The sequence below is a fragment of the Podospora pseudocomata genome, chromosome 5 (genome assembly GCF_035222375.1).
Source record: "Podospora pseudocomata strain CBS 415.72m chromosome 5, whole genome shotgun sequence".
In the NCBI taxonomy this organism is placed as follows: domain Eukaryota; kingdom Fungi; phylum Ascomycota; class Sordariomycetes; order Sordariales; family Podosporaceae; genus Podospora; species Podospora pseudocomata.
In genome coordinates, this window is record NC_085889.1 from 4,530,701 (window position 1) to 4,660,841 (window position 130,141).

The 130,141-nt window shown below is 52.0% G+C and overlaps 39 protein-coding genes and 2 non-coding genes across 41 annotated transcripts; 25 read left to right on the forward strand and 16 right to left on the reverse strand.

Moving 5' to 3' along the window:
- Positions 1–1,561: 1,561 nt before the first annotated feature.
- Positions 1,562–4,470, reverse strand: QC762_0088630 (uncharacterized protein; the record flags this gene model as incomplete). The annotated part of the gene is given in 3 exon segments (XM_062884033.1): positions 1,562–3,796; positions 3,805–4,130; positions 4,185–4,470. Coding segments are annotated over 3 exon segments (2,796 nt in total). The 5' UTR covers positions 4,420–4,470.
- Positions 4,471–9,904: 5,434 nt separating this feature from the next.
- QC762_500380 (Type I Iterative PKS) lies at positions 9,905–18,084 on the reverse strand. The gene is made up of 8 exons (XM_062890469.1): positions 17,149–18,084; positions 16,586–17,098; positions 16,424–16,531; positions 15,483–16,370; positions 11,940–15,430; positions 11,628–11,885; positions 11,421–11,578; positions 9,905–11,358 (listed from the first exon to the last, which is right to left on the reverse strand). The coding sequence occupies exons 1-8, from the start codon at positions 17,975–17,977 to the stop codon at positions 9,966–9,968; spliced, it is 7,638 nt and encodes a 2,545-aa protein (XP_062742903.1). The 5' UTR covers positions 17,978–18,084; the 3' UTR covers positions 9,905–9,965.
- Positions 18,085–18,822: 738 nt separating this feature from the next.
- QC762_500370 (uncharacterized protein) lies at positions 18,823–21,205 on the reverse strand. Its single transcript, XM_062890468.1, has 5 exons — positions 20,632–21,205; positions 20,550–20,582; positions 20,106–20,495; positions 19,690–20,052; positions 18,823–19,633 (listed from the first exon to the last, which is right to left on the reverse strand). The coding sequence occupies exons 1-5, from the start codon at positions 20,803–20,805 to the stop codon at positions 18,923–18,925; spliced, it is 1,671 nt and encodes a 556-aa protein (XP_062742904.1). The 5' UTR covers positions 20,806–21,205; the 3' UTR covers positions 18,823–18,922.
- Positions 21,206–21,259: 54 nt separating this feature from the next.
- QC762_0088660 (uncharacterized protein) lies at positions 21,260–22,172 on the forward strand (the record flags this gene model as incomplete). The annotated part of the gene is given in 4 exon segments (XM_062884034.1): positions 21,260–21,278; positions 21,292–21,699; positions 21,755–21,997; positions 22,057–22,172. 3 exon segments carry the CDS (start codon positions 21,558–21,560, stop codon positions 22,170–22,172), a joined length of 501 nt encoding a protein of 166 aa, XP_062742905.1. The 5' UTR covers positions 21,260–21,278; positions 21,292–21,557.
- A 63-nt stretch (positions 22,173–22,235) lies between these two features.
- Positions 22,236–25,205, forward strand: QC762_0088670 (uncharacterized protein; the record flags this gene model as incomplete). The annotated part of the gene is made up of 6 exons (XM_062884035.1): positions 22,236–22,563; positions 22,624–23,018; positions 23,079–23,643; positions 23,698–24,254; positions 24,303–24,695; positions 24,894–25,205. The coding sequence occupies 6 exons, from the start codon at positions 22,236–22,238 to the stop codon at positions 25,203–25,205; spliced, it is 2,550 nt and encodes an 849-aa protein (XP_062742906.1).
- Positions 25,206–26,018: 813 nt separating this feature from the next.
- QC762_0088680 (uncharacterized protein) lies at positions 26,019–29,385 on the forward strand. The gene is made up of 8 exons (XM_062884036.1): positions 26,019–26,485; positions 26,548–26,683; positions 26,739–26,917; positions 26,971–27,007; positions 27,067–27,517; positions 27,569–27,636; positions 27,695–27,988; positions 28,651–29,385. Exons 1-8 carry the CDS (start codon positions 26,420–26,422, stop codon positions 29,247–29,249), a joined length of 1,830 nt encoding a protein of 609 aa, XP_062742907.1. The 5' UTR covers positions 26,019–26,419; the 3' UTR covers positions 29,250–29,385.
- A 1,064-nt stretch (positions 29,386–30,449) lies between these two features.
- Positions 30,450–31,511, reverse strand: QC762_510590 (uncharacterized protein; the record flags this gene model as incomplete). Its single annotated transcript, XM_062891464.1, has 2 exons — positions 30,450–30,575; positions 30,675–31,511. The coding sequence occupies 2 exons, from the start codon at positions 31,509–31,511 to the stop codon at positions 30,450–30,452; spliced, it is 963 nt and encodes a 320-aa protein (XP_062742908.1).
- A 1,090-nt stretch (positions 31,512–32,601) lies between these two features.
- Positions 32,602–33,852, forward strand: QC762_510570 (uncharacterized protein; the record flags this gene model as incomplete). Its single annotated transcript, XM_062891463.1, has 5 exons — positions 32,602–32,801; positions 32,879–33,230; positions 33,289–33,422; positions 33,487–33,797; positions 33,845–33,852. 5 exons carry the CDS (start codon positions 32,602–32,604, stop codon positions 33,850–33,852), a joined length of 1,005 nt encoding a protein of 334 aa, XP_062742909.1.
- Positions 33,853–34,205: 353 nt separating this feature from the next.
- Positions 34,206–34,991, forward strand: QC762_0088710 (uncharacterized protein; the record flags this gene model as incomplete). The annotated part of the gene is made up of 1 exon (XM_062884037.1): positions 34,206–34,991. The coding sequence occupies one exon, from the start codon at positions 34,206–34,208 to the stop codon at positions 34,989–34,991; it is 786 nt and encodes a 261-aa protein (XP_062742910.1).
- An 868-nt stretch (positions 34,992–35,859) lies between these two features.
- On the forward strand, positions 35,860–36,848 carry QC762_0088720 (uncharacterized protein). Its single transcript, XM_062884038.1, has 3 exons — positions 35,860–35,969; positions 36,029–36,307; positions 36,367–36,848. Exons 2-3 carry the CDS (start codon positions 36,222–36,224, stop codon positions 36,641–36,643), a joined length of 363 nt encoding a protein of 120 aa, XP_062742911.1. The 5' UTR covers positions 35,860–35,969; positions 36,029–36,221; the 3' UTR covers positions 36,644–36,848.
- On the reverse strand, positions 36,769–37,694 carry QC762_0088730 (uncharacterized protein; the record flags this gene model as incomplete). Its single annotated transcript, XM_062884039.1, has 2 exons — positions 36,769–37,437; positions 37,519–37,694. The coding sequence occupies 2 exons, from the start codon at positions 37,692–37,694 to the stop codon at positions 36,855–36,857; spliced, it is 759 nt and encodes a 252-aa protein (XP_062742912.1). The 3' UTR covers positions 36,769–36,854.
- Positions 37,695–37,724: 30 nt separating this feature from the next.
- Positions 37,725–40,304, reverse strand: QC762_0088740 (uncharacterized protein; the record flags this gene model as incomplete). The annotated part of the gene is made up of 4 exons (XM_062884040.1): positions 40,265–40,304; positions 38,768–40,137; positions 37,952–38,690; positions 37,725–37,887 (listed from the first exon to the last, which is right to left on the reverse strand). The coding sequence occupies exons 2-4, from the start codon at positions 38,979–38,981 to the stop codon at positions 37,725–37,727; spliced, it is 1,116 nt and encodes a 371-aa protein (XP_062742913.1). The 5' UTR covers positions 38,982–40,137; positions 40,265–40,304.
- A 48-nt stretch (positions 40,305–40,352) lies between these two features.
- QC762_510550 (uncharacterized protein) lies at positions 40,353–42,128 on the forward strand. Its single transcript, XM_062891462.1, has 3 exons — positions 40,353–41,180; positions 41,242–41,639; positions 41,693–42,128. The coding sequence occupies exons 1-3, from the start codon at positions 40,644–40,646 to the stop codon at positions 42,117–42,119; spliced, it is 1,362 nt and encodes a 453-aa protein (XP_062742914.1). The 5' UTR covers positions 40,353–40,643; the 3' UTR covers positions 42,120–42,128.
- Positions 42,129–42,474: 346 nt separating this feature from the next.
- On the forward strand, positions 42,475–44,081 carry QC762_510540 (uncharacterized protein). Its single transcript, XM_062891461.1, has 2 exons — positions 42,475–43,652; positions 43,728–44,081. The coding sequence occupies exons 1-2, from the start codon at positions 43,375–43,377 to the stop codon at positions 43,966–43,968; spliced, it is 519 nt and encodes a 172-aa protein (XP_062742915.1). The 5' UTR covers positions 42,475–43,374; the 3' UTR covers positions 43,969–44,081.
- Positions 44,082–44,334: 253 nt separating this feature from the next.
- Positions 44,335–45,157, reverse strand: QC762_510537 (uncharacterized protein; the record flags this gene model as incomplete). Its single annotated transcript, XM_062891460.1, has 2 exons — positions 44,335–44,753; positions 44,818–45,157. The coding sequence occupies 2 exons, from the start codon at positions 45,155–45,157 to the stop codon at positions 44,335–44,337; spliced, it is 759 nt and encodes a 252-aa protein (XP_062742916.1).
- A 2,403-nt stretch (positions 45,158–47,560) lies between these two features.
- QC762_510533 (uncharacterized protein) lies at positions 47,561–48,611 on the forward strand (the record flags this gene model as incomplete). The annotated part of the gene is made up of 3 exons (XM_062891459.1): positions 47,561–47,610; positions 47,983–48,158; positions 48,223–48,611. 3 exons carry the CDS (start codon positions 47,561–47,563, stop codon positions 48,609–48,611), a joined length of 615 nt encoding a protein of 204 aa, XP_062742917.1.
- Positions 48,612–49,178: 567 nt separating this feature from the next.
- Positions 49,179–50,277, forward strand: QC762_510532 (uncharacterized protein; the record flags this gene model as incomplete). Its single annotated transcript, XM_062891458.1, has 3 exons — positions 49,179–49,342; positions 49,405–49,558; positions 50,071–50,277. The coding sequence occupies 3 exons, from the start codon at positions 49,179–49,181 to the stop codon at positions 50,275–50,277; spliced, it is 525 nt and encodes a 174-aa protein (XP_062742918.1).
- A 1,060-nt stretch (positions 50,278–51,337) lies between these two features.
- Positions 51,338–52,975, forward strand: QC762_510530 (uncharacterized protein; the record flags this gene model as incomplete). Its single annotated transcript, XM_062891457.1, has 1 exon — positions 51,338–52,975. One exon carries the CDS (start codon positions 51,338–51,340, stop codon positions 52,973–52,975), a length of 1,638 nt encoding a protein of 545 aa, XP_062742919.1.
- A 1,056-nt stretch (positions 52,976–54,031) lies between these two features.
- QC762_510520 (uncharacterized protein) lies at positions 54,032–63,805 on the reverse strand (the record flags this gene model as incomplete). Its single annotated transcript, XM_062891456.1, is given in 3 exon segments — positions 54,032–60,006; positions 60,025–61,113; positions 61,204–63,805. 3 exon segments carry the CDS (start codon positions 63,803–63,805, stop codon positions 54,032–54,034), a joined length of 9,666 nt encoding a protein of 3,221 aa, XP_062742920.1.
- A 2,284-nt stretch (positions 63,806–66,089) lies between these two features.
- Positions 66,090–67,600, forward strand: LXR1 (L-xylulose reductase). Its single transcript, XM_062891455.1, has 2 exons — positions 66,090–66,880; positions 66,938–67,600. Exons 1-2 carry the CDS (start codon positions 66,549–66,551, stop codon positions 67,416–67,418), a joined length of 813 nt encoding a protein of 270 aa, XP_062742921.1. The 5' UTR covers positions 66,090–66,548; the 3' UTR covers positions 67,419–67,600.
- A 50-nt stretch (positions 67,601–67,650) lies between these two features.
- On the forward strand, positions 67,651–67,737 carry QC762_0088830. The gene has a single exon. It is a non-coding gene; the product is annotated as a tRNA-Lys (tRNA).
- A 689-nt stretch (positions 67,738–68,426) lies between these two features.
- On the forward strand, positions 68,427–69,980 carry QC762_510490 (uncharacterized protein; the record flags this gene model as incomplete). The annotated part of the gene is made up of 1 exon (XM_062891454.1): positions 68,427–69,980. One exon carries the CDS (start codon positions 68,427–68,429, stop codon positions 69,978–69,980), a length of 1,554 nt encoding a protein of 517 aa, XP_062742922.1.
- A 325-nt stretch (positions 69,981–70,305) lies between these two features.
- Positions 70,306–72,177, forward strand: QC762_510480 (uncharacterized protein). Its single transcript, XM_062891453.1, has 3 exons — positions 70,306–71,160; positions 71,222–71,473; positions 71,532–72,177. The coding sequence occupies exons 1-3, from the start codon at positions 70,481–70,483 to the stop codon at positions 71,851–71,853; spliced, it is 1,254 nt and encodes a 417-aa protein (XP_062742923.1). The 5' UTR covers positions 70,306–70,480; the 3' UTR covers positions 71,854–72,177.
- A 208-nt stretch (positions 72,178–72,385) lies between these two features.
- Positions 72,386–75,073, forward strand: QC762_510470 (uncharacterized protein; the record flags this gene model as incomplete). The annotated part of the gene is made up of 1 exon (XM_062891452.1): positions 72,386–75,073. The coding sequence occupies one exon, from the start codon at positions 72,386–72,388 to the stop codon at positions 75,071–75,073; it is 2,688 nt and encodes an 895-aa protein (XP_062742924.1).
- A 2,751-nt stretch (positions 75,074–77,824) lies between these two features.
- On the reverse strand, positions 77,825–79,800 carry QC762_0088870 (uncharacterized protein). The gene is made up of 2 exons (XM_062884041.1): positions 78,314–79,800; positions 77,825–78,257 (listed from the first exon to the last, which is right to left on the reverse strand). Exons 1-2 carry the CDS (start codon positions 79,646–79,648, stop codon positions 78,033–78,035), a joined length of 1,560 nt encoding a protein of 519 aa, XP_062742925.1. The 5' UTR covers positions 79,649–79,800; the 3' UTR covers positions 77,825–78,032.
- Positions 79,801–82,948: 3,148 nt separating this feature from the next.
- Positions 82,949–84,667, reverse strand: QC762_510440 (uncharacterized protein). Its single transcript, XM_062891451.1, has 2 exons — positions 83,333–84,667; positions 82,949–83,269 (listed from the first exon to the last, which is right to left on the reverse strand). The coding sequence occupies exons 1-2, from the start codon at positions 84,583–84,585 to the stop codon at positions 83,242–83,244; spliced, it is 1,281 nt and encodes a 426-aa protein (XP_062742926.1). The 5' UTR covers positions 84,586–84,667; the 3' UTR covers positions 82,949–83,241.
- A 943-nt stretch (positions 84,668–85,610) lies between these two features.
- On the forward strand, positions 85,611–87,597 carry QC762_510430 (uncharacterized protein; the record flags this gene model as incomplete). The annotated part of the gene is made up of 1 exon (XM_062891450.1): positions 85,611–87,597. The coding sequence occupies exon 1, from the start codon at positions 85,969–85,971 to the stop codon at positions 87,595–87,597; it is 1,629 nt and encodes a 542-aa protein (XP_062742927.1). The 5' UTR covers positions 85,611–85,968.
- On the forward strand, positions 85,722–85,808 carry QC762_0088900. Its single transcript has one exon. It is a non-coding gene; the product is annotated as a tRNA-Lys (tRNA).
- A 542-nt stretch (positions 87,598–88,139) lies between the features above and the next one.
- On the forward strand, positions 88,140–89,569 carry QC762_510420 (uncharacterized protein). Its single transcript, XM_062891449.1, has 2 exons — positions 88,140–88,974; positions 89,029–89,569. Exons 1-2 carry the CDS (start codon positions 88,420–88,422, stop codon positions 89,512–89,514), a joined length of 1,041 nt encoding a protein of 346 aa, XP_062742928.1. The 5' UTR covers positions 88,140–88,419; the 3' UTR covers positions 89,515–89,569.
- A 594-nt stretch (positions 89,570–90,163) lies between these two features.
- QC762_510410 (uncharacterized protein) lies at positions 90,164–91,992 on the forward strand. The gene is made up of 4 exons (XM_062891448.1): positions 90,164–90,777; positions 90,832–91,308; positions 91,378–91,569; positions 91,632–91,992. Exons 1-4 carry the CDS (start codon positions 90,415–90,417, stop codon positions 91,785–91,787), a joined length of 1,188 nt encoding a protein of 395 aa, XP_062742929.1. The 5' UTR covers positions 90,164–90,414; the 3' UTR covers positions 91,788–91,992.
- Positions 91,993–96,663: 4,671 nt separating this feature from the next.
- Positions 96,664–97,056, forward strand: QC762_510390 (uncharacterized protein; the record flags this gene model as incomplete). Its single annotated transcript, XM_062891447.1, has 1 exon — positions 96,664–97,056. One exon carries the CDS (start codon positions 96,664–96,666, stop codon positions 97,054–97,056), a length of 393 nt encoding a protein of 130 aa, XP_062742930.1.
- A 187-nt stretch (positions 97,057–97,243) lies between these two features.
- On the reverse strand, positions 97,244–98,192 carry QC762_510380 (uncharacterized protein; the record flags this gene model as incomplete). Its single annotated transcript, XM_062891446.1, has 3 exons — positions 97,244–97,289; positions 97,343–97,485; positions 97,542–98,192. The coding sequence occupies 3 exons, from the start codon at positions 98,190–98,192 to the stop codon at positions 97,244–97,246; spliced, it is 840 nt and encodes a 279-aa protein (XP_062742931.1).
- Positions 98,193–101,704: 3,512 nt separating this feature from the next.
- Positions 101,705–103,237, forward strand: QC762_510360 (uncharacterized protein; the record flags this gene model as incomplete). The annotated part of the gene is made up of 1 exon (XM_062891445.1): positions 101,705–103,237. One exon carries the CDS (start codon positions 101,705–101,707, stop codon positions 103,235–103,237), a length of 1,533 nt encoding a protein of 510 aa, XP_062742932.1.
- A 1,687-nt stretch (positions 103,238–104,924) lies between these two features.
- Positions 104,925–105,473, reverse strand: QC762_510350 (uncharacterized protein; the record flags this gene model as incomplete). The annotated part of the gene is made up of 2 exons (XM_062891444.1): positions 104,925–105,377; positions 105,438–105,473. 2 exons carry the CDS (start codon positions 105,471–105,473, stop codon positions 104,925–104,927), a joined length of 489 nt encoding a protein of 162 aa, XP_062742933.1.
- Positions 105,474–109,004: 3,531 nt separating this feature from the next.
- On the reverse strand, positions 109,005–109,977 carry QC762_510340 (uncharacterized protein; the record flags this gene model as incomplete). The annotated part of the gene is made up of 1 exon (XM_062891443.1): positions 109,005–109,977. Exon 1 carries the CDS (start codon positions 109,929–109,931, stop codon positions 109,005–109,007), a length of 927 nt encoding a protein of 308 aa, XP_062742934.1. The 5' UTR covers positions 109,932–109,977.
- Positions 109,978–111,918: 1,941 nt separating this feature from the next.
- Positions 111,919–112,590, reverse strand: QC762_510335 (uncharacterized protein; the record flags this gene model as incomplete). Its single annotated transcript, XM_062891442.1, has 2 exons — positions 111,919–112,262; positions 112,419–112,590. The coding sequence occupies 2 exons, from the start codon at positions 112,588–112,590 to the stop codon at positions 111,919–111,921; spliced, it is 516 nt and encodes a 171-aa protein (XP_062742935.1).
- Positions 112,591–113,502: 912 nt separating this feature from the next.
- QC762_510330 (uncharacterized protein) lies at positions 113,503–114,621 on the forward strand (the record flags this gene model as incomplete). The annotated part of the gene is made up of 1 exon (XM_062891441.1): positions 113,503–114,621. The coding sequence occupies one exon, from the start codon at positions 113,503–113,505 to the stop codon at positions 114,619–114,621; it is 1,119 nt and encodes a 372-aa protein (XP_062742936.1).
- Positions 114,622–115,126: 505 nt separating this feature from the next.
- On the forward strand, positions 115,127–118,089 carry QC762_510320 (uncharacterized protein; the record flags this gene model as incomplete). The annotated part of the gene is made up of 1 exon (XM_062891440.1): positions 115,127–118,089. A coding segment is annotated over one exon (2,961 nt), but the record flags the coding sequence as incomplete, so codon positions are not given.
- Positions 118,090–120,277: 2,188 nt separating this feature from the next.
- On the forward strand, positions 120,278–121,766 carry SUB2_3 (Suppressor of the cold-sensitive snRNP biogenesis mutant brr1-1; the record flags this gene model as incomplete). Its single annotated transcript, XM_062891439.1, has 3 exons — positions 120,278–120,568; positions 120,662–121,060; positions 121,215–121,766. The coding sequence occupies 3 exons, from the start codon at positions 120,278–120,280 to the stop codon at positions 121,764–121,766; spliced, it is 1,242 nt and encodes a 413-aa protein (XP_062742938.1).
- Positions 121,767–121,867: 101 nt separating this feature from the next.
- QC762_510300 (uncharacterized protein) lies at positions 121,868–122,863 on the reverse strand (the record flags this gene model as incomplete). The annotated part of the gene is made up of 1 exon (XM_062891438.1): positions 121,868–122,863. The coding sequence occupies one exon, from the start codon at positions 122,861–122,863 to the stop codon at positions 121,868–121,870; it is 996 nt and encodes a 331-aa protein (XP_062742939.1).
- A 1,693-nt stretch (positions 122,864–124,556) lies between these two features.
- On the reverse strand, positions 124,557–126,122 carry QC762_510290 (uncharacterized protein). Its single transcript, XM_062891437.1, has 4 exons — positions 125,867–126,122; positions 125,407–125,807; positions 124,893–125,353; positions 124,557–124,836 (listed from the first exon to the last, which is right to left on the reverse strand). Exons 1-4 carry the CDS (start codon positions 125,947–125,949, stop codon positions 124,708–124,710), a joined length of 1,074 nt encoding a protein of 357 aa, XP_062742940.1. The 5' UTR covers positions 125,950–126,122; the 3' UTR covers positions 124,557–124,707.
- Between the last annotated feature and the right edge of the window lie 4,019 nt (positions 126,123–130,141).

Consider the following 130,141-nt stretch of genomic DNA (forward strand, 5'->3'; position numbering starts at 1 on the left):
AGGAAACCAGATCAAATGAAGTTTATTGTGGCGCTTGGAACTACGTCAAGCCAACTAGCCCGATCTCGAGTTGTTCGAGTGGGCCAAATGACGTTTCTACCAAGTGTTCTAGAGCCACCCGTCTACATGGCGAAACAGAATACTCGAATGGATGAAAGAGGCGTGATCTAGAAGGATCTAGAGTATTGCGACGGGCTATAAATTAACGGAGCCCCCCAGACCCCTCCTGTGTCACGCTATGATAAAAAAAAAGAGAGAGAGAAAGAATGAAAGATCAGCTTAGGTGTCTGTCGTGAACGTGATAGTTAGGACGCGTCCTGAAGAACAGCCAATAGCAACTGTTGATGCCGCTACAGCTGAACAGCTTGGCTGATATTCCAGAGGCAGCCATAGCCGGTTTTCTGAGTCCTTCGTAATCCATCTGTTGCCCAAGCCAATGCTATAGCCTTGGTAATGTGGGGGATTGGCATCGTCTAATTTGGATGCGATCAGCTTCGAATCGAGGGAAGACGCTACCGACCTGGCGTTACTGTAATCACCCTCGAGCGTCTGCGTACATGACCCCGTGGCCGCATCCCAGATCTTGATGGTGTTGTCGTCTGATCCTGACGCAACCCACTTCGAATCGGGCGAGAACGCTACCGACCAGACTGAAGAGCCATGTCCCTCGAGCGTCTGCCGGCATGCATTCCAATTATCCTCTACAATTGGCCCGAAGTAATCCACTTCCGTTCTTCCTGCGTAAACGCTGCCGTCGGGGTCGAGACTGGCCTTCCTCCTTTTCAACTCTTTTCGAGTGGGGGTAATCGTGACTTGATGGTTGTCCGTGGCGTTGTTGGAAATGAATTCCCAGGCATCATATTTGGATACCAGCGTACCTGCATCTGCGGACTCCTGATCCTCCAGCTTGAGCTCCAGTGACGGCGTCTGGGTTTTGCTCATGTTGTCATCGGTGACGCCGGTCCTGCTAAGGGGTGGTATTGCGGCATCGACTCCGCCATCACAAACAGACGTATCAAGCCGCTGTTCGAGCCGAGAGCTAATGTGGAGGGATACAGTGTGCCGAAACGCCCGCACAGTGGTTGCGAAGATTGACCGGCCACGACCTCATTGATGCGATCTTCATGCGAACAAGTCCACAACCTCGCTGGAGTCTTACAGAGAAAGGGCCAGGAAGAATGAGGGACCGTTTTTCCTGTCGAATAATTCGATATTGTTGTACCAGGGAGGTCTGGTGGTCCCCGAGGAGGACGGCATGCGCGCCAGAGTGCTCGACGAAGTGCACGCCAGAAAGACGACTGCCCACCCAGGGAGAAATAAGACGAGGTCTTTGATTCAAACTCATTACTGGTGGCCAGGTATATCCATAGATTCTGACAAATATGTCTCCAATTGCCTGACGTGCCCCAGTTGCGTAAATGACAAAGAATGTAGCCATTGAAATGTGCATATAATAACGACTCGGTAGCTGCATAATTGTACACTAGTATCACAAAAGCAAAAGTCAAAAGTACATTATCCAGATACAGTAGACCATAAAAACGAAACTAAGAAACATGTTCTAGCTACCCCACTTGGTGACGGTGGCCAAAGACGACAGGGTGTCTGGATGCTCTGCACCAAGTCGTCGCTGCCGAGCCTGGGCACAGTCCTTCATTAGTGCTAAGGCGGTCGAGTGTCGACCTTGGCTTTTCCAAGTAAAAGCGAGGTTGGCCATGCTCGACAGCGTATCTGGGTGATCGGCCCCAAGCTTGGTCTTGCGAGTCTCCATCACCTGCACCTCCAGCTTCTCGGCCTCCTCCCACCGGCCCTGGTTCCTGTATGTCGACGCTAGGTTGGCCATGCTCGATAGCGTATCTGGGTGATCGGCCCCAAGCTTGGTCTTGCTCGTCTCCATCACCTGCACCTCCAGCTTCTCGGCCTCCTCCCACCGGCCCTGGTTCCTGTATGTCGCCGCTAGGTTGGCCATGCTCGATAGCGTATCTGGGTGATCGGCCCCAAGCTTGGTCTTGCTCGTCTCCATCACCTGCACCTCCAGCTTCTCGGCCTCCTCCCACCGGCCCTGCTTCCTGTATGTCGCCGCTAGGTTGGCCATGCTCGTTAGCGTATCTGGGTGATCGGCCCCAAGCTTGGTCTTGCTCGTCTCCATCACCTGCACCTCCAGCTTCTCGGCCTCCTCCCACCGGCCCTGGTTTCTGTATGTCGACGCTAGGTTGGCCATGCTCGATAGCGTATCTGGGTGATCGGCCCCAAGCTTGGTCTTGCGAGTCTCCATCACCTGCACCTCCAGCTTCTCGGCCTCCTCCCACCGGCCCTGCTTCCTGTATGTCGCCGATAGGTTGGCCATGCTCGTTAGCGTATCTGGGTGATCGGCCCCAAGCTTGGTCTTGCTCGTCTCCATCACCTGCACCTCCAGCTTCTCGGCCTCATCCCACCGGCCCTGGTTCCTGTATGTCGACGCTAGGTTGGCCATGCTCGACAGCGTATCTCGGTGATCGGCCCCAAGCTTGGTCTTGCGAGTCTCCATCACCTGCACAAACAGCTTCTCGGCCTCCTCCCACTGGCCTCGGTCCAAAAGGATCAGAGCAAACAGTGACATACTATCTAGACTCGCCGTATCCTCTTTTCCCAGTCTATTCTCGCGGGCTCGTCTCGCTTTGCCCACCATCCGCTGTGCCACCTCGTATCTCCCTTGCGACCATGCAAACCAACCCCCATTATACAAAAGCGTCGCCCATATTTCCTCCCTATTCTCGCTGGGTCGGTAACCCAAGGCCACTTGAACGTGTGCGAAGAGATTTCGACAAGTCGCCCAGTTCTTGTTGTCTCCAGTTGGGAATGACGCTGCCATTCGCTCGATAAACTTCTGTTTGAACGTCTCCTGCTGGCCCCATTGTTCCAGCCACTTCCTCGTTGAGAACTGCACAAGCCCGTGCATCTCAAACTCGTCCATCTCAGTCGTCGCTATGAGGCAGTAGTCTCTCAGCATCGCCACATCATCTTCGAATCCATCATCAGTGGTATCTGCACTATCATCCGTGAGGTCACTATCTGTGTCACTATCCATGTCATCATCTACGGCACCATCTGTAGCACTTCTGCCGTTATCAAAGTCTGTATCTCCGTCCTCGTCTATACGCCGTCCTGGAATATCCTCCTTAGTAACTCTAGGAGGTTTTAAAACCCAATCAGGGATACCTTGCCGGTCGAAAAAGCTCATAAGTGACAAGAGATCCGCCGCAGACGGCCGCTTAGACCGGATGTAGTCAAAAGATATTTGCCATGTGGTAAGAACCGCGTTTGATGCGCCTCCATCCCGTCGTAGGTCCCCAGCATCGTACTGTAAAAGACTGCTCTTTCTATGCTCACTCTTCCGGAACTCAGCTAGGTACTTCTCGGGCGAGCTCCGCGGCGCCCTTGCCTGTATGTAGGCGGCAGCCTGGCTAATGGCCAACGGAACGAGGTCGAGCGCCTGTACGAGATCGGCCGCCACATCTAGATCCGCGGGCGATCCTAGCTTCTTCTCCAGGAGTGCGAGGGCATCTGTCTGCGCCATCGGTCCGACTTCGATCATATTTTGACGGCGCCCGGTCAGTCTGAATGCTAACTCCCTGTTACGTGTTGTGACAATAATCGATCCATTTTGGCTCTGCGGTAGGTATGTCGCAAACGGCCGCCTCTCGCGCTCATTGCCGCTGGTCGTGCCGTGGGCAATATTCGCGTTGTCGAACACATCGCGGTCGTCAGCGCTGTCAGGATCATGATCCATCTGCCGTTCCGTTCGTTGGACAGCCAGCTGTACACAAGCTGTGGGATGTTGGCCTTGGGCTCGTTCCGGCCGGCCAGCTTGACGGTGTTGGCAATCGTCCTGAAGCCATCCTCGACGCGCTCATATATTCCAGCGTGGACCCAGAATACCCATATGTCCGGCTGCTTTTCAGTGATCCGGTGAGCGAACTCGATGGCCAGCTGCGACTTGCCGATACCGCCCAAGCCTACGAGGGCCACACGAGCGGCGGGCTCGGAACATCGCCGGTCGATTTGCTCGAGAATGTCTCCGCGGTTGACAAAATCAGGATCGCGGGAGAAGGGGATGGTCGCGAATGGCCGCGGCGGGGTTTCTGATCGTTCTGGGGAAGTTAGCGGTGCACCCCTCGACTCTCACAGCGCTCTGGTAATCTTACCTGGCGCCTGCGGGAAAGTATTGTAGATCGTCCCCCTGTTAGTCCCCACCTGGAAACCATTGTTATAGTCGCCGAAACGATAACTGTCTGGCATTGCACTTTCTATCCTGAGCTTGTCAGCGTGGCGGAAGCGTAGAGAAAACTTGGGTTTTACGATGAGGTAAGTAGCGTCAAGATCGAGCCATTTGTGTGTTTTGTAACCTCGTGGATGGAGGTGAAGATCGGAAGTGAGCATTTTTTATATTTGCAGAGTTGCTTGGCAATTCTTCTTCTCATGGCATTCGATGCCGGTCATTGGCGGGCGTATCGCCGCATTACTCAGCCTCAACTGTAAAAGGGAATCCGTCTGAAGAAAAGAGGCAGACATCTCTGCAGTCGGTTTGGTTGGTCCGACCTGCTCTCTGCAGAGATTGATCCCCCTGCCGGTCGCAAGTCCAGACAAAACTTGACACTGCACTGCCTCCACAAAAACCGTTCCGCAAATCAGAGTCAAGCCAGAAGCTGCATCTCGACCGCCTTCATGCAAGTCTAAAGCTGCTCAGCCCAGCTCGTGATGTCCAACGCGCCCAATTTTTCCCAGTCTTTCACTTTTTACTTGCTATATATTAAGCGACTCAAGCCTAATCTTCAGTGATTCCAGCTTTCTTCCACTCTGTAAGCATCAACGAGGCAGCTTGGTTGACGTGTTAATCCTCAGAACTCCAATATGGATCCTCTCAGTATCACAGCCGGCGTCGTGGGTATTGTCGCACCAACGCTGCACTGCGTGCGACTCTTGGTAGAGGACTTGCAGAACATTGCCGACGCACCTAATACCGTGAAGGCGCTCACCAACAATCTCCAATCAGTGGAACTTGCTCTTGACTCGTTGGGGGCTGTGACGGACTCGCAGTGGGAATCCCTGGGCGATGCTGTTTGAGGAACTGCTCTCCGTGATCCAGACAGCAGCCGCAAATGCCCGAGCAGACCAGGGAACCACAATCACCTTTGGAAACAATAATAGTGGCCAGCAAGTGGGAGTCAACAGCGGCACTATCACTGCTACATTTGGCCGAAGGGGGTAGACTTTGTATATTTGTTCCTCTTGCTTGCTCTGCTGTGTATTGAACAAGCTTGAATCTATTTACACAACCATTTATTCTCTCGTAATGCAAACCTGACCGCCGGTTCGGAACTCTGCAGCTTCGAAATAGGGTCATCGACTATCCTAAGCTAGGTTTCAAACCGTGGTCATCCGCTCAAAAACTGTGATTTGGATAGCGACACCAATGACGACTTCTAGATATTGGATCGGTGCAGCTAAACCGTGCACAACAAGATGTCTCAATATAAACACCAGATACCGTGAATACAAGCTGTGATTGCAGACTACGGAACTATCTACGAGCCGTCTAGTTCCTCCGTATATATAGACCGTGAATCCCTAAGTACCTTCGTACCTAGCTCACTCCCGCTCACCAGTGATCCGTGGTGATCCGGCTCACCTTTGCCAAGCAGTGAGCCATGTCCTACCCCGCTATCTTGTTTCCTGCCTCCGATTGGTAGACGTGATCAGCTGCAGTCTTCTCCTGGCCTTGCTATATGGTTGGTTCGTGACACGATGGCACACAGATGATCATGATTTTGGCTTCAAAGATCGGAGTGGTAAATGTCAAGACATGCAAAAAGTTATGCTTCATGATCATTCCGCCGGAGAGCCTGAAAATACGAGCTCAATGTACCGAAGTACCTATATTTTTTACCACCCGTTTTAATTTCAATTTTTGTTTTCTGTCGGCGCTTACATGCTTCAGGTTCATTGGAAGACTGAGGGGTGTGAATGTAGAAGATAGGGAGAGAAATCTTCCTCAGTTTTTGGCAGTATGTCTTCCGAAATCTGCATCGGATTTCCCTGGAAATGACAGTCTGGATGTACATCCTAAACACCATGTCAGTCCCCACCTACCATGTCCAAATTCGACGACACCTTATATTTTTTCGACTGGAAGCTAGGAATTACGATTTCTTTAATAACTAACCCGTAAATAGGCCTACTAATACGATATTTGACATATTAAATATACGGAAAACGGGCTTTTTTACTATGCTAAAATTATATACGTAGCCGTTAAATTGATTATATAACTAACTGTCACGGGCTGAGCCCTGGCATGGACCTCGGTAACCCTCGGCCTTGATGAAGCTATTCCCAGAACACGCACAGACCACCACTCCAGAACCTTCTATCACCGCGCACTGGCCAACGCGCTCAGCCATATCAAAGGCTCATGTTGTCAAACCTTCTCTTTCTCTTTTCCTTTTCTTCCCTAAGTTCAGTGTACTCGTAGAGTCGTCACCAGATAAGTTGCAATACACTCCTGGGACCGTTACATTACACTGAACTTCCACCTCGCGGAAAACAGTTGGAAGAGCCTCAGCGCAGACCCAACTAGCGGAATTCAGCGCATTGAGTACGTGCGTGAATTCAACAGTAGTGACCTTGGCACGAGGGCCAGGGACAATGACGCAGGAGGACACCATGGCGGCGCAAGCCGAGACCTCCATGCTGATGCAGACGGTGCGTCAGTTAGCGGAACAGATTGCTGCTCTTCGACAGGAAGGGCAGCAGGCGAACGAAGCAAATCAAGCGCAAATCCGAACCCTTCAGGATACCATCGCATCTATGCAGGGAGAACGATCTACTTCGGGTGTCTCGACCCTCACACCAGCGACGAGCGTAGGCACCGCACCAGTGGTACATTCGCCAACGATACCAGATGCGAACGAATATTCGAAGAGAAAGAAGCCGACACTTCCTGACCCTCCCCGCTTTAACGGACTTAGGAAGAGGTTCCGCAAATGGGAATTGGAGATGAGGAGTAAGCTCCGAGTCGATGGTTCGGCAATCGGCTCCCCGACCGATCAGTTCGCATATATATACGCCCGCTTAGAGGAAACACCTCAAGCCATGGCCGCCGCTTTCTTTAAAAGAGGTGGCCCAGATGGAACTTCGAACCCTGAGCACTTTCTCGTTTACCTTGCGACCTGTTACGGCGATCCTAACATCGAACAACGAGCTCTCGGCAGGTTGGAATCAATGGGTCAAGGGGAAAAGAGAGTTTCGCTTCCTTTCTTCCAAAGTTCGAAAAAGAGCTAGCAGATAGCGGAGGTGCCGAATGGAGCGACGTCGTGAAGATCAACTACCTCAAACGGACCATTAACAGGGAGATGAGGACCGCCCTGGCGAGCCAGTTGAACTTACCTAAAGATTATCCCGAGTTCGTTAGCAACCTACATAACCTGGGCGCTAATCTCGACGAGCTGCGCTTTTATACGCGGAAACCGAAGACCAGGTCACGCTCTTCAACCCCTGATTTTAAAGCACCAGAACCGAAGCACCGACCAGTCATCACCACCGCAGCGGTAGACGAGATGGACTGGGAGCCTACGAAGATTAGCCAGGCTGTCCACAGAGCTAACAAGGAGCTGGAGGGAAAGCGCGCAAAATGGGTTAATCAGAGCGAGATCGACCGCCGGAAAAGCGAGGGGCGCTGCTTAAGATGCGGGAGGACAGGGTGCAAAATAAGCAAGTGTCCTCTTTTGCCTGCAAGACGTCCGCGCCAGGACAACGAGACCGGGATTAAAAAGACTAAACCAGTATTGCGAGCGGAGGTGGAAGAAGAGAATGAGGGAGCAACCACCAGAGTAAGCGCTGGCTTGGTTAAGGGCGGAGATCAGGATCAGGAGTTAGACGACCCCGCGGATAAATCGGACCCCCCAGAGAACCCCTTTTCCGAGGAGCCTTTGAAAAGCTTATGGGACCAAGGATTGGAAGCCAATCACCGCTACTGGCTGATCAGACGTATGGTCTTAAACGGAGAGCGTCAACTGCCCTCACAGTGGGGGTTACCAATATCTATTGCGGAATGTTTTATCGACGAAGGAAAACGCTTGTGTTGGAGGGGCCGAATATGGCTCCCTCACTTTGAACCGCTACGTACCCGGGTTATCCAAGAGACGCACGACTCTACGCTGGCTGGCCATCCTGGAAGGGATATGACGAAGAGCCTTATCAGCCGAAAGTTTACTTGGCCAGGCCTAAGTCAAGATGTAAGGAGATTTCTAAGGAATTGTGATGTTTGTGGAAGGACAGCTGTATGGCGGGAGAAACGAAGAGGATTATTAAAGCCCCTCCCTATTCCCGATCGGATATGGTCAGAGCTTTCCATCGACTTTGTTTCCGGATTACCTCCATCGGGCCCTGACAGAGCAACCGAGATTATGGTAATTACGGACAGACTGTCCAAGAATGTGATCTTCGAGTCTATGGCATCTACGACGGTAGACGCAGTAGCAGATCGTCTCATCCGCTGCTTGATCCGACACCATGGCCCGCCGAGGGCCATTGTCTCAGACAGAGGACCCCAGTTCGTAAGCCATATGTGGGCTAGGATATGCAACCTGCTTCGAATCACACGACGACTATCGACAGCAAATCATCCGGAGACGGACGGAGCCACTGAGCGGATGAACCAAGTCCTTGAAGAATACTTACGCTCCTACACAACTTATTGGCAAGACGACTGGGTTGCACTTCTCCCGATGGCTATGCTAGCGATCAATAACCGCGATGCGACCTCGACCGGTATCAGCCCCTTTTTTATGACCCATGGCTACAACGTTGACCTTCTGGATCTGATCGATGCAAAAGAGCCCCTAAGGACTACAGAGAAGTCGCCAATCGCTCGGGGAGAAGCTCTTGTAGCCCGGCTACGGGAAGCAACAGAAGTAGCCCAAGCAGCAATAGCCTCAGCCCAAGAACGTCAAGAAGAGTACGCCAATAGAGCTCGTCACACAGCTGAACAATTCGGTATTGGGGATAAGGTATGGCTACGATTAAAGCATATCAAGACAGATAGACCCTCGGCGAAACTCGATTGTGTGACGAACCCCTGTACAGAACCTCTGAAAGGGATACGGGTTGAAGGTAACTTCTGACAATTGGTTCGGTGCAGCTAAACAGTGCACAACAAGATGTCTCAATGTAAACACAAGATACCGTGAATACAATCTGAATTGCATACTGCGGAACTATCTACGAGCTATCTAGTTCCTCCGTATATATAGACCTTAGACCCCTAAGTACCTCCGTACCTGGATTACTCCCGCTCACCAGCGGTCGGTGGTGATCCTCTGGCGCTCACCACGCTCACCAGGTAATCGTGGCGATCCGGCTCACCATTGCCAAGCAGTGATCCGGCTCACCTTTGCCAAGCAGTGAGCCCCCTCTGACCCTGCAACCTTGCCGTCGTGTCTCCTTCCTCCGATTGATAGACCCAGTTAGCTGGCCTTGCTATATGGTTGGTCTGTGACACCCACGGCTCGCTTGTACCCACGACTCGCTTATAATGTACGTTGTAAGTATTTTCTTAAGTTTCCCGTATCACTTTATAATTAAAAAAGTCGCAAGAATATTTATTAATAATGGGAGAGGGGTTTTATTTCGGACGAAAGAGGTATATACCGATTAAAACGGTAACGGCCGTTTAGATAAATAGTTAGGCCGATATTTAGTTCCTTCATACGGCTTTACAGTGTTGGTTACATCAAAAGGTGAACATCATCATTCTCATTATCACCACTTTTATATCTTATTGGAGGATCCGTCCAATTACTCCACTAATAAACTTTAATATCAATGCGAATTGACTTTGATTGGTTGGACAAGAAGATAGCCAAGCATGATTCATTATGATTCATTATTTGAAAGGATAGTGGACCTTTGCTAGCAGCTACACAGCCTCATGCTCTTTCAGCCAGCAGTCTCTCCACGACACTCATCCCCAGACTCTCAATCGACGGCGCCCCCATAATCTCCAGAACCGTCACCTCAGTTCCCAGCCGCTGCCGACACCAGTTGCGCAACTCGATAGCCATCAGAGAATCGATGCCCAACGATACCGGGCTTGCCGTGACATCCAGGCTCTCGACCGGCTTCATCATGAAGGTCAGAAGCGTTGTGCCAATGTGCCGCGAAATGATGGCGCTGGCAGACGGCTCAGCAAATATCTGAGCATTGTCGCTCGCAGCAGCAAATAATTCGTCGAGATCAGTGCAGCCATCCTGCTTCTCCAGCATTGCGCTTGGCATACTGCCCGCTGTGCCGGCCTTTTGCTTCTCATGGCTTCGCAACACACCGAATCTAGGGTCTCGACCCCACAGCGAGACGGCACGATTCTGGGCCGAAGCTCGCGACTCATCGACCCTCAGCCCAATAGCCAGCTGACTCTGGTTGACAAAGGATTCAGCGGTTGCGGACCTCTTCGGAGCAGGGGGGGCTGATGTCTTGATTGCAAGCTCTAGAGCATCAAGAACCTTTTGCTCGCTCAGGATATGCGCACCCTTGGACTGGAATAGCTCTTTGACGGCCTTGTTCTGGCTCACGTAGCCGACATCGCCCACAATGCCAACATCCATGACCGACGCGCAGAGACCGAGATGATGGCGATACTGAACAAACGAATCTAGGAACGTGTTGGCAGCAGCGTAGTTGGCCTGCCCCCGGTTGCCCCAGACACCAGAGGAAGACCCAAAGAGAACGAAAAAATCGAGGCTTTCGTCCGAAAAGGCCTTGTGCAGGTTCCATGTCCCTTCAACCTTGGGGCCCATGACTGCCTCCCAGTCGCTGTGTGTCATTTGGGGGAATGCGGCATCCCTCAGAACCATGGCCAGCTGAACCACACCAGCAACAGGGGGCCGTGCCTCGGATGCGACCCGGCGGACATCTTGCAAGCTTGTTACACTACCCTTGATGACCTTGACGGCGCAGCCCATGGCGGCAAGCTCCTCGGTAAGTTGGGAAGCTTCTGGAGCATCTTGGCCGCTTCGAGACAAGAAAACCAGATGCCTTGCGCCGCTCTCTGCCATCCAGATGGCTACCTGTCGACCCAGGCCACCCAGCCCACCGACAAGAAGATACGATGCATCTGCACGAAGGGAAAACCCGCTCCGAACAGTGGCTGTAGCCGGGAGAAGTAAAGGGTCCCCAGGCATACGCAGCACCAGCTTGCCGGTATGCTGTCCTGTCTGCATGAACCGCAACCCGTCTTCCAGCTTGGACCAATCGTAGCAAGTCATCGGGAGGATAGGATGAATCTTTCCTGCTTTGTAAAACGCCATGGCCCGTTCCAGCAAGCTGTGATGAATGTCAGCGGGCTTGCAATACGAGCTTCAAGCCGGGAACGAGATGTATTGTACCTTTTGGCCATTTCTGGTCTCTTGACGTACATGGGCGCAAGGTCCACGCCGAAGAAGGAGCGGTTCTCCTGAAACATGTCCATGGCCAACTTACCGTGGCCGATGAAATCTCTCTTGCCAATCTCGACCATGCTGCCAAACTCGGCAACGCATTTCCACTGGTGCTTTGTTAGCCTTGGAGCCGGACGTATGTGCACCGGTACTGACCGAAGCATGGAGGAGATCCCCCGACAGAGAGTTGAGAACAACATCAACGCCCTGCCCCTTTGTTTCACGATAGACGCCATCCACAAAACTAGAGTCTCGAGAGTGGAAAATGCGCTGTCTCGGGACGTCAAAGGTATCAACAAGGTACTGGACCTTATCTTCGCTACCGACTGTTGCATAAATCTCCGCTCCTACCATGCGAGCAACATGGATCGCTGCGATACCAATCCCGCCACAGGCGGAGTGGATGAGAACGGACTGTTGAAGGACTTAGCACCTTTGAGCGATCAAACAGAGCTTGGACCGCCTTACCTGACCGGCTTTCAGCCTTGCCAGATCCAACAAGCCATGGATAACCGTGCAGTACACGCTCGGAATTGTCGCTGCTTCTTCGAATGAGACCTCGTCTGGTATCTTGGCCACAATTCTCGCCTTTACCCTGGTGGCATAGCTGTTGAACGCGCCCACAGCCACCCTGTCTCCCACTTTGAGGCCATTGGAAGCAGCACCGGGTCCGACAGCGCTGACGACACCGGCGCACTCCAACCCCAGCCCTGTCCCCTCGACCTTTTGTCCGTCAATCACCCCCATAGCGGTAAGGATGTCCTTGAAGTTCATCCCTGCCGCTCTTGTGTCGACAATAACCTCATCACCAACCAGCGTGGATGCGCCGAGCTCTGAGTTGGGGACATTTACCCATTCGAGGCCTTTCAGCGAGCCCCGTTTCGTTACTTTGAGCTTCTTAGCCGCTCCGGCGGATGCCGAGTCAGCTTCGAGAGCTAAGCTGTCCTCCACAGAAAAGCGATGGAAACGAGGGACATAAACGGTGTTTTTGATCAGAGCATACTCGTAGTCGGGCCCGGAATCGTCGTCGCCTTGGTCTCCACCAGAGGCGATTTGCTGTTGAAACTGGCAGAGAACTTGGCAGATTGTATTCATCTGTTCGTCAGAAGCCAAAAAGTCCAGGTTTTCGAGCTCAAGGGTGGCAAAGTCGACGAGAAGCTCATTGCGAATAGTGCGAGCGAGACCAAGAATACGTGAGTACTGGGGCTCTGTGCAGTTGACTTGGGACGATTTAGTCAACCAGAGCATTCCAAAGCCGCTTGAGCTGCCGAGGTTCGTGGTAAATGCCTGGAGCTGGGAGAAGGTGGTTGGAGATAAACCATCGAGGAAGGGGTTGTTTGTCTCGAGATCGAGAATGGAGATTATGTCGCTCTTTGGAGTGTCATGGAGCCCAATGATTTCCACTTCAAAATTGCGGTTCTGGAGGGCCTTGACCACGGCGTTGGCAACGGGGCTTTCTGGCTGCGCTGACAGGACGGAGATGCCTCGGCGGTCCACGGGAGCAGGAGGAGCACACGATGCGACCCAGGTAATGTTGAGCTCGTAGAACGCGTCCTCTTCATTGAGCATAACCGGGTGAGCATGCTCAAACCCAGCTTTGGACATTTCATCAATCCATCTTTGATGGCCAACGTATGGTTCGTCGGGACGACCATCTGCCTCTCCCAGCCACCAACCCGAAAGCGGGCCCATGGTGTAGTTGAACCACTTTGTCGTTGGGGAAAGCTCTTGCAAAAGCATCTGCCCATCAGGCTTCAGTAGCTTCCTCACGTTGACAAGCGTCTCGTGCAGGCTGGGCGTGGCGTGCAAGACGTTGGTGGCAATGACGAGATCATATGAGCCAAGTTTAAATCCCTGACTTGCTGGGTCAATACTGATATCAAGGGGCATAAACTCCATGGCTTTGACTTTGTCGAATCTTTCCTTGGCCGCAGGGAAAAAGCCAGCAGAGATGTCGGTGAAGGTGTAGGACGAGAAGGAATCCAGCGAACCCAAGACTACCTCGGTCGTTGCTCCAGTGCCGGCCCCGACTTCGAGAATCTTTAGGTTCGGCTTGCTGTGGCTCAGCAGTCTTAAGAATTGGCTGTAATTCTTGTTGTCAATGAAGTTGTACAAGTCGGTCAACACATCTCCCTCTCGAAGAACCTCGAGCGCTTCAATGTCGCCGCGGAAAATCTCCTCGATTGCATCAAAGATCCTGTGAACAGCCGTGCCAATGATGGATGCCTCTGTGCTCTCAATCTCCCTGGCTGTTTGGGAAATAAGAGTCACTCGCTCCGTCGAGGATAGCTGGAGGAGTTCGTCAACATTATCGACGAGGGCATATCCCCGAGTCTTGGCCTGTTCCACTTGGGCGTGCAACCAAGCATGAAATTTCCTGAGATGCTCATGGGTGATTGTATGGATGAAGCCCTCCAGGCGCTTACAAGCCTCGATGGAGCAGCATAGCGTCAACTTTTGCAACAAGGGAAATGTTTCTCGCTCCACTAGGGTCCGGACGTCGACCAAGTCTCTCAGGTCTTGAAAGGCCACATGGGGCTTCCATACGAGGTGCGCGCCAGCATGAGGATCAACTTCAGAAGCAGGCTCTTCTTCCCCCACAGGGGAGAGTTTGATGTCTCTGATGACCAGCACAATATCCTCATTGTTTCGACCAACGCCCATGCATGTGCCATCGACGCCTCCTCTGACTGTGTAGTCAGCCCCAGCCTCCACAGTCATCTCATTATTGGCACCCAAAGTCCCGATGTAGACATCACCAAGGGACGTGGGGAGGATCGACCGCTTGTGCATGGCTCGTGTCTGTCCACGGCAAGCCGCTGCCATGAACAACTGGAGACAGCAGTCAATGGTCGTCGGGTGAAGCTGATAGACAGAGTCGTTCTCATCGATTCGGTTGACGATGTGAGCCACAGCCTTGTTCTCAGCAGGATGAGCAGAAAGCCTCTCGATGCCCTGAAACCGAGGACCGTAGTTGAGCCCGACATTGCGCCACGTCTGGTACCACGGTCCTGCCGCAATCTTTCTCGGCAGGTCGCTGATTGCGGGCACCTCGACGCCGTCAAGGTGACGTCCACCTCTGACCTGACCAGAGCAGTGCTTGGTCCACGCCCCTCCGTTGCACGACGAGATTGTAAACTCGTACCACGCCGAGTTCAGGCTCGTTGTCAAACGGTGGGGACGCAGCGTTAAAACGGTCTCGTTGTGCCCCGAGTCTCGGCATATCATGGCGTGGCCGATGGATACCTCTCGGAGAGTGTAATCAGTGCAGCCCGTGACCTGTCGAACGGCTTCACCTGCCATGGCAATGTAGCCTGCCGCAGGAAAAACGATATCGGGCCCGACCATGTGATCTCTGATCCAGGGGACATCAGCGAGGCGCAAAATGTTTCGCCATGCAGGCTCAGCATCACCGCACTCGGCAATGTGAGACCCCAAGAGGTCGTGACGGGGAAACTTGGGAAATCTCTTCATGTGGGACAGGCGGCTTTCGTACCAGTATTGACCCTCATAATGCCAGGGATGGTTGGGGAGGTTGGTCAAGACTTTGCCACGGGGGTTGATGTCTTGAAATGCAAGCTTGAAGCCTCTTGTGAATAGCTCGCCGGCAAACGTTAGCATGTTGATAGTCCCATCTTGGCCTCTGACCAAAGTAGGGAGGTATTCGACCTTGTTTGGCTGAAAGGTCTGCATGATCTGTCTGAGAGGACCAGCAAGCGCCGAATGAGGTCCAATTTCGGCAATAATGCTCTCGGGAAAACGAGCAAGGACAGTTTGAACAGCCGTGTTGAAGAGCACTGGTGATTCCAGATTGCTTCTCCAGTACGAAGCATCCAGAGATCCTCCCTGGTCAAGGATTTTGTTGGTGACGGTTGAGAAGAACGGCACCGAGGGCGACTTGCTTGAAACAAAAGGACGAAGCATTGTTTCGTATACCTCGCCAACGCTCTTCATGTGATCTAGAGTTCTGTCAGCTTATTTTCTTTGATGGAATCACATGGACAAGCTTACGGGAGTGGTACGCCATCTCCACCACCAGCTTTCTTACAAACACATCAGGGGCTTCCTCTTTGATCTCGGCAATGACTTGGTCGATCTTGTCCGCGTCGCCGGACAATGTCACGCTGGTTGGACTATTTTCGCAGGCAACCACCACGCCAGGGACGAGAAACAGGTCCACCCCGTCTTTGCCCAATCCAACAGCGGCCATGGCTCCTTTTTGGCCGGTCTGCTGTCCCATGACAAAACCTCGCAGATACGCAGCAACGATGGCCTCTTGCATGTCTAAGGCGGAGGCAGCATATGCCGCAGCAATCTCTCCGCTCGAATGACCGACGACACCTGCCGGGACGACTCCAAACTTTCTCAGCAGGTTAACAATGATGATCTGAACGGCTGTGCAGAGAGGCTGCGAGAACTCTGCCTTGTTGACATTGCTTGTCTCTTTGGGGCGTAAAAGTTCGTCTCTCAGAGTCCATGCCGGCGGACATGGCAAGCCTGACAACACCTTGTCCATGATATCGAGGTCGTCCGAGGCAGAGGGAAAACTGGAAATCAATGTTGATCCCATATTGGCCCACTGGCTGCCTTGGCCATTGAATGCGAAAACGACACCCGAAGGGGTACTGGCCGCCTTTTGGGGCGCGGCAAACACAGTGGGTGCGCTTTCAACTGCCACCGCGTATGAACGGAAATCGAGATGTTCCCGCCGCTCTCCAAGGGTATAAGCCAAGTCTCTCACAGAGTCAGCATGTTTGTCAAGATAGTCGACAATGTCTCGGGCTCCCTTGAGTACGGAGTCACGAAGGCTACCCGTGACAACCAGGAGTCTGGGCGCCGACTTGGGACTGGTCAAAACCATGGGAACCGAAAAGGAGTCTGCCGAGTCCAGGATGATATCTTGCGGATAAAGTTAGCTGTCTGTCGCGGCCACCAAATGAGCACACACTTACGGGCATTAGCGCCGCCTATTCCAAAGCTGCTGACGCTGATACGCTCGTGGCGGTCTCGGGGCCAAGGGGTCGGTTCCACCGGCACTCGGAGGCCCTTTTGGAACGGAACTGCAACAATTCCGGTTAGATAAATGTCGGAAAACTGCATGGCATAGGTCTTACTCTTTGGGTTCGGCTTGTCAAACTTGATGTTGGGAGGAATGACTTTGTGCTCAAGCGCCAGAACACTCTTGATGACGCCAGTTAGGCCAGAAGCACCCTCGGCGTGGCCCAGGTTCGGCTTGACAGAGCCGATGTATACACCCTTTTCGTAAAAGACATTGGCAATGGCGGTTGTCTCGATGGGGTCTCCAGTCTTTGTGCCTGTGCCATGTGCCTCAACCATGGCCGTCCGGGTGAAGTCGCTGATACCCGCTTTGTTGTAACAGTCTCGTATCAATGCCTCGTGGCTTTTGGAACTGGGCTGCGCAATGCCTTGCGTCTTGCCGTCGAAGTTGGTTGCTGTTCCCCTGATGATGGCACGGATGGGGTTGCCATCCCTGATGGCCTCGTCGAGGCGCTTGAGGTAGATCATGTTGACAGCCTCGCCTCGGGCATAGCCGTCAGCGTCAGCGTCAAAGGTCCGACATGAGCCATTTGGGCTGAGAACTCCCTGTTCAGCAAGAGCCTGAGTCACTATGAACTGTTAGCTTCTGTTCTTCTTGAGTAGGTGTTGAGGAACTTACTGTTCATGTTCATGATCAAGTTGGAACCTCCGACAATGGCACTGGAGATGTCCTCGTTCTGTATTGCCTTGGTGGCCAGATCAAGGCAAATCAGCGAGCTTGAGCAAGCAGTCTTGACGATGAAGCTTGGCCCCTTGAAGTCGTACTCATACGAGATTCTGTTGGCCAACAAGAAGTCTTCTGTTCCAGTGATCCGGTAGGGTCCGGCCTCCTGGGTATCTCTGGATTGCATCTCAAACCAATCTTGTCCAAAGGTTCCCACATAGCAACCAATCCGTTTGCCTCTCCAGTCCGCTTCGCCTGCATTCTCAAGGCATTCCCTGGTGATTTCCAGGAGCAACAGCTGTTGAGGATCCAGCTTTTCGACTTCGTTCCTCGTCATGGACAACAACGAAGCGTCAAACTGGGTAAGGTCGCGGTCCAGAAAGTAACCATGAGTTGTGTTGACCGTTCCACTCTTGCCGGTGGAAGAGAGGAAACTATCCACATCGTAGCGTGAGGTTGGAATGCGACTACGAGCGTCACGCTTGTTAACCAGCAGATCCCAGAACTGCTCGGAGGATGTGATACCTCCAGGCAGGCGCATAGCCATGCCGCAGATTGCCACTGGAACTGAGGGATTGTTGCTTGCACGCTTGGAGTCTGATATGGCAGCAGCAAGAGCATCCGCCGTCATGATTGAAGTAGGGATATCATCATAGGCTGTTGTGACCGAGCCTGCATCCGAGCCGGAGCCGGGTGTCTTGCTGATGATCTCCTTGACGCCAATTTCAGCGGAGAGAAGATGCTTGGGGCCGGTCAGAGCCGGAGGTGCTTGGTTGAGATGCATGATGGCGTTGAGATAGCAGAGAGGCACGATGACTACCTAGGCAGACCTAGGGCTTTGAGTCTACGACGAAGCTAGAGCGGTCTCTATATAGTGCTGCGAAGACATTTCCTCACATGCTGTGCCTGAAAATGAGATACTTCGACCCTACAAGACTCTTTGAAGCCGGTGTGTAAGGTACCTAGTTCGGGCACCTGCCCTGGAGAACGAACAGCAATCTGTGAGCCTGTAGGAACCGGACTTGCAGCTCAAAACAGGCAGCTTCTCCGCATACCGAGCTGTCTCGACTGCCGGAAGGTGAGGAGGAACCGTGATCCACCGCCAGGTTCCTATTCCCACTCGCACTCGGGAAGGAACAGGCGCAGCAAAGCGAGCCATTCCGGAGATGTGTCAACCTTGCCGTAGGATAACGGCGGGTATACTTCCTAGATACTACCCGAACTGCCAGTCCACGAACAGTGATTCCATGATACTATGAACTTGAATGGACACTAGAAAAGTCTTGGTAGGGCTCAGCAATCGTCGGGTAGAGAAGGCTGATATCTACGCCTCTCTTCACACGACTGATGCATCCGGTGGTGCGTGAAGGGCGGGTCGTTGGCCTCTCGATATTGATTTTGCCAGGGTTCTGCTTCTACCGGAATTAGTAACCCATTGCTTTGGTAATCGGGGCGCGTAGGGCTGATAACCAATCATGATAGTCATCACCAAATGAAGGGACCTCGATATGAGGTTTACTTGGCGGACCGAGTCACCGAAACTATTTGACAGTCGGATGAAGAATCCTCCCGCCCTGTGGCACAGCAGGGATACTCGTGAAATGTGCCACCATGCACTCCCGGCCGGTATGCTGGCCAGTGGCGTAGTCAGTCAAGATGCCTACGCTTGATTGGCAAACGGAGTTCGAATGGTTGGCAAATTTGATGTTCTATTCGACATGCTGGCAGCCTAGGCGCTCACATCCCCCTTTGCGGAATGCCTGCCCTGCAGTTTATGTTCGGAATCCAACTTCCTATCTAGGGTGTGGTGTTTCATGAAGAAGCTTGCCAATAAGCACGACGCTGAGAGACCTACCAACAGGCCGAATACACCATGAAACCCTTTCACATAAGACTCGAGTATCGCATCCTTTGTGGGGCCGCTTTGCATGGCGTGGAGTCTCGCCACAAATGATTCTGCATCAACTGCAATGACGAGAGCATCAGCGACTTTCCTTTCTTCAAGTGCTCTCAGCAGCACATTTTGGAATGTTGTGCCGCCCAAGGCAACTCCCAAACACATGCCGAGTGTCCGCATAAACATGAACATGGTGACTGCATACGCGACATCAACTGTCTTGGCCATGGTCTGCGTAGCCACGTTGAGCGCGCTGAGCAAAAGTCCCTGGCCGATGCTGGAAACAAGCAAGATGAAGACAGTTGCTGCCACTGAACGGTCTCGGTCCAAGAGGAATAACAGACCATTCCCCAATGTTGTCACTGCCAGCCCACCCCAAACAGCCCATAAAAATGACCCGAACCGTGTAATCATCAGGCCTGTGACGATGCTGGCGGGGAAAAGAACCAGGTTTACCGCCACCATAATGACAGCCACTATTGTCGGGTTTATGGCCTTGATGGACTGGTAATAGAACATGATGTAAAACAGGTGCGAGAAGAGCTTTGACGTTATTAGTGTGGGGCCCTCAAATAGGGGTTCAGGGGTGGGTGACGCACCAGAAATCCATGAACTGTGGTGCAGATGTAAACAAGCACCGCAGACAGGCTGTTAAAGACTGAGACCCTCAAGAATGGGAAAGCAGGGACGCGTTTCTCATAAACCACCGTTAGCAACAGGCCAACCGCACCCACGATGATTGGCACAAGTGTTTGATAGGAGTTCCACGGAAATTGGATTCCTGCCCAAGTGAGCCCGACCAAGAAGCTTGAGATGCTGGCGATGAATAAAACACCACCAGCCCAGTCAACAGCGGCAAGGTTCTCCGCAAAAGTTCTCTTCTTCTCTGGCCTGAGATTGACTGTGAGAGGAACAATCAAGAGCCCAAGACAGCAGATGGGAAAGTTGATGTAAAAGAGCCACTGGTTTTGTTGTCAGCATTGCTGCCTCGTGAAAATGATCGATGAAAACATACCCTCCATGTTGTGTGCTCAGTAATCACACCGCCAAGGACGGGACCACAGATGGCGCCTAAGCCCCAGGCCAACAAGGTGAAGTTGCCGTATTTTGGTCTCTGCCTGAGAGGCACAATATCCGACACGATGATGTAGGACATTGTCTGGATGCCACCGGCCCCAACACCTTGCAAGGTTCGGCCGGCCAGCAGCTGGGTCATGGTGTGGGATGTGCAACATACCACTGTCCCCACGGTAAAGAAAAGAAGCGACACCATGAGCAGCTCACGGCGACCAAAGATGTCAGACACGGCGCCAATGCAGGGAACAAGTGCTGCGTTGGCCAGCAGAAAAGATGTGCCTGTCCAAAAGGTTGCTGCAGACGTTCCGCCGAGTTCATGGGCGAGTGTCTGGGCTGCCGTGTCAGTGCCACTGCCATTTTTTGGTCAGGAGAGAGAACAAACAGGCAGTGCTGGAATCAGAATCATGACATCAACCTGACGGACAGTCAGCAAATGCGCAGGGAGATGGCTGCTATGTGCTCACAGCAATGATGAAAGAGATAATGGACAGTGTCAACAGAATCATCCACTCCTGTCTCCCGGCCTTCCATGCGTTTAACTCTCCCCCCACCTGTTCGCTGCGTTCGACGCTAATCTGTTGGTCCGTTACGAGATGAGCTGGAGGTTGGCTGGCATCGTGGGGTGATTGCTGTGCCATTTTCGTTGCGATCGCTTAGAAACAAAAATCAGCATCGAATCAGACAAGAGGCAGAAGGACACCCACCATCGCCAGCAAAAGGGTGGTTGTCCTTGGCCTTGAAGTTATGTAGGATTGGGGCTGCTTTCTTGCTCGAAGATGCCTCGGCTTGGGTAAAGCTGCCATGATGACCAACAGTTTACAGTTTACTGCGTCTGCCAGATAAGGAAGGTTAACTCGGCAAAATAAATGAAAACACGGCGCAAGATATCTGTTGGCGAGTTTTGCCCCATCAGAGCATGCGTGGAACTCCCTACCTCCATTCGGTGTCTCTGGAACACACGCGCGTGCAATGCAACTCGTGTGTGACGGTCCCGGAGAAGGCGCAAGGCGGTGGCTAGGAACCCATTGTGTTCGTTATCGGCCTGCGAAAGAGGTGATGTGGTGTGCCTGCTCGAGTATGGGTGGGCAAATAATCTATTACGCCACGCTAAGCCGTGCTTGCTAATGGACCATGAGACACTGGGATGCGGCACAGAATACCTGACACAGTGCCGCATTTACTGTACTGAATGTCTCTCCCGCCGTCCTCGCCCGCCCGGGTTGCCAAGCAACCCCTCAGCCGACCCGACGAGAACCACGGCTGGAGTTGAAGAGATTGGAACACCGGACATATTGGCCCAGAGGCAAACCAGTACAGACGCCAGATCGCTCGACAAGCTGCTTTTATCTTGAGCGCTCAATAGTCAACCCTTTGGCGACGAGACATCGACATGGCCACGCACAATGTTGCTGTCGCCTTTGACAAACGGGAGTCTATCCCTGGTCCGTCACCGCTCCCACTGTTGGGGAATATTCGAGACATCGATGTCAAAAACACTGTTAGAAGTCTTAATGAGCTCGCTGACTCTTATGGTACGCCGAACTGCTTTTACAATAATGTTTCCCACTGTAGCTGAACCAAACACAGGACCGATCTACCGCTTGAAACTCGGGGTCGCCAATGTCATAATCATTTCCAGCTATGGACTCATCAATGAAGTCTTGTCCCGGAAGGAGTTCATCAAGTATCCCGTTGGGACCGTGATGCGCATGAGAGACGTGATTCATGACAGCCTCATCACTGCCTTCCACCATGAGGAAAACTGGGCGATTGCACATCGCACCTTGGTTCCTGCTTTTGGACCCTTGGCCATCAAACAAATGTTTGGCGGTAAGTTCGGCCGCTGGTTCTCCAGGCTCTGCGTGCCATGACTAAAACAATTGTGGCAGAGATGCATGATATTGGCTCTCAGCTCGTGCAGAAGTGGATTCATTCGGGGCCCATCACTGCTATCGACGTCGCGGCAGATTTGCAAAGTCTTGCGTTGGACACACTTGCGCTGTAGGTCTCTTCTCAGGTCTATTACCCAGGGCTGTTTGCGTGCTAAAAAACTGGGTCGAGATGTGCGATGGACACACGATTCAACTCCTTGTCTCGAGATGCGGATGAGCCGCACAAGCTCGTCAATGCCTTGAACGGCATATTTTCCGAAGTCACAGTGCGGGCTGCCAGACCAGCGTGGTTTACCAAGCTGCAGTGGTCTGCGAATCGCAAGTTCGACGAGAATAACGCTTTTCTCCGCAAACTCGCCCACGAGGTGATCAGTCACCGCAGAGCAAACCCATCCCAGAAGAAGGATTTGTTGAATGCCCTGGTGAACGGCAAAGACCCGGCCACAGGTAATTCCTTGACAGATGATTGCATCATAAACAACATGATGGCGTTTCTGATTGCTGGTATGTTTTGTTCCCGTCACTTATGTGTTTTCAGCTTTTATTGATGCTCTCGTGTTGTAGGATCAGAGACAACTGGCAATTTGCTTGCGTTTCTGCTTTACTACCTCCTGGCAAACCCAAAGGCATACGCAACGCTACGAGAGGAGATCGATAGGGTGGTGGGGAGTGACCCTTTGGCCCCCGAGCATCTGAACAAGTTGCCGTACACCAAGGCTTGCCTGAGAGAAGCACTTCGGCTGCAACCTACGGTTCCCGTTCTAGCTGTCAAGCCAGTGGATGTAGATGGCCCGATCGTACTGGGACACAAGTGGGAGCTCGACGGACCGCAGACCATTCTTATTTTGCTTCACCATCTTCATCGAGATCCTTCTGTTTGGGGTGAGAATGCCAAAGACTTTAACCCTGAAAGAATGTTGGACAAGAACTTTGCGAAATTACCGCCCAACGCATGGAAGGTTTGTCTACCCCTGACGCTCTTGCTCTTCAGTATTATCTAACATCGCCGATTTGCTTAGCCATTCGGAAATGGGCAACGATCCTGTATTGGGAATGAATTCGCCTTCCAAGAAGCCACTATTGCCGTTGCACTTCTCTTTCAGAAATTCGACTTCTCATTCGCGGACCCGGATTACAAACTCACCATCAAACAAGCGGCAAGTATCAAGCCAGCAAACCTCTTTGTACACGCCAAACTAAGACCTGGAGTCGATGCATTGTCGACTAACCAGGGCGTTGTGCACGAGGACACCATCGGGAAACCCGCTCCAGCCACAGAGAACGTATTTTCAGGCGTCAATGACCTAAAACCGATCATTGTCTACTACGGTTCCAACATGGGAACATCAATGGAGCTTGCCAATAACCTGGCAAAGTCAGCTATTCAGCGAGGTTTCCAGTGCACAGCAGCGGCTCTTGATGAAGCCACCGGGAGTCTCAGGCCGGGAGTTTTGTCTGTATTCATCAGTTCGTCTTATGACGGACAGCCCACAAACAACGGGGCCAAGTTCATTGACTGGATCTCAGCATTGAGTCCAAACTCCCTGACGGGGGTTGAATTTGTGGTTTTTGGGTGTGGCAACCGTAGGTTTTTCGTTTTACTGTTTTCCATCATACGGGCTAACCTAGAGGGAACAGGGGAATGGAGGGACACCTTTCAGCGTATCCCAAATCTTATCTTTGCTCTCTTGGAGAAACACGGTGCGATATCCATCGCGGCAAAGGGAAGTGCAGATGCTGCCGAGGGCGATGTGCTCGCCCAGTTTGTGACGTGGCAGGCCAGTGACTTTTGGCCGTGTGTTGCGAGCCTTCACGGCGTCGCTCCTGGAACCACAGATGAAGCATTGCGTGTTGCGGTTGTGCATCGCAAACCTACTTTTCAGTCTATTCAGACGGGTGTTAGCGCCATTGTGAAGAAGGTCTATCGGCTTACTGATGATCGAGTTCGACCGAAATACCATCTTGAACTTGAGCTTCCGGAGGGGCACAACTACGAGGTCGGCGGCTATCTCGAGATACTGCCGTGCAACCCCCTGGAGCTTGTCAAACGAGCGCTCAGAGCCTTGGGGCTCAAAGAGGACGATGTACTTGAATTACACAGCTCGGCTTCAACCCCGCTACCTACTGGTGTGCCACTCCTGGCAAAAGACCTCCTTTCTCACCATTTGGATCTGAACCAGCCAGCTACTGTCAAGGTATGTTTTGGTTCATGACATCGGCAGCTTGCTTGCTAACGAAAATAGCAACTGGAGCTTCTCAGGGATCACTGCGAAGTGGCAGAGGACAAGCAGGCCCTGAACTCGATCCTCGAAGAAGGCAACAGAACCAATGTCTTGACTCGTCGTCCGTCTGTCCTTCAGATTCTAGAGGCTGTCAAGATTGGCAACCTTCCCATGTCCGCCCTAATAGGCCTCCTCCCACCACTCAAACCCAGACCTTACTCTATTTCATCCTCGCCATTATCATCACCGTCAAGATGTACTTTGACTTGGTCCGTCTTGCAGCACCCAGGTCTATCCCATCCTCGGTTTAATCAAATCACCACTTACGGCCTCGCTTCCAACTTCCTGTCTGCGCTCAAAGACGGAGATGCGTTGTCTGTTACAGTGAAACCCAGTCATGCCGCATTTCGGCCCGTTTTTTATGGACCTGGAGCGACACCCGTGATCATGGTTTGTGCTGGTGCGGGCCTTGCTCCTTTCAGGGGATTCTTGCAACACAGATTTGAGCTGTTGAGGCAAGGTTCAGTGCTTGAGACCAAAATGCCACCTGCCATGCTCTTTGTTGGCTGTCGGTCCCCTGCTGACAAAATCTACGCGGATACCTTGAGAGAGTGGGCTTTGGCTGCGAGAGTCGACATTTTCTACGCTTTCTCCCAAGACACAGAGAATACAGAGAGTGCAGGGTGCAAGTATGCTCAGGATAGACTTTGGCTGGAGCGAGTTCGGGTGATGGACCTGTGGGAACAGGGAGCAAGAATGTATGTTTGTGGCAGCAGGCTTGTGAACGAGGGTGTGAAGGACGTACTCAAAAGGATGTATGTTGAGGGTGTGCAGAAGCAAAACGGCCAAGATCTTACGGAGGCGCAGGTTGAAGAGTGGTGGGCGAGTACAAGAAGGGACAGGTACGCGGTTGATGTATTCTAGGCTGGGTGTGAACATAGAATCTTTGTGCTTATATTCACCCAAGTAGCAGAGTAAGGCACGCGTCAAGCGAGATTCGCCAGGTAGAGTTACACAATATTGCTTAATAGGTAACGTTAGGTATTATTTAGTGCTCTTTGGGGAGACTTTTGCCATGGCTTTCAGTCACTTCCAACTGGATATCCTCCGCTGTCATACCTTGTGTACTTGCGTTGATAGCCCAAGCCTGTCCCGGACAACATCAAAGGACAATAGAAGTTTGAGCTGGGTCAAAGTCCTGGAGTCCACAAGTCAGCTGAGACTGTCATATTCTCCTTCAATCATGTTACCATGGAGTTTCATCAATCGATAGCTAGGTAGTTCAGTTTTGCCCCTTTGAGCCGCTCTTAGATCACGAATCAATTCAAGGTACCTCACACAGTGCGCCTGTTCCGCTCAATTTGGTGTGGGTTGTAATGGCGTCTGATAAGTGCCTAGGTTGGGTGCCACTGAATAATCACCCACAAGCAACGCACAAGGTAGATCGTACCACGCGTTCCGCCTATAAAGATGCCAAGGGGGGCACAGAGAACAGATTCCGAGGTTGTAGGCCCCAATTACCTAGCCCTGTGTGCCCTCTTGGCGCACGGATCACGTCGGTTGGCGAATCATAGACATTTGTGATAACGTTATTACCTGGAACGAACGCTGTTCGCATATAATAAATTTATGCTGTGCCACAGTGCGACCCGAGAAGGATTCTCAGAGTACGGCACCAGCAAGTCCTGCTCAGGTTGGGCCATGTTACGCGATTGGTCGGGCATGTAGTCATCATCAGTTTTCCGAAAACATTCCTCTCGTTCATGTTGTGACACCCTCAACTGCAACGAACTTCTGTTGTTTAACCGCCCCCTGTGCCGCAAAATGCCGCCACCAATGCGACAGTAAATGGGGCCTGTCGAAGGACCCTCCTTGTGCCGCTGGAAGCTGGATGAGATGGGACGTGGCAGTGTGTTTTTTTACGCTTCGAGAAGGCACAGCTGGATTTTCTTGTTTATTTGCGGCATCGAAGAAGAAGCAGAGACTTGGCAGGAGCAGAGTGCAGACTGACTTGAGAGTGTGTCTCTTGCCGGCTTTTTTACATATGGAAGGTAAAGAAACGGTTGATATCAGTAGTGCGTGAGGCCCAGGTTGGGATTACTCTTCTGCCCACTTTGAAGCAGTCACCAGCAATCGTGATGGAATCTCCGAACGGAGGGCAATCCTCTTTGGCAGCGGCTATTGCTGCTCTGCCATCTTGTGCTGTAGGCAGAAGCCCTTCCCTTCTTCCTTTGAGCCAATCGTCAAGACACTGACTTGCAGCTAGTTGGCCTGCATCCAAGCAGCCATGGCGAACTCGACATGTTCACCGCTCGATAATGCCTGCCGGTGTACCAATGCAGCTTACAACGCTCAAGTTAGCCAATGTGTGCTTGGAAGCTGCACAATCAGGGAAGGGCTCAGTGAGACTTTTGTGCGCACAGTTTGTCATGACATGAGATTCTGACAATAGAACAGCAACCCGAAATATTACGGCCGGTATCTGCGGCGTTGAGCCCTATGTCGACCATTCCGCCAAAGGAATCTTCATCGCCTTCACTGCCTTGACCACAGTCTTTGTCGGCCTTCGGTTTCTTGCGCGACAGGCGAGAAATGTTCACGTCTGGTGGGATGACGTTATGAGCTTCGTGGGAGTCGTAAGTGTTGGGTTAATAATGTGCGGAAGTATGCGCTGACATGTAGCAAACAGGCTTCCGTGATTGCTCTTCTCGGAATCATGATGAACTGTGAGTCTGGATTTCTCACCTCAATTCATTGTATTTTACTGACTCTTTCTCACGAAAAGTATATGAAATCGGCATGGGGTCCGATATGTGGTCCATTAAACATGAAAACATCACACGAATCTTCTTGTTGATGTGGGTGGCCATGTTTCTCTATGGTGTGGCCAGGACAGTTTCCAGAGTGTCCATTATGCTGTTTTATTTTCGCATCTTTGAGAACACCCCTGGCCGCCGTCTCAGGATTGCAGTTCTGGTTCTGGATGTTCTCAGCTGCTCTGCTCTGATCCTGCTGGTCCTCTTTCCGTGCCGCCCCATCAGTCACTTTTGGGACCGTTGGGATGGCGAGCACGAAGGGACCTGTCTTGACTTTTACGGCGAGGCAGTTGGCATCGGTATCAAGGACATCATAGTCGATGTCATCATCATTACACTTCCTCTGCCTTGGATTTCCAAGTTGAACTTGAATCGCAAGAAGAAGATCATGAGTAGCATCTTGTTTTCTGTAGGACTTTGGTAAGCCAGCTTATGTCAAGTCTCGTACGAGTCTATGCTAATTATTCCCAGTGTTATTATTGTCAGTGCCGGCCGAATTGCTGTCGTGGACAAATTTGTTCACTCAACGAATCCCACTGGTAAGTCGCTGCATGATGACCCCTGAAATTGTTTGCAATCTAACATGTCATTCCAAAGTTGATATGATGGATCTTGCAATCCTCTCTGTTGTTGAACTCTCACTCGGTATCATCTGTGCTTGTCTCCCGAGTGTAAAGCCACTGCTCAACTATCAAAACGTTCCGTTCCTAAAGTCCACCAGGGCTACCAAGGACTCCGCAACGCCAAAATATTACCCGGACTTCAGGAGTGGAAATTCAGGGCAATCTGGTGGCACTATCCAAAAGAAGATACGCGTCACGTACTCAACGGCTGCGACTGATAACAACAGCGCAGATAGAGACGAGAGTCCCTTGGTGATGCATCCGCATGGTCCGTATGTCCAACTTGAGAATATGGAATCCAGAGTGGGAACACCAAGGACAATGAATGATGGGAGACACCATCAAGACCCGGGCGTGATGCCGCCGAGGGGAGCTTATATGGCGTGATCGGTGTGAGGGTTAAGGCTGTATTACTAGCTTCTTTTTGTATTACAGAGCTATCGTGAAATAGTGAATATGGTCATTTTGTCTCTTGTATGTCTGACCATCACGTGGACTGAGTACCTACCTTACTCTTCAGGACCGTGTTCGAATGCAAGAATGCCACATGTCTGTTGTCAGATAAGTACGAAACCTCGGGCACTCTCACCCGGTGCCTGCTCGGTACGCAATTCAGCGCTGCGCAGCTGCTGCGCCGCTTCTGAGTGTATAAGAGAGCCCGTTCCCAGCTCCTAAATATCTGCAACCCTCAACCCCCATGCTCCTCACTCCATATCATGTTGTCGCAACCAAACCCCAAGGTGTTCAAGATCCTTTGTCTTCATGGCATTGGAACTAACTGTGAGGTATGCTTTTTTATATCGTCATTGTGTTGTTGATGCCATGTCGCCCAAGACTAACAACCTGGAATCGTTCAGATATTGAAGCTCCAGACAGGTAATTGAGGCCCCATGTTTCTGCAACACCCGCGCTGACTGATTCATGGCATAGCTTCCCTCCGCACACATTTACCGTCAGGATGCACATATGACTGGTATCCAGGACTCCATCCTAGCCCGCCTGCGCCTGGTATCAGAGAGGCGTTCGGAACCAGTCATCAGTGTTTCTCCTACTTTGATGGCTCAGCAAAAGGGGGTATGGAGGCAGTGGATAAACTGGTTGATCATCTCCTCACCCATGGCCCCTATGATGCCATTCTTGCTTTCTCGATGGGTGGTGCGTTGGCCGCAACCCTCTTGCTCCGACCAGACCAGCAAGACACTCAAGTCCGAGAAGCTAAGAGCAAGATCAAGAGTGTCGTTTTTCTTTCCAGTATCATGCCATCGGGCTGGGATGAATTGGAAAGCGGGAGAGTTACCTTTTTGAAGGCGAACAGGGTATCCGAGGAAAACAAGATTGCAATCCCTACTGTCCACGCTTGGAGCAACAAGGACGTGCATTACCCTGGGATGGCGAAGCAGGTTATGAATATGTGTAAACAGGAGACCAGGGTGGAGGTGAAACATGGTGCTGGTCACGGAATTCCCAGTGTCCAGGGGGAAGCGTCCGAGCTAGCAAGGGTCATAACGCACATGCTAGAGAGACTTTGAGAGGGTGTAGAAACAATTACTGGGAACAGCATAGCATACCAATATGAAGGCGTGGGGCTGAGGTTGAGAGACGTTGTGGATCATCAAACATCGAGTTCACAAGTTGCCAAGAAGACCACCCGAAACTAAGTACAGGAAAGGCGAAACGAGAGTGCGGGTGAGCATAAGCTCCTGTATATAAAATGAGCCGGAACCAAAGGTTGGTGGTCATGGGCCCAAACGCTCTGCCAACACACTTAGGTAGCTGGCATGTGACTCAGGGATTCAGGGGCTTCGAGATGTCGAGGCGATGAGCCTTTTGTGTCTTAATTATGATGTTTAGCTACCGGCTTCCTATTATTTTTCCTGTTATATCCGTGTTATTTCATCGAACTATCTTTTTATCTTTTACCCCTCACGAGAGGCGGCCTTATACGGTGCCAGTGCCACTATTGTATGCAAGCTTCAACCAATGAGCGGGTAAGCAGTCTGTGATACCTGCGCTCTTGGTCTGCTGGGTCGCAACATAGTCGGCCTCCAGCTTTAGCTTTATACAAACATCACCTGCATTTTAAAAGGTGCGACTCAAAGTGGGCCAAGGCTTAAAAGCATTTCACGATAAACACGGCCAAAATAGGGCTTAGAAAGCTGTTTCGGTTTGGGCAAAAGAAGAATGGCGCCTATAATCCTTTAGGAAATGTTAGCGAATCGTAGGATACGACCGCTCCGTTTCTTCCTCCGATTTACGGGGGCCCTAAGGATATAATTAGGATACTATACCCCTAGGAACTAAGCCTACCAGTAGATATATTTGGTTAGATACAAAGTTCGATAACGTTATCGATGATTGGAATCATGCGCCCCGGACTCCAGTGTAAGATTCCCCACCATTGTTGGATCCAGCAAATCGTAGGATGCGTACCGAAAGTTAGGTGGGGGATGGTGCCGTCTGCCATAACTGCGATCGGGGTTAGCCAGGCATATTCATCTTGAGTAAATGTTGGCTTAGAGCCTTTTGCTTTCCTTTGCAGGTCTTGCAGGCCTTTTGCAGCCTTTTCCTTTTATCCTTTTCACGGCTTTATTCGCCTTTCTTCACCGCCCTGGTTATGACAGCCACATGTATTTCTAGCGGTTCAGTCACTCAGTTCGGTAGATTTAATCCATCACCTTCACTTTCCCACAATAAATGCGCTTGCCCTGCACCCAGTCTAAGGGTTTGTCTCACCACTCTTCACACCCGCACATCGCCAAATTGCGTCCAATATCATTGACGTTGCAGATTTCCGGTGCTTCCTCTTCGAACTCGTAGTAGTAGGCTGCAGAATCGACGTAAACTCGACCGCTGAGCTGATAGTTGCAGTCAGATACGTGTCAGAAGGCCATACTCCCGGGTACATGAGTGAAGCCAAAATACCATCAATGGTGCTTTGGAGGAGATGGACATACCGAACCCGCTTTCCTGGCTTCGCGTATATTGGGCTTGTGACTAGCAGCATCTTCAAAGTCCATACTTTCCTCACTTGCGTTCCTCCTAACAACGTGTCTGTTTTGGAGAACAAGTGCCGCCCGGTCAGACGGGTCGCATTGATAGAAGGCCGGTTGACCACGTAAGAGTTTGAGCCATTGCATTCCCTGTGCTTCCAATCTCGCTTTGGTCTCGCCACCGTCTTTCTTGTCGAAAAGTTCCGTTGGGAAAACCTTCAGTGATGTGATTTCACGTTCTCCCTCGAATGGTGGCACAACAACTGACGTCGTGCTCCTTCCGACAAATCTGCCATCAAACCTTAACAACCACAATAGGATCTGATGCGGCCCAAAGTCTCGACGGTTGTCTGAAAGAATGGCGGTGTCATTAACCATGGCATGGACCACATGGGCAGCGAGTTTACCTCCAGATTCCACGTATACTGTCGTGCCCGGCCTGAAGAGAAGCCGTAGCATCTGGAAAGTACACATATTCCTCCGATGCAGCTCCTGTTCGGTCTCGATCCTTCCTTTGTATACCTTTGTCTTCAGATAGTTCAGAAGCAGTTCCAGATGGTCGGCAGTTGTTTCAACCAAGGGGTCATCCGGGTTGGCGTTCTCGTCCGGTTTGACTTCACCCTTCTGGTGACTGGTTTTGCATCGTTCATGGAGTGCTTCAAGCTCGCTCATGTGGTGACCCAGGATAGTGTAAGGTTTGTTTAGTGACAAGACTTTATGGTCAAGATCAACGAAAGGGTTGTATGAGACTACCGAGCGTAGAGCGCTGAGGAGGGCTTTTGACTCGATAATGATTCTCATGGTATGCACGTGTACAGCGATGTTTTCGTCGGTGAGTATTCCGGCTACTTTTTCGGCTCGGGTATCATCGCTGAGAAATCGGAAATTCTCTGGTGCGTGTGATGTCTGGAGAACAGTGACAACACTAAAAACAGAAGCTTGATGCTTTGAGACATCCTCACGGGCCGCCGAGAGATCAAATGGTGTTGCATATCGCTGTTTGCCAATGTACTGACCCTTTGTGTCGAGGTATTCCACGGAGTAGGATAGTTTTGGCTGCTCGGTATCTTCGTCTTCGCCTGACTCTTATTCTGTTCTCGGAAGAGGAATATGGGGTGTTTCTCCGCGCGTTCGAATATTGAGGCAATCGATGCAATGGCATCGTGGGTTGAATTTGCGCTTGGCTTCGTTGTCACGCTCCTTCCCACCCTTCGCAACCTCCTGTTTTCCTGGGGCTTGATACGTCGGGTTGTCCCACATATACACCCCACACCGTGGACAACGAGGAAGCCCAGAATCTTGAAGATGTCCGTTAGACCGACCGTTCACCACACAGTACAGGGGAACTTTTGACGTCCATTTCCCCTTCTCCTCTGCGTTCACTGTCGATGGGGCCGTTTGATCATCGCTGGTATGTTGTCTGGGTTAGAAGATACTTGATCACCGACCTCTGTGGTTGACGTCTGTGGATCGATAGGTTCTTTAGTCGTCTTCTCACTTGGGGAATTATCAGTGGGTGATACTGGCTGCCGCGCGACGGGATGGCGGGCTACGGCTTGCAAAGAGGCCATCGAGAAGAATTGACGGTCACACGTGGAGATCAACAAAGATTCAACTGGGGAACGAGAGTGAAGGATAGGACCGAGAGGCGCGCGGGGTAGGAAAGAATACCCTCGCAATTACCCCTCACTGATGACACGGTCACACACAGGTCGGCTTTATGACTGTACCTTTCGGGTGCATTTTAAGCGGCTCAAGAGTGACAACCCAGGAAGCACCATGCCCGTGGCTCTTTTGGATTTTTAGATTCCCGCTTCTGCCCCACACCCTTCATCCCCATGTCAACAACTGGAAGGTCCACAGAGCAAGAGCATAGGTGTTTTCTTGGACCATGGCGTCATTTAGACTAGCAGATCCTAGGACTACCACAGCAGCAGTTCGATCCTACAGTCTCAAAGTCGAAAAAGAAAGGCCAGAAGATCCTTTATCCCAAGCACTCGGTGCCACGGTTCAGCAGGCAGACCATCAACAAAGTATTCAACGTATCAAAGCACAGGAGTGGGTTAGCTGGCTCCAGAATGACTGCTCTAGGTATGTAAGAACATAAGGATATGCTAACCGTGCATCGATGTGTTCATACGTCTGAATTCACTAAATGTCCATACCAGTGATCCGATTTTTGATCCGTTAGAGCAACAGCGCAAAGAGTTGATTCGAGTCTTGCAAGAGTTTCAAAGACTCTTCGTCCCTCCAGGAGACGTAATATCCGGGATTACTCACTCGTCACTTCCTAGCATTGCAACATTGCAAGCGGCAGTCAATGACGCCCGTGTTGGATGGGAGGCCAAGCATGAGACTGGCATTGGCCTCGCCAGGAATCGGTTCCTCCGCTTCATGGAGACAATGGATGATCACTCATTCTTATTCAAGTTTGTTCCGACAGAGGACAAGTACATCAGCCTCCTCACCGGAGTCGTGGCATCGGTTGTCAAGGTACCTTACCCAGCACCACCCTCCATCGTAAGAAAGTACCTCATTTTCCTCTATCCTGTCTAGTCGACGCTAATGTACTGGTCAGGCCTCAGCGAACTACCAGAAGATTGCCGAGGGATTCTCACTTGCACTTGTGGAAATAAGGGAGAACCTGAGATTGGTGCAGAAGAAAACACAAGTGGCAAACACAAAAGAAATGCAGAGGCTTGTCGTGGCACTGTATGTTCAGGTCTTCAAATTTCTTTTGTCACGCCATTTCTTTTCTCCATAAACGGCACAAGAGATTTCTGGCCTCGTTCAACAAAGGATTTCATGACAAGACGGTAAAAGCCATGGTTGATGGTATCCCAAAGACAATCGGCGACATCCGCAACGAGGCGCAACACACTACTGAGCTCCGCATTGAGCACATGCATCAAAAGATGAACGACCTGGAGCCAATTTTGGCCAGGCTGTTACAGCCTGGAATCCAGACTCATGCGGACACACAGCAGCAGGTCAATGCGAAAGTTGCCGCAGCAGCACAGGGCTTCCAGAGACTGGGTGAGAATGCTGTGCATCAGCTCGAATGTGTTGAGGATCAGGTCACACACGGTAAGTTGGCTATTCTCTTTCATCCAAAACCCACAAATGGGCCGCAGCGCCTTGAGTGTGCCGCGGGGCCTCGAATCACTGTTGTCACAAAGAGTGCAGGTCCACTTTTGAGTTACCACCTCCATTGTGTCCTGATTTCCACCTGTCTAGGTAATGCTGCGCGTGGTATCCCACAATGGCGCCTTTGCTGCTGCGACTAATTCAACGAGTTCCAACGTCACAGACATCACTAAGCAGTCTCCACAGCAAAGCTCACACACCCTGCCCACTTTGACAGTTGACGAGTCAGCCAACAAGCCAGCCACGGCGAAACTTCCCGAAACAGGACAATCAACAAACCCTACGGAGGGTAAGACAGCCAGCACTTGCACAACTTAACTAACATCATCGTGGCCTGCGGAGACCACAATGTCCGACTGTTCGCGAATCCAACAATACGCCGAAGCCCTCAGACCATTTATCGAGAGTGACGAAGACTTCCAAAGAGCCCACCAAGAGCCAACCATGATCCCGCAAGAGGTCTATGAGCGGCTCAGCAGATGGATATCTGATTCTGCCTCCAAGATAATGTGGGTAGACGGCCCGGCGTTTTCCCCTGGCAGCACCGCGCTTTCCAAGGCGGCCTTGGAAGCCACCGACAAAGTCTTGAACGCTGGCATTCCTTGCATTTCATACTTTTGCAAGTCCCGCTCCAGCTTCGCCAGGAGTAACGCTGGCGGCAGTGGCGGCGGAAGTGGCAGCACACCAAGATTACGCCACAGAGATGCCGCAGTTATATCTCTCTGTTACTCCATCATCCGCCAACTCGCCTATGTTCTTCCCCTGGAAGGGCTCAAAGCAGGCAAAGCCCTCGACGCTAACCAATTCGAAAAGCTAAATGGAACTCTCCACAGCCTTCCCACCGCGTTGAACATCATCAAGGCGCTGTTCGAATACGCACCGCCCGTGATCTGTTTTGTCATCGACGGGCTTCAGGATGCAGGAGACAGGGACAGCATCAAGTACCTCTGGAATTTCATAATCCTATCGCGTGAGCAAAGGAAGGATTCCAGTCGGGTATGCAAGATCTTGTTCACGATTGATGGGCGGAGTGAAGTGCTGGATCGTGGCACAGAGGTGCGGGAGAGGGTGGATGCATCTAGGCTGGTGCAAGCCAGGGGAGGAAGATCATTCCCGGGTGGAGTTTACATCTAGGCTATCAAGACGTCAAAGAGCAGGACTCTTCTTTTATCGTTCGTTCTTTTTTATAGTTTGAGCTTCATCCCAGCATCAAGCATATTTTACCCCAGCTTAGGATGGATATTGTCCCAACTTAAAATAGACATTATCCCAGCGTAAGACCAAGATTCCCTGCTTTGAAAAGACAGTATCCCAGCAATAAAAAGACATTATCCTAGCTTCAAAGGGCATGATTCTTCTTTCGTTGCTTCGTTTTGGTCTAACGTTAGTTTTTATCCCAATATCCACCACACTTTACCCCAGCTTAGGATAGACATTATCCCAACTTACCCAAGAATAACATCATCAGTCTAGCTTCTCTTTAGCCTTTGCCGTAGTTATTGTCCAAAGCTTATTTCTCATCCCATTCATTTAATTCACAAATGTATTTATCGCATCATCCCAGCTTGAAAATCAACCTCATTTAAACTTTGCACTATTCTCCGGTACAAGAGCACATTACCTCTGTTAAGGACATTATCGCACTTAAAAGGACCATGTTTTATCCGAACTTGGTTGATGACCCTCAGCTGCTTCAGTCTACATGCCCGTGTGAGACGAATGTGCATAAATAATGGAAAAACAAACGCGAAAACTCGTACCCTAGCCATACGAGCCTACCAGTAGGCAGGGGGCCAATGGTGTAGCCGGGAATATGGCTACTCTGCTCTAAGCTGACATCAGTCAGCGTCCGCGCATCAAGCAAGGATGATTACATACGCAGTAGGATTAGGAGCGGTGAACACTCTCCCTCAAAGCCATTATACGATACGGTATCATCAACGCACTCAATACAACAGGCGTGATTCACTTGTCAGCAGCTAGAGCTACATCAACGTCGGTCTTCGACATTTGGGGTTGAATTTGACCTTTACGAGCCTCCGCTGTTGGTAGTGCTGACAGGAAACAACTATTTCGAAGGGGTAAAATTACACGAGAACGGGGCTAGAAGAAGTCCAATACAAAGTTGCGACTCGCTTAGGGGATCGTCACTGATGGAATACTGATCACAGACTTCAACCTTCCCAAAAAGGTATCATTCCCAAAGGCAGTTTGAATCCCTGAGCATTGTGAACGCAAGTATAAAGCACATTAAGTATAAAGCACATTGCCTCACCAACTTTTGTCTGGCTTCATCACTCTCTCCATCGACATCCTCCACAACTCTGTCTCCTCAGCCTTCAACAAAAAGCCTCCCTCGCCAAAATGGTCAGCGCCAAGTACCTCCTCCTCGCACCTACCAGCTGTCTCACCTTTATCGCCAACGGCAGCGTCTGGTGGCATACTTGCGGGTTAGTGTCATCTTATTCTATGACCTCATCAAGAATGCATCTGCTAACAGTGTTTTTAGCAACTACAAGTGTCCCCACACTGGCTCTTATGAGGGTTTCAGTGGTACCAGCCCCTGCATCAGGCTCGACAGCTCCATCCGCTCGATCGGGCTCACCCGCGTCGGCACCAAGTCGACCACTTGCAGCATCTTCTCTGACAACAAGCTGCCAAGACCAGAGGCAGAGCGTGGGCTCCAGTGGGACGTACTCTTGCACGGCGTTCAACCAGAACTCGGGGAGCATGAGGTGCTACTACAATGTCTAAGCGCTCGAGCCTGGGGTTGGAAGGTCAACTGAGAGGGCATAGATTCATGACACGATGTATCTGTGGGATGGTAGATTCGTGAGACAATTGTTGGTGAGAGACTGGGTCATCTTGTCCATTAGTCGACTCCTTGTGGCGATGCTTTATGGGCAAACATTGAGGCTCAGCAGTCATCGGACAGAAGCATCGTATACTGGTGTCGATATTCCTCTTCCTCTAGTAACTCTGGACTCTCCAAGACCTTCAGAAACTTCGCCTATCTTGCAGATCCCAATTGTTGTGATCGATTCCCATGCCAACCCCCCTAGTTACTCGTCTTAACCCATGAACCGAGTGATCCTTTGGGGCCACTGGCAACTCCCAATGGTCGTGGTCGACGCTGACTTCGACTCTTTGCACCGACATCCGCGCACTGTCCCTCACTGTGTTGTTTGCTAGTCCTGATGGGTACCAGTAACCACAAAGCCTATCAAATTCCGGTTCGTAAATTGGCATCTCCATGATTGGAGATTCGCTGGAATGTTTTAGAGGCAGCGGCCACTGGGTGGTCTTGTCCTTTTCTTTCTTGGCTTTTTTGTGATGATGGATCATCCAAATCACCAGAGAAACTATGATAGCCAGAGCAAGCATTCCCCCGGCTCCGGCTCCTGCGATAGCCCCGACTGGAGTTTGAGTCGTTGAGAAATCTTGGCGTGAGTCCGCTTGCTCTGTGCCATTGGGGATGTCTGGTAGCTTGCTAGGCGCGCTCCCTGGAGGTTCAGCGTCCGCATCTGTCACAAACAGGGCCCTCACCTGCTCGGAAGACCAGACAACCTTGTCCATACTTCTACACGTAGGACAGCATTAGCCTCTTCTCGCGATGGAACCAGTATTGCCTTTTGGAGATGACATGTAACTTGAAACTAACCCGTTCTGATACCACTCGTCCAGACTTTTAGCCCGAACATAATTCTTGGCTTTGGCGTCATATTTATCGTTCCAGGTTTGGGCAGTCATGTCAAAGAGTAGTAAGCCTTGTGGAGCTGCATCCACGGACTTGATTTTATCAGTGACGCCGCCGATACTGAGCACCTGATTTCCCATAGAGACACACGCACTGGAATAATTGAACTGTCAGTGCGGATTCATGGTGAATATTATTGTAAAGACCGACTGGAAGAATCGCGGCCCTGCCGGAGGAGTTGGAAACAGGGTCCACACGAAGCCTGGCAGGCTGAGAATGTAGGCATCATCGTAGTGGCTCTGCTGCGCTTCGTTCCGTCCTCCAAATATAAAGCTGTTAAACCATCAACGACTGTGTTACCAAAGTATTCTGGTTATTTGGCAGAATTTAAACTTACACATCATAACCAACACCTGCAACAGCGAAGCCGGTGACGCAAAAGTGAGCCCGGGGATAAGGCGGTATATCTCCTGTGGCAATTTGCCAATATCTTTCTCCTGTTTCCGGGTCGAAGAATGACAAGTTCCTAAAATCGAAGCCAGGCGAGTCTTCGAGGCTGACCTGTCGGTCGACATAAGACCTGTGGCCCCCCAAGACCAGTATCAACCCTTGGTGGCTTTTCGTGCCAGTGTTAGCCGGGATGAAGTGAGCCCTCGCCCCAATGAGTGTCTCGAATGGGCTTCTGTTGGAGCCCGCATCGTTGGCTGTGCCATTGCTGATCTCCTTAGTTCGCATGTCAAATGAGACCATGCCTGGGATGGCCTGAGTGTCTGTGAAACCCAGTTGTGTCCACCCCCAAACGGAACCTCCAATTAGAAAGCCTTTGTCGTCCGTGTTAGCATAAGCTCCCCTCTCTGGTGATAACAAAATTTTAAAGGCCTCCGGATTTGCAAAATCCTGGAAAAGTGACCAGCTCCCTCCCCCTCTGCCATCTGCGCTGAACTTCCACATCTCGGACCCGGTCACAGATCTTCCCAATGAGAAAACACCACCCCAAGAGTAGAATCCACCCGTTCCTTCCTTGTCTGTCCATATCATCGGCGCGTTTCTAGGAGCGTTGGGCTTTCCTATCGTCCGGATAGAGACGTCGCTTGTAGTCCAAGAGGTGGAGATGTCAATGGACAGTGTTGAGTTCACTAGGGTTGAATATTGAGATTAGACTGGTATTCCCGTCACCTGCTGGGGGAACAGTAGAGGCACATGGGGAGCTTACCTTGGTAAACTGGAGCCTCGTCTATTGTCCCGTTCTCGAACTGATTGATCTCACCCCCGTCGATGTAGACGTAATCACCAATCACTGTGGCGGCGACGTTCCATCTCCTGACGAAATCTTCAACTCGAGGTACATCAAGTCGTACTCCTTGAACTGCCGCTGGGATGGCTATCAAAACGAACCCAAATAAAGAAGCCAAACGAGCGGGAAACATGTTATCAAACGGCAAAAGTGAAAGAACAAGCAACAGGAGACCGCAAGTAGATGCAAATGAAGGTAAGACAACAAAGTGTGGTGGGTTTCAATTTTTTCATAATAACAGAGGGGTCTAGCCCACCTCAAAAGGGTCAGAGTTTCGAGATAGGGGCAAGTCAACTGCCGCCTAGCCATGGGGGCCATTTGAATAGTTGACCGTCCGGGTTGGGTCTGCCTAGGCCGGCCATTCCAGTTTGCGTCTCATTAATATGGCCAATCATGGCATGGACCACATCGACGTAACATCAATCTGTGGCTGTATCAATGAATGTCGGAAATATAATTCATGTCGCTGGTCTTGCATCGTTGCGGTTTACAGTGCTCGGGTTTGGAACCAATCAACCCTTTCTTCGCCCCTTATTTTCCATTCACACCCATCAAACCTAGGCCTCCAGGGAGTTTCAATGCCCCATGAACCAGGCAGATATCTTCCGTTATTTGGTTTTTAACCGCCCGGCTACCATGCAGGTTGCACGCTTCTCTCTGTTCGGTATCACCAGCCCGGACACCCTGAGACAACGAGGATGAGGCCACCCCAGTACTGTTACCAGTTGATTTGCCCAATTACCTACGCTAGAAACTATGAGTACCGATCTTGGAATGCAACCGGGTAACAAGAACTAGTTTCAACGTGGAATATCTCCGAGAGGCGAGCCGACCGCGAGCAAACGCGAGATGCGGGATAACTATTGGCTAGCGTACCAACTCCAAGACATCAGTGGCACAGCATCCGAGACAATGTAACAGCGTCTTGAAGCCAGCATGTTGATGGTATATGACGTCAGCGGGAATATGATAAAAAAAATATCGTTTCTGTGAACTAGGTCTCTTTTGCATCGTGAATGGGTCGCTTTGCGCAGCGCCGAAGAGACGGACAGAACAAAAAGCACACCAGGCGGAGAAGCGCTACTCAAAGAAGCCACGACTCCAAGAAGGGTCGACGGAGTCGGGCATTTCGCAGTTGAAGATGGATTTTGGCCCGGAAGTCTGTGCTTGGCTGGAAAGTGCTGCTGAATAGCGTAAAACTCAAAAAAAGTGTCGTGGCTGCTGTCAAAAGGCGCAGCGCTTTGACTGGCGTGGGAAATGGCAAATTCTTTCCTTGGTCTCGGCCCGGACTCCAGGACTCGGTCAGTTGCCGTGCTCCGGGGCCGTTGAGACATGTGGTGCTGTGATGCTACAGAATTTTCATCAAGGTCGTGGTTGTGGTAATCTTCGGTGTGGCTCAATGAAGGCTTAACCTACCTAAACATGGCCGTCTGAGTGTGCTCAAACAACACGCCCATCCCTCAACAACTGGTGACTCGGATGGTGTGAATCACCACCTATGGGCATCAATCTTGAGCGCTTCGAAATTTCAATTATGCAGTGTATTCGGCCTGCATACGAGCGCGGGAATGGTGTGGCCCCCAAACCCCGGAATCTCCGGCCTTGATACAGGGATCGTTTATAAGCGGCTTATGAATACACAGCTCCTGGGAACTCGGCGACCGAAGATTATTTCCGAGCGAGTCCTTTTCTATCCTATCTCAATCCTTCCACATCTGATTCATAACCGCCGAGCCTCGCCTTGGCTTCTTGGCCTTTCTCTCCAGCCAAGGACACTTTTGTTTACTTTTCCAGAATGGCTGTCCGATTATACCCGGGGGGTGACGTGAAAGCCAACCTCACAGACAGCGAAAGCCTCAGAACCCCATCCCTAGTTCGTGGCGAGACCAAGTCGCCATCATTACAACCACCACCCCACCAACAACCACCTGCACCTCCAAGACTGGGTCAAGCTGACTTCCCAGAAGGCGGCGCCCGCGCCTGGCTGACTGTCAGCGGTGCATCAGCCTGTCTGTTTGTCTCGTTTGGCTGGGTCAACTGCGCTGGTATTTTCCAGTCGCATTACCAGGCCAATCAGCTCAGCAACTACACACCATCGGAGATCTCATGGATTTCCGCGCTGCAGATATTTTTCATGATATTTTCTGGAATCTGGGTGGGGAGAATCTTTGACAGCCATGGCCCAGCGGCTTTGCTTCTTGTGGGGAGTTTTATGCATGTGTTTGGGATGATGATGATCAGTTTGTCGACGACGTATTATCAGATTCTTCTCAGTCAGGCAATATGCTCGGCGGTTGGGGCGTCGATGGTGTTTTTCCCCGCTTTTACTTGCGTGAGTCGCCAGCACCTCCCGAGATGTTTATGCAATCATCACCAACTGACACATACCTCAGGTCTCGACATGGTTTCTCAAGAAACGCGGTGCAGCAATGGGTCTTGTCGTCTGTGGCTCCTCCATCGGCGGTGTCATCTTCCCTGTCATGTTGATCAACCTCATCCCCAAAGTCGGATTCCCCTGGGCAATCAGAACATGCGCCTTTCTCGTCCTAGCCCTCCTCATCTGGGCCAATTTCACAGTCCGTACGCGTATCCCACCGGTGAAGCGTCCCTTTGAGTTCAAGGCCTTCCTCGCACCTTTGAGAGAGCTTCCATTTGCTTTATTGACTGCCGGAATTTTCTTCTTTTATTGGGGCATGTTTGTCCCGTTCACCTTCATTGTTGTTGAAGCTCTTGCGGGTGGCATGTCAGAGAATCTCGCCAGCTATCTTGTGCCCATTTTGAATGGTGCTAGGTTTGTACCCTCCTCCATCCACTGAACAGTTGCAATATGCCAACATTTCCCAGCATCATCGGCCGAACAATACCTAACGCCATGGCGGACAAGCTTGGCCATTTCAACGTCATGATTGTCATGGCGGCCTTCACCAGCGTTCTCATCCTCGCTGTATGGTTACCTTCCTCAGGCGACGCGGCCATCATCACGTTTGCCGTGCTGTTTGGCATCGGTTCAGGTGCTGGCATTGGTCTTACTCCCGTGTTGATTGCTTCCATATCCCCCATCCAACAGATCGGTGCCCGCACCGGCACAGCTTTCAGCATTGCTTCGATTGCGGCGTTGACTGGGTCGCCAATCGGTGGTGCTATCCTGACATCTGCAAACGGTGCGTTTCAAAGCACAAAGATTTTCGGTGGTGTTGCCTGTGCCGTGGGTACTTTGCTGTTTATTGCTGCACGGGTTGCTTTGGTGGGCGTAAAGCCCAAGAAGTTCTGATGAGATGATCTTTTCTTTATCAGTAACTATATCTGGGAAGGAAACTCTTTTCAGTGTATTATATACTTTGTTTAGACTCGTTTAATAATGACGTCTGAAAACAGTTTCTATCATGCACTTGCCATTTGTCTTCACATAAGTTGTCCAGGAGTAAGACCACCTCACGTTCCAAACTCAGAGAACAACAATATAACCACGGTCAATGTCCCGGTGCCTCCAGCCGGGCGTATCTCCCAAGAAAGCCAGCTGGAATATCTCAAGAAGGAACAGGCCTGTTTCCTGCAAGCTATGACAGTCCACTGTATTTGCGGAAGGGACCATGGAAGGTGTCTGGTTGTTGTGATCCTCAGTGTCCCACAAGGGTTGGAGCAGGAGAACCACAGAGTTCTTGAAGCAAGTTATCAGGGAGACAGCAAGGCTTCACATAATCTGGATCTGTCCAATTGTGCGTGTAGGCATACCAGAGGATACGATTACAAAAACGAAATTCATTTGAGAGCACGCTTCACCTACTTCCTAGACGGCCACCTTCTCACCCAGCGCATGTTTCTCCTGATGTCGCCTCCTTCCTATCCTCCCTACGAGCTTTCCCAGCTGAATTGCCAGTGACAATGACCTCATACAGTGTTGATCTAGAGCCCTGGACGAAAGTGGAGGTCCCATCACTTCCGCCAGCAGCCAATGAGGGATACTGCAAAGAGCCCAGGCCAGAGAAAGAGGGCAAGTGGAGAACTCCTTAAACTGCGGCTGCCGTCAATTGTTAGCACATGACGGCCCGGGCCATGCTCCTTCCCTCAGATGCCCGTCCCGTGATGCCTCGAATATCAGATGGCCACTCCTTGATGGTATTTTCATGCTTGAAGATGCCGCCAATGCCATGAATGGCCGGATATTCGGAAGCGATGAGAACCAGGAAGACGGTCCCGTGGCTTTGTCCTTGCCAAAGACAGTATCGAACGGAGCCAAAAAGTCGGAAACCACTCGCCAACCTTGGATCACGAGAACGTCAAGAAGCAGAGTTTTCATCATCACTCCGTCTTCGATTGATTTCGTGCCCGTGGCCTCTACTCTCCATTTTCGGGACCCACCAGCGTGCTTGTGATCTCCCAAGAGACAGGTATATCTTCCACACTTGTCCTCCGACTTGCCATCTCCTCCCTCTCCCAAACTACCGACAACCAATGACAATCTTGCAGCTACACGTCAACTTCAATCTCGCAACTCAACACTGAGAACTCGAACCACTTCCATCATCATGCAGCTCACCAAGCCCACCGTCACCCTTGTTGGCCTCTTCACAGCCGCCATTCAGGCCGCCCCCACCGTCCCCGAGACTGGGGTTGCCCCTCCCTCTGCCGACTCTGGCTACACCGAAGTCAGCGACGGTGTCTGGTACAAAAACAAGACCGACTTTTTCAAGGGCGACAGCTTCTGCAACTCTGATTATGAATACTGGAACAAAACTTCGGAGAATTCCCCTTTAGTCCTTGACTGCTGGCACATGTACAACAACATCAAGGAACCAGGCAATTGGTATGTCTTATTGCATCCCCACATTCTGATTGATAGATTGATTGATTGACGCTGACGCTCGGCGATATGATGCAGGGTCGGCGCCGGGGGCCACAAAAAGCTCATCAGCAAGGACTCGTGTGCGTATACGACGTGGGCCGAACACAACGGTCTATTATACACGCTCGGCAATGAGGACCTCCGCCTCACGATCAAGAAGGCGATTCAGAAGTTTGGCACTCTGTTCCCTGGCGAGAAGGACTACAAGATCGGGGCTTATGGCAAGCTGCGTTGCCAGGCGCTTGTGATCAATTGGGAGATTTCTCAGAACTCGTGATTGGCAGAGGGGAGGAGCATTGGGATGATGGTACTGTAGCGTGGTGGATAGCAGGCGATCTAGGGTGAAGGGAGTAGATCGCTTAAAAGTATCTTCGGTTCATGACAATGCGATTGTCTGATCTCTTTCTGGTGCATTCTTAGATGAGTGGATTCCATGAAGCAGTGTTTCTGTTGTGTTGGCACGCAAGGTACTGTGAAGTTCATGGGGACTGTGCCGCATCTCGTTCTATATCTTACCAAGATGATTGACCACGGTCCACGCCCTCTCGTCCGTGGCCAGTTTCCGTAAAGAAATCTTGTGATTCCATGCACCTAGCAGAAGTAATCCACCGAAAAAGACCAGAAGAACAAAACAGACCAATCCCTACAACAAAGCAAATGTTGTGAGATTGAGACCGCTCTGTTGTAGTGCTTCCTCCGACATCCTTGGATCAAAATTAACCAGGTCACCAGTGGTAATATTTCTGAATCTCTCGGAATAATACGGGTCGTCGGGCGTTCGATCGTTGCCGACCCGCTCCCATTGTGGTGGCAGTTGACCCAGGCGTGGATCATCATCTGTTGTGCGCTTGGTATTGAAGTTGTAGTATCGATACGCGTTCTGGTGTCCATTTTGGTCGAGTAGTACTTGCACAGACCAGCCTACTGGGAGTGGTCCGAGGAGAGCTGTTGCATCATGTAATCCATACACCATGGACTCGCCAATAAAGCGATACTTTCCATCTCCGGCATTACGTAGTATCACAGGGGCATCGAAGCCCAGGAAGACAGCGATGATGTCTCCTATTCATACGAATCAGCTTCACACATTTCAAGGTGATTGGATGGGTAGGAAATGCATAGCTACCATTTCTCATCCCCTTGGGACCTGGCCCTACTAGACCATTCGTTGTGTAGAAGAGTTTTCTCTGGAAATTAAAGGTCTTGACTGCGTCAAGGATATAAGTGTCAACAATCTCATTCCTTTCGATAGGCCCCTCTCCGCATATGAGAGTGTCGCGGCAATACTCTGTCCACTCATGAACTGTTGTATAGTAATGATTCCACGGCACCCTGTTTCTGGATATCATGCCATAACGACTCAGGGTCCAGGAAAACCCTTCCAGAAATGTTCCGCCGCCAGGATAGGAATTCTCAACCATGCCGCGGAGCTGCCACCTTCTCACAACCTGCAGGTCCCCCTTCATCGTGTCTGCCACCTCATCACGCACAACAGCAACTTCACCTGCATGCACGCCGCACACCTCTAGTACATGTGGAGGAATAAAGCGCGTCACTGAACGGGTCATGCCCGAAGAGAACTGCCCACGCCTGGACAGAGACCGAAACGGGCGCGTTCTGAGATCAGGAACCCATGTTGGTATGCCCTCGGTTGCCGAGACGTCGTCTCCCAAGCCCGAACATCCAACAAGAGGTTTCGGACGACCAACTTATTCCATCTGGGCGAGAGCAAACACCTTGTACACTTCGGCCGCCGAGAGCGAATAGTCGACCTTGACACGTGCAGGTAGAGACGCTGACAGGAGTCCCAACAATCCGTAAGCCCTATCCGACGGGTTCGAGCATTCACGATCGTCAAAACAAACGCACAACTCGCGACAGCGGATCAGGCAGGGTTATACTCGGCCAACCGCCTAACATGTCCCATCCTGTCGCGAAACTCGGCCGATGGCAAGCTGTTCTTGGTGGATAGGCATATGATCGCGCGACGCATCGCAGGTCATGGTAGTATCTCGTCACCACACTGCACCGCCGCGCGAGAGGAATGGACCAGCGTGATCTCCTGCAGGATCCACACCCGTGTGACCCAGTCGCGATGGAAGAGAGCCTGCAGCGCGGCCCATATTCTCTCGTCGTAGGGTAGGTCGCCCTTTAGTAGGTGCCAGTTCAACGTCCCTCGCTGTACACTTCCCGGCTAGCTGATCTGATGCATGATCCGGAGGATATCAACTTGCTCGCGGAGGAAGCTGAGGGTGGAGAGCGCGTGGTTGCTGTCGTCTGCTTCAGGGCCTAGCCATACAGCGAGACGGTTTGCAAGACGATAAATATCGGCCATCCGCTGGACCTGTATGTTGAGCTCTTTCTCATCTTTTTGGTTGATGCAAATGGCATCTATCCACAGTTTTCTTGTCGCGCGGGTGTGGAGCGGTCGACGGAGCTGACGCAACGCCGTCGCCCAAGTATTGCGTCACACTGAGCTTGCCGCGTGCTCCAGCCACGTCGAAGTAGTTTCTAACCAAGATGAAATCGGCTTCGGTTGCGGAACCCTAGTGAGGAAAGAGCCTCATACAAGGGAGCGCCAGGGACGGAGGGGCCACAAACTCTGGAGGCTTGAAGTCAAGATCGCTGGGGTGTTCCCAGGTTGTGTCGACATAAAAAGTCTTCATGGTTGTAAATGAAACGGCCTTCCATAGTCTCGTAAACTGTCCAGTCGGATGGAAGCGACTTTTGCACTTGCTCCAGGGTTGCCTTTTGGGATGAAATGGTGAGGTCTTCCCCGATGTAGCTTGGAAGAGAGACATGTTCGCTATCTATCCGCATTGTCTCCTCCCTATCACCTGGTAATAGATGAACGATGCGAATGTCATGAGATGTATCTTGTAGAGGACAATAGCCAAATTTTGGGATCGACGCCGAGGCCTCGCCGTTCGAGAGTTGGGGTTTCTTCCTGGGAAGGGTGCTGGGTATTGAGGATGCATGTACGCCATATTACAGACGTTCTGGCTGATCATGAAGAGGAATGGATACCGCTGAACATCTCTCTGGAAGAGGCATATGGTGGATTATCCACCTTGTCCAGCCACTTGATTGCGGTCCTCAACAAAAGGTTCTCAGCAGGTCTCGCAAAACTTCAGGAAATCGCTGAAGACGTCAAATATTTGAGTTATGCTCACCGGAACCAATTGCAAGCGGGTCTAGAAAACTTACAAACCAGCACCGGCAATGTTCAATTTGACCTTGATATCATGGTCATTGGACCAGAGTCAGAAAGCGAAGAAATCGCCAGAAGTCTGTCTGCGCACAGCCTGTACTTGCAAGAGCCCTATTTCATGCTTGAGCAGTACCCCTACCGCAATCTGCAGTACCTCGAAATTGAACACTATGAGCAACAGCCCTCTCTAGATACGGAGCAATGTCTTGATCATCGGCAGTCAAGATGAAAATGTCGATACCTCGGAGCCGTCGCATCTGGAGATGATCCTAGCTGCAATTGACAACCTACCGGAGAATAGCAGGCTCGGTCCGCACAGGTAGACTCGCGCATACACACGCCACTACTAGAGTATATCCGCCCGGGTTACACCACTCCTAGTCTATGTAACTGCCCGAGTGGTAGGCATCAAAGCAAGGCAGTAGACTTCATCATCGGCAGGGAAAATGGTGACCACACCAAGGTTACATCTTTGAGGAAGGAAACGGAGGAAGGCCGTTCTTCAATGCAGGTTCGGGGTCCCATGTTACCTTTGTTGCACTTTACTCATTATGAATGCAGATTCCAACACGTCATTACTGGCTCCAAGAGCCCGTCTGCAGATGATGTTCCGGGTGGCCCACTGGGTGGAGAGATGGGCTTGGGGAAACCACTCAGCATGATCTCTGCCGTCGTCACGGCCATGTCATGCACCGAGAGCTATGCAAGGTCAACCCAAACTAGATCAGGGGTTACACCAACCCTCTCCACACTTGTGATAGTGCCATCTTCGCGTAAGCCGCATTGATACCAGCACCAAGAATCAGGAAAACTAACAGCAGCAACCAGTTCTTTTGGAAGGATGGGTTGAAGAGATAGAAAAGTGAGTTTCACCTGATTGCGCCACCAAAGTCTTTTGCAGTAGCCAGTATGACAGCTACTCGCTGGGCCTAAAGAATCGGCCGTTTCGTTGTCAGCCGGTTCTGTAGGCCCAAAGAGCATGCGCATTTGCGCTCCGGGGATGCCTCTTCCTTCATCTTCTTCATCTTTTCATCATCTATTAGTGTTACCGGCCGTGATAGTCGCTCACAGACACCTTAGGCATGTCAAACCTGGCGTCATCACCCACTACAAGTGTCATGGGCCTGACAGGCGGCTGAATCCGTCCAATTTGCCATCAGTGGTAATATCGACATACGGAACAGTGAGCACAGAGACCACACGCGCCAAGAGTATTTTGAGACAGATACACTGGTATCGGATAGTTCTGGACGAAGGTAAGTCCTGGACACGGCCTCGTGCCTAAGCTTCCGCAAACTCCACAACTAACCCTCAAACTAGCACACATCATACGTAACTGGTCCACCAAGCAGTTCCGGGCCATGAACAGCCTATCATTCCATATTCGATGGTGCATGACCCGCACCCCGGTGCAGAATGGCGTTGGCGATATCGGGTCACTAGTTCGGTTTCTTCGTGTCCCAGTAATGGGAGACGTCACCAACTTCCGGAAGCACATCCTAGACAAGACCAAACTCACCTCTCTCGAGTCATCAAGCCATGACTTTGACAACCTGCGCCTTCTCCTATCTTCTATCTGCCTGAGACGAAACACCTCTGTCCTACAACTGCCAGGGGTCAAATACGAATGCCGAGGGCCGCACTTCAGTGCGGTGGAAAAGGAGGCACATACCAAGCTCATTCTCGCTTGCCAGAAAGCCATTGATTAGTCTGATCTCGGCAACCCAAACAAAGCTGTTGCGTTTCAGAAAGGACTTGGTTCGGAGTCTTCAAACGGAGTACTTGAATCACTTCTCCGGCTCCGTCTTTTCTGCGATCGAGGGCTAGCTTTGGGACCGCCCAAGGGGTGACTCCCCTCGACACTCGATGAGGCTCTCAGCCTTCTGCAGCAGAAGGGCATCTTGAGATGCGGGGACTGCGGTAACGACAAAATGGCCGCCGGGATGGAAGGTACCCATCTGACCAATTGCCACGCGTTGGTATGTTCTGAATGCCCCATCAAATTTCACGATAGAGCTGCTTGAGAGTCGCTCGTCCAGTGGCGTCGGTGGGACCTGTCCATCCTGTGGAGAATATGACAATGGCGAGAACCTCCTACCGAACCAGCAATCGGTCAGCTCAAATAGCATAGGGGCCGACGTCCCGTGCCCGTCAAAACTCGAGGCATTGATGGAAGATCTTTGCAAGATGGCGCGGCACGAGAAGAGGTATGTCCCGACCCTGTTACAACGCTACCAGATCAACCGCTAATCCACTCAGTATCGTATTTTTTTCGGATGAAATTTCTTGACCTTGTCGAGAACCTCCTCAAGAAACACGATATCGCCTTTCGACGCGTCGACGGCTCGAGATCAAAGAACGACAGGAGGGCTTCGCTGTACGACTTTCGAACGAAAGATGTGCCGGTGCTCTTGATGACATTCAGAACGGGATCGATGGGGTTTGAACACGACCTGTCACCTTGAAACCTTGAACACTTGCTGTTAGCTAACACTCATTCAGGCTCAACGACCTGAACATGGCGCGCCGCGTCCAAATCCTCGAACAGCAATGGAACCCGTCTGTCGAGAACCAAGCTATCGGTCGCGTGTCGCGGTTCGGCCAGACGAGAGAGATGACGGTGATTCGATATGTGATGAAGAAGAGTATCGAAGAGGTGAGTGATTTCAAGCCGTTGTTTGAGTGCACTCAGGGTGATGCTGATACGCCGTAGGCTGTGGAGAGCAGACAGTTCCTCAAGCTCAAACTCGCATTGGGTGTGGTCTGCACGAAGGAAAGGGGACGAATGTGAAAGCCCAGCAGGCAAGTCAGGCGCGAAGGATTGCCTCATATTTGCACCAGTTCTTGACGCAGATCATGATGTGATACGAAGTAGCGTGTTGGATGCGCTGGAGACAGAGAACAGCTAACCTGCTGGATGGCAATAGCTTCAGGGGTGAGACGGGAACGCTGAAGTCTAGGATGACTCCCTGCCCTCGGCACGCATTGTGCCTCTCGCCCAGACGCGTCCGCGCGTCGCCTGCAATAACCCTAACGGACACTATACTTCCCGCACATTCCAGCGTCCAACCCTGAAACATCCCGTGTTCTTCCAGACAGCAATCACATCATGTAGAACAGCACTAACCACATTCTCAACTCATCCTTCTTCTCTCTTTTCTCACCAAGCAACCACCGACCTCCCAACCGTCATTCCTCCCCACCGACTTCCCCGGATTTTCCTTCAGCGGAGCAGCAGTTAGAAAGCGGGCCGCGCACGATTTCCGATTTCCCCAGACGCCAAGTCACATCGACCCCGCAGCTTTCGCGATGCATGACAAGGATCAGTGGAGGATTGCCGAGGCTCTAGGACATTGGCAGGAGGGAGGGGTTTGACATCTGATTCTGGAAACAGAGAACGGAACATCTATGCGCTCTGTCGGTAGATTCGGTGGCTGGACACTCACTAGTATGGCTCCTGATGGTAGCTTTGGTGGCTGGACTAACTTGACAGCCTACCCGGCCATAGGACAGCCCAGAGCATCTGGAACAGAGTTGAAGTCAAAACTGCGATTTTGGGCCTGATCCCTATCTTCTCAGGTTGACGGCAAATTAGAGATACGGAAAGCAGCACAAAGTCAAGCATGTGGATCGGGGGAACTTCCGGTTTTGTCTGCTTGGTGGTCAGAATCAGCAGTCACACTGGGTTTGTGAGAACAGTTGTCTTTGCGGGGAAAGGGATGTTTTGCGATCTTGGCTTGTGAGTTACCCTGGAGCGAGGTAGTATCATGGAGTACCAACCACTCGATGTTACTCATCACTACCACCCGAGCCGGCCTGCTTGGGAGCAAAGCCAGATGTTAATACTCATGGGCATCGTCCTACCTCTGGTGTACTTCAGGCTAACAACAACCCAGAGCCCAGAAGGATGAAGCCATGCGCATGCCCACCTGAAATTCAAGCATGTGTCTCGAGAAGATGCCGATGATATTGCTTGAAGACCAACATTCAATATTCCCACCCATGACGCACTTTTGCCCTGCACGGTACAGGTTATTTCTACACACTAGAAGATTGCATGATGACCCTTCTGGCAAGTTCCTGCATGTTGGGCTGCAGAGGTATCTCGGTGTCACCCTCCACGAGACAGCAAGTCCGGGGAAACAGGGCTCGTCGTTCTCCACAGCCATCTCAGGAACGAATGAAATCCTTGATATACATCTATCGCAAGCATCTACAGCCTCTGGTTTAATCTACTACTAATATTGCTGCGGGCCAAGACGTGGTACATGCGGAGAAGCTCGTGATGGCTGCTTGCTGCTCCGCTGTCAGAACCAACAGGCGGAAAGACCTTGAGGCCTGGTATAAAAGCTCTCAACCCTGATCACGCCATTCAAGAAGAAGAGTCTTTGGTCACCCCCTCCTTTCATTTGCAGGTTTCATAGGGACCTGGGCTATGATGGTATCTTCTACCGCAACTGTGCCCATTCTCTTGGCAGCAGCAAGCGGCGTCCTCGCTCTTGTTCCCACTCCCGTTCTTCAGCACAATGGCCGATCCGAAATCACACCCGGTCCGTCCTGCGGCGAGTTCCCCTGCGGCTCAGAACTAGCAGCCATCCCCAGCTGTGCCATCCCTTGTATCGAATCAGCGGGCTTGGGTCTAGGCTGCGCGACGGCCGACTACGGATGCCAGTGTGACAACCTCGACGCCCTTCAAGGAGCTGCAGTCAACTGTGTCATCGACGGCTGTGGTGGTTTCGACAATGCTATCCCGGTGGTGTACTCTGCTGTGGCCATGTGCCGGTGTGTGGGCTCCAACAGCCCCCTGCCTACACCCTGCCCATCGACCACCACCACAAGCGAGGAGCCAGTCATCACCGAGGCTCCCTGCGGTGACTTCCCTTGCTCCGCCGAGCTTGAAGCCATTCCCAGCTGTGCTATACCATGCATTGAGAACTCGGGCGAGAAGTTTGGTTGCGGCAGGACAGAATACGGCTGCCAATGCCAGAACCTAGATGCCATCCAAGGCGATGCCGTACTGTGCGTTATCGATGCTTGTGGTGGCTTCGACAATGCTATTCCCGTCGTGTACTCTGCCGTGGCCATGTGTCAGTGTGTAGCGAGAAACACGCCGCTGCCGACTGCTTGCCCGACGACGAGCACTGTGGGGATTACGTCGACAGCTGAGACGTCGACTGAGGAAACCAGCGCCGTTGAGACCTCCACCGTCGAGACCAGCACCGTTGAAACCTCCACCGTCGAGACCACCGCTGTAGAGACATCCACCACCGAGACCTCGACGGTCGAGGCATCCTCCACCCCGACGTCTGACTGCCCCGAAGAATCGACCACCTTGGACATCTCTACACCGTCTACACCCTCCATCACCACACCCTCTATCGTCACCACCACCACAGCAGTAATCTGCCACACCCCCTGCGCTGGCCAAGCATCCGCCATTCCCGTCTGCGCAACGGCCTGCATCGAGTCCGCCGGTGGTGCCGTCGGCTGCGAAAGGGGTGACCACAATTGCCAGTGCGCGTCGAGCGATGCCATTCAGGCGACTGCTGTCAACTGTGTGCTTGGGGCTTGTGGGGGTATTCCTGGAGCGGTGAAGGTTGTTGAGTCGGTTGCTGCTATGTGCGGGTGTGTTAGTGCTAGCCGGCTGAGTTCTTGTGAGACGACTACGAAGACGATTACGGTTGGGGATGGTAATGATGGGGGGTTTGTAACTACTCCTGCTGGGGGGAGTCAGCCTGGGAGTGGGTTTGTGAGTGTTACTAAGACTGGGGGTGGTGGTGGAGGGCCGGTTGAGACGTCTCAGCCTGCAGATGGTGGTGATGGAGACGGTGGTGATGGAGATGGTGGTGATGGAGATGGTGGTGATGGAGATGGGAATGGGGACAGTGATGGAGGTGATGGCGATGATGGTGGTGACGGTGGTGATGGATCCGGAGATGACGACGAGCCCCAAGGCCCTACAACAACCACCTCACGACCACCTGTCGTCACCGCAGGCGCCTCTTTTAATACTCGTTTTAGTGGCGCTTCAGGCTTCAGTGGTCTCCTGATGATGTTGGCAGCTTTTGTGTAAGCCAGTCGACCAGTGATGATCGACTGGTAGATATTTCGTAGAAATCCCTGCCACTCTGATGGAGGGAAAATCGACATTGATTCCTCTAATCCGAACATACCTCGTTAAATTTCCTGTGTTCGTGATCCAAACATTGCCATGTATTAGGGCATTCAGCCGCAGAAATTGTCATGGTCATCCGACCTTTGGTTGATGTCCCGGAGCTTAGATGCCAAAGCAAAGTTGGTTAGGTCCGTTGGGCAACGTCACGGCTTGACAGCAATCAGTTCACCCGCAGCAACATGATTATCAACAGCAACATGATCATCAGTAGCTGCCAGGTTATGAGCAACAACCAAGCAACGGGCAACACCCAGGCTGCCAGCAGCAAACCCTCCATCAGCACCAACAAGCCCATGGGCAGCCGTCTGTCTATCAGTACCAAACATCCAATCACCCGCAGCAGCCAGCCCACGGGCAGCAACCTGCCTACCCACAGCAACAACCTTTTCCCTGCCCTTCACCATAAGCCGCAGGTTTAGCCCGGCCTCATGGCTGGGTTGTTAGCTGGGAATATCCCGATGTGGGTGTTTTATATGGGATGACTACAGGGATTGACGATATACTGTTGAAGTACTGGGATTATGAATGCCTGATGTTTGACATCGTTTTTTTGTGTCATATACCGTCCTCTCATGGGGAAAGACTTCGAGGGGCTTACCATAAACTCGTGACGGTGTTGGGATTGTTTTTAAGAGTCTTGTTGCAGGTTTAACAGGAGGCTGAGTTGGTCAACTGGTAGGAATGAGCGCAAAGTGAGAAGTTGAAGAGGATAAAATATATTCCGACATTAAGCCGTCTCTGCAACGGTCTCTCATGGACTCCTTGCGTAATATCAAGCAATAAATCACCACAAACTCCAAACACCTCTTCTCCGTTTTTTATATGCCCAATCCCAACTCCTTGATGTGTATACCGGGGTATCTCCTCACCCGTCATCAGAAGGAAAACATTATAACATTATACATGAATCAATTAAGAATCTGACAAAAGAAATCCCCCTATTAACTCCCGTCTTTACTTCCAGTAAACATCCATCCAAAACCAGTTCTTCGGATTAACAGCCGCCGCGCCCGTCCTAGCCCTCCCTCTCTCCTTCTGTCTCGGACCAGTGACATGCTGCTGCGCAAGTCCCTCACTGTTACCCACAACCGCTCCATACTTCTTCACTCTAGCAGGCTTGGGTTGAGTTGGTGGACGGGGAGTCATCTCATGTCTCTGCTCGTCGATGTCTTCCCACTCTCCGTCAGTTTTCTGCGCTGCCTTCCCCTTTCCTTTGTCCTTGTTTTTGTTCTTGACAGTAGCTGCTTTCTTCGCTCTTAAACGAGTGAACAAGCCCCTCTTCTTCTTAGGTTTGGGTGGCTCGTCAAACTCAGTTTCGTTGTATTCAGCGATGGTCTGTTGCCATTGCTGAGGTGTCTGCTGCTGGCGAGCATTAAGTCCAACAATGGCCCCAACCGCGGAAGTGCGTCTGTTTGGACCTTGCATGAGTTGCGGGCTGCCAGACTTGACACGACCCACACGGGCTATTTGGTCGTCCTGGGTGTTCATCTTGCCCATTTCGATGTCGTCGGTAGACTGGGTCTTTTTCTTGGAACGAGAGAACAGTCTGGCCCAGAAGCCCTTCCTTTTCTCCGGTTGCTGAGCGTCGATATCAGGTGAACCACCCGAGACGGCCTCGCGCGGGCTGGCTCGTGATGACTGTTTTTGTAGTTGAGACTTCTTGCCAAATAACCGGGCCCAGAATCCTCGCTTTTTAAGTGCTTCGTCCACCTTGTCGGCGGGTAGCCGTTCGACTGCCATCATCTGAGGCGACTGGGAATTCTGTGGGCCACGCTCGACTGTTGCTATGTTGCTGAAGTTGGCGCTTTGTCGTGTAGGCTCCATGGCGCGGGCCTGGGGAGTGTTCTGTATTTCGTATGACTCTTGAGGGATCGGACTGGGGGCTTCAACATCGGTGACCACAGTCTTGTCGCGTCGGCCGAACCATGCGAAGAAGCCCTTCTTCTTCGGCGCAGGTTCCTCAACGTTGGTGTCGTTGGCCAACTGAGGCGCTAGGCTAGGTGTCCGTGAAGTGTTGTTTTGCACAACATTCAGTCCGCGAGAACTTGTCGCGTTGGGAGGCGTTAGTTGAGAAACTGGCCAGGATTGCTCCGTCTGCATGACAATCGGAGAGTTGCCGCTGCTCCCGGGCGTTTCTGTGGTACTCTGCTTTTGCTTGCCAAATCCAAAGAGACCCTTAAATGTCCACCCAGATGATTTGTCGGTGGAGGTATGATACTGCTCCTCGAGTGATTCCATGCCAAATCCAAGCGTTGCTGTAGCCATGAGAGGAAGCAGCCACAGGTTCCTTTGGGTGTTGCCGCCGTGCTTAGCAGTGACATTGGCTGTTGCCGCGTCCTGAGTGTTGTTATCCGAGACACTGTTCAGCTGCATTGGTTCGTTGGCCTGATATGCGTCCTGACTGTTGGATCTTAGCCCTGGGTTGGCACTTCGAGTCTGTTGCTCCGTTGGGTGCGTTTGCTTGGGAAAGAGACTCAGTGGGCGGCTTGGAGGTGGAGGTGGAGGGGGAGGTTGATATTGTTGTTGCTCGACAACTCTCTCCTCCTGCACGATAATGGCGGGTGATGATGTATAGCTATGATACTCTGGCTGCTGTTGGTCGTAGCCATCCTGCGCAATCTGCTCTGGTTGGACATAGGTGTAATCTTCGTATGGGCTTGCTGGTTCATCTTGCATGTACTCTTCTATGGATGGCCGATCATGAGGAACTTGGTAATCCACCGATTCCACTCGCACCGGAGACACTGATGTTTGGCGGGCAGAATAGTCTTTGGAAACACGTTGTGGTGACTGGGGTGACATTTGGTGGGAGACTGGAGAACTCTCAACCGGGGCGTATGTGTCGAGATTTCTGGCATCCGCATTTATGATCTCAAACTCAGGTTCCGAGAGTCGTCGATCGTCGCCAATGGAATCAGGCTCCGACAAGTAAGTGTTAGTATCAACTGCGGGGGACTGAGCGCTTTCCATCGGGCTGGGGTGTGCGGCAAATCCACGGGTGCTTTGTTGAACGGGAAACTTTGGTGGTCTAGGCCAAGCAGCAGGGTATATGTGGTCAACCTCCGCAGGGGTTTGTGGCGAAGTCATTGCGTTCTCACCAGCCCAGCCCGTATGGTCGTGAGCATCATCTTTTTCCTCGATGTCCTGTTCCTGGTGATAGTGCTCGGTGGAAGTGAATCGACTATCGACCAGTGGGCTTGGCTGCAAGGTAGGAGGTGAGAGCATCTCGTGATCGTGGGGGTCATCAGGCGGCGTCACGGGTCTGTGTTGGCTTGCATCCCATCCAGGCACTGGGCTCGAGACATACTCGACGTCTTGTTGCATATCTTCGAGTGGCGGGGTGAGCGGTCTTGGAGATAGTAGCTGCGAGTCACGTCCCCAGTTAGGAGCAACTGCAGGGCTCTTCAGATGGTTGTTGAAGGATGGAGAGAGTGCATTGGATCCGTAAATGTCATCATCTGGGGTGATTGGGCGAGGGAACTGCTCGTCTGTGTGATGGGGCTCTCCAGAGGTCTCCTCGGGATTGTAAGGTTCTTCATCTAAGGCCTGATGAATCTCTTGTGCCACGGGATAGACCACCTCTTCATCAGAATAAACGATGATTGTCTCGCTCTCATCCTCCCGGGTCTCGGGTTCCAGCTGTGGTTGGTTTAGCGGTGGGGATGGGGGAGGCGAGAGATCGTCAATTGGCCCTTGATAAGACGGCGTGGGTTCGGGGTGGACGGGCAGAACGTCATCCTCTGGTTGGGAATGAAGTTCATGATATTCGGGCTGCTCGTCAGTGTATGGAGCTTCGTCTTCTGTCAGATCACCTCCCCAGCCTTGTCCAGAATACAGGTCTTGCCCTGGCTCCTCGTAGCTTTGTTCCACTGGGACTTGGCCATGTTCCTGATTTGGTTCTTGGACCATATTCTGATACTCCTCTTGGGAATCTGGAGCAATTGGCTCATCGAAATCCTGTTGGGCTGGTTCGTCGTATGTCGCATCTTGCGGTTGCTCTTCGAGGTCCTCCTGGATATATTCATCTGTCCCTTCGTTGTATATTTGGTCTTCGACGTACTGTTCCGATACCTGCTCGACTGGTGGTTCATTGTCTGGTTCTTCGTAAGTCTGTTCCTGGTATACTTCTGCAGCGGCTTGCTCGTTTGCTTGGACAATCTCTTCCTCGGAAGCTGGTTCCTCATATGCTGGTTCGTGGTGAGATGGCTCATCGTATGTCGGCTCACCGTCTTCCTCTTGAGATGCTGGCTCCTCGTAAACCTCCGCAGAAGAATCATCATAGACAGGTTCGTCAGCAACCTCTTCAATGGGCTGTGAAATATGCTCCTCATATGCCTCCCCATCAGGCTGCTCGTATACCTCCTCACTTGGCTCCTCATAGAAGTCCTGCGCCGGCTCCTCAATCTCCTGCTGAATCGGCCCCTCGTAGGCTTCCTCGGCCAGCTCCTCATACACATCCTGAGCTGGCTCTTCATATAGATCTTGAACAGGCTCCTCATTTAACTCCCCGTACACCTCTGGCCCCTGTTCCTCATATACCTCCTGAATTGGCTCTCCAAACTCCTCTTGAAGAGGCTTATCATACGCATCTTCTGCAGCAGGCTCCTCTGTAACAGCCTCCTCTGCAGCAGGCTGCTCATACACCTCTTCAGCAACGGGTTCTTCGTACAACTCTTCAACAACCGGCTCTTCATACACCTCCTCCACTGGCTCTTCGTAAACCTCCTCAATTGGTTCTTGGTAAACCTCAACTGGTTCTTCATACGCCTCTTCAACAAGGGATTCTTCAAACATCTCCTCAGCCGGTTCTTCATACACCTCGTCAGCCGGTTCTTCATACAGCTCCTCAGCCGGTTCCTCGTAAAACTCGTCCACTGGTTCTTCGTAAAACTCCTCAGCTGGCTCCTCAAATTCTTCTTCGACAGGCTCCTCATCTTGAAAGCCCTCGTCGAATACCACATCATCCTCTTGCACGAAGTCAACGTCTTCCGCAAATGCTTCGCCTTCCACATCGCCAAACTCCTCTTCCATGGGCTGTTCGGGTTCAAGCTCTGGTTCTGGTTCCAGTTCTGGCCCATAGTCACCAATCTCCTCCTCTACATACACTTCAGGCTCTGGCTCCGGTTCATATACCGGCTCTGGTTCAGGCTCATAGACTTCTTCAGGTTCAGGCTCTGCTTCGAAGGTACGGTCAAACTCAGCTTCAAATGCTGGTTCAGGTTCGGGTTCATATGCTGGTTCGGACTCGGGCTCATACGCTGGTTCTGGCTCGGGCTCATATGCTGGTTCTGGCTCGGGCTCATATGCTGGTTCAGGCTCCGGCTCCGGCTCAGGCTCCGGCTCATAGGCTGGCTCAGGCTCCGGCTCGTAGGCGGACTCCTGGTCGTATGAGGGCTCTTTCAATGCTGGTTCGTCCGCGGGCTCTGGCCTGTAGCCGTCTTCAAAACCGGTATCCATGGGCTCCAAGGTGCGGTCGCCTTCGTCATACATTTCGTCCTGAGTGGCATCCTCGTACATGGCTTCTTCTGGTTCACCAAACTCTTCAACTGGGCCCTGGTCATCCAGATACTCCTCATCCATGGGAGCTGGGTCTTCGTCAAACCCCTCTTCCATGATCTGCTCCTCCTCATATACCTCCTCCTCCACTGGAGTCTCCTCCTCAAACAGAGGTTCTTCCTCAAATGGAGGCTCTTCCTCAAATAGAGGCTCCTCCTCAAATGGGGCTTCCTCTCCGAATGAGACTTCCTCTTCCTCCTCTCCAAACTCCATATCTTCGCCCCGATCACCCTCTTCGCCAAACTCATCACCCATCTCCTCAGCATATTCGTCGCCTTCTCCAAGCTCTTCGCCCACATCCTCGCCCATCTCTTCGTCGAACTCATCACCTGTGGAATTGTTAGCAAAGTTGTCTTTCGTCATGTGTGAAATGATGGTGAGCTCGCCTTCAGGATAGTCTTGGGCGAATTCCTCCTCGGCAAGCTCCTCCTCGAACGGTTCGCCGGCCTCTTCATCCTCGAAACCGCGCTCGCCATCCTCGGTGAAGTCTTCTTCCAGCAAACCATCCTCAGCATATTCACCCTCAGCATATTTACCCTCAGCAGCCTCGCCATCTGCGAATCCATCCCCGAATTCCTCACTATTGGCGAGCTCACCATCTTCCTGGTACTCACCTTCGGCAAACTCTTGTTCCCCTTCCACACCCTCGCCATCGAAGTCCTCGTCCAGACCCCGCTCACCGTCTTCAAAGTCGCCCTCCTCACCAAATTCACCATCCTCAGCAAACTCTCCTTCGCCAAATTCGTCGCCTTCGGCAAACCCTGCACCTTCACCTTCAAATTCTCCCTCCTCAACATACTCTCCCTCGCCGTCCATAAACTCGTCATCATCCAAACCACGCTCACCATCCTCAAACTCACCGTCCATTTCCGGATCAAATTCGCCCTGGCCCTCTTCACCTTCCTCATATTCACCCTCCTCGCCTTCCACGTACCCACCTTCTTCTTCACCTTCAGCATACTCACCTTCTTCCTCACGCTCCATGTACTCACCCTCCTCGGCAAACTCACCTTCTTCCATCTCCTCATCCAAGCCGCGCTCGCCATCCTCTTCATCATAGCCCTCACCTTGCTCCTCCCCTTCAAAGCCTTCCTCTTCAGCGTACTCTTCCTCGACTTCGAGGTACTCTTCTTCAGAGAACTCCTCCTCTTCACCCTCCTCAACATACTCCTCCTCGCCCTCTGCAATCTCGTTTTCATCAACCTCCCGCTCACCATCTTCCTCGTCAAGGAATTCCCCCTCTTCAACTTCACCCTCACCATCCTCGAGATACTCTGGTTCTTCCAACGGCTCACCCTCAACATACACCTCCTCTCCCTCCCCATACACCTCCTCTCCCTCCTCTCCCTCCTCATACTCCTCCTCATCCTCGTCCTCATCCTCGTCCTCATCCTCATCCCAGCCAAGGTCGTGAGTCATACCAGGCGGACCATACATCGCCGCAGCAGGAGTATCAAGAACAGCATACATATTCTTCTCAACAGCAAACTTTTCCTCGTCGTCATCGTAGACGGTGAAGAGGTCGTCGTCATCTTCTTCGTCGAGCAACTCAGAGACAATCTCGTCCTCGTTGAAGTCGTCTTCGAACTCAGCAGCTTCGTCTTGACCGGAGAGGTATTCACCTTCTTGGTTTTCTTCAAGCAGGTCTTGTCCTTCCTTGACTTCGAGGAAGATATCGCGTTCGCCATCTTCGCCTTGATATTCTTCTTGGCCTTCAAAGTCCTCTTCCTGGTCGTTAAATTCTGGTTGTGCGTCGAGTTCCTCCCGACCTTCAACGTCCTCTTGGCCATCAAATTCCGGTTGGTCGTCATAATCTTGCTGACGGTCGAAGTCTTCTTGGTCCCCCTCAAGATCCGACCCACGCTCGCCATCGTCGTCGAAATACTGATCGTCTTGGGGCTCTTCCTGGTCTTGGTACTCATCTTGGTTGTCAAAGTCCTCTTGCTGATCGAGGTCCTCATTCCCATCAAGTTCACCCTGGTCGCCAAAGTGTTCTTGATCTTCAAGATATTCCTGCTCATCTTCAATATCCAGGGAGCGCTCACCGTCGCCGTCGAGATCCTCTTGGCCTTCGAAGTCTTCTTGCTCATCAAAGTTGTTTTGGCTTTCGTGCTCCTCCTCGTCTTGACCCTCAAACTCTTCCTGGTCGTCGAAGTCTTGTTGCTCTTCGAGGTCGGCTTCGCACTCAAAGACCTCCTCAGCCTCGGGATCTGGCTCTCCATCTCCTTCTGGCTCTGCACATTTCTGATTGTGAAGCTCCTCAAAGGTGATGTGATCGTCAGCGGCAGGGATCGCGAGAACACCCAAGTCACCAGAGATGGTGTTGAGAAAGTCGGCGTCAAAGGCTTCCTCAAGTTCACGGAGCTCTTCTTCGGTCATTCGAGGTTCTTCAAGCTGAGCTTCGTCTTCGGGAGCAACTTCTTCAGAGACTTCTTCCTCGAAGCCCTCTTCGTCGACCTGTTCGTCGCCAACGGGCTCTTCGTCAAGCAGCTCTTTGTCAATCGGCTCTTCATCAAGGGGTTCTTGGTCAGTCGGCTCCTCGTCAAGGGGTTCCTCTTGAAGGGACTCCTCGTCAAAAGCCTCGTCGTCAATAGCGTGCTGCTCGTCGTAGTACTCATCCTCCCTGTCCTCAAGTGGCTGATCATCAACAGGGATGCCATCGCCCTCAAAGACCTCATCATCAAGCGAGCGTTGACCGTCGACAAATTCGTCATTTTGTGGGGTGTACTTGCCATCTTCCAAAGGAGCCTCTTCATCGTACTGGGCGTTGTCTTCTCCGGCAAATTCGCCGTCATCGACGGGTGCTTCCTCCTGATACTGAGCGTCATCCTCAGCGTACTCGCCGTCCTCGACAGGTTCCACTTCGTCAAACTGGTTGTCGCCGTTTTGAGACGGATACTCTTCCTCTTCGTAGGCGGGGTCTTCTTCGTATTCTTGGCCTTCAACAGGGATTTCTTCGTCGTAATGCTCCGAGTCGTCGTGATCAACGAAACCTTCACCGTCAGCTTCTTCGACGAAATCCTCAGGTAGAGAGCGCTCCCCGTCGATTAAGTCCTCTTCCTCCGGCTGATACTCATTTTCCTGAAGGGGGAGATCTTCGTCGTATGGCGGAGCATCGTTGTCGAGGGCCTCGGTGTTGAGTTCTTCCTCGCCATTGGTGAACTGCTGCTGGTCATCTTCGGGGTGTTCATCATCTTCCGGAGCAGGCTCCTCGTCGTATTGATCGTCAATAGTAAACTCGGCATCTTCATCGAAGTATTCCAGGTCGCTGGGTTGATACTCTTCATTGCAAATCTCGTCTTCAGCGGGAGGTACTTCAGATGCGTAGCCATCCTCGTCGACGAAATTATCGTTGTCCGGGGGATTGTCTTGGGCATCTTCATCGTAGAGGGCTTCATCAACAGGTGCCTCTTCATCAGTGAAATCCTGGGTTTCAGAGGAATAGTCGACTTCTTGGCCGGCAACAGCCTCCTCAACGATATGCTCGTCTTCCAATGCTGCTTCCTTCTCGTATTGAACCTGACCGTTATCAACGGACTGAGAAGCGTCCTCGTCGCGATATTCACCGTCAGACTGAACTCGATCCTCTGGGAACTCGTCACGAATGGGGCTCTCAACAGGAGTCAAATCCTGGGGCGTGAAACCTCCGTCGACAGAACTGTTTTCGAATGAGCGATCAGCCTCAATTGCTTCATCGGCATCTTCCAGAGGATAATCATCATCTTCCACAGCAAGGGCCTCCTCCTCTCCGTATTGGACTTGATCTTCGTCGGCGGGGTAGTCTTCCGCTGGAAGATCCTCTTCTTGGTCTTCAGGTGTCACCTCGGCGCCATCTTCATCCACAACTTGCTCGTCGTCCGAGGCAGCAGGGGTGAATTCATCATCGTCTTGCCCCAGTAATCCCTCCTTACCGTCAGAGGCGTTCTCATATGATGTCTCCGCCTCCTCGGGAAACTCGTCATCAAACGATTTAGCATGTGGAGAACGAGCCTCGTCATCTGAGGCACCGTCTTCAGTTTCGAGGGTATCTTCTGGAAAAGCGTCGTCTGAGGTAGGGGTAGCCGGACCATGCGCGTAGTCGTCTTCAGCGCAGTCGTCTTCTGAAAGCTCGGCATGGGTAAGGTTTTCGGGGGTACTGGTTTTTGGCAGGTTTACATCCTCTTGATGGACGGCTTCCTCCTCTACAGTCTCATCGACCAGGTCGGGAGACCGATCCACCTCTACGTTCGCCTCCTCATCCTCAGCGACGTATTCGCTTTCCTGTCGGTTCTCGTGAGAGAAATCCTCCTCAGGGGAATCCTGCTCGTAAAGCCCATCATCATTGACCTCGTCCTGGCGAGGCTGAAAATCCTCGTGGTCGGTCCCCATGGGGCGCTCTCTATTTTTATCAGAGGACTCGGGATCTTTCAGGCTGTATTCCACCTCCTGAAAGTTGTCAGAGATCACCTCATCCTGGTTGATGTCTTGGAAGCTTCCATCCTCGGAAGCTTGGTCATACTGCTCAGAGTCGGAGATGTGCTCCTGGGAGAGGTCATCGTCGGCGGCGTCATGTTCTTGGTGCGCGGAAAGGGTCTCGGCATCGGCGAGCTCCTGGGTTTCTTCATCTTCCGGGATGCTCTGAGAATCGACGGCGTCGTCGTCGTCCTGAACCAAGTCCTCTGGTTCCGTTGAAGGAAGAGGGGAGTCCAGCGCCTGGTCGACATCGGCCCGAGTCTCTTCGTCATTTGATGCATCTTTAATGATGGGGGTTTGAGGCTGGGAGATGACATCGTCGTCGACTGCGATATCTTCGTCTTCATGGACCTCGCCGTGATCAAACTCTTCCTGTTCAACCTCCTCGTCTTGATCGCCGTCTTGCTCAACTTGCTCGTGCTGGTCGTCCTTCTGAGCCTCGTCTTGGTCCACCTGCTCATGATCAACCTCTTCATCCAGCTCTGACTCAACACCCTCGCCATCAGAAACCTGTTCATGGCCATCATGCTCTTCATTTTCGTCAAGGTTATCCTCAACGGGCATTTCTTGGTCCAAACCAGCCTCTTCATCTTGCAAGGATGCCGATTCATCACCAGCGACGGATTGATCACCAGTGGAGACTTCAAGGCCAACATCTCCTAGGTCAAGCTCATCAGACTCAAGACCTTGCTCTTCCGCATCATCCGCTCCTGAGGTCATATCGCCTGACTGGGGATCGTCATTCTCTTCATCGGCAGCATGTTCCTGCGGTCCAGAAACGACAAACTCAAACCGTGGTTGACTTTCGAGACTCTCTGGCTCGAAATCAGGCTCATCTTCCAATGGCGGGTTTTCTTGGTAGTAGTCGTCAAGTGTCTGCCCATCTTCTTCGTCTTCGCCGTACGGGATAGTCGGTGGAGGGTTGTAGTATGAGCCGAGATCAGCTGTTGTTTGATCATCGTATGGGTTGGAAAGATGTCGCTCTTGATACAGTGGGTGGTCCTCTGGAATGCCATCATCGCCGTAGTCCCCGATCGTGAAACCAGGTGAGTCTAGTGGTTCGTCACCTTCGACCTCTAGTTGTGGGGATGCCGGGGGTTGGTCTTCTCCTGGAGGCTCATCGACTGGCGGTTGCGGTGATGGTGATGGCGAGTCTGATGGTGTAGACAGGATTGATGGCGCTGTCTGTTCCGGCTCCGATGGAACAGCAACCGGGACTGGAACAACCTCATTCTTTTTTGGTGCCTCGACGGTGAAATCCTTCTTGATGCATGGATTTTCCCGTCTCCGCCTCCCATTCTTCCTCGGCCCGTAGCAGTCCTCCTTTTTGTGATCTTTCCCAACCCTATCCCGGTGCCACTCCAAATTCCAATGCCATGGCCCTCCCTCAGCAACCTTCCTTCCATTCCACGTGCCAAGATAAATGCTAAACGGGCTAATAACCCAATTCTCCTCGCTGAACGGAGCATTACACTTCTTGCAGGCCGTGTCCCTCGCATAATCCGCCACCTTTGGCGCCAAAAACCCATTAAAAGCCCCATCATCATCAAAAGCATTAATGGCCTCACACTCCCCACACCTCCACGCCTCGGGAGTCTGATCAAACTCTCCCACAACCCTCTTGTCGCTGGTGGCAATCTCCCGTGACCCTGAAGAGTTCACAATCATGCAGTTTGAGCAGTCGACAAAGGCATGATCACACTCCCCGCACACCTCGAGCGGCTTGAACAAACTGCTCGATCCCCAGCACCTGCAGCATTTCCGCCGCCCGGGCACGCCCTTCCTCTCTTCTTCTGTAAACTCCTCCGGCGATTTGGCGATAGGAAGTGAAAAGTCCCCTCTCACAAAAGAGATCCCCGGTGCCTTTTCCACCAAAACATTGTCGTGGTGGCCACAAGGCCAGACATACTCGATGAGGTTCGGAGATCGTCGTGTGGGTCCCATCTTGTCCTTCTGTGTAAGTAATTCCACGCTCAACTACCGAGCGTGCGTTCTTTGTCTGTTTGGCGTGTTATTCTCTTTGTCTCTCTCTTCGATCGCTCGTAAAACCTGGTGTTAGTCAAGCAGCAGCAACAACAACGGGATGAATGGCCCAAACCAAGCCAGGGTCATTCGGAAGTCGGAGAATATGACGAAAGGGAAAAGAAATCCAAAAGGTGCGACCGTGAACGGCCATGAAAAGAGTTTTAAGAGAGCCATTAACAACAACAACAACAACAACAACAACGCTGTTGTTGGACTAATACAATGAGACGGTGGTGGCGATGGGCTGGGGCTGGTGTGTGGGCGACCCGACCTGTCGGTTGCCCGTGGTCGAAACATTGAGAGGGCTTCCCAATAATACCCGCGTTTCAAAACATTGAGGCCATGGCATGGCTCTTTTCGGAGTTGAACAGCTTGGAGAGCGGCGTGTTGGCCCAAGTGATGACCGTGACAAGTGCCGTGTTCCATATCCAACCCTAACCCCATCACGGCACAGCAAAGCTCTTCCGTTGGTCTGTCATCTTGGCGGTCGGGGCGAAGCTCGGTAGGCGATGTTTGAGAAACACGGCCGGTTCTTGTCGATGTGTGTGTATACAGGGTATCTTGGACGAGAACATTGCGCGGGACATCACTGGGAAGCACTTGCTTGGAGGTTCCTGGCTGTCGTCATTCCGAGTCTTGATGTTGGCATTTGGCGGCTCTGGGCGGATCAGAATGGAGCAAAGTGGAAATGTTGATGTGGCCCCGTGTGACGTTGATGTCGGCAGATGAAGTCGGTCGGTTCGGAGGACGATGGCGATCATCCGGAGTGAAGTCCATAGGTCCATGGCAAACATCGTGTTCAATAATAGCGACGGCCGGTCGCTGGGTTTGGCGGCGCCGCCTGGAAGCCCGGCCACTTGTTCTCTGTCAGTCAGCGACTCTTCTGTTTGTGAGACGCCCCCACTTCTGTTGTTACATGGCCCCAGGCCGCTGAGCTGGCCGCAGCCTGGGAAAAACATCAGCAGAGCATCATCCAGTGGTCGGGAATGTATGCTTAAAACATCCGACGGAATATTATTGTTTGTGCTGGCTGATATTTCTGTGTCGATGATGGGAATCCCTTTTGTTTCACTGTATCCTCGCGGCCATGTTGCACAGCTGTGGTGCTTCAGTGCTTGTTCACTAACATAAACCCCATCATTCCCCACCACACCACTGCTAGCACACAATGACATGTCCACCGACCCCTCCACTCCTTCTTACTCCAGTCCCGTCCTCCTGCTTGCATCCTCACCCAAGAAATCTCATGTCAAAACGGACAATGACATCAGCAGTCGACGCTTAGTGTTGCCACATCCCGATACCTTGATAAACCGCCGACATGATGATATATCACTCTTTTCCCCCTCTTGTTTGTCGCACCCACCTTTCAACTGCATTCCACCCTTTTCCCACGCTTTAGCTCACTTATACACAACAACCACGCACCCATATCACAATGACTGCGCAAACAGGCAATGCTGTCCCCAAGGCTCAGAAGCTGAGCGACCTGTTCAGCCTCAAGGGAAAGGTAGTCGTCGTGACAGGAGCTTCGGGCCCCCGAGGCATGGGCATTGAAGCTGCCCGCGGTTGCGCCGAGATGGGAGCCAATGTCGCCATCACATACGCCTCCAGGAAAGAGGGCGCCGAGAAGAACGTGGCCGAGCTCGAGAAAGAGTACGGCGTCAAGGCCAAGTGCTACAAGCTTCAGATTGACGACTACTCCGACTGCCAACGTCTGGTCAGTGACGTCATCAAGGACTTTGGGAAGATTGACGCCTTTATCGCCAAGTAGGTTTTATTATCCAACCTTTGGGTCATTGAGCACAAACTAAACATTCACAACAGTGCCGGCGCCACAGCAAACGGCGGACTCCTCGACGACTCCAAGGAAGAATGGGATCGCGTTGTCCAAACCGACCTCAGCGGGACAGCCTACTGCGCCAAGGCAGTGGGACCCCATTTCAAGGAGCGCGGCACAGGATCCTTTGTCATCACGGCCTCCATGTCCGGCCACATTGCCAACTACCCTCAAGAACAGACCTCTTACAACGTCGCCAAGGCCGGCTGCATTCACATGGCCCGGTCTCTTGCCAACGAGTGGCGCGGCTTTGCTCGCGTCAACAGCATCTCCCCTGGCTACATCGACACGGGACTGTCAGACTTTATCGACCAAAAGACTCAGGATCTGTGGAACAGCATGATTCCCCTCAACCGTCCAGGGAATGCCAAGGAGCTGAAGGGGGCTTATGTCTATCTGGTTAGCGATGCGAGCAGTTACACCACGGGCGCGGATATTGTCATTGATGGCGGTTACACATGCCGCTGAGTGCATCGTCTGAATGGGAGATGATGGGGTCAAATGTTAGTTATTAATGCGGTTTTTGGTAGATAGAGGGGCTCAGGGCTAATGAAAGCAAACTTCTTTTCTTGCCCTCCGATTTCGCACTAGCCAGCGGAATGACTCTCCTGCGCAAGAGAAAAACAAAACAAAAACAAAACAAAAAGTTGACAAGTGACTTTCAAGTCAAAAAGAAAAGAATCGTCTAAGACGGGATTTGAGCCCGACGTGGGGGTCGAACCCACAACCTTGAGATTTCGGAGTACTCCATAAGAGTCTCACGCTCTACCGATTGAGCTAGCCGGGCAGGCCAACCAATGTTGTTGTTTTTCCACGCTGGACCTAGCTCCCAAGGAGCGAATGAAGCATCCCCGAGGCAACCTCCCCAGTGACCTCTGCACTCATGGCTCACATACTCCAAGAGCATATTCAGGGATCTTCGGTGGTACCGAATGCCAGCCATGTGGTAAGATATCTCCTCATTTGATCGGAAAAGATCCTACGCATGATCAACCAGTCACAACGTTGATGAGGTGAGATGTGCGATCCCGTGTTTTTCTCCAACCTTTTCATCATGACTGGACGCACACAACCCAGCAGGTGTTCCCGTCAGCATGTCATCAGATTTCCTCAAAGTAATTCCCCAACGCCGCTCAGCACGTGGCCAATAGACCGAACCAAGCTGTCGGTTGCGAAGTCTTGGATCAGCATCGCCAGGTCCAACCAGATTACCAACCATTAGAAAGCGAAGAACGGTTGCGTTCATTCTGTGGGGCGATGCAAAATATTGGTTGTAAACCCGCCCGATCGGAATTATTCTTCGCGATGACGCTGTAAATCCCGAAGGTGCTGGGCAATGCAACGTCGTTGTGAGCATGTACATCAGCCTCATGTTGGGAGATTTAAGAGATGTGGTAGACCGTTGTCTTGACGACCCGATGACTGGCTTTTATTCGCAGACCTATCTTTTCAACAAGTGACGGTCTTGGTAACACCATGCACGCCAATCATCTTGGGGTCCTCCTCTCGGGACTTCTTGTCTCAGCCAAGATCGCCTCAGCTTCATCGATCCTATTCTCCGGAGGCACAATCATTGCCTTTGACCGCGCAACAAACTCTCTCGATGTCATCCGCAATGGCTCTGTCTTGGTAACCGACGACCGCATCACCAGCGTCTATGCTGGGTCAATTCCACCCTCTTCGGTCTCCATCCCGTCAGACGTGGAAGAGGTAGACATCACAAACAAAATCCTCACTCCCGGCTTCATCGACACCCACCGTCACGGCTGGCAAACAGCCTACAAAACCCTCGGCAGCAACACCTCCCTCGTCGATTACTTCAACCGCTTCGGCGAGTTCCCCACCGCAGCCAACTACCCCTTCACCCCAGAAGAAATCTACTACAGCCAACTCGCCGGCCTGTACGAAGCCCTCAACGCAGGCGTGACCACCACCCTCGACCACGCCCACGGCACCTTTTCCAACGCCACCTCCTCAGCCAGCTTCCAAGCCTCCATCGACAGCGGCGCTCGCGTCTTTTGGGCCTACGCCTTCCACGAACTAGAAAACTACCCCCTCTCTGAACAATTCGCCCACTACCGCTCCATTTTCACCGAAGCCCCCCACCTTAACACCCCAACCACCCTCGGGATAGCGTACGACGGCTTCGGTCCCAACCCAAACCAAGAAATAATCTCCACCATCATCTCCCTCACCCACGAAACCAACGCCTCTGTCTTGACAACACACTCCGTCCAGGGACCATATGGAATCACAAACTCCCCTGAGGACTTCGCCGCCCAGTCTTTATTCACCTCCCTCCCCCCAACCACACCAATCGTCTTCTCCCACGCATCATTCCTCTCCGCCGTCGGTGCCCAGCTCCTCCGCACATACAACCACACCATCAGCATAACACCGGAGTCGGAAATGCACTACGGGCATACCCACCCCACCTCCCATCTAATCCTCGACCGTGCCTCGATCGGGGTGGACACGCATTTCACTTTCTCGACTGATATCCTAACCCAAACACGCATGTGGCTGCAATCTGTCCGACGGCTCCTTTACGCAGAAGTACTAAACCGTTGGCAGGTGCCAGTTAACAACCCCATGTCTGCGAACCAGGCTTTTTTACTTGCCACGCGGAACGGGGGGCTGTCGCTGAGAAGAGAGGATCTGGGGATTATTGCCCCTGGGGCGAAGGCTGATTTGGTGATTTGGGATGGAGGGACGGGGCCGAATATGTGGGGGTGGAGGGACCCGGTTGCGGCGGTGGTGTTGCATGGGAATGTTGGGGATGTGGAGGGGGTGGTGGTAGATGGGAGGTGGAAGAAGAGGGGTGGGAAGTTGACGGATGAGAGGTTTGAGGACGTGAAAATGAAGTTTGCGGAGGTTGCGAGACGGGTGCAGGATAGGGTTGTTGAGGCGGGGGTTGGGTTGCCTGGGGAGGGGGAGAGGTTTGTGGTTAGTGGGCTGGAGTTTGGGAATAGTTCCGTGGTTGATGTGCAGGTTGGGGAGGGGGATGGGTATGGGGGGTTGTTTTTGTGAAGGGGTTGTTGTTGTTGTTGGCGGTGGTGGTGTTGGTGTTGTTGTAACTGTTGATGTTATTTTGTAATCATCACTTGGACTGGTCTCGATCCAACAGGCGTCAGGTGTTCAGGAGCAAAATCCATCTGATCTGGAAGCAGCACAGAGAAGGCGGTGATTATACGTTGCTGTCCATGCTAGCAATTTCATTCGGATATATGAGCTATCAGGTCTGGATAACTTCTAAATTATCCGCCTGGTGATACAAAACGGACGGTTGGAGCAGGCAAAGCCGCTGCCGTGTCGGTGGTGCCATGGTAATAGAAATATGGGTGCGGAGAAGCGGGGATGACTGAATTCATGCTCGGGACATAATTCAAGATCCCGATATTCCAAAAGACCTTTGTTATCAACAGGCCCGCCCATCTAGGTGGTAGAAACTTAATGCAAAGTCAAGTTATCAAGTCAAAGACAGCAGTCACAGATTCTTGCACTACACCTATCTTCGCCATTGACCCACAATGGCCCTTGAAAAAGTAATAGTCGTCGGTGCCGGCCCCTCCGGCCTCCTCTTGACCCTCCTCCTCTCGCGGGCCTCCATCCCCGTCGAGCTCATCGAACAGACCGAAGGCCTCGACACCAACCCCCGCGCCAGCCACTACAGCCCCGAGTCCTGCCACGAATTCGACCGTGCTGGTATCCTCGACGAAGTCCGAGAAGCAGGATTCATCCCTGACGGAGTATCATGGCGAAGACTGGAAGGCGAGGACAAGAGTCGACTCATCAAAATCACCAACCCGGCCCTCAAACCCGGGGATGACCCGGAATCAGCCGCCTTCAGACATCGCATGGTCTGCCTTCCGTTGCACAAACTGGGGAAAATATTGGAGACACATGTGAAGAGTCAAGGCACAGCTGAGATCAAATATGGTCGGAAGGTTGTCGAGATTGGCGAGGATGCTGACAAAGGCAAGGCTTGGGTCAAGGTTGAAAAGGCCGATGGGAGCACCGAGATACGAGAGGCAGATTACGTTGTTGGCTGTGATGGCGCGAATAGCATCATTCGGCGGAAATTGTTTGGTGACTGGGTGTATCCAGGGTATACCTGGGACAAGCAGATTGTTGCGACAAACATCTATTATGATGGGTTCAAAGACGTTGACTTTGATGACAGTCAGTTCTTTGTGCATCCTGAACATTGGTGAGTCATCAACTTTCTTGATATCGAGCGTTGCCGTCAAGTGGTTCTGATATGACTCCAGGCACATGGTTGCAAGGATACAGCCTGATGGGCTTTACCGCGTAACTTATGGCGAGATCGGTGGACTCACCTATGACCAACTCAAGGAGAGACAACCAGCCAAATTTCAAGCAATCCTACCCGGCAATCCAACCCCTGACAAATATGGGCTTGTCAACTTCAGTCCGTACAAAGTCCATCAGCGATGTGTTGACAGGATGAGAGTTGGACGCTTCTTGCTTGCGGCTGACGCAGCCCATCTTTGCAATCCATTGTAAGTCACTATTCGGCCACAGGTCCTAGCAGAAGACCCGTTGCTGACTGCAAATCAGTGGAGGCATGGGTTTGACTGGAGGTATCGCAGATGTTGGCAGTTTGTATGACTCCCTTCGCGGCATTGACAACAACAAAGCAGATGACTCTATTCTCGACAAATACGATGAAGTAAGACGGAGGATCTGGCACGAAGTGATTGATCCTATTTCTACGGAAAACATGCAACGTCTCTTCCAGTACCAAAACGCGGATGAGTTTGTCGACAAGGATCCGTTGTACAAGCTGGTGAGGGAGATGCAGAATCCCGACAAGAAGCTTGAGAAGGGCGGCCCTCCAAATGCAAGTGTCACGGTTTCCCAGCGGTGGTTGTGGTCATGAGTCACTGACATGGTCGAAACAGCCCGGACTGCCACCACTGACGTACGACATGACACAACATTATGTTGCATAATCCCGTTGTTACTGTCGACTGAGATTTTCTCAGCCACTTACGAGTTGCTGGAATTGGGGTTTCGATGTCTTGGAAACTCCCCCGAAAGACCCGCTACTGGAATGCAAATGCCTTTTAGCCGGACGGAGGGAATTCCAGAAAACTGGTAAATACTAGCCACCGTTCTGGGAAGGTCGGAGGTTAAAGCTACGCCAAGTCTTGACGGCTGGTTGCATAGCAATGGGTGAATCCTGATATGTAACTGTACCGGGTAACGTTGAGTGGAATGCGGGGAATATCAGAGACATTGTGACGATCTCAATCTCCATATCTGAATGCAGGATCCCGTTTTTACCTTCACGTGCATGCCAGGCATGGATGGGATGATGACATGACTTTTGATCTTTTGCTCCTCCGCTCATCTCTTCGGTGTTGATCCCAAACATCCCGACGTGTCAGCTTGCGGCACAAACACCCACCATGCGCCTCCAACCGTTAACCGTTGGCGTTTCTGCTGCCGCGAACTTGCATTCGGTCGCGGCCGACCCGTTGGTATTCCTGAACGGCCAGGTCACGGCCATCCCATCGTGGGACCTCCAGTCATCAGCAGAGATCGGTACAGATCTTGCGGCTCTGTCGAAAACAGGTGTCGACACCTCATCATGGCGCCACATCACCACATCGAAGTGCACTCTGATGAGCTGCCTGATCAACGCCGGGGTTTACAGTGAGGATGATCTGTTCTACTCAGAAAACATGAAGAGGGTGGATGACAGGCAGTTCTCAGTCCCATGGACGTACCGACAGGAGTATTCGCTCGAACCTGGCCCTGGGAAGCACTTCTTCCTCAAGACGCATGGAATTACTTCACGAGCCGACATCTTCTTGAACGGAAAGCAAGTCGCATCAAAAGATCAGCAAGCCGGTTCGTTTGCTGGCAAGAACTATGACATCACCAAGCTAGTCGCCAAACAGAATGCTCTTGCTATTCAGGTGCACCCTACAAGCTACTACCACGATTTTGCTCTTGGGTGGGTGGATTGGAACCCATGGCCGGCCGACAACGGGACCGGCGTGTGGAGAGACGTTGAAGTCAAGCAAACGGGACCTGTAGCGCTGGAGAGCTTGCGGATCATCACAAAGGTTGGACCGACGGTTGAGAGACTAAAGGACCCAGCAACTGTCACGCTCAAATCTCGTGCTGAGAATTTGGAGGACAAACCCATGGTTGTGACAGCTCATGGTTCCGTCTTTGCACCGTTTGGACGGAAGGCAGCCCCGATAACATGGAGCAAACAGCTCACCCTTCCACCACGATCCATCACCGACATCGTCCTCGAAACCACCGTGACCGACCCAGCCATATGGTGGCCAAAACAATGGGGCGATCAACCCCTCTACAGCGGAGCCCTCGCCATCACCGTCAACAACACCCTCTCCGACTCCATCACCCAACAATTCGGCCTCCGCAGCGTCACCTCCAAGCTCAACTCCCACCAAGACGTCACCTACATCGTCAACCACATCCCCTTCCAAGTCATTGGCGCAGGCTACACCCCCAACATCTTCCTCCAATTCGACCCCTCCAGATGGGAAGCCGAACTCCAGTACGTCCTCGACCTCGGCCTCAACACCGTCCGCCTCGAAGGCAAAAACGAGCACCCCATCCTTTACGAAATCGCCAACCGCCTCGGGATATTCCTCATGCCAGGCTGGGAATGCTGCGACAAGTGGGAGTCCTGGTCCTACAACCACGACCTCTTCCTCAACCCACCACCAGTCTGGTCAAACGCCGATTACACCATAGCCAACAACTCGATGCTCCACGAAGCAGCCATGCTCCAAACCCACCCCTCCGTCCTGACCTACCTCATCGGATCAGATTATTGGCCTGACGCACGCGCCACACCCATCTACCTCAACGCCCTGAAACACTACGACTGGCAGACTCCCATCATCGGGTCGGCTTCCAAAAGAGGGTACTCCCCCCTCACCGGCCCCTCGGGCATGAAAATGGAAGGACCCTACGACTGGGTCCCCCCAAACTACTGGTACGAGACCTCCCCTCCCCGCGCAGGCTCAGCTTTCGGTTTCGGGTCAGAACTCGGCGCCGGAGTGGGAACCCCCACCGTATCCTCCCTAACGAAATTCCTCTCCCCTTCTGACCTTGACGACCTCTGGAAAAACCCGACAAAGCCATTATATCACATGTCCCGCGAAGGATCAGAGTTCACCACACGACAAATCTACCACTCTGCCCTTTCCGCACGGTGGGGTAGTCCGACATCATTGGAGGATTATCTCATGAAATCGCAAATAATGGACTACGAGGCTACAAGAGCGCAGTTTGAGGCTTTTGCGGTGAAATGGAGTGATAGGAACAGACCGGCAACGGGATTGATATATTGGATGCTGAATAATGCGTGGCCGTCGCTGCATTGGAATGTTTGGGATTATTACATGAAGCCGGGGGGGAGTTATTATGGTGCGAAAGCTGGGGCTAGGAGGGAGCATGTTGTTTATGATTATACCACGAAGGAGGTTTGGATAGTTGATAGGACGGTTGATGATTTATATCGGGAGAGGGAGGTGGAGATACAGGTTGTGGGGTTGGATGGGGGGGTGAAGTTTGGGAGTTTGGTGAAGGTGGAGAGTTTGCCTAATGGGAGTGGGAGGGTGGCGGGGTTGGGCGGGGAAGGGGCGTTGGGTTATTTGACGGGGGGGGTGTTTTTACGGCTGGTGCTCAGGGATGGGGATGGGGGGGTGCTTAGTCGGAATGTGTACTGGTTGAGTAAGGAGTTGGATCGGTTGGATTGGGGGGAGACGACTTGGTTTGTGACGCCGGTGGGGAGGTATGCGGATTACAAAGAGTTTAATACACTCAAGGAGGCGGAGATGACAGTTGGGGTGGAGAGGAGGGGTGAGAAAGAGGTCGTGGTTAATTTGGAGAATAGGGCTAGTGTGCCGGCGTTTTTTGTTGGTTTGGAGTTGTTGGATGGGGATGGGAATGATGTTTTGCCGTTGACTTGGGAGGATAATTATGTCACTTTGTGGCCGGGGGAGAAGATACGTTTGGTTGCCAAGTCGGTTGGTTCACGAGGGTGGCAGCCGGCGAGTGTTCGTGTGGGAGGTAAGAATGTCAAGGAGATGCTTGTCAGTGTATCTTAGTTTGTAGTACAAAAAAGGTGTTGCTCTGCAAAGATGACTGCCTAAAACATGTGTGGCAGGATGATTGTGAGATCACTGTTGGTTTGTGGTGTGACCAAACATAGGGGGTATGGGTCTGGTAGTGGGTCCACAGATGATTCAGGGGTTCAGGGGTCATGTTTGGGTGTTTTCCCCATATTTATGTTTGATTTCGGTTTTCGTGAGTCCAGCCATGTGGAAGTTTTTCGTGCCCTCCTTGTTGTTCATTGCAGACACCGGGACCCATAAATGGGTTCACCACTCGATGTGGAGTTTTATTCATATCTTGTTCCCTTCAGTATCTTCGCTCCGCGTCACGTTAGAAGCTCTGCGCTGTGATACCTCAGGAGACATCAAGATGCAAGTTCCGATTTCAATTCCTCCTTCTGCTACTTCCCCTCAACCCTCAAGTTCTTTCAGATCCCTCACACTCCAAACCAGAGATGATACTGGTGTGGACAAGCCTCTCTCCAAGCTCATACCGACTTTTCCAGTTGATGTCTCTGGGAGTACCTACCCGAATGGAGCTCTAGTTGCAGAGAAGAACGCCATAATCAAGATCTCCCACCTTCTTGAGGATCAATGGTCATCCGCCATTCTCCCTTGGAACTATATTGCCCACCCTCCGTGTGATCGCAAGACTATCGGTACACTGAAGCACATGTATGGGACCAGACCGGCTGCCTTGTTTGAGGGCACAGAAAGTCTAAAGATACTACGGAATTCCCCGGTATGGTTTCTTATGACGGATGGAGAGATTGGAAGGGATGAGCTACAGAAATTCACCAACCACTTTCGCGAAAATGGCGTCCACGGTATTGCTGCAGTAGTCGTTGTCTTTGGACACAGACACCGTCACTCGTCACCCTTCCACTGCAATGTCTCAGTCGGCATATCCGTTTATGGGATTGCGCACCACGCCATCTTCTTGTTTCATGATATTCAGACCGGCATCGTCTCAGTCTTCGAGGTCAAGGGTCATTTCTTGAGTTACTCCTAATGAGCGGCGGGTCACTCGACTGTGTAAAGATACGAAATGGGAGGATCTGGTTGAAATCACGTATGATGACTTGGTCAAGGTCTCCATTCCCAAGCCAGAGCTACCGGACCGTCATGTCATCAAGCTTCCTGAGGGCGAGACCATCAACATGGAGGATCTTTACAGTCACTCGCTGCCATCTGACGAAATTTTCGATTTTCTTGGCTCCGCCACTGCCCTTGACGCCATGATCATTACTTCCGAAACCGCAGGGGACGGAGAGAGGCTTTCTGAAGCGCTCCGAACAGCCCTGGCGAACGGAGTTGATTCTACCCAGGCCAGCATCAATCTGAGCTCTGTTTACCTCAGGACCATTCTCCAAGACGCATTCGATGCCAGCGGTGCTGATACCCAGAAGCCCAATGCCATGTGGCTTGCATTGAAGCAACATAAGTTCACCCAGATGATTGATATTGAATCCATGAAGGCACATTTACGACAGGAACACCGAGACACCCGAGCGCGTGTCAAGGCTTGTTCGGCTTCTGCGCAATCCGTCACCTTTCTGGAAAAAATGTCACAAAAGGGAAAGTGGCAAGAAAAACAGAGGCACTGGCATGCTGAGGCCGCTTCTCTGAGGCATACCAAGTCCGATGATTTTGATGAGTGTTCAACTCCTTTTAGATACATCACATCGCCTCCCCGAGAAAGGCGGAAAGTTAGCGAACGGGAAGTCGGCACGACGTGATCCACCTTCGCCGGCGACCGTCGGGAGGTCAACATCATCCGTTACCTTGGATCATGAGTCACATTCAGGTGACGGGGATAGCTACGTCCATGTCAAGGATGTAAGCACTCCCGTCTTGGATGAGAAATCCATTCTGTTGCGACCCAATTGGGACGACTTCCAGGTAGACGCGCAAGACCTTCACGACTGCTGCATCTGTGGTGAGCAGAAATATTTACAGATGTTTTTGCTTCGACCCCATAGGAGTTATGGTATTGATCACGAGCGTAGGGAGAGATTTGTGCCTTTCATTTTCCCCATCAGTTGTTGCGATGGTTGTTTTGGCGTCTTGCACCAAATGGGCAAACTGCCGAACGGTGAGGATCGCCCTACCGAAGCTGTGCCAGACCTGACACAACTACCTGAAAGAAAATCAGCACGGAAGAGATGGCTGGCTCCTTTGGAAAACGTGATTGACTTCAACACCCTGCGGACCATATGGGGTACGCATGATGGCATAACAACGTGGTTGGGTTACCCCCTCGAAAACTTTATTCAGCTAATTCGACTTTGTTCACTCCACCCTGAGAACCAGGATCACGATAGACCTAAAATCCTGATCTGGGACAAGTTCTTCTACGAGCTAGCGGTTAGACATTTGAAGCTATCTGCTGAGATCGGACATCATGAGAGCCTTCAGAGACTGAAAGACATCCTGCCCGATCCGTCTTCTCTTTCACACAAAAGTATCACGGCTCTGCAAGACCTCCAAGGAACATATTTGGTGCCCCAAGAAAGTCTCGATTTATTTACGAGCTGTTTCAGCGGGCACTGCAATTTCTTCGAGGCAGTAGCATCTGGCAGGTGTGACTCGGCACTACTGATTTTTCTGTTTTCGCTGGTGGTGGACTTGGAATCCATGCAGGATTCTGACTCCTTCGACCTGCACAAATTTCTGTCTAGGATGAGGAACAGCATCGGGAGGCCGGATCAAATAGCCGCCAAAGACGCCCAAGTGTTGATTCAGCTGACGAAAGACTTAAAAGGATTAGATGCCTAATGGCATTCAATTGGTACACAGATTGAGGCAGACGGCCACAGGAGATTGCGTTGATGAATAGGCAGTTAGCTTTTGCCATAGCGTGCTTAGTATGCTCATAGAAAACGCAACTTAGGTACCTAGTACCTAGGTAAATACCAGCTGTTTGTATTGCTAGTATACCGTCTTCACTATTTTAACGCCAAGGTACCTTACAACCTGATTCATTGGTTGTGGTCTTCCTGGCTTTGATGTAGCAAGGCCACGAGTGTTGGACAACCGTGAAAAAGGCTTGCCACTTCCACTCCTGCTCCGGATTTACCTGTGAGATGTCATAGTCCCTGACCAGCGTGGCCGCAATCTTGCTCAATTCAAGTCTTGCAATATTTTGTCCGGGGCAAGAGTTGTAGCCATAACCCCACTGTATACATCAGTCAGTCAGTTTTCATAACAACATCACTAAAGGCTTTCACTCACAGGCATAAACCACCTGTCCAACTCCCCTGCATCCTCCCTCAACCACCTCTCTGGCTTGAACTCCTCGGCGTCCTCCCCCCATATCTCGTCCGAAAAATGCATAACCCAAGAATTCACAGACAAAATCGACCCCTTCTCAAAGCGCCTCCCCCCGATCTCCAATCCCTCAGGTCCCACCACCCTAGGCAAGTTCATCGGAACAGGTGCAAACATCCTCAGCCCCTCCTTCAAACAAGCCTGTAGATAAACCAACCTCTTCGCCTGCCCCCAGCTAACCACCCTTTCCTCTCGTCCCCCTTCCTTCTCTTGCAGCTCGATCACCTCTTTCCTAGCCCTTTCCCAAGCCCCAGGAGTCCGTATCATGTAGTACACAAAACTCTGCAACGCGCAACTAACAGTCTCACTTGCCGCTCCCACCGTACTGACAGTAACAGCCTGTACATCCCTCCACTTTATCTTCTCAGGATGCGTTTCCATCGCCCTAAACCAATACTCCACACTATCAAACCTCGATTCGTCTCTCTTGTTCTGTAAACGGGCTTTCATCGCTTTGATGGCTGTATCAAAGAGATGTCCATACGGTAGGATATTAAGCCAGGTGATAAACGGGTTCCCCAATAACACGACGTGGATGTGATAAAAAAACGCCATGGCAGACGCGTACATTGACAGCCAGTACCCATTCGCAATCGCATTACCGACATCAGTCCCTGTCTCGAGAAAACCGAATTGACTCGAGAAGAGGATCTCCCCCGCTACATCGAACGAAGTGAACGTAAAATACTTATCCAGACCCACCTCCTTCCCCGTCCTGGCAAAACCATCAAGATGGCCAAGAAGCAAAGAGATGACGTTGTCCAGCTGAGGCTCTGACCGCAGCACGTTGGTGAGGGCATACCCCGAAGCAAAAGCCTTGCTTTTCTCCATTTTCTTTTTTGGGTCGGTGGTCGCCATGGGACTCTGGAAGCGGTAGTCTGGAATGGCAGTCATGCGGTACCAGGGACCTTTCTTGAGCTGACTCCCGAGGATTTTCTTGATGGCGTCGGGATGGGAGACGGAGACTTCATTGTGGGCGAGGCGGACAAAGTGTCCGTGTTTGTTGTGGAGAGAGACGAGCTGGAGGTTTTGGTCGCCTTTGAGGATGTGGTAGATGTGCCAGAGGCGGGAGATGGAGGCGAAGGGTGGGCCGGGGATGGAGGAGAGGGGGTGGAGGTGGCGGCGGTAGATGATGATGGAGGTGATGGTTGCTAAGAGGATCTGGATGGCCAGAGTCCAACTCAGGGTCAGGCGTTTGTCTAGCAAGAGGTCCATTTTCGTCTTAGGAGCAAAAGACATTAGGAAGTCCTGAGGGCTTTGCGAAGACAAGAGAATTTAAATGTCTCGATTCATGTCACAAATCTGGTTATCTCGCCAGTGATTAGGTTCCATCCCGCACAGCCCAAATGCCTTGCATACTGTTTCATCAGACCACGTTTGACAAATCAGAAATGTTGATATGATTCGGAGAGTCGGAGTCTGTGGGTCTCTCGGCAATGCACGATCATCGCTGGACATGCCTCAAAGGAGACGTAACAGCGGCACTATGGGAATAATGCTGACTGTGCACACCAACATACAACTCACATGTCAGCCGAATACTAGTAACGGACCAAATGCTGCGGGGAAAGAAGAAATTGATTCGAACCTCATCGAGACTGCCAGGGAGAGGTCATCATGACCAAGCAAGTTCAATGCAGAACCTGCTTACCCCGAGCCACTGACTACCCTAGATCTGTGGTACAGAGCTATCAGTCTCTGCTGGAGACTCGTTCACCTTCCCCCATTTGTTTCCCTCCTGCTTCTCCTTTAACCACTCATCCAATTTCCGGAATGCATACTCATCATGTTTCTTCTGCGAATGACGAAAAACCTCCTCATACTATCCCGGCGTTCCGCACGACTGTAATCTCTGCCCATACGGCGCGCAGCCCCCAAACCCATCGGGAGCGTTGAAGTCATTGAGGTGGTCAGGCGCAATTTTGAGCTTGACGTCGCGTGGGACTTGAGGGAAAATCACTTCGTCTCCGATTCGCTGCAGGAGCTGGGTGAACTCATCAAATGTGGGTCTCTCTTGTTTCTCGTGGTCTTCCGTAATGTACACTTTCATCAGTGGTGTCATGGTAGAACATGCAGGATTTTGCTATGTCAGTGACTGGATCTCAAAGGGACTCGATGACGGTGAGGTCGCGGTAGGATGTGATGGTGGGAATGGGATGCCCCTCATCCGCTGTTGCGGTGCCATTGTTGGACTCCACGACTGTCTTGTCAATGGAAGACATGGTGGATTGATCTTCTTGAATGGAATGTTCAGTTTTGTGATGTGGGAAATAGAGTCCAGAGACAAACGGACAGTGCTGTTGATGACGAGAGACGAGGTTGGTGCCCAAAACATGCAGTCGCACAGCCAAATAATTATTGGCTGGCTAAAATCCCACTGTAACCTATGCCAACAGCGCACGGAAGCTTTTTCGTGTCCAAGTCAAGAGCAATGTCACAGAATGTGGTCGACGTTGAAGACAGTCGACTGTATCTCCGAAGAGAATGCTAAAATGAAGTATTCGCAAGCAATTCGACATCAACCCTCTCGTTTCCACCACCTATATCGACGTTCACAACCTGAAATCCACACCGTATTCATCAAAGCTCCATCATCTTATCCAAATACTAGCGCGTCTGTAAAAACCAGTCATGAAGGCCCCTTTTAGCAGGGGCCTCAGCCTCAGATTCCAACGAGCACTGAAGATTCGCCCTGTTTACCCCCACACCCTCCACATTAGCCGAGTGAATCAAGTCCTTAAGCAGCTCATCAAACTTTCTGTCCGATCTCTTATGGAAGCTCGTTACCTCCTTCTTCGACACAATAAGCACTCTCTAACAGCTCCGATAAGTCTAATAGCCTGGTTTAAAGCCCTGGTCATGCACAAATCCAATCAGTTTATCCAATTGTACTCTAGCAAAGTCCAATTCCTTGACGGTTTCGGCAACGTTTAGTCGGCGTGCGAAGGCATCCCAGAACTCGGCAAGCTGCATGGAATGGCTCCTCCTGCTACTCCCGGAACCTCATCGCCTCTGCGTCCCACCGGGGATCATTCTCCACTTCCGCATACCTCTTGATAACCTCCACACACAATTCATCAAGCAAATGATAGTACTTTCCGACTGAGTCCTTTCCACGGCCGTATCTATTCTTCGGCCGCGGATGTCAAATCGTCACCGTCCTCCTCATGCTCATCATCGCTGATAAGAAACATGAACCTATCCCCTCGATCACGATACCATCATACCACCGACCACGTAGGAAACAGGTAAGCGTGTATGCCTCCTTTATCACGTCAGGATCGTCCATCGCCATGGCGGCTCGGATGGGGCGGAGGGGTTCGAGAATTGCCGAGTTGAAGAGTCCCTCGTCGCGGGTGAAGTAGTTGTACTTGTTAAGTAAGTAAGTTAAGTTAAGTAAAGCCCATTTTTGGTTAAGCCAAATTAAGCCTTCCTATTAGTTTAACTTGTAAATTCGGTAAGCTCTGCTATTTTTCACTTTTTATAAAAGTCTGTAATACACCAAATATAATATTAAGTTATTACTATTAAATCTAACGTTATTATAAGCGAGTCGTACATATAAGCGAGTCGTACAGTCTCCACCACGACGCGTCCTCCTTACACCTAACATCATGTTACAACCTGCACCAGAAATGGATACAGACTGCAAGGCAGTACGCCAGAGGTGAATATGACAGAATGATCGAAGGTTGTGACAAGCGTCTCAGACATGGGTTCACTGTCAACAACAGGTTGTTCTAACAAAGAGCTACTGAGAGTAGATTGTAGACAAATGAACTTGAATTGCTTGCATGAGGAATCAGATTCCTCGACATGGGGATTGCCGGGCACTCCCCCCTATTTATGTGAAACTATCTACATATGTTTCTGAAGTATCTTTGTACCTTGCTCAGTGTGCTCAGTGTGCTCAGTGGTCTTGGCGCACTGAGCAGACTGAGCAGACTGAGCAACTCCTAATTGGTTGCACGGGGGATTGTGGGTCTTTCCATCCCTGGCCCAATGATTGGCTGAGGTGTCCCAGCACCTCAGGTACCACCCAGTGGTTCCTTTACAGGGGTATTACGCTTGGGGCGTAACATGTGATTGGCTCTCCTAGGTGTTTCTGTGCTAATGATTGGTCTGTGGTGCGCCCCGCGCCCCACCAAGTGTCAAGCCGTGACATATTAAGTAAGTAAAAGGTAAGTTTAGTTAAGGCAAGGTAAGGAAGACCCTAGACTTGGCTTGGCTTGACTTATTGCCTACCCTGGGATATCTATTCTCGAGACTGTCTTTTGGAGATGTATACATGTGGCGCGCGGTCGAGGTAAGTTTGAATCGTTGAGGGGTTAGTTCTCTCTTTGTTTTTTTTCTTGCTGAGATTCATGGGCACGCTGTTGAGGCAAGAGTTGGCAGATCCGTAAGGTCTTGAAAAAGTTGGCAGAAGAAGCAAGTACATCACATGAATGATTTCACTTCACCAACCAAATAGCGTCAACGGCGTTTGTGCTGATGATACCAGGGGCTTGATAGGATGCCCGATATCAACCCTCCCATTGCCGCGGTTTGCCACACAAACAGGTCTCTGTCAAGCGTTTATTCAGTAATATTATACCATTGAACGATTGGGTTATGCGCAAGTCAGGCCGTTCCGGGCGCAATCTGACATGAAATCAAGTCATTCTTCAATGTAACTTACAACCCAAAGATACAACCAGAGATAAAAAAAGGAGCAAGATATTGTAGGCTGAGTTTGAAGCGTCGTGGTGATCTGGTAAGAGCCTCGCCTCGTTGATGTCTCCATATTTGCTGCCTAAAGAAAACAAGACAGACACAATGAGGGAAAGTCGCGGCTAGACAGGGCTATCATTTTGCTTGGGCCTGTTTTCCAGTCAGCATACAATCTAAAGACTCTTAGCAATATGCTCTTGTTGAAGAACTTACTTGGTTGCCTTTTCATTGGTTCGATCGACCTTGTACTCGAGCCTCTGCATGACTCCTGACTCGGGCTCGCCCACTCTATCATCATTTCCCACAGGAGAGGATATCTGCGTAGTGGTAGTGGCTGCTCCAGTCCATCCCTGCTTGGGCACCAGATTAGGGACCGAAGTGTCGCCAGTCTCCACCTCCAGCTCATGTCTCACTCGAGATGCCGTGTGGATTGTGTTCGAGGTAGTCCCAGTAGCTCCACTGGTAGTTTCAGTGAAGTCGGTGTCTTTTGTGAACAAGATTGGGTCAGGTCGGGTCGGTGGTCTTCCGCCCCTCGCCATGCGTCTTCGGACACGCTCAATCATGCTTGCCGTCGGAGCTGGCTTTTCTGCTTGCCGGGGCTTAGAGCGGACGAAAAGCTGAGGGAAGGAGGAAAGACAGGCGATCAACAAATTGATATAGGCTTCCACCGACCACCAGAAGATGAAGGCTACAGGGTCGATAGCGCCCTGATTGAAGCGAGTCGTGTAAAGGATGGAGACGCGCACAATGCCCACAATGACGGTGATGATGGTGAGAGAAAACAAGCCAATCAACGCTGCCTTCTTCTTCCGCCGGATTTTGAGATTCCAGACCATGCTGACAGGAATGGCCAGAATCATGAAATCAGTTATGATGCTGAAGACTGTGAGAATGGTCGAGATGATGAGGGATTCAGTGACGAACCAACCGCTGTTGCAGTGGTCATTTTGATATATAAAGTCGTTCATGTAACACTTGTACTGAATAATCGTCATGGAGAGGATGAAGACGATTGCGCAAGCGACTATGCAGCTCCACCAGTATATTCGCTGTCGCCTCGTTTCGGAATTACCGTAGAGTCGCTTGAAGAAGAGCAGGAGGGCGAGCTTGACAATGAAGATGCAGATGAAGACGAGCAGCTGCATGGCCAGCATGCAATCCATCCACTGTCTGATATCCTTGAGCGGAGGCGGGAGTGGCTGCTTCCCAGATCCCCACCAAACGATGGCATACATATTCCACCACTGTGTTGCCCACACCACCGAGTTTACAAAAATTATAAGCCAAGCAAAAATAACCAGGATGTCGTCCCAGAAGAGCTTGCGGAACGTCCTCCATCGTGTCACGAGCCGGACGCTCAGGGTGATCAAGTTGACTCCCGTCAGAGTCCAGACGACGCCATGGAAGGCCTGCCAGGGGATGAGAGCCTCCCCATAGCCACCCTTCGATACAGCGGCTTCAGACATGGTGACAAGACGGCGAGATTGAGACGGTGGTACGGAATGGCGTGGTGCAAGATCCTGAACAGGTTCAGGGCATGGCGCCTGTTCTTTTTGCTCCACAGAAGCATCGTCTTGGCTATAAAGCAGGGGATCTGTCACAAAGAAGCGACACTTGAAATGCCACCCCAAGTTCTAGATGTTCACCTTCGGGGATAGCAAGCTTCCATCGGTGGGGTAGGCTTGAAACAAAGAGACTCGTCAGCAGCTCATCAATCTCACTGGTCCGGAATGGCAAGACCGACCAATCCCGTGCAAGATCATCGCAGCTGACTGGCATTAAAGTGTCAAAGGTCTTTGTCCATGGTGAAGATCGCTCAGCAAGCTTCTGGGCGCAAGCAAGACTCAACAACGATGTTTGATGATCTCCTCACGAGGACGAAAGTCAAGCAGCAGCATCGTTCTGCAAACCGCCATACTCTTATCTACAAAGTATACGTGGTTTGAGAACCAGCCTCGCTAGATTACAGGTAGCTGAATGAAACATATGTTGTGATATTCCAAGGAATATTCAACAACAACAGAACTATAAGAGGCTATTGCAAACCGGAAGGTTTTCAGATATGATCAAGCTCCGTACATAGCTGCAGCGGCAAGAGAGCGGGAATTTACTCCGACGTGGTGGCAAAGGCACGCTATTCTTTGTTAAAGGCCGGGCGGGACATTGTCCGATCACGACAACTACCCCGCCTAACCGAAGCTATTGAAGCCGTTCAACAACGGGACTTCATCACCATGCCGAGGGAAGACAACAACCTGAACCCCTCCCTGGACGGCTCAGATGCATCGGTTGTTACACCACATAGAAACAACTTGCCGGGTCGCCTAGCGTTAACGAGCGCGGAGAGGGGCAGGTTGATCTGCCGTAGCATTGCCAGTGATTGGCGCGCTTGCAAGAGGTGAATGAATTCCCACGACTGGCGGAGAAATATTCTAGGGCTCGCAAGTTCCCAAAAAAACCAAAGGGCATAAGACCACGGAGAATTTGAATGGCAATGTCAACTGATATCTTTGAGTGTCTCTCAGGGGCTACCTTGCGGAGTCGTCTGGTCCGGCTTACATCAGTGCTAACTGAGCGGCAGCGCACTAACAATTATCTAGCCGCCCGGCTAGCTCAATCGGTAGAGCGTGAGACTCTTATGGAGTACTCCGAAATCTCAAGGTTGTGGGTTCGACCCCCACGTCGGGCTCAATTCCCGTCAATGACGATCTTTTTTCTGTTTTTCCACTCTGTATCCTCCGTCCTCTTTTTGGGGTTGTTCCATCTTGGAGATACTTAAACACCCCCTGAACCATCCATCAAAGCACCAAGATGTCTCGTCCACCACCACGTCCCTCCAAACCATCACAATGTTTTTCCACACGCTCACCACCACCCTCCTCCTCCTCCTTCCCCGTCTAGCCCTCTCCCAAGCAACCCTCACCAACCCCGTCATCTGGCAAGACCACCCCGACCTCGACGTCTTCCGCATCGGCCACACATTCTACTACTCCTCCTCCACCTTTGCGTACTCCCCCGGCGCCCCCCTGCTCCGCTCCTTTGACCTCGCCAACTGGGAAGCAGTCACCCACTCAGTCCCCTACCTCAACTTTTCCCCCGCCAACGCCTACAATTTGACCTCGGGCTCAAGAGCCTACGTAAAAGGCATCTGGGCCAGCACCCTCCGCTATCGCCCCTCAACCGACACCTTCTACTGGCTCGGCTGCATCGACGGATCCAAAACCCACATCTGGACCAGCCCGGGCGGCAACGCGCGCCAAAACGGGGGGGAGGTCCCCCCCCAAGCATGGAACTGGTCCCCCCGGCCGGTGATTAGCAACTGCTACTACGACGCGGGGTTGTTTTTTGACGACAATGATGACTCACAAGTTTACGTCGTTTATGGAAACACCCAGATTAGGATGGCGCAGTTAGTGGTGGACCAGAATGGAGATTTGAAAGAGGTGAGGAATCAGGTTGTTTATACTAGTGGTGATATGACGCTGGAAGGGGCGAGGTTGTATAAGCGGAACGGGGAGTACTATGTTTGGGTTACCAGACCGGCGGATGCGCAGTTTGTACTTAGGGGGAAGAGTTTGTGGGGGCCGTTCGAGAGACGGGTGTTGGTTGATAGGATTGGGGGGCCTTTGTCGAGTGCGGGGTTTGCGCATCAGGGGGGGATTGTGGATACGGAGGATGGGAGGTGGTTTTATTTGGGGTTTTTGGATGCTTATCCCGGAGGGAGGATACCTGTTGCCGCGCCGTTGACGTGGGGGGGTGATGGGTGGCCGAGCGTGGTTAGGGATGGGGGGAATGGATGGGGGAGGACGTATCCTTTGCCTGTGAACACGACTAGAAAGGTGAATGTGTTGGGGCCGAGGGTTGATGAGTTTAAGGGGGGGAAGTTGGGGCCGGAGTGGGAATGGAATCATAATCCTGATAATGGGAAGTGGTTGTTGAGTGATGGGCTGGTTTTGAAGACGGCGACGGTGACGGGGGATTTGTTTGCCGCGAGGAACACGCTTACACATCGGATTGTTGGGCCGAAGTCGAGAGGTACTTTTAGGATTGATGTTGGAGCTATGAGGGATGGCGATCGAGCTGGCGCTGTGCTCTTCCGGGACAAGGCTGCCTACATTGGCATTCACAAGACCGGAAACACTGCGTCGATCGTCATGGTTGACAACTTGAACTTGGTTGAGGGTTCATGGACAACAAGTTCTACCGGTCGAGTGGCGGCGACTGGGCCGTCTGTCACCGGAGAGATCTGGCTCCGAATTCAAGCCGATATCACGCCCGCCTTCGGGACGAACACTGGACGACAAGTCATCTTCTCTTACAGCACCGATGGCAGGACTTTCACGAATCTTGGACCCGCCTTCGCCATGAGCAACTCCTGGCGATACTTTACTGGGTATAGATATGGCGTTTTCAACTTTGCGACCAAGGCACTGGGAGGCGAGGTGAAGGTCAAGAGTTTTGCGATGGAGATGGTGTAACTCTATGTCCAGCAGTGATGGAACACCATGGTGTTATTGTTTAAGAGAAGTGCAAGGCTTGGCATAGTTACAATCGAATCGAAGAACTCTCATGGTGGCTCCACCAAGCAATCACAAAGAATATTCCAGAACCGTGCTAGTGGGGCCACCTTTGTTCTTCTGGAAGATAGCAAAATCGATCTTACAAAGCAAGACTGGAGTGGAAGATTGGGGAAAACTCTTCATTTTTTAGATGTCGATAATGGTGGGTCTGTTTTTGTCGGCGAAACCTTTTCCCAATTGCCCGTGTAGCTCGATGCTGACAAGAACATCAGCGATACGGCATTGAGTTAAATTTGTATCTAAGCAAAAGCAATTAGAAAGCATTGTCAGGGATGGGCGTTATTCATGAGGTGTGATGTGAGCATTGGCAACATCAAAAAACATGGGCAGACCACTCTCTGCTGACTGTTTGCCATTATGCATGCACTCTAACAACCCAGACATTAACTTTAGAGCTTATTCATCATGCTGATGACCAACAACACTCTGGGGCTCGACCGGGGATTCTCCCAAGAGAAAATGTCTCCACATGGCATTGTGGTATCGTAGCTATGACGTTGCATATCTGCGGGACCCGGACGACAACCGACCAAATTGTGACCCCAGAGGAGGTAGGAGCTTGTTTTGCTTGAACAGATATAAAAGCGCTCTGCTTGTCTCGACCTAGAACCTGTTCATCCATTTTACTCTCTCATTCTCAATTCCTACCCCACAACCCCCTTTCACCCCCTATCACCTCTCCAATCTCACCTTTCACACGGTTCATCACCAGTCATCACAATGTCCATCCCCAAGACCCAGAAGCAGTGGCTCATCACCGGAGCCGACAAGGGCCTCGACGGCCTCGTCTACCAAGACGCTCCCGTCCCCACCCCCGGCGACCACGAGGTCCTCGTCCACCTTCGTGGCGCCTCACTCAACTACCGCGATCTCATCATCCCCAGGGGAATGTATCCCTTCCCGCTCAACCTCCCAGTAGTAGCCTGCTCCGACGGCGCCGGCGAGGTTATCGCTGTTGGGTCCAAGGTCACAAAGTGGAAGAAGGGCGACAAGGTCCTCACCCTCTTTAACCAGGGCCATCAGAGAGGTGATATGGACATTGCGGCCAGTAAGACCGGTCTTGGCGGCTGCTTCGACGGCACCTTGAGGCAGTATGGTACTTTTGCCGAGACTGGTGTCGCCAAGATGCCCAGCAACTTGAACTACGTCGAGTCTGCTTCGCTTGTCTGTGCTGGTCTTACGAGCTGGAACGCTCTTTATGGTCTGAAGCCGTTGAAGAAGGGCCAGTGGATTGTCACCCAGGGTACTGGTGGTGTTAGTTTGTTTGCTCTGCAGGTAAGAATTTCTCTTTCAAGAAATGAAACATGAGGGCGTGCTAACAGAAAACAGTTTGCCAAGGCTGCTGGCGCGCATGTCATCGCAACGACATCTACCGCCGAGAAGGTCGAGATGCTTAAGAAGTTGGGCGCCGACCACGTTATTAACTACAGGGAAGACGTCAACTGGGGTGAGACTGCCCGTAAGTTGACCCCAGGTGGTGAGGGTGTTGAGCATGTTATTGAGGTTGGCGGTGCCGACACTTTCACCCAGAGCTTGAGCGCTGTGAAGATGGAGGGTGTCATCTCCGTCATTGGATTCCTCGGCGGTGCGGCTCCCAAGGACAACATTCTCGAGACCCTTTCTCGTGTCTGCACTGTCCGTGGTGTATACGTCGGCTCTCGCGAGCAGCTTGAGGCCATGTGTGCCGAGATTGAGAAGCACGACATCCACCCTGTCATGGACAAGACAGTCTTTACTCTTGAAAAGGCGAAGGAGGCTTATGAGTACATGTGGGCCAAGAAGCACACTGGCAAGATTCCCATCACGATTGAGTAACGGCAACATTGTATATAAGAACCTAATGATGAGATCTGCTTAACGATGAGAACTGTCACAGTCATTATTACCCGTGTGTATAGTGGGACCGACCGAGCCAGTCACGCAGGATGTGCCGACCCGAGCTTGAGCGTCCGATGCCGTGGTAAATTGGACTCTAGGGGTAACCCATGCCGCATTTTCCTCGATGTTACCTGCCGAGCTTGACTGTGTGCCGGCCGCGCTTGTTCTGACTGGCGCCAGCTTATGCAAGGTGTCAACCGAGTGTTGACGAATCAGCATATAAGACTGACAGAATAGCAAATGCAACATTAGATAAGCGGGCCAAAAAACACCAGTTCCATGGAGATAAACCTCATGAGCTCTACATTCGTCCTACCACCCCGCTCCTGAGGCGTGGTCTAGAAACAATAGGCACTGTCGTGACACCCACCATCAGAACTGAAATGCCGGCTAAGAGCTCAATCCCACGTTGTGGCTGCCAAGAGACCCTGCCAATGCTGCTGACTGCAGATGTACCGTAGAAATTAATCCCGGTATCAGCATTGGCTGCCGGGTAGCGAGTGAGCAGGTCCTATCGGATGGACTCCTCATAGGGCCGACAGTACGAATTGCCACACTGAGTGCCCATTATCATACACTATCGAGTTGGAGATGGCTGGGCGGCAAGACCCTCGCAGAACCGAACCTCTCAGTGGCACCCAACCAACGTGGAGGCATCATGAAGAACTTGCATGTGCTTACCTGGACTATTGAATGGTGCCCAAGATGCGCGGGCCAACATCCTGGCAGGAGAAAAAGTTGAGATTGCGGCAAGCATAAATAACACAAGCTCCTCGCGGGAATTGTTCAGACAGAGCTTCCACGGCACCTCGTCCCCAATCTTCACACGCAGCCACCATGAAGCTCCTCACAGGCTACCTTCTCCTCCAAACTGCCGGCCTAGCCACGGCTCTGCCCCCCAAGCTCGAGGACTTCAAGCAAAAAGCAATCGACTCCGGCGTCGCCCTCAAAGCCCTCAATGGCATCGCCCTCGCCAAAGCCCTCACCAAATTCAGCGGCACATGCACGCCCTCCAAAGTGAAATACCGCCGCGAATGGCGGACCATCTCCAAGCCCGACCGCAGAAAGTTCATCGCCGCGGTCAAGTGCATCATGGCCAAACCCAGCACGCTCCCTCCGGGGGAAGTCCCCGGCGCCAAGTCATTATACGATGACATCGTCTGGGCCCATGCGCGAAGAAGCGGTCTCGTTCACAACAGCGTTCGCTGCCCTTCTCCTCCGCCCCCCTTTTTCCCACTTTACTAATCCTCACAGGGAACCTTCCTCCTCTTCCACCGCTACTACCTCCACACCTACGAAACGGAACTCTCCGCCTGCGGCTGGACCGCAGGGCTCCCCTACTGGGAATGGGGCCTCGACATAACCGGGCCCCATCTCTCCCCCGTCTTCGACGGTTCCGACACATCGTTAGGTGGTGACGGCGAGTTCATCCCTAACCGCCCCCCTTTTTCAATCCCTTGGATCGACCCCCTCACACCGGAAATCATCATCCCACCCGGGACGGGAGGTGGATGCGTCAAGACCGGTCCGTTTGTCCATCATAAAGTCAGACTTGGGCCTTTCAACATGACGGAGACGTTCCCTGTCGAGCCGGAGGATGGGAGGGGGGACAATGAGAGGTGTTTGATTAGGGATTTGAACAAGGGGTGGATTGAGAGGTGGGCGAGTTTTAGGAATAGTACTGAGTTGATTTTGGGGAGTGGGGATATCTTTGAGTTTCACGTCAATGCTGTGAGTGCTTCTGACTGGATTGAAAGGTAATGGGAAGGGGGAGTGCTGCTGACGTGCCGGGTGATATAGGAAGGGGATCCGAGATGGGTACCGACCAAGCCGATGGGTGTTCATGGTGGTGGGCATTCGTCGATTGGCGGGGTGGGCGGGCATGCTGCTGATCCGGTTATTTCGCCGTATGATCCTGCTTTTTGGTTGACGCATGGGCAGCTGGATAGGGTTTATTGGATTTGGCAGATGTTGGATTTGGAGAGTCGGAGTGTGAGTTCTGCTGAGCGGAGTCGTTTGTTGTGTGATATGAAAGCTGACTTGGCTTCGGACAGGACGTCTTTGGGACTGGCACGTGGCTCAACATCCCGCCTAGTCCTAATGTTACTGTGGAAGACAGCATCGACGTGTTGCCTCATCAGCCGCCGAGGAAGTTGAAGGAGTTGATGAGTACGGTTGCGGGAAGCCCGTTCTGTTTTGTCTATGTGTAAGTGAGACGAGGATGATGGTGTTTATCATTTACAAGCAGTTAAGGACTGGTATATTTGCTGCACTTCAGGAGATGTCGTAGCAAGACAGTTAGAAAGTGTTGGGCAATTGTGTTGGCTTCGTAGAGAAACGCCGCGATCCCACTGTGACGAGATATCAGTCAGATTCATACATGTTCAATTCGGCTTAGTGCTATTCTATCATCCACTCCGTTTTCTTCCTTTTTTTTGTGTCTGTGGACGATCGCCGTCTATTTGTCCCCGTTTGCGAGGCGCGTTCTTGACAAACCAAAACATGACCAACTGGTCGTGACTTCATCGGCATCATGCCTCCCCTACTCTGAAAGCGCAAAGCCTCTCTCAATGACGATAACTCAGCATTAGCAGTAGCAAGCGAGTAGCCTCACCCACAAGCCCGGCGGGGCACCCAGCAGAGGGCGAGGACAACCGACAGCTGGTCGCTGGACAACGCGACTCGGTCGCTACATCACAAGTCACCCAAAGGGACAATCTACCGTTTGCTTCACCAAAACACGGCCTGGGTGGTCCTGATGCTGTTCTTGGCCTCGAAAGAAAATGGAACCTTTGGCGCGACGAAATCCCGAGCAACCTGGCAGACGCGATGGGTATGGCTGACTTGTATTCACTCCATTTCCAGGAGCTCGTTGAGGAGGAGCTTGCGAAAAAGATCACGATATTGAATGTGAGTGGTGGCATGCTGTATCTTCCTTGCTGGACAAACCGCCAATTTGCTCATCGATCACTAATGACATCGCATGGATATACTGGCGCCAAAACCTCGACTCATGATGCTTCTTCGCCAACATATTGGGTCGTTGTCCCTTGCCAAACAATTCAGATTGCGCATCCATGCTGCAACAGCACCTCTCTATGAAACGGTGTCTTCAACAGCTGGTATGTACAATTCGACCCTGACCCAAGGGCTAGAAAAGTTTACTCCCTTTCTGGAGACTCTTTCTGAGCTTCGAGGAGGAGCATGTTTACAAAGAAAGCTACGAGTTGGCAATGGTTCTGAAGGGTTACTGGTCGTGTTCCGGGAAGAAGTGGTCCGAAACTGACCGATTGCCTGGTGGCTCGGACTGGGCCGTCCGTTGGTTTGATGAGGTACTGGGAGAAATTATCGGTCGTTGGAGACAATTTGGGGCCCTGCTGGGATGTGGAAGGCGACTTGGACAAAATGACTGCGGAATGGCGAGCACGACAGGTCTCCTGTTTGGGGGAACACACCTCGGAATCGTGGTTTGACGAGTCACGGCGACTGTTGGGGATCATGTGTGGAGTTCTTCCAAGGTTAGAGAGCTCTCCGGAGTCAGGCCGCTTGCGCTACAACTGAGAGTGTATGTGGGCAATGGCTGATGGAAAGGTCCTGGTTCTGAGGTGGCGTTAGGATCTGCGGAGCGTCGTATCACTTTCTCTTGTTTCCCATTGCTGCTCATCGATACTTAGGGAGCAGGCTTACATGCTTGTTTTTGAGCTTCGGGCTTTGTAGTTCAACGAGGCCTCCGTCTGTCATGATTTATATGGCTCTGCCGACAGAGATGTTCAGCTTGACGAGCTGATAACCGATTTGATTGGGAAAAGAAAGGGAGCCGGACATCGCTGGGCGTGGAAAGCTGAGCTGGAAAGGCTCGAGGAAGAAGCCAAGATACGGGCTGGTAAGTGAACAGAGCGGTGGTTGTTGCAATCACGCCAGCGAAAAAACGTAGAAAACTACGATCGCACGCATAGCGGTGTCAGTAACGACGACATAGCCAGAGAAACCGCGCGGTTCATTGAGCCCATTCGAGAGATTTCCGAAATTGATCATAAAGACGCCCTTGCTGAGGCGTATGGCTCGGTATTTGAAACGAAGCAATGGTGATATACTGAGGAGGGAGAGAACGAGGACGGTTATACCTCTTAACGTCGCGGTCTTCATCGCGGTCTTCATTGCGAGTGTTGTGTATCAACACCATGAAGACAAGGGTGGACAAGCTCGAAAAGACTTGCGCAATGGAAACAATGACTGGCGGGATGGAATGAAGAAACGTTCCAAGCTCGTCTAGACACCAGACAGCAGCGGCTAAAGTATCTCGAGAAAAACCCGCGAGACTAAGCATTACTTAGCTGAAATATAAAACTTACGGGGCAATCAAGGTACCTACCTAAGTCGAAGCAACTGGCTCATACATAGACCCCATCGTCAACAAACATTGCAGATCCCATCTCTATATTTTCTAGGCAAAGGGGTAATCATTCCTCCACCCACCGCCAACAACATTCCTTTCTCGTTCAACAATCTAAGCTTTTCCGCATCATTTACTGCATACCAACGATGGGGAGAAGCCAATACTATCAGCCCTGGTCGCCAGTGCCCACCCTCAGTCTTTCCTCTTGTTTATGGACCAATCCTCCCTACGAAAGGACCTCCAAACCAAAAGTCGGCAGCCAGACGGCTGAGGAGGAAGACTGTGGAAGAATGGATGCACTACAACTACGTCCGAAACGTCCCCTCGTCCATTCGTCGCTTCGTTGGAAAGAGGTAGCACTTTCGTTTGATCTCCCAGATTCATGATATTCTTGGATCTTTTATCATTAAGAACCACCGACTCTCTGGTATGTTGCTCTGCACCTACATTACGTAGACTCCGTACGGCTTATATTGACGGTATCCCTTAACAGCTAACCTTGCCTTTCTCAGACCTTACGCCGCACATTCAGGTTATAATTCAGCCCGAGTGGCGGTACCGACCCAGCAGGCGCCAGAGTACCTTGACAGAGATACGGGATGTGAAATCTATAAAACGGCTCACGGTCGGGTTCATTGCTGAACAATCCACAAAGGTCAAAGGCTAGGCGTAACCTGTTTCTTGCGTTCGAGATTTGCACCATTATTGACCCGTCATTTCAGACCTCCATACAGCTGTTAGATCCGTAGTACAACCACCAGGAACGGTCGCCCAAGGCCTGCGTCTGATGAGCTGAAAAAGCGCATCGACGACTCCTACCTCCCATATCCCAATCACCGCCGCGCCGACCCCCCTCCTCCCGTTCAGACTCCACATTCTGCAATTTATTGGCCCCATCAGAGCCATCCTTAACATGGACCGCCCCGATGCTGCAAAGGAGGCTTACGGGTGCGTTCGTTTCCTGTGGAACCTCTGGTACGATTTATGCCGGCCCGAGCATGACGATACTGATGACGAACTGGCCTCGGACGAGGAGTGTATGGAGGCTCTTGAAGTTGAACCTGACCCGTCAGCTGTGACCGATGGTGATGACTGGGACTATCATCAAGGATATTCTAGCGGCTGTGGCGCAATGAACGTGAGGATGATCAGCCTGTTGTGAGTGATGGTTACGACAAACAGCCTCCAGACGAGTATTTTGAACGGAGTTAAAGGTTTGATCTCTAAGGTAGGTATCTAGTCTTCGACGTACCGCTTTCACACTCGTGCAAGAGATGTAGATGATGGGAACCGATAGTAGCATTATATGCGCGCCTGCTTCATGTTTCCACGTATGTCAGCCTTCAACTTCACCCATGCCTCGGAGAGAAGGAGGATGGACTTTGTCGTTGAGATACCCGTAGGTGTATGGTTTGGAGTACTCGACGACAGAAAAGAAGCAATCGTCGATACCAGAGAACTTCTTCATTGATTTGCGCAGCTTGAGCCAGATCGGAGGGGTGTCGGAGCTCTTGTTCTTCGGTCGCGGCATGGTCTGATCGACTTCCACAACACCCTTGTAACCGCGGTAGCGTATTTGGAACGCGGACGGGGTGTATCGTCTGTTGTGAAAAATGATTCGATCACGTCTTGCCAGTTCCCGCGCGAGATTAGGTGAGATGAGGCCACAGCCGTCGGTAAAGATGTAATCGGCTGTTTCGATATCGGGGATGTCCTCGACGCGTTCGGGCGGGATGAGCATTGCTACCGATCCGGTAGAGAACAGGAGACTTATACGCTTGGCCTTTTTGGCAACTGTCTTCATTTTCGAAAAGTCGCCTAAGCTGTTAACCTTGCAGGAGATCTCTTCGGGTGAACTGGCATAGAGAAAGCAGGTTCGAGATTTGAGCTGGCTGTTGCTGTGGCCGTAGAAATTGTAGTGGACACTTTGAATGGAAATGCCGGTCCTGAGAAGTCGAGTAGCGTAGTCGGTACATTCTCGGGGCGTGGATGTTTGAAGCGAGTCGTCTGTGGATGTTGCTGCAGCAGAGCGGGGTGGTCGTCGTCCAGGCGGAGCACGCAGCTCGGCGAGAGAGACGACGAGGAACTTGTTGAGTGGCTCGCCGCGGATAGCTCGATTGTCTTGTACCTTGACCAGGGTGAAGTTGATTTCGTGCTTGCCACCGGTCATGACCAAGCTCACTGTTTTGATGAGTCGAGCATTGTCGAGCTTGTCGGGCCCGGGCAGGTTGGGGATGGTGTACCTCCATTCTCGATCATCTAACCTCATCCAATCCTGGAGTTGGTGTTTGAAGCTTGCAAGTTTGCCACTCATGGCAGTCGAGATATTTGGGAGGGAGATGTAGCGACAATAAGAAAGGAACTGGCGTCTACTGAAGGCAGGTCCAGGGCACAGGTGCTGGGTTTTGAGGAGGGGCAGGCCACACAAGAGCAGCTAAACTGTCGGAGCTGGAGCTCGCAGTTGATACGTACTTGCACCTCCTGCAGCAGGCCTCAGTGCATATCTCACCTGACTGGCTCAAAGCGCCAATTTTCGACCATCCCTTACATCGAAGATCATCGAGACGAGTACCTACATCATTTTCATCTACCACCCACATTTATCTCCACGTCGTTCCAGCATCGAAAGCCTGGAAAAAGTCCACCAAGCACAGCCGACTACCTACAGTTGAATTGCGCCCTACCAAACAATGTCCCAACCACCAAACATCTACATCATCGGCGCTCAATGCACAGGCAAAACAACCCTCGTCAAAAACCTCCACGCCAATTTTGAGTCCAACTCCTCCCACGAACCGCCAGTCCTGATCATCGAAGTCGCCCGCACAGTTATCAAGCAGCACTCCTTCACAGTAGCCGACGTCGTCAACCCAGACAGAAGCATCCAGCTCCAAAGCCTGATCCTACAAGCACAAGCCTCCGCCAAGAGACAAGCCACCCAAACCGGGCAATGGTTCATCTCCGACAGATCAGGAGCTGACCCAATCGCCTACCCCTTGCGATATGTAGAAGAAAGACGGGCCAACCAATTGATCCAGTCGGATGATGGGGTTAGGTTGAAGCCGGAGGATGTGGATGATTGAATTGCCATGCATAGGGTGTTTTGCGAATTCTTGCAAGATCAGGAGATAAATTTCCAGGTCTTGCCTGCCTGGGTTGGGGATCATCAGGAGAGGGTTGAGTTTGTGTTGCAATGTTGGGATTGTAAGAAAGAGAGGGGTCCACGGTGGGTGGTAACTGATTTCTAATGGGGGGTTTATAGAAGGCTACCTATACACCATAGGCAGCGACAAGTCTCGCTCGCTCAGCCGCGGTACTATGGCAGTTAGTCGACGTTGGAACGGACTGATCTAGGAATGGGACACTCACATAGGAGTTACGTATCCGTGCCTGGGATTCTTTGGTAGCTTTGCGTTCTTGACGACCGTCCACTTGCCCTTGGAAATATCGTTTGTTGTGAATGGAAGGTAGCCGCCGTCACCACGCATGTAGTCGTCGATCCACAGATGCCACTGTCTCAAAGTTAGTAGAGCCCCCTCTCTGTGCTTCCTCATAGTGACTGACTGACCTTCTTCGGATCCCTGTTATCCCTAAACACCAACGGTCCCTCCCCGGCCGGCATGCCTCCATCAGCACCAATCCTTTCGCTAACCGTCTTCCACGGCCCCTCCGGACTGTCCGCCACATTCTGCTGAATCAAATCATCAGGCCCATGCTTACTAAACCAGTAGTACTTCCCCGTCTCCCCTTCCAAAGCAATAGTAGCATCCATCCCCAACCGATTAAACTCCTCCGCCCGTGTAAACGTCTTGAAATCCTCCGTATGCGCCTTCATAAGCACAAGCTGACCATCCAACTTGCTCGTGAAATAAACCAAGAACTTGTTCTTCACCGGATCCCAAATCGCGTCCGGAGCCCAAGCCATCGCTGCTTCAGGGGGAGCCACCGTCGTGAACATCGGCCCGGTCCATCTCGCGAGATCGTTTGATTCCCAGACGTGGATAGACTTTGATCCGTTGCAGGTGTAGCAAGTCCCATTGTTCCAGCCGCGGCCCCAGACTTTGAGATCTGTGGCGAGGAGCCAAAACTTTGACCGGTCGGGCGCGATGATGAGGGATGGGTCGCGGATGCCGCCCATGCCGAAGGAGGTGGTTAGGACGGGGTCACCTTTGTTGAGGGTGGTCCAGGTGGTTGGGTCGTTGTTGTTGCTGATGGCCATGTAGACTTGTTCGCCGTCTGGGAGGCGTTCGCCGGTGAACTGGGTGCTGTTAGCATTTCTGGTTAGCTACATGGGGGAGAGTGGGGAGGGGACATAGGTGTAGAGGTAATCTGTGAAGTTGGTCGCTGGAGCTTGCCGCGCTTCAGGGCTGTGGTGCTGTAGGGCTAACAGTGGTTTGCCCTGTGCCACATGGGCAGCTGCTAGAATGATGGAGCAGATGATGTGACGCATGTTGCCCTGAAGGTGTGAAAGTTGCCACAACATTGGTTGGTGCGCTTCTGCACATCGTGTACCCAATGACCGGTTTTATACTTTGTTGATTCATCACCACGACGTCCATTTACACGGATAATTCTCCTCCGTCGGCCACTCCCGAGACCTGTGTGGTGGTCGTGAATGCGCAAGCAATTTATCGTGCAGCCGACGCGAGATCCGCGCAAATGGGAGGTAGGGAGTGGGCCGTGCACACCGGCAATCGTTTTTGCACCGCTCAAATTGTACGAGGAGTTTGTAGGCTAATATACAAATCTGTTGTCGGAATAAGGGGGTAAACGCATGGAAAGAGCCGCAGAAGATGTCCATTTTGCCAAGGCTTTCAGCTGGGGATGGTCAGCTGCTGCAGCTGTTTGTTGTGAGCTCAGTGTGTCATCAGATTCCTGGATGGGCGTTTAATTCACTTGAGAGTCCGAAGGAGAGCGTCCGACACGAAGAGGAGATGAATCACTTGTAAGTGAATTGCCCAGTATCTTCACTTGATCCCAACCTGGAAACTTGGGGAAAATGATTGTGACAACTTATTCGAAAACGTGATGTTGTCGGTGGTGCTTATGGGAAGGAAGGAAGGAAGAAACAGGCTATAGTTCAGGCTGGAAAAAGAGAGCAGGATCTTAGTAGTGGGCCTCTTCCCACGCCTGTCACACAGTGAATCGACCAGAATCTTGATCACTATCATGGTGCCTACATGATGCCTGGTATCATCTTGCAGTGCTATTTGAGGAGATTATTGGTTAGAACGGGTACGGAGACCTGTTTTAGAGTGAGCCGGTGGTTGGAGAGCAGCTAGGTTCCGACAACATGGAATAACGGCTGTGATTAAAGTCGGGTTTGATTTGAAAACGGTGTCGAACTTCGTATTGGGGACTCTTTCGTCTCCAAACGGGGCATGCAATAGACGGCACCGAATAAGGTAAAGACTGAACCAGAAGCAACCGTGAGGTTCCGAGAAAATGTTCAGCTATCCGACGAAATCTTTCAACTATCAGTTGAGAGCTAGTCATGCTAGGTGAGGTTTCCAGAGCCTTCCGTGGAAGCCCATTCACTGTTATCCAAGGCGTCTCCCCTACGGGGATTGCAAACCAGAGCTAGAGCAACCTAATAGATTCCCCGGGTCACAGAGGAGACCCACAACTTCTCTGTTGTCCTTCCAAATTGACTACCTAAACTGGACGCGACAGTTGCAGGACCTAACCCCATCGCGTTTACCTGTTCGCCCTTTCTTGCTTTTCCACTACAACTTTTTGTCTTGAGAAACCTGTCCCATCCGATTGCAACTTTACCACGCTCTGCCCCTGCGGTTACCTCAACACCTCGACCGCCCACGCAAGGTATGTAACGAGCGCCTAAAACGTTTCAGGGGTCTAGATCGTACTGATGAAGAGCTCTTTTGTAGCCGTTCAAGCATGTCTTCCTCGGGTCCCATCCGGAAGTTGCCTGTCGAGTTACTCCGCGACATTGTCGAACGGCTACGGGACGCCAACAAGCTGGCATCATTAGCCGCTCTTGGTCAGACCTGTCGCGGCTTTCGGGAAATCATCGATCACTATCTATGGCACCATCCACAAGCAGAGGAACCAGAAGTTTTCTACTGGGGTTGTCGGTATGGCCGTGAGGCTGTGGTCCGGCGCCTTCTAGCCCTCAACGATGGGCCACCCACCGGGAATCGGATCCGCGAGTTGAATCATGGCTTGGGTCTGCCTCATACCTGGGTTATGACACCAAACACGGCCAAGTACTTTCTCCCTTCAAGCCAAGAGGTGGTCAAGCCCAGAAAACTGTTTCTATCGAACGTCGACCTGGATGATGAAGAACAGCCAAGGACGGAGAGGACCGCATACCCAATCCATCTCGCCATTCTGTCAGGCAACGCGGAGCTGGTCAAATACATCACCCTCAGGCTGAACGGCCCGTTGGAATGGCACGACCAGACTTCAAACCGACTGTGTCACTGCGTCATCGATGGCCCCGGGATTCGGTGGACGCTGAATCAAGGAGACGCGACATGGCCATCGCTCAATGCGCTCCACATGGCCTTGTGCATCGGTCATGAAGACATAATCAATTTCTTCTTCAAGCTCCTGCCAGAGATGGATTGCCCATTGAGAAGCACCTACTACGTTGAACTGACCGTCAAAGACGCCCCCACCCATGCCAGGGCTGTTAAGACAAGATGTTCACCCACTCACTTGCTGGCAAGGAATAGGCACCTGAAGTTGCTGGATTCGATACTGAATCGAAACGACAAGGTCAATTACCTAGTGGAAAATCTAGAGGAGCAATGCCTGACACCGATTTGGCACGCCTATCTCAAAGACCACTGTAAGTCCTCCGAACCTTCCGTTTTCATCTGGCAGTTTCAGATGAATAGCTGACCAATTTTTCCAGGGGATATTGTGGATCGTCTCCTACAGGCCGGAGCCGATATCGACGACGACCTCAGCAGGGGTTACACCCCTTTAATCCATGCCGCCATTGCTGGCAATTTGTCTGCTGTCAAAGAGCTGCTCGACCGCGGCGCCAATGTAAACACCACCACAATTGCTCGACCACCCCAGCGCATGTTTGCCTGGAATCCGAATCACACCTCGTACTATGGCCTTCGGGCCCTCGACATTTGTCTCGCCTCCTCTCCGAACCAGGGAAAGATCAGCTTCCGAATCTTGAAACTCAGGACCAAAGAAGCAAGTACTATGTGGAAGCCTCCGGGCAGGACTGCTGCCCAGAAGGAAGTAGAGTATCGCGGTTATGAGCACCAACGCTTCATGTTGGTTCAGAGACTGGTTCAAGCTGGAGCCAACTTGAACGCCAGTATGATATCTGTACACAAAACCCCGCCGTTGGTCGCGGCCGCGGCAGAACAGTATGTCTACCTCTAGTACCTGGTGGCGGTAGTCTCTAGTGCTAACAGAACTATCCTATCCAGCCTCCCAGATATTGTTGATTATCTCCTCGACCGCGGGTCATCAGTCAATGAACCCGACGCCCACGGCATCACAGCCCTGGTTGCTACCCTAGGATACGGCCACTGTAGCTGCCCGTTTCACATATTTCCACCCGGGACGAAGCGCCCCCGCAACCAACCCATCTGTCGAGGCCTCCAGAAATGCGTCACATTACTCCTTGACAGCGGTGCGCAAATCAGTCCTGTTGGCAGCGACTCGGCACTGTTACGGCTTGCCATTCCCTCGAGATACCGTCGATCCGCCGAATCTAAGGGCCGAGTAACCCAGGTTGGGATGAGGCGAGACTGGTATCTTGCCGAGGAAGACAAGGAGAATCTGGCTCACATGTTCATGAGCCGTCACGCCAATCCTAGCCTCATATCAGGCTCAATGAGGATTCCGACAATATCGAGCATCGAGAAGAATATGCCGTACCTCGCCTCGGACTCAACGGTGGTGTTAAACCCCTTGCCGCAGCATTATGAGTCGTGGTTGTTGTGCAAGCAATCCCCCGTCGCCACCCCAACACGACCGGCCGAGACCTGGCCTTGGTCGCCCCTCCAGCATGCGTTCTGGTCGCGAGACTTTTCTCTGTTCGAAATCTTGATGAGCTACGGCAATGTTCCACCGGCTGCCGACATTCTCTGGATGTTTCAGGGCATGATCTACTCGCTGATGATCAGCCCCGTGGAAATCTTTTGTCACTTCAGACGAACAGATTGGTTGAACCTACTGGCGTTATCACCGGGACAACCACAGTTCCGGGCCCTGCGAAGCCCCATTGCGCTTGCATGGACTTTGGCACTACTACGGGAGTGTGCTTTGAGCCCGGTAAAGATCCTCGAGACGGACGATTTCAACTGCCTTTGCTACAGTGGAACTGATGCCCCATCACATGATCTTCGAGGATCGTGCAAAGGCTTGAAGCAACGGGACGTTTCCCAGCTGGCATGGGACTTCTGGTCCCTCGAAATTAACCGGGATCACCTCCTCGAAATGGTAGATGCCCGCCGGTGGCACCCCTGTTACGGGTCCCACCGCATCATGGTGGCCACAGTTTGTTTGGAGGAGGCAGTCCTCGCGGCCGAGCTCAGAATCGTCTCGGCTCTCCTTGACCTGAATATTGAAGGAATCATCCGACCAGAGATACTCATCATGGCAGTCTCCCTAACCAAAGCCAACCATGTCAGCTCAGCAATCCTGGAGAAGCTTCTCCAGAAAAGCACCCCGCTTCCCTGCCGCCCTGTACCAACAAACCCAAGACTCGAATCCCCCACCGGCCTCCTCCAACACGCCACCTGCAAGCCCAAAGACAAGAACACCAACCTCGGCGGTCTAGCCGGTCACCGAGGCTACCCCCACTGCCGCGACCCCCTCCAATACGCAATCTGCACCTCCAACCTCCCCGCCCTTACGATCTTCTCCTGCCACCCCCTCCCCTGCCCCGTCACAACCCTCTACATCAACGAAGCCACTCTCAGGCTCGACGTCCAAGTCCTCTCCCTCCTCCTCATCCGCAACCCCGCCTGCAGGTCGGAAGACCCCCTGATCTTCCTCCTCAAAAACCTCCACGACATCTGCAACGGTGTCGTCGACCTCAGGTATCACCACGTGGCTGGGACCTCGCACCTCGGCGTGAGCTTCTCCCAGTTGACGCGGCGGATGGCGTGCGCGGTTGCTCTGATCAGGACGGGGGTGGATTTGGACAGGGCGGTGGATGAGAGGGGCAAGTCGGCGAGGGGGTACATTGATGAGTACCAAGGCTACCAGGGCCCGAACCGTTTTTTGAGAGAGGTGGCGAGGAGGGGTGCTCGTTTGCTTGCGTGAGTGGATTCGTTTCCTCGCGGGGGCTGGGAGGGGGAGGGGGGATGGGGATGCGTTTGCTTGAGGGGGGATGCGCTCGCTCGTGTGGGAATATGGTTATGCTGAGACGATTTTGAGATCTAATACTTGGTAGATATTTGTACAAACAGAGAAAGAAGAATATAAATTATGGGATGGAAAAGGTTCACACTTGCTATCAAAAAGTCACGGGAATAGAGTATCATCCCCTTATGAAATTACTCGCATATAAGAGTAAAATAACCTCTATTATATTGTGATGTATAGCTCGAAGTACAATTTTTAGGCCTTTGAAAACAAATAAAAAACCTTCAAAGGTCATGAATAGGAGTTGGTGTGACGGCTGTGGCGGCGTCACCATATATATACCACTGGAGCGAGCCAAGCCAGGAAGCTTGGCTCACTTGTAGCTTTTGATAGCAATCACAACAGGTTTGGCGCAGTGGTCTGCCCTGCCGTGACACCCTGCACCACTACCATCCGGCTGCGTTTCTTGCACTCCCTCTCCACCCACGGCCTTGTTATCCAGTAGATCGTGTGCATCCTGCACAGTAAGTGATCCTCCGAGACGTACGCGTGTTTTTTTGGCTCTCCGGCGTTTGCTTAGTGCCTCGTTGGCCTTACGGAGCGAAGCGACCTCTGACTCGAGGAGAGCCACTCGATGCATTATAGCTGTTGTACCCTTGGCAAGCTGGTCCACAGAAGCTAATATCGAAGTTGGGGAACTATTTTGATGGTTGGAAATCCGAGTCTTAATGAGCGTTGACTGCGATTCGGCTTCTCGAGGGTTGTGTGGTGTCTGGAAGACCCAAGGTTGTGGGGTGCCGGGCCGGGGGGTCGGAGGTGTTGGCATACGAAGCTTCACATCCAGCTTGGAAAGCACCCTCTCTGGATCGTACGGCACAAGGCCCTCTGGTAGTCGTATCTATGTCTATAGCGCGTCTGGAGCTCTGGCTGGCGTTTGACGAAGTTGTGAGCCCAGAGCTTGCCAGCAGGAGGCGCACCGCGTTCGTTGAGCAAATAGTTGGCCATATCTTCCACACTACGCAGTCTTGGTGGAAAATATCGCGTACATAGCTCAATAATATATCAGACAATAGCTTCCTCTTCCGATTGAGTCAGCTTTTTCGAATTGGGTGTTGTATCGCGTCGTACAGGCCGGCTGGCGCGGCGGTGTCTAAGCGTGCTGCGATCGACGTTATACATTTTAGCTGCAGCTGATACACTTAGGTTTTTATCATTTTGAAGAGTTTTAAGGGCTAAGATTATATGGGCTTCCTCTGAAGTAGATGGCATTTTAGATTGTTGAGAAAATTAGGTTTGAGGGTGAGGTTACGCGTCGCGTGAAAAAAGTGGTCGCTCGCTTATATTGGTCGCTCGCTTATAACGTACGTTATCTTTAAAGGCCTTACAATAGTAAATGGAAGTTGAAAGCATACCTGTCGAACGCGTATCCCCTATCTTTAGATGTCTTGAAGGAAACAGAATAGCCGTTGATAATAGTTTAAGACCTCTTAATTCACTTCTGAAGCACGGTTCACAATATAAAATTGGTTAATTCACTTTTCCCCTGCCAATCATTGTATAGGAAGAGAGACACCACAACACCAAACTCTCCCCACACGCCATCTCCCCCAGCCCACTTACAAAGCCATCCTCCAACCCAACCCCATCACTCCCCCCTACCCTTCCCCGCCAAAACCTCAACCACAGCCTTCAACGCCGCACGATCAGCACCCCGTACCCTCTCCACCAACCCATCACCCGTCAAAGGCACCGACGGGCGAGCTGTCATTCCCTGAACCGCCACCCCCTCCGGCGCACCATTCTCAAAGAACACAAAAGTCGGCATCGCAGACACCCCATACCGCGAGGCAATGTTATCAACGTGGTCGACATTCACCTTGGCGAAAGCAAGCTGGCCGTCTGAAGAGTGCTTGTCGGCCAGCTCGGAGAAGTATGGTGCAATGGCGCGACAAGGCGGACACCAGTCTGCGTAAAAGTCTACTACCACATGCTTGGCGGAGGACAGGAGGGTGTCAAACTCGGCGGCGTTGGCTATTTTGTAGACTTTGCCCGAAGTTTCAGGGATGGGCGTGGTGGGTGTAAAGAGTCGCTTTAGGATCTAGACGTAGATGTCAGCACAGAAGGATATCAACCGGGGGATGGACGGTACCCAGAGTACGATAAAAATCGTGACTAGATAGAATGAAGTGTCCATGGTGTCGTTGCGGTTGTGGGGTGCGGCGCTGGAGGAGTGGTGTTGTTGCTGAAGAGTGGTGTAAAATGAAAGAGAGAGTGACGTGGCGGCGGGGATTTCCCTTATGGTGGGGCTAGAGCCTCGACGCTAGCTATTACTGCATTTCTATTGGTCGGTCGATCCGCTTCTCAATTGCCTTGCTCTACTCGCAGCCTCGCAGCCTCGGCCATCACTTCCAGCACATCAAAAGTCACTGTTGCATAAATTCAAGTAATCAAACACCCAGTGTATTGAAACCTTCCTAAGCATTGCATCAAAGACCATGTCCAACATCCCAAAGGTGACTTAGCACCTCCACCCACGAATCTGAATCCCACCAATCGACAACCACGGCCAGACCAGCCTAGCCTCTCACTCCGGCAACCTATCCCCTAGCACTAGCCCAACCTATTTCTCCTTCGCTCTCTCTTTCGCTTTTGCTTTGCACCCATGACAATAGCCGTTTGTCTGGGGCGCCGTTTCGACCTTTCTGCATCTCTTGGTACCTTCATACCAGCAAGCCACTTTCGCTCTCCGTAGAAAAACGTTGCATCCCACGCAACTCTCGTTCCAGCATTTGCATATGACTGTCGATCTTTGCGTTTGTGTAGGTAGGTAGGTGTTCAGGTCTGATTGTCACTGATTTGGGTAAGGCGTGTACGCGAAGTCTAAGGTGCGTTTTTGTTTTGGATCCTCGGAACGGTTGTGTCTGTGGAAGATGAAGTGGTTTTGGCAAGGGAGTCGCCATGTTGAAATACCTAGGCATTTGGGGTCAGGCCCGGAAAAGACGACTGTAGTTGCACGTAGTCACCCGCGTCAGCAGCGCGGATCAAGATAGCGCCACCATGAGCTTGTCCGTGCCCGGTGTTAACCAGCACGTGCGACCCTCATGGATTACCTGGCGGGGTGATTTGGCGATGGGCCCGGAAGTGAAGCATCCTGATCAGCCGAAGGAGAAAACTGTGCAAACGGTGTCCTATCAAGTGTTACCTAGACAGCTGGCTGTGGGCTGTCGTCCAGGTCACGAAGTGGGTGACTTGAAACCCGGAGGGTTGAAAAGTATTAAAGCATGGACCAAGCCAGTGTCATATGAGCAAGAGCGACTACCTCGTCTGAATGCGACATGTCTTGTAAACGTAGCGATCAGCACTTCACAGACACCATCATCGAGACGCCTGATTGTCACGGTCACAGCCACCTTCCACTCCTGGAACAATTCCAAGGCAGAAACTTGATATATTAAGGCAACAGACCTGGGAAGCAGAGTCACGTTCTCCTCATTTCACCCGAGTCCTAGCCGATATGTCTTGCCCACCACCCACTATCCCGAAAAAAAAAAACCCAACCCTCTTCATCATCCTCGGCAGTAACTTTCCCCCCCTCTCTCGAGCCTCCTCCTTTTCCTTACACTCATCGCAAAGCCTCGTCTCCTTCCTTCTAGTGATCTTCCTACACCCAAGCGGCTCGTCGCATTCCTTCGTGCTTTGCCCGATTTTCTTGGTGCAGCCGGAGCAGGTGATGTCTATGGTGGTGCACATGATGGATGATGCTTCTTTTTCTTGAGTTGGATCGAGTATGGTGATGATGAGGAGAAGGCTGAACCAGCCTTAGAATAGAGTGAGCCATGTTTGAATACCCATGACCTCACAAGTTGCTTCGTGGCCTCTTTCGTGAACTATCCGTATCGGAAGGACACCAAACGTCGTTTCACAACTAGAGGCGTTTGATGCAGCTTGTTAACAGGCAGAGCCGATAATATCCAGGAAACAGCTCAGATGATGCTTGATCAAGCCATCACACGACTGCGGCTGTCTTCATCGTCTCCTCTGCAATCCATCCCGGTGACCAATGCTCCACTCGTCGAGGCGGGAATCAGAGTCTTCCAGGCACCGAACTGGATCCAAGCAACCAAAATCTGCAGCGTTTTAAGTTTTATCAGCGGGGTTTTGGCTGTGTGCCCAGCTCCAGAGCCTCAGGCCGCCTACCAGTTTCTCTGTTGGGTGAAATCGGGCTTCTGGGCCGGCGAGTTTGAAGTATTTGTTAGCGTGCATAGGCCATGCAGAGACAAGTAACAATCAAGCCTGTTCTGCTCCCGTTGCCATCTCTTCATTTTCATCCTTTCATAATTCACCTCCATCATGTGGTCCAAGTATTTGGATGCAATGCTACGCCAACATCAACAACATGTCTCACAACAACTCCAACAAGAGCAATGTCGACAACACATCAGTTATGCCTGACCCGCAGAGTAGAGCACCCGGCGATTCAACATCGTCCGCCGTTGACATGGACTGATACTGCATGCGGGCAGATTTCATTTACAACAACGCCGCCAACAACGACACCACCGAGGTTGAAGGACCGAGAACCACAAGGCATGCTCCCCCCGCGGTCAGGGACTGGGTCCCTGATGAGCATATCAGCGCGCGAGAGAGATGCGTCTCATTGTGGACATGTGCTGATCCCACGTGCGGGTGACAGGTTTCCAGAGGGCGCGTCTTCCCAAACAGCTGGGTTGTTTCGAGGAAGGGGGTAAGGGTACCTAGAGAGATGGAAATTCCATGTGAACATCAATAACAATCCTGCTGTCCACGACCGCACTATCCCCCGCTTTCCTGTCAAGCCGAAGAGCTCTTCCATCTTTCTCTTTTCGTGTTTTCCACTCCCTCGTTTCCTTCCTCATTATCACACACTACCCCTCCACCACACCCATTAGGTACTCGCTTAATTTTATTCTTGTTTTGCCGGCCTTCTCTCCATTCCGTCCTTCGACTTTCTCGACTGCCAAGTTCCGACCTGTTCATTTTCATTGATTTCCCACTCGACTCTTCCTTCCACATCCTCGTTACTCCTCGCTCCATTTTCCACCTTTGTTTTTTTATCTTCTTCGACTTTCCTCCCCCCGAGATTTTGGTTTTCCAATTAGGGGTCGCGCAAGAGATGCTAGGAGTAGCCCAGGTTTGCGCGAATGACTCTGGGGGTGTCATGGTAACTTTTAGAGTTACCCTAGGCCGAGCGTGTTTGGTTTTTTGGACATTTTGGCTGTCGGTCCGATTCTGGCTTCTTTTTTGTTTCGCTGCCAAGCACGTGAGTATGATGGCGTTGACATTTGGAGGGCTTGAACTGGTCGCTGCCGCCGGTGACTGAGCAGGAATTTTGTCTCTTTGATGTCACATCATGGGGGGACACGGGGGGAGAAGTTGGCATACTAGTGTTGTGGGGAAGTGAAGGCTAACACTGAGGCCCCTTTTCATTTTTTTTTTCTTTTTATTTAGGAATCTTGTTATTTTTCTCAGAACGCTGGGTAACCCCCGATGTTAAAAGAAAAGATCGATGACTACAGCCAAAAAGATATGTCACACCATCGTCGGAGAGACCTAGCTGAAACTTGTGCTAACCATCTGGTCAGCTTGCAATTATTCGACCCCATCTCCAAGACGAAAAGGATAGATAGTGATGATGATGATGCCCCATCTCTTGTCCCTCCACCACCCCCACCCCCGCCACACCTTCCTAGTCAATAGTAGCATTCTTAAAAAACAAATTCGACCTCCTATCCCCCGCAACACCGCTCGCGAAGCCCAAAAATAATCTTGTCTGGCCCGCTGCCGTCCGATAGACGGCCATGCCCTCTGCTTCCCTGAAAACAAGACTCTCTCCCGCCTTTGTCAACGTCGGTCCTTGCACCAGCAACCCAGTGTTCATGTCGACAGTTGCCACTTGAGAGTTGACGCTGCCCCCTGTGACGTCGTAGCTGTCGCCCCATAAGAGGTATAAGTGCCTGCCATGCGCGGCGTACCCCTGAAACGCGCCGCCGAGCGTGGTGATTGTCGGGATTTTGAAATTTACCAAGGAGGACGAAAAGTCGCCTGCTGTGGCGGCGGCGAGGGTGTAGACGGCCATGTGCTTGCCTGATCCGGGGAGGTGATAACGCACTATTAGACGGTTGTTTACTGGGTCGATTGAGCAGGTGAATTCGGTTGCTGCTGGGATGGGTTTGAATTTTTGGAGGGTGGGACTTGAGGCTGAGAGGGAGGTTCCGGAGGTGAATTTGAAACGGGCTAGGCGGGTGCCGTAGCCGTTGGAGTTGGCGTCAACTTCTGTCCAGAGGTAGGTGGAGGTGCCGACTGCTTGCGCGCCGAAGGAGACGCCGTGGCCGAAGCCAGTCAGGTGCATATACCCTACTTGGTTGCCGGAAAAGTCGAGCTGGGTTATGCAGAGGTTGCCGAGGGAGGAATCGGCGCCGTTGCGGCGCTGGGAGACGAAGAGGCGCGCGTTGGGGTTGTCGAAGGTGAAGGACTGTTGGACGGTGGAGTCGTGGAGGGTTTTGTGGCGGAAGAGGTCGTAGGAGGGTTTGGTGAGGTCGAAACGGGGGGAAGAGGGGAGTTGGGCGAGGGTGAGTGGGAGGGAAAGGGGAAGGAGGAGGGTGAGGGGGTGCATTTTCCTGGTTTGGGAAGGCGAGAGGGAGGAAGAGGGTGAGGGGAAGAGATGGAAAAGAAAAAGGGGAGACGGGGTGGGTGGTGATAGATGAGGCTGGGTGTTTATGTGTGTATTCAGTGCGGCATCCCAGTGTTATGGGCTTTAGAATACCAATGACGGCCCGCGCCTAGCTCCAAGGTGAATACCCACGTATGCATGTCACGCCTTACCCCTGGAAGTAAGCTCTACACAACTATTGTCCCGTTGAAACTACGCCATCTTAATGAGGAAGGTTGTTATGGCGCGATTGGCGCTAGGGAATAGCATCGAGGGGTTGAAGGGATTAACTGGGGTTGTTGTGTTTATAAATGGCGCACTAGTTGCTGGCTGCAGCGTGGCCTTTTCTTCACAATCAAGAGGTTGGTATGAAATGGAGGGGAGTTGTGGTGGTAGCTAACCAATGATCGTGGCTGGCTTATCAACGTGCAGTTTTGGAGTTGCAGGATTCCAACCAGACAGGCACCCAGTTCATAGATCCTGTTAGATTCACCTACTTAGGAATGAACCACTTGGCTTTATTCGTGCAAATAGGTAGTGAGTGCAGGGTAGGTAGGGAGAGGAAGTGTGACAGCTCGGTCAGAGAATATGTGTTGCTGATGAAATGCGGAGCCAATGAGGCGAGTTTTGATGTGGAAAAAACTAGACTTTTTGAGCAGAGTTGCCTTCTCTAGCTGGTTGATGTCCCTCATGGTCATCATATATCTCTAAAGGGGGCTTTTTACCTGTTAACAGTTGTCCTGGCTTGATATGATCCAAGACGGGAAATCCAAAAGTTCTTCCGCGCAGTTTCAACAACCCATTTTGTAGGCCTTTTGCCACGATACATGTCCCCGTCAGCAACATCAGAAGCCAGTCCTCGTGTAGAGTTAATTTTAAGTGTCTTGGAAAGGGCTGTATATTCTGAAGGGTGAGGAGAATACACTGCACGGGTCGTGCTGGAGGGGCGGCGTTGCATAGCATGTGGGTTTGCCACCAGTGGTGACTCGAGTAGGTACCTATCAAAAGGGGCTGAAGCCACGGCGCACACAGCGTGGAATCTCAGCTTACCTCTGACATACCCATAGACGAGACCATGACCCTGCAACTTGGCCCTGAGTTTCTTAACATCGCTATATGGGCCTCAAGGTAATCTCCGCCACATAAGATGCGACCTGCAAGTTTGAAGTACCACAAGATATGCCCCTTTACAGCTCCGCTTGGAAAGGTGTCTTGCTCGCTAGTGGCGATAGCGAGTCGCTACCAAGAGTCTCGACATTGACAGTCGAACTGATCGATTCACTCTAACCTGAACGGAGTTTCCTGGAGTGTATTATTCATGAAGGACAGGTTGCCTATGGACTCGTATCAATTACTCCAGAGTTGCAAGCACGTTAAAAGAAAGAGCACGTGAAATAATGGAAAGCCAGAGGTCTTGTTGGTATGGCATGACAGATGGCCCCAATCCTGAGTGCTCTTCGATAACAGGCCCACTGTGAGCCAGCTGGGCTCGCATGATATCACTCCATAGCCTCATTCTCTCCGAGTACGCCAGCAAGCAACAAAAGACATGGTGATTTCGGCGGCGATGCCGTCATCAGTCGGCCCGTCCGCTTGCCCTGTCCGGAACCCATTCTAGCCAGGCTGGAGCAACCGTACACCGACTTGAAGACCTTGGACAACCGTCTTTGATATTCTTCAATCAATCCCACACGCCATCTCAACACACAACCTGCCCCCAGAGCAGATTGATTGCCTTACGGCCGTCAACGGTAACGCCTCAACCGCCACTGGCGTCGCGCCACCCTGCAAGCCCAACCGTTCAGAGGCTGTTTGATGCAAATGACGTCTGTCCCCCCTGACGATCAAAACAGCATAACCGCCAAGCAGCGCAAACTGGCTCGCTCGATCTTTGTGAGACCGCGACCAACTGCCAATCACCCTAACACCGGAGCTGACGGGGGCGGAGATTTTAACAGCTTTGGGTTAGGACTGGACGGTAGGGCGACGGTGCGAAAAAACGTTGAAGCGGCTTGGTCTCGGAGAGGAGGATCGGGGTGTCTAGTACAACAGCTATTGCCGTGATGGCGATGACGGAGCGGAGTGGGATGTGAACGGGGTGTGCCCCTCTTCGGTCCCGAGCAAGTGGAATGGGACAGTCATGAATGATGTGATTCTGGCGGTTAGAATTTCTCCCGGCAAAGACGAACAGAGTGTGGAAGGGAATTTGCGAGTCGTAAACAGAGCACGATTCGGAGGCGAAGGAGGAGGAAATAACCGACCGAGCCTTCAGTCGGGGTGGACAAGATCTGGCGGCTGCAAAGTGGTGCCAGAAGAGATGTCGTTCATGTCGGACATTTTCCATTTACGCGCGTGTGCTTGGAGCTGGGGGTGGTCCTTGTCAGTCGGGGGACAACCCCTGTGCGTCAAAAGTCCCGTCTTGTTACCCCCCCCCCCCCGCCGCATACGTACCGTTGTCAAATTGGGAAGGATGCAGGTCGTGTAACAGTGGACACTGGGTGTCAGCAAGTGCCGTCTGAAGCCGGTGCCGGGGGAGACACCTCGCGCCCGGGCTTGCCTGCGGTGCCGCGCCTGTCTCTGATGCAAAGTCTGTGGAGGTCTCTTGTGGGATCAAAACAGTCATCGGAGGGCTTGCGTAGTCAAGATGCTGCTTCCAAGACAGGGGCTGTGGTTCATCCAAGCATGCAGATACCCAAACGCCAACGCCACGAGGCCACTCACTCCCTAGAACCGATTTGCGACAACTGCGTCACCTCTCGGCCGAAGCGTAGATATTTCTCATGGCTGTCTTGGGACCAGAAGCTGACACCCCGCGTGAGGTCTCAGGCTGGGACCAAAATGTCTTGCAGGTCGGATGTCGGAGCGGCAGACTCCGATAAACGAGCCTCCCCCTCAGACATGAAGCCCTCACATGTCAAGCTTGCGTGGCTGGCAAGCCACATCGTCCCAGATTATGCGAGGAGCCACCAGCATGGGCGGTGACGGCATGAGACGGTTTAGCTCGCAGGCCAGTCCCAGGAGAGGGCAATGATCCGTCAGCGATGTTCCTAGCCTCTTGATGTATTGCAGACGGACGGAGAAGCGACAACGACAACTCGACACGAGTGAAGAGGCGTCAAACTCGGCGAGCAGCTGGAGTCTAGACTCCATCATCACAAGTTCCTGAGGTGCGCATGTTAGTATGCGGTCGACTGAGATTTCACGCCACGCCACTGGTCGGCTGTCCCGTTGGCGCCCACTAGCGCTCAGCTGAGTACCATGGTTGGCGGGTCTGGCCACAGCAATACAGGCGGTGCCAGAGAGCCGCGCCCTTTGGAACGAGACACCAGGTCTCTCTGCCTTGTCTCCGAAAGGGTACCCAATCGTCTTGGTACGCCCCGTCAAGGGGGGGGAGGGTGTTGTTGCTGTTGTATATATGCCGCCGACGGACACCCTCGTTGTCTGGTCTGATACCTCCCAGATCCTTCCATCTATCAGCCATCATTCCAACAAATACCAACCAACTCACCAACACACACACACATACACACACAATATGGTTTCGCCAAAAGATTTGGTATTGATAACAGGGGCCACGGGCCATGTAGGGTCGTGGACTCTGGTGCAACTGCTTCGAGAGGGATACCGGGTCCGGGCCGCCGTTCGATCCCATGCCAAAGCTGCTGCTGTTCTTGCAAGACCACAGATCCAGGCACTCAACCCAGGACACCGACTCTCCTTCATCATTGTGCCCGATATCACGGTCCCCGGTGCTTACGACAACGCTGTCGAGGGCGCAACACACATCATCCACATTGCTTCGCCACTGGCCTCAGGTGGTAACGGCGTACCGCTCAGTCAACACGATGCGCATTTCATCCAGCCAGCTGTGCGTGGTACCATCAGCCTCCTGGAAGCAGCCAACCTCGGTGGGACGGTCCGTCGTGTCGTGATCACCAGCTCCTTCATTGCCTTGGTTCCCATGGACGAGCTGACGGGCAGACGGAAGCGAGACCCTTCCAAGCCTGTGTCTCCCAATGACCGCATCCCGTTTGCCCCTGGACCGTACGAATCCGAGTTTGCTGCCTATGCGGCATCCAAGGTTGCAGCGCTGCACCATGCCGAGGCGTGGATGGAGCGTGAGAGGCCACCGTTCGATGTCGTGCACCTTCACCCAGGCTTCGTGTTGGGGCGCAACGACACGGCTACCACAGCAGGACAAGCCATGCAGGGCACCAACTCGGTGGTACTGGCGCTGCTGCTGGGCAAGCGGTTTGGGCCGTATGCGGGCGCGACAGTGCATGCCTCTGATGTGGCTCGGGCGCACGTGTCGGCACTGGACCCGACGGTTCTCGGAAACCAGAGCTACATTCTCAGTCAGTCGGCGCGGTGGAACGATGCCATTGCCATCGCCAAGCGGGAGTTTCCCGAGGCCATCAAGACAAAGCTGCTGGTGACGGGTGGCAGCGTCAAGACAACGCCTCTTCCCATCGACGCAAGTCTAACCGAGGAGACGTTCGGCTTCAAGTTTGCCAGCTACGAGGACCAGGTGATCAATGTTGTTGAGCACTTCTTGGAGCTGCGGTTGCGCAAGAAGACAGGGGTCCAGATGGTGTCTTCCAGCGCACCAAAGAAGCAACGGGTGGTGGTCAATGTCAGCGCCATCGCTTGCTGATGCGTGGTGGTAGTTTTCTGTGTTTCTTTCTGTACATGTATTTCTTGGGCGCAACAGGCGACATTGGGGAAAAACGATCATCTTGGCGTTCGGGATGAATGAGACATGACTGGAATGAGTCGGAATGGCCGTAGACAGCGAGAGCCGAGCAATCATCAAGCGACGGAGAACGACAGAGGACGATGGAGGACGAGGAGCGTCGAAAAGAAGATACTAGATACCCAGCTCAATAGGATAATATAGAACACGAGACAACCTCGATTGAATTGCATACAAATAAATAATGATTTGCTTCACTGGATATGACAGTGATGATGATGATTGTGGAGGTCGGGACAAGCTTTCCAGTGCCCGCTCGGTGGGGCTCAGCAGGCATCAGTGGGCTGATAAGATAAGGAGCCCAGACAAACACAGTGCGCGCCACACTCCCCAGCAGGGAACAGCGAACCGCGCCAAAAGTTCTGACGCCACAGGCCACTTGCGTCCTCGGTCCTCCATGCTCCAGCGCGCAACGAACACCGACTACAACACAAGACAAGAATTGTTGCGCTTCCTTCCTTTTTTTTAATTTTTTTTTTTTTACACCTCCTCATCCAAGATAACGGCAAGATGCCCTTTGATCCAACAACATTCACAAAGGCCACGGCCGCCGATTATTCCTCCTCAGAGTCCGACGCTGAAGATGATGAATATTTGATACCCTCGACCAACCACCACGACGATGAATTCGCCGATCACAACCCCCGAAAACGAAGGCGCACCGGCCGCCATGCAAAAGAGAGCGCCGCCCTTGGAATTTTCGGATCCGAAAGCGAAGATGAAGGGCCCAGTCGAAAATGGAAACACAAGCCATTGCGCAACAAGGGCGTTAGCTTCGTATCGTCGAGCAACGTGAAGCCCGGCCCGGTTGAAGACGAAGACGATGATGAGGACAAGGAAGACGATAAGGATGATGAGTACGCCGAGTGGGATGACGATGGAAAACCTACCATGATGACCTCGACTGCCACCGCCGCCGACGGAGACGAAGACGAAGACGATGAAGACGAGGACATGGGAGGCATCGGCCTGGGCTTTGGTGGTGGTGGTGAGGCTGCTGCCGCTGCCCAAGGTCTCGGGTGGACCCCCCCAACGCAACAACAGAAGCCTCTAAAAAGCGCCGTCTTGAAGGCGATGCCATTCGTCAAGTCAAAAGTAGATCCTAGCAACCCTCTGGGAACTGGGTTTGTGCCAATGTCGGCGAGAGGTCCAACTCTTCTAAACCGTGACGACGATGAACCAGCGAAACCGCGCGTACCTGCGGCGAGCGCGTTCACAAAGGGTAAAGGTGGGAAGATCAAGACCAATACCAATTCTTTCGCGGCGAGAATGATGGCCAAGATGGGTTATCAGGAAGGAAAAGGTCTTGGAAAGGAGGGCCAGGGTCGAAACATTGTCATCGAGGCCAACCTGCGCCCACAAGGCGCCGGTCTCGGTGCTGTCAAGGAAAAGACTGAACAGGAAAGGCAAGAAGAGAAACGACAAGCACGTCTCAGGGGCGAGGAGGTTATTGACTCGGAAGAGGAGGAAAAGAAAAAGAAGGCCGCGCGCAGGAAGAAGGCTCTGTCTGGTGGACTGGGCAGTGGTACAGGTAGTGGCGCAAGCACGCCCAAACGCCAGAAGCCAAAGTACCTGACAATGGATGAGATCAAGAAGGCCGCCCCCGGCCTCAATATTCCCGACGCGTTTACCCCTATCTTGGATCTGACCGGTCCCGGCAAAAAGATGCTGACCACCTCGTCAGGCTTGATGACCCCCACTGGTGGTACTGCGCCTGTTGAGTCTGCTGAAACGGCCGAATCCCGGAAGCTCGTCCGCCGTGCCCAAAACGACTTCATGGCTATTCTTGAGGAATGGCAGAGCTTACAAGAGCGCAAGGCATACATTGAGCTGCAGTTGAAACAAGAAAGGCAAGAGATGGAAGAGCTGGCCACAACGTTGCAAGGCAATCAATCACTCACCAGTGCCTGCGCTGCAGCGTCCAACCCAACCGAGAGCGGCGAGATTGACCGCAAGGCTGATCTCAACTATCGACTGGGTCGCATCATTTCAGGGCTCAGTGATACTTACTCGTCTCTGTCCGACAAGATGTTACCTCAGATCAAGGAAGAGCTCACATCCCTCGTCGTCGCTGCCATCCACCCAGCCTTCAATCAATACCGCCAGCTCTGGGATCCTCTCGAGGAACCTAAACCAAGCTTCGTCGATGGTCTCAAGTCTATCCGAGGCTTGCTCAGTCTCGACCAACAAATCAAAAAGACGTACCGCCGACCGACCGCCAACCCCTACGAAACAATGATGTACGAGTTGTGGTACCGAACCGTCACCAGCGCAGTCCGCGAATGGAACGTCCGGGAACCAGACCAGCTCATTGCTGTGCTAGAAGCTTGGGATGACCTCCTGCCTGGCTTTGTCCGCACTCAGCTTCTACAAGATATCATTCGCAAGCTGGAGGAGGCTGTTCAGAAGTGGCAACCAAAACGACACAGCGAGCACCTCCCTCACACTTGGATCTTTCCCTGGCTGCCGTATTTGCCTTCGGTCCATCTCGACCCAAGAAGCTCGTCTGGTCTGGTGGCAGATGTCAAGCGCAAGTTCAGACAGCTCATTGACTCGTGGGAGTTCAAGAGGGGTGTCATTCCCGGCTTGAAACCCTGGAAACAAGTGCTGCGTGGAAGCAGTAATAAGAGCGACCAGTGGGGGCCGCTGGTGATGAACCATCTTTTGCCTGGTTTGGCGAGGTATCTTGGGAAGAGCTTCAAGGTTGATCCGCGAGACCAAGAGCCGTACATGAAGGTGTTGGATAGGGTGTTTGAGTGGTTGGAGTTTGTGAGTCCGACCATGATTGGGGAGGTGCTGGTGGCGGAGGTGTTCCCCATGTGGCATGAGGCGCTTTACCAATGGCTTTTGCTGGAAGATGCCAACTATGATGAGATTGGTCAGTGGTTTGAGTGGTGGCAGGGGGAGGTTTTCCCCGAGGAGATTAGAGTGTTGCCATCCATCACGGCGGAGTTTGAGAAGGGTACTGGTCTCATTGAGAAGGCGCTTGATTTGGGCGATAGGGCGAAGGATGAGCTCAAGCCACCAGAGAAGGGCCCTGCTCTCAGGAGTGAAAGGCGGGATAGGGAGCATAAGACAAGGAAACCTGAACCACTGGTGGAAACGCCTGTTGGGGAGCCGCCAAGGGAGGTTTCGTTCAGACAGGTCATGGAGGAGTGGTGCCAGGAGAATGATTTGCAGTTTATGCCTGAGAAAAACGTTCATGCCGAAGGGCCGATGTACAAGATCTCTGGCAATGATGCCAAGAAGAGTGTTTTGGTGTGGTTTAAGGGGAACACGATGTCGGTGAAGACAAAGACGCATGGGACGGTGGAGGTCAGGAGGGAGAATGAGGATGAGTACGGGGTGTTGTTGGATTTGGTGGTGTAGTTGAAGTTGCATGTAAACGATACCAATCACGATTCAGTTGTCGGGTCGGATGCTACCGAAAGACACAGAAAAGACAGAACGGGCAGCCGCCTTGGAGATCCATATCATTGGAGGGACTTTTCTGGAAGGTGTTACGGTATTCGCGTGTTGTCATTGGTTGTGATACTGACGAATGTTCTGACCTGATTGTCTCACACGAGGTAGACTGAGACCGCATCTCGCTGTTCAGGTACGAAGAGAACTACGCCTCACCTTCCCCCTCACCGATATCTTCGCTACCACGAGCAATCGTCCACGTCGCAAACTTTCTCGTGTCTATTGCCTCGATTTATTACAGCATGCCGTGACACAGCCAAACGGGCCGAGCATTGAATAGTCCTCTTCGTTCCGGATACTTGCCTTCGTATGGCATTTCGCAGGATGCCCGAGTCTTATAATTGAGGTCGATCTCTTGCAGCTCGCTTATCATGCCAAACATTTCGCCTATCCTCACCGAGAGATTTTACCCGCTGTACAAGTCCCAACCGGGCCATGTCACCTATCCGTCCCACGTGGTCTTCTCCCGCTCCCCTTACCCGCCCGTGGAAACCGGCAAGGAAGGTCACATGCGGTTGTAGGAACTGTTGCGGTTTCTATTCTTATCGCGGCGGCATCCGCACCTTTCTGAACGGGATATATTGTCCGGCTTGATATTAATCGACGTCTGTGGCCTCGTGACGCGTCGCGTGGAAGCGTGGGATAGTGCCGCGGCGGCAGGGGAGAGATAAGACTTCGTTTGAGTTTCGCTTGGGGCCGTCATTTGCCTGGGACTTGGAGGCGTCAACCTACACGGCCACCAACCAGCACAGATGTCATCATGACTCTATCACTTCACTGTCCAACTTTGTCGAACCCCCCTCCCCCCTTTCGCAAAAGATTTCATTTCTCACAAAGATAAGCGATATAACTCGCCCACCATTCTTCCCAAGTCATATGCGAACCTGCGCCATGAATCCAAGCAACTAAGCCCTGGAACCAGAAGGATTCTTCCTCACGTTGGCGTATGCTGACAACAATACTACCGTATCTGCCACCGCGCTGTGACGTGACACTCGACAAGCCAACAGCAATGGCAACTCGATATTGCATTTCATCTGTGGGGATATTAACAGACACACGGTTGATATCTACAAGCTCGCTCTTTCCCGGTCACCAGCAAAGCCGGGCATGTTCCGACTGGTCTTGAGGCGAATGAATTAGTCAACGACTCTTCCTACCCGGATGCTGGGATGCGATCTGCCGGGTTTGGGTGATTTAAGGGCCATCTGATCTCACTTGTTCCCAGGATTGGAGGGTGAGGAAGCGGGGGATTTTTTATTGGGTTCACTACCTTTTTTTCTTGGACTCAGGCGATCGTCTGCCTGCCGGAAGGTTGTACATTGAGAGGGAAGATAGCCCCCTACAATGGGTTTGCTATCAGACGGACAATGTTGACTCGAACATCTTACGCCGGGAAATAAAGATGATTTCTATTGACCTAAAACATAAGCATTTAAGGAGAAGACGTCCAACCTAACGTAATGGCCAAGCCACTGTCGTCCACTCTGCACCGGAGTTCTTCATGCACATGAAGAGTAATCCAAGGGTCTAACACGAATGGTTCGTGCGACGTTTCTCTCACACCGACCTGTGGCTTGTATCAAGGCTGCATGGGCCAACCTTACCACATTCAGCATGTCGGGGATTTTTCACGTGCATCCATGGCCACCCCCCAAGGTATCACGACCTCCTTCCTGTTCGTCTTGCAGCTCTTATCTTCAAACATCCACATTTGCTTGTAAGATACCGACTCTATGTCGTGCTCAGGCAGGAATTATGTGAGCTTGCGTCTGAAAGGGAAGTTGAGGAGAACGAAAAGGAAGAGGGTGTGCAGTGGCTGCTACTGCAGGGTGGTTAGATACCTTACTGTCTCGGCAAGGCAGACCGGACAAGAAGAAGCAAGAGAGATACGTGATGCTAAACGATGATGGTGGGAAGACTGATGGTTGATCTCATTTGCTTAGGCCAGCGAGCTTGGGAGTGCATACCGACACCGCTGCGAAATAAGGAGCTTTGCAAGTATAAAAGCCCCTGATTTCTCACTCATTCTTTGTGTTTTGAAGTCATCAACATCATCTTGCGCAGCTACCTGCGATACAAATCTTACAACATGGTCAGAATCACCTACCTCCTGCTATGCGTGGGCATCGCCCTAGCCCTACCGGTAGCCAAACGGGACAACGCACCAGTGCCCATTCCGGGAAAATATATTATCACCCTCAGGCCGGGAGTGGCACCCTCTTTTGAGACCCACCTGTCTTGGGTGAGAGACGTGCATACTCGGAGCCTCTCGCGCCGTGACGAATCTGGAATTGAGAAGGTCTACTCTGCCCTTGATTTCCATGGCTATGCAGGGTCCTTTGACGAGGAGACCATAGCTCAGATCAGGGCCAACCCTGATGTCAGTGCTTCTTAACACATATCCACATTCTTCCAACACATACCACCACCTTCTCACCCCCGTTACCTTCTCATAGCACTAATCCCCACCCAGGTCTACTCCGTAGAACAAGACCAAACCTTCCACCTAACCTACCACCTCCCCTCCCAACCCCGCCCTCGCCAAACAGGCCTCACCACCCAGAAAGACGCACCCTGGGGGCTGGGTAGTATCTCCCACCGAGCCCCCAACTCGACAGACTACATCTACGACAGCCGTGGCGATGCCGGGGACGGGTACACCGCCTACGTCGTCGACACCGGCATCCGCACCACCCACAATGAGTTTGAGGGGGGTAGGGCCATCTTTGGGTATAACGCCTACCCTGACGCGGACAGCGATGAGGACAATATTGGACATGGAACGCATGTCAGTGGGACGATTGCTGGGAAGATGTACGGGGTTGCGAAGAAGGCGAGGGTGGTGGCGGTGAAGGTTTTTGATTGGGGTTCTGTAAGTTATTTCTTTCTTTCTTTGCAAGGGTGCCCGGTTTGTTGTGACGCTCTCTCACGCCCTCTTTTGGAGTGCGGTGACCTTGTTGACACCCCCTTTACCCCTTTCCCCCCCTTTCCTACCCCACCTTTGCTAACACCACCACCTCACACAGTCGACAACCTCCATCGTCCTCGACGGCTACCTCTGGGCAGTAAACAACATCACCACCCCCGCCAAATCAGTCATCAACCTCTCCCTCGGCGGTCCCCAATCCGACGCCGTCGACTCCGCCATTGCAGCGGCATACTCCGCTGGTATTCTCACCGTCGTCGCCGCAGGGAACGACGGCCGTTCCTCTGACAATGGGTGGGGCAGTCCGGCCTCAGCTCCTGAGGCGTTGGCGGTGGGTGCGGTGGATGTGGAAAATGTCAGGCCTAGCTTTAGCAACTGGGGGCCGGGGGTGGACATCTGGGCTCCGGGGGTGATGGTGAGAAGCGCGTGGAATTGGGATGATGGTGATTATCTTGAGGTGGAGGGGACTAGTATGGCTAGTCCGCATGTTGCGGGGTTGGTGTTGTATCTCAGGAGTTTGGAGGGGGGAGGTCAGGGGGGGTTGGTGGGGGCGGTGGTGGATAAGGTTAGGGAGTTGGGGACTAAGGGGGTGGTGAAGGAGGCGGGAAGGGGGAGTGTTAACTTGTTGGCTTATAACGGGAATGGTGCTTGAGTTGAGGGAGACTGTTCGGACAGTATGTAGTAGAGTGGTTGATAGACAGGTTTCTTTTACGCGTGGCTTGTTTCTGGTCTAGATATCTGTAATGCATTGACTCACAAATCCAACGCAACAACCCCCTCATTCACCAGCGTAAAGTCAGGTAAAAACTCCCCCCCATTCGTCACATAAAGCGTCGTCCTCTCCTTTGCACTCCCCCTCCCAAAAGCACACGCGGTCGGGTTCAACAGTTTCGTGGCATTCTTCACAACCCACTGCGACCCCTCTGGGAGCGTAACACCAACAGCATAGTCGGGATGAGAAGCAATCCAAACCTTCCCACTACCACCATGTCCCAAATCAAGCGCGATATCATCATACACCACATCAGCCCCCGCATCAGAAGCACTAGACAGAACCTCAATGGCCCCAACTTGCTCGCCGTTCCAGCCGATCTTGACCCTGCCCAAATACCCCTGAGCGGAGTTGGTAAAGTAGAGGTATTGCCCCTGGGCTTTAAGACCGTTAATTCCCAAATGAGCAGTGGCAGTAGGTGTGAGAAGAGGTGACGAAAACGCCACGCTGTGGGCACCTGTCAAAAGGTTAACTTTCCACACTGCTCCCAAGGCAGAGTCCGCAGCGAGCAACAAGGTGGGATTGGTAGGGTGACGAGCAATTCCATTAAAGATAGTCGTGTTGGTGACTTGAGTGATGAACTTGACGCGTTGACTGGGGGCTTTGTTGAAGTTTACTGTCCAGACTGCCAGCGTTCCAGGGATGGCACGGGTAGCGAAGAGGTCCCAATCTGCGACGATGACAGCAAAGACGTCCGGGGCGATCTCGGCTATCCCCGAGATGCCGGTTGCGTTGTTGGGGTTGGCGAAGCTGTGGATGATGTCGGCTGCGGGGTTGGGGATGAGGGGGTTGATGGAGTATAAATGGGGCACGCTCATGGAGGTGAGGAGGAGGCGGGAGTTGGAGCGGACCGCGATGTTTTCGATAAAGTGGTTGGGGGGGAAGGTGTAGATGTTGCGGATGGGGGGGTTGGGGGGTGGTGTTTGGGTGAGGGCTGAGGATGCCCAGAGGGCGAGGGTGGCGAGGAGGAGTTTCATTTTCGGTGGGTAAGATGATGGGTAAAAAGTAGGATGTTGACTTTGGGAAATGGCATAATGTTATTTATGCTCGCGATTGTTGACATTTTAGCTCCGGAAATAAATGTCATCATTGGGGGCTGTCGTCTGAATCAATAGTCTAGAGCCACATCCATGGAACTGGAGGGCCTGCGCTAGACCTGAGTGCTGTAGTATGCATGAAACTATCCAAAAAAACGAGGTCTTATTGGGTGCTCGCACTTCTGCGTTTTCGGGCAGAGAATAGTCCGAGCCGAGGATTGTGCTGCCGGCAGGCAGAAGCGTTGCTGAAGCCTGTCAGCTCTTTTCTCTTCCATCATGCGGCGCTACTCAGACTTACGAATACGTCGATGGCACCTAGTGCTATCCACAATCTCGAGTCAGACCACTATTTCCGGTGATTGCTCGCCGCGATCAATTTTCAGATCAACGGCGAATCCTGCCCAAGACGAGATTTCCAATGGACGATAGCAACGCGGTCAAAGGCGTGGCCCCAGGATCGCACTTGGAACACCCACAACCGTGGGCTGGACCAGCTGTATCCTCGATCAACTGCAGAGTATCATACAAGCCTCTCAGACTTGAACAATCTTTTCGACTGCTCAAATTCCAGTCCCCGTGCGACACAGCCAGTCCCAAAATTGAATGCACGCTAACGGAGCGGTCCATGGGCGATTGTCAAGGGAAATACGTTGCTCTGTCATATACATGAGGAGACTCTGTCGCACGAAGAGAGATAGTTGTCGAGATCTCTCATTGTCAACGGGAAGCCAGCTCTCATCACGGAGAGTCTCTATGAGGCTCTGACACACCTTCCCACGGCACGGGGAGACTTGGTACCCGTCTTAGCCTATTCCGAAATCTGGATCGACGCGTTGTGTATCAATCAGCAAGATGCGGTCGAAAAGTCCGCGCAAGTTGGCAGCATGCGCGATGTCTTCTCCAATGCCGCTTGGACAGTCGCCTGGATGGGCCCCTCGGCGGATGGGAGCGATATGTTGTTGCGAGACATACGCAAGGTCATAGTCCCCGAGGTCAAGCACTCACCCCCGACCATCCGATCATTCTTCAGCAGAGTTTTGTGGCAGCGCATGTGGATATTGCAAGAGTTATCGTGTCGAAAAATCTTTTGTTCCTGTGTGGGCATGAGTTTCTAGACGAAGATATGCTCCAGACATTTTGTGAGTTCATATCTGGAATGGCTCGACCGAATATCAGGAGCCCAGATCGTCCAATCTGAGCTGTGGGGTTTGTTGACGCTGAGGATGAACTTGTTAGCAGGGAGACAAGCGTTTTCGGTTGGGCTGCAATGGCCTTTGATATTCTGGATGGACGCGGCGAAAGATTTCGAGCGCGCTGACCCTCGGGACAGCATCTTTGCGCTTCTTGGATTGATCATGCCCGAGGAGAGGCAGGGCATTACTTGCGATTGCAATTCACCTCTGTGCGAAGTGTTTTGGAACGCCATCAGGGTCACAGCAATGCTATTGACGGTCGATGATGTGGAGAAGACACTCAACTCCTTGATTACTAACCATTTTCTTGGAGAGAGAACAAGATCCAGGAACCTAATCCACTCGAACCAGTTATTCCTGCCCGGCGGCATTGCGACGGCGTAGCCTGTCTATCCCGAGCTCTCTGCTTCAACATGCCTAAACTTGAGGAAATAAGCGGCCAGCAACGTGTTGAACATACTATAAAGCAGCAGCGAGTGCGTCGTCGGATGGATAGTGAGCGCCAACGGGATGTGTGGGTTTTCCATTCTAGGACTCGGGCTGGCCGTTCTTCGGTGCTATATACAAGAATCCTTTCAACCAAGGTCGAATTTACTGCCCAGAAATACCCCGCAGGAAAGAGTCGTACGCCGCCTTCTTTTGGTAGTTGTTGTTCCAAAGAAGCGCGTCACCTTCACCCTGGAAAGTCTGGGGAACCCACGAGTACCTGTCACTGACGCCCTATTTCTCACTGTTAGCAACTGTAAAACCAGACTTGTCATATCAAGCGGACGCACCCAAATGGTCATGCCAACGCAGCGGGGAACATTCATGCACGACCGGGCAACACGGCCATAAGCATCAGCCAAAGCCTGCAGCTTCTGAGCATTGGATGGTGTCCTCATGCGGATATCGATCTCAGTGTAGGCAACGTCAACACCAAGGTCGGCGGTGATCTTCAAGGCGGCAGTAAGGTCCGCCTCAGAGGGGGTGGGGGTGGATTGGGTTGGGGTGCTTTCGGTGACCAAGTGGCCTTGGTAACCAACACCGTCGATTCTGACTCCGTACTGCTGGCAGAGTCTCACGATACGAGCGGCACCTTCGACCTTGGGTCCCAGGTACTCGAGGTTGTAGTCGTTGTAGTACAGCTTGGCGGAAGGATCGGCGGCAGCGGCAATGCGGAAGGCCATGGGGATGTATGCTTCACCGATGGTGCGGAGGAAGACGTTGTCGCGGTATGTACCGTCCTCGTTGAGAGCTTCAAAGATGTCAGCATCGTCACTGGCTTTTACAATTTCTCAAGACATCTACCTTCGTTGACGACATCCCAGTGGTTGCACTGCCCACGGTACCGTCCCATGACCTGGTTGATGTGGTTGGTCATGACCTGGATCAAGGTGGCGTTGTTGAAGCGGCTGTTGGACACCCAACCAGGGAGCTGAGAGTACCAGACAAGAGTATGGCAGCGAACGTGCTTGCCGTTCTGGCGTGCCCAGTTCATGTGCTGATCGGCAGCGCCCCAGTTGAACTGCCCGCGGTTAGGCTCGGTGGCATCCCACTTCTGGGCGTTCTCCGGCGTGATGGAGCCGAACTCGCTGCGGATGATGTTCTGCTCTGAGTTGTCGTTGCGGACCGTGAGGGAGGTACCGATGTACTCGCGGCCGGCGGCAATCATGGCCTGGTTGAGGGTCCGTACTTGACGGTGGAAGAGCCTGTGGCAGCGGATGTTAGGTTCTCTCTGCATGTCAGGGGCAGCGAGACTGGTACTTACTCCACAGCCTCATGGTCAACGGGCACCGGATTGGCGGTGACAAAGCCACCAAGGGCGAGGGCAACAGAAGGAAGGAATCTCATCTTGTCCGTCTTCGTTGGCTATATGGCAAAGCGACTGATAGGGCGGAAGATGGAGGTGCACCGGAAAGCATGGTGGTTACCCGGAGGGAGACTTTGCCCTAATATACCCAAAAGCAAGCCTTTACCTGAGAATTCGGAGATATGTGGGGACTCAAGAACCCCTTGATGGGTGATACAGACAAGAGTTCTTCATCAAACAGGGTTCCATATTTCATGGCCTGGGCGACCGGATAATTACAAGATCTGAGTGACTATGGAGTCGACAAGCCTTGGTCGATAGCATATTGCAGCCGCACCAATACAACTTGGTCGGATCCGGATAAAGTCAATTAATGACCTCTTCATCCGCCCGTAGCCTAGCTCCGAGGGAATGTAACGTCTTGCGATTGATGGGTTGAGGTCCGCGTGGTAAAAGGTTAAATCGATATAGGCGATAGGTATATTGAGAAGTTGGCCCTGACAATCTTCTTCAGCATTTGGATCAAGTTTAGTTCGTTACATGAGGTGACCTGTCTCCTTGTGTAGGTAGGGAACATGTGTAGATGCAGGACCGTTGGATTTCGCGAGGTATAAGTAGTCCGGTAAAATTGGTAGAAGTAGCAGGGTACCTATATTAGACCTATTAAACAATGCAGGACACAATGTAGCTATGAGACCTGGCTGTTGAGATACCTAGGACATACAACGAGGAGAGTGATGGTTGAAGGTACCATAGTGGGAATTTGACTTGTCAAATAGAGTCTGCAGTGGGCCAACAGAGTCTGCAGGAGGCCAACAAAGTCTACAGGGCAGGCCCACATATCGTCACTAAGATATAGGGGGCACCTGGCGTACACCCCCCTATACGGTCCCTATTTCTCGCGCCTGGCTCGTTTAATCAGCTACTGCTTCAGTGGCTCAATGGACGACCCTGCCGTCCACCCATGTGAGAGCAATACTCCTGTGAGATTGGCAGTCAGGTTGCTCCAGGGCTTTGGCCCTGGGCCCACAAATATGGGAAAGGATAAGGAAAGGTTTTGCTCTCCGGAGTTGTTTGTTCGAGTACTTAACAATACCATCTACATTAACAAATTTTCGCAGCCGTCCATCAACCCAGTAAGTCTTCCGCTGTTAAATAGGCCCTGCGTCCGATCCCAGGTGCGCACCCATTAACCTTCTTCTTCTGCAGCGCTTCCACGGCCCACACCCACCACCACCACCCATCACCACCCACTGGCTCACCACTGGCTCACCTACTGGCTCACTCACTGGGCCCAGTCACCAGTGGAATCCAATAGAGGCCGGCTCAGTGGAAGACCACTGGGCTGGCCACTGTAGCTTTTGGTCAGAAAGTGGGCCTGTCCTGTAGACTCTGTTTAATTGCAGACTCTGTTGACTTAAATATATCTAACGTTATTTGATAGGCAAAGTCAAATTGCCCTGGCCCACACTCGGTACGGTATACATAATGCCCCTCAATACCCCTGAATAACAATTGTATCCTAGTACTACCTCTGAATTTCGCCAGATTATGAACTCGGGGCCCTGGACGTGATACTTGTTGTCTGTGTCTTAGACAGGCGCTTAACTCGATGTTTCGAGGCTTTGGGACCCGGAGCTAATCACTTGAGTCTACATTGCACCATGGGGCTGACAAGTCGCTTGGAAGCTCACTCCATTCTCCGAACATGGCGACCATTCATGTGATAGCTAGAGCCTTGTCGGGTTTTGTTGAGCGCAATTTCCATCCAATGCAAAGAGGCTGTGACATTGCACTCGTTCTTCTGTAATATGGATCCTGCTCTAAATATGGCCGCATTGAGTTATACCGTCGACTCAATCTCAACAACAGCTGATCCTGTAGGTGACTTGCCTATCGGCCTCCACATCATAGCCAACAGCCCTTCGGGTGATTGATCGAGGTTGCCAACTCCAATGCCATTGACAAATCCCCAGTCGTTACAACGGGAGACTTCCAATAGATGACTTAATAATGGAAACTTCCAAGGCTCCTGGCTTCTTTTCATGTATACAATCACTTACCTACCTTGGCTGAAACTATATTGTTAGTTGCTGGGCCTACAGAAGAGCTGCGAATTACAATGCGTTCGCTACATCAATTCGCTTCAAGAAAATCAAAGACACAGGTCAAATCGTAGAACCACGAACAGTTGACTGCTATACGTAAATCAATCCTAATTGAAACTATATCCCTATGGGAAAGCTTGCTCTGGGAATTTAACACACCGGGAACCTTGTAGAATAGAGCATTCTTGGACTAGCAAACCTTGCCGCAGTAAAACCAATCCATCCACGCCTAATCCTAACGTATGTGAGCATATTCCCCGAAATCAGTGCCTTTAAGATAACGAGAAGATGCAAGATACACCCCTCGTTTATGTATTACAAGCACCCCCACACTAACACTTAGAATGTAAATTATTATGGTCACAAATGCCGCCATTTTGTTTAGTATGATTCTGGGGCACTTTCAATTGGTCCCGGGCTAAATCCCTGTGCGGAGGGAGTGTGTATGTCTGATCCTGAACTGGACCTCAAGACTGATGGCCAGGAACTTTGCTCAGGCACCACAGATTTAGCCCTTCCGTTGCCTGGTATGCTGACACTATCTTCAGAGTGGGTTGCAATGAACTCTGATTCGAACGCCAACCCAGGTGAAGGTGAGGTCTCGGTTATTGTATTCATCCATGCATCCAAAAGAGAGCTTAACCCTTCAGAGATTGCCCGCTCGAGATTTGAACCTTCCTCGCCCGATGAAGAGATTGCATCATGTGTAAGACCTTGCAGTTTGTTTGAGATTAGACTTGGGCCTCGATTCCTCACAAACTCAACGAAACCACTGACGTCCTCAGACAAGGCGCGATCAACATATGGTGAGTCTGGCCTGCTGTGAGTTGGGAATAGAATAGCCCAGACATCGTACCATTTTTCCATCTCCGAAACAGCTTTGGACTTTTTTGATAATCTGTTCATTTGAGAATGGGTCAGGAAGCCGCGCTGATGCACTTGATATTCGCAACGTCGCTCCTTGACATGTTCGATTAAAGCCTCCTCAGAAGGAAATGTGGTGTTGCAAAAGTCGCAGTAGAATTCGTGGTAGTGCGCTCTTCGGAGGTGTTGTTTAATCCGAGAAACATTCTGAAGATTGAGTGGAAAACATTTTCTATGCTGCACTGGATTGAACTTCCAGAAGTGGCACGCCAGTCGACCAGTGCGCTCAGGATTTGAAACGCCAATAGCAGGTCGTTTACGAGGTCTGTTGTGCTCCATCCCCTCTTCGTCATCGTCTTCGTCCATGTCCGATCTTTTGCCCCTTCCGCCACTAAAAGGCTGTTTATTGGCAACAGCAGTCGACCGCAGCTTTGGCGACTGGTATGGAGACGCAGCGCCGGTGGTATCTCCATCGGGTTGGGGCCCTGTATGTCTGAAACCATCCTCCATGTAGTATACTATTGAGCGATTGATTTGTGCCAGACCAAGAATTCCCAACTGCAGGACCGAGCTGTCATCAAGGAAAGATGACCAATTCCTCCCAAAGGCGTTTCGGACTAAGCAATCATTCCCTGCGATGCTTCCCTCGGCTTCTGCTTTGAAACCCGGCACCTGCTTGTTATTCCTTAGCCTTGACTCTGACTTAAGCCCCATTTTGTGGCTTAGGTGGCCAGCCTTGAGTAGAGCAAAACTAGCTGGCCGGGCTATGTTACTTCCGATTGCTGCGTCGACGTCCTGATGCAGACCAACCTCGCACAGTCGATGAAATAGGCCTAGGCTAGTGGCTTTCAAGTTTTTATCGCCACTTGCCCACAAGGTCCAACACACTTGACATTTCCTCCTTTGATGAATCTGACGCGAAGAGCTGTTGATCCATTCGCGACATGTATCATGACTTTCCGACAAAATGCATGACGGTGAAGGACCGTCAGGAATAGTCATGCCGCCACCTCCCATGCAAGGACACTGTACAAACTCTTCCCAGTTATCCGGCCGAATTCCAACCCTTTTCCCATTATGCATGCGAGACCCAATATTGCAAAATGGACGAACTGAATTGGTTGCAGATGGCTGAAACTTTTTCCAAGGCCTTTGCATTATGATGTCTTCGGGCTCCTGATTGCTGAAAAACTGCCGACGGGTGTTCCACCGCCGTATAAGGTATAAGCCATCTTGCTTTGCAACTTCAAGAACCTCAATT

Excerpts from the sequence above, each read along its gene's own strand:
- QC762_510420 (XM_062891449.1), top strand. The coding sequence starts at position 88,420 with ATGTCCATCCCCAAGACCCAGAAGCAGTGGCTCATCACCGGAGCCGAC. Across the intron at positions 88,975-89,028 it reads TTAGTTTGTTTGCTCTGCAG|TTTGCCAAGGCTGCTGGCGC; the intron begins GTAAGAATTTCT and ends AACAGAAAACAG.
- QC762_0088870 (XM_062884041.1), bottom strand. The coding sequence starts at position 79,648 with ATGTCTTTTGCTCCTAAGACGAAAATGGACCTCTTGCTAGACAAACGC. Across the intron at positions 78,258-78,313 it reads TGGACAGGTGGTTTATGCCT|TGGGGTTATGGCTACAACTC; the intron begins GTGAGTGAAAGC and ends TGATGTATACAG.
- QC762_510550 (XM_062891462.1), top strand. The coding sequence starts at position 40,644 with ATGGCTGTCCGATTATACCCGGGGGGTGACGTGAAAGCCAACCTCACA. Across the intron at positions 41,181-41,241 it reads TTTTCCCCGCTTTTACTTGC|GTCTCGACATGGTTTCTCAA; the intron begins GTGAGTCGCCAG and ends CACATACCTCAG. Across the intron at positions 41,640-41,692 it reads CCCATTTTGAATGGTGCTAG|CATCATCGGCCGAACAATAC; the intron begins GTTTGTACCCTC and ends AACATTTCCCAG.
- LXR1 (XM_062891455.1), top strand. The coding sequence starts at position 66,549 with ATGACTGCGCAAACAGGCAATGCTGTCCCCAAGGCTCAGAAGCTGAGC. Across the intron at positions 66,881-66,937 it reads ATTGACGCCTTTATCGCCAA|TGCCGGCGCCACAGCAAACG; the intron begins GTAGGTTTTATT and ends CATTCACAACAG.
- QC762_510290 (XM_062891437.1), bottom strand. The coding sequence starts at position 125,949 with ATGAGATTCCTTCCTTCTGTTGCCCTCGCCCTTGGTGGCTTTGTCACC. Across the intron at positions 125,808-125,866 it reads GTTGACCATGAGGCTGTGGA|GCTCTTCCACCGTCAAGTAC; the intron begins GTAAGTACCAGT and ends CCGCTGCCACAG. Across the intron at positions 124,837-124,892 it reads GCGTTGGCATGACCATTTGG|GGCGTCAGTGACAGGTACTC; the intron begins GTGCGTCCGCTT and ends AGTGAGAAATAG.
- QC762_510480 (XM_062891453.1), top strand. The coding sequence starts at position 70,481 with ATGGCCCTTGAAAAAGTAATAGTCGTCGGTGCCGGCCCCTCCGGCCTC. Across the intron at positions 71,161-71,221 it reads TTTGTGCATCCTGAACATTG|GCACATGGTTGCAAGGATAC; the intron begins GTGAGTCATCAA and ends ATATGACTCCAG. Across the intron at positions 71,474-71,531 it reads GCCCATCTTTGCAATCCATT|TGGAGGCATGGGTTTGACTG; the intron begins GTAAGTCACTAT and ends ACTGCAAATCAG.
- QC762_510440 (XM_062891451.1), bottom strand. The coding sequence starts at position 84,585 with ATGTCTGAAGCCGCTGTATCGAAGGGTGGCTATGGGGAGGCTCTCATC. Across the intron at positions 83,270-83,332 it reads ACCAATGAAAAGGCAACCAA|GCCCAAGCAAAATGATAGCC; the intron begins GTAAGTTCTTCA and ends ACTGGAAAACAG.
- QC762_510540 (XM_062891461.1), top strand. The coding sequence starts at position 43,375 with ATGCAGCTCACCAAGCCCACCGTCACCCTTGTTGGCCTCTTCACAGCC. Across the intron at positions 43,653-43,727 it reads ATCAAGGAACCAGGCAATTG|GGTCGGCGCCGGGGGCCACA; the intron begins GTATGTCTTATT and ends GATATGATGCAG.
- QC762_0088680 (XM_062884036.1), top strand. The coding sequence starts at position 26,420 with ATGGAATCTCCGAACGGAGGGCAATCCTCTTTGGCAGCGGCTATTGCT. Across the intron at positions 27,518-27,568 it reads TTGTTTTCTGTAGGACTTTG|TGTTATTATTGTCAGTGCCG; the intron begins GTAAGCCAGCTT and ends AATTATTCCCAG. Across the intron at positions 27,989-28,650 it reads CTTGGTGATGCATCCGCATG|CTTCCCTCCGCACACATTTA; the intron begins GTCCGTATGTCC and ends TTCATGGCATAG.
- QC762_0088720 (XM_062884038.1), top strand. The coding sequence starts at position 36,222 with ATGGTCAGCGCCAAGTACCTCCTCCTCGCACCTACCAGCTGTCTCACC. Across the intron at positions 36,308-36,366 it reads GTCTGGTGGCATACTTGCGG|CAACTACAAGTGTCCCCACA; the intron begins GTTAGTGTCATC and ends CAGTGTTTTTAG.
- QC762_500380 (XM_062890469.1), bottom strand. The coding sequence starts at position 17,977 with ATGCATCTCAACCAAGCACCTCCGGCTCTGACCGGCCCCAAGCATCTT. Across the intron at positions 15,431-15,482 it reads GGAGATGGCGTACCACTCCC|ATCACATGAAGAGCGTTGGC; the intron begins GTAAGCTTGTCC and ends ACAGAACTCTAG. Across the intron at positions 11,359-11,420 it reads AGACCAGAAATGGCCAAAAG|CTTGCTGGAACGGGCCATGG; the intron begins GTACAATACATC and ends CATTCATCACAG.
- QC762_510410 (XM_062891448.1), top strand. The coding sequence starts at position 90,415 with ATGAAGCTCCTCACAGGCTACCTTCTCCTCCAAACTGCCGGCCTAGCC. Across the intron at positions 90,778-90,831 it reads GCGGTCTCGTTCACAACAGC|GGAACCTTCCTCCTCTTCCA; the intron begins GTTCGCTGCCCT and ends TAATCCTCACAG. Across the intron at positions 91,570-91,631 it reads TGGATTTGGAGAGTCGGAGT|GACGTCTTTGGGACTGGCAC; the intron begins GTGAGTTCTGCT and ends GGCTTCGGACAG.
- QC762_500370 (XM_062890468.1), bottom strand. The coding sequence starts at position 20,805 with ATGGCACAGCAATCACCCCACGATGCCAGCCAACCTCCAGCTCATCTC. Across the intron at positions 20,583-20,631 it reads TTATCTCTTTCATCATTGCT|GTTGATGTCATGATTCTGAT; the intron begins GTGAGCACATAG and ends ACTGTCCGTCAG. Across the intron at positions 20,053-20,105 it reads CTGAGCACACAACATGGAGG|TGGCTCTTTTACATCAACTT; the intron begins GTATGTTTTCAT and ends CAACAAAACCAG.